Source organism: Mus caroli, unplaced genomic scaffold (assembly GCF_978045245.1).
Source record: "Mus caroli unplaced genomic scaffold, Mus_caroli_1 scaffold_11, whole genome shotgun sequence".
Taxonomy (NCBI): Eukaryota; Metazoa; Chordata; class Mammalia; order Rodentia; family Muridae; genus Mus; species Mus caroli.
In genome coordinates, this window is record NW_028227266.1 from 75,167,577 (window position 1) to 75,311,755 (window position 144,179).

General features: G+C 39.0%; 1 protein-coding gene across 1 annotated transcript; it reads right to left on the minus strand.

Moving 5' to 3' along the window:
• Positions 1–21,122: 21,122 nt before the first annotated feature.
• On the minus strand, positions 21,123–103,416 carry Sack1b (scaffolding CK1 anchoring protein B). The gene is made up of 5 exons (XM_021173260.3): positions 103,386–103,416; positions 82,096–82,600; positions 33,468–33,632; positions 32,546–32,670; positions 21,123–23,664 (listed from the first exon to the last, which is right to left on the minus strand). The coding sequence occupies exons 2-5, from the start codon at positions 82,537–82,539 to the stop codon at positions 21,357–21,359; spliced, it is 3,042 nt and encodes a 1,013-aa protein (XP_021028919.1). The 5' UTR covers positions 82,540–82,600; positions 103,386–103,416; the 3' UTR covers positions 21,123–21,356.
• Between the last annotated feature and the right edge of the window lie 40,763 nt (positions 103,417–144,179).

The following is a 144,179-nucleotide window of genomic DNA, read 5'->3' on the forward strand; positions in this document are numbered from 1 at the left end:
CTCCTGACATCCTAGACTTCACAATAAGCTACTGCATCACTGACAGCTTCAGGGTCACCTTAGGGGCCTCTGCTTAAATGATGTTAATATAATAAGATTTAGAAAAAATGGGAAGTAAGCAGAACAGAGACCTAAAATGCTAATGAGCCGTGAGGAAAGATATTTAAAAGAGGACATTCTCATAGAATCTGCATGGGCCTTGAGGCCCTCACTGTGTCATTAGCTTCTCTTGTCATTGGATGAAAAGTTAATTGTGAGCTTTGGGATTAGCAGAGAATGAGCCTCTTAGGACCTCATTCAGGACCTCTGTAGCATTTAAACAAAGGATGGTAGGTAAGGCTATGCTTCTACTGCTCCAATCTCCTTTCTAAGGACAGTATATGTTTGCTGATTTAATCATATTTCCATGAGAATCATAAAGTAGCTCCATTCATCAGAAATGTAAATGGAAAGAGCCACGATTGAAATCCAGAAGAAGTCTGAGCAGGAGAGAAAGATTAGGAGTGGGGACCTTGCCTAACGTGTGCAAGGGACTAAGTTCAAAAATGGAAACAAAGAGAAAGAGAGAACAGAGATAAGGGAGGGAGGGAGGGAGGGAGGGAGGGAGGGAGGGAGGGAGGGAGGGAGGGAGGGAGGGAAGGAGGGAGGGAGGGAAGGAAGGAAGGAAAAGGGGAGACAAGGGGATGAAGACAAGGAACGAAGAGAAGGTGCGGAGGTGGAGGGAGGGAGGTGGAGAGAGAGACAGACAGACAAAGAGAGAGAGAGACAGAGACAGACAGAGACAGAGACAGACAGAATTTACAGGCCAGCCTTGGCAACAAAGCAGCTGCAGACATACTCCCTGTGCTACTTCTATTCCTGGGGGAGCCCCCATGAGCCCTGCGTTCAGAATTGATGCACACTCAACCAGTCCTGGAAGTGGAGGCAGCACCAGTGTGAGTTTTATCTTGCTTAGAACCATAGGAATGAAAGACAATACACATCTTTGGCAGGTCTGTATTCATAATTTTTTGACACGTACCCCATACCTTATGCTGAAGCTATAAGAATGGAATCACCCTAAGTTTCTGCAAAGAGGATTGCTGTTCTGAGTTGTATAGGGTCTTTTAAGCAAGGGCTTGTCTTAAGTGGTATCACTTTTATTAAGAGTCTGAACCTGCCCATTTTCATCCTCTCTAATCCCTGTGCTGTTTCTCAGTGCTTTATCAGAGGTGTCTAAATGCTCTTTAAGAGCCCTCTGGATAAAAGTCTCTTCATGTGGAAAATAGGTTTTAGGGATTTAAACTTTTTTTCCTTCCCTTGTCTGATATGCCCGCCCTCATTTGCTACAGCAGTTAAAGGGAACTGTATGGTGATGTAAGCCCTAACAGGAGGTTTGAGCTCAATTTGTGTCTTTTTCATAGCGCCCACAGAAAGAGTGAGAACATAAAGGCCAGGTACTCCCCAAGATTATTATAACAATACCTGTGTGATGGACGGGTCACAAGTTTAACCAAAGTGAATACAGAGCTGTTTACAGGGATCTCAGTAAGAAACAAGGTGGGGGGAGGAGGGGAGCTGGAGAGATGGCTCAGCAGTTAAGAGCCAGAGGTCCTGAGTTCAATTCCCAGCAACCACACGGTGGCTCACAACTATCTGTAATGGGATCTGATGCCCTCTTCTGGTGTGTCTGAAGACAGCGACAGTGTACTCACATACAGGAAATAAACAAATAAATAAATCTCTTTTTAAAAAACCAATGTAAATACATGACCAACCTTATCATGAAATGGACTGCTGTCCCTGTTAGCTGACAGTTCCTAAGAATAAAATGGTAAGAACCTGGGCTATATCCGTCTTATCATTGAAGGGGCCCAATTTAGCAACTGCAAGCCAGAAATCACATCACAAGGTTGAAAGTTTCTGTGACTGTGCACAAGCAGAGCATTTACTTGATTGAGCTTGTCTGTGCCACTCTTGGCAGTGAATTTTATAAAACACAGAGAAAATAATGTCCCGAGCAAGTGGAATCAAGACTAAGACTAGCAAGGGAATGAGGTCAAAGTAGAAACTGAGGCTTAAAGAGTCAAAGAGACTTCTAAGCTTTGATGAACAGGACTAGAGAGAGCAGCAGTTGGCAATCTGAGCATGTCAAATCCTTGTTGCAAGGTGATATTTCCTTTCAACCTACACAATTCTACCTCTGCCTTCTGCCTTCTGCCTCTGCCTCTGCCTCTGCCTCTGCCTCTGCCTCTGCCTCTGCCTCTGCCTCTGCCTCTGCCTCTGCCTCTGCCTCTGCCTCTGCCTCTGCCTCTGCCTCTGCCTCTGCCTCTGCCTCTGCCTCTGCCTCTGCCTCTGCCTCTGCCTCAGCCTCCTATATTATCTCAATGGGATTCTGTCTGGTAGTCTAGGTCAACCTGAGCCCACGCAGAATAGAATACCAGGATCATTCACAAAAAAGATGCTGTTTTAAATTCTCCTAGGAGTATAGATAGTATTTAACGAGCAAGCTCTTCATTGTTAACTGATAAAAAGAGTTCAATAAAGTTTTCCCACTTCCTCCTCATCCAAAGTAAAATCATTTCTACTCAAACCATTTTGATAACTCTTATTCTCATATGTGTATGGCTTTAAGAAAAGAGTTTTTAAACAACAAATCTAATTTTAAAAATCCATCTACATGCAATGGAACATATATTTTTTTAACGTGAAGGCATTTTGGCATATTTATGAAAATAACTAATTTGTCTCGTGGAAAATTTAGCTTGGTTTATAATTCTATTTCAACTATTGGAAAGCTTCATAGAACAATGACTTTTACTCTATGCAGGAAAACCAGGTAACACTTCACTGTCAAATACATATAAAAGGAAAGAAAATGTGTTTACTGAAAGCTCACATTGGGCAGTAGATGGTAAAAAAAAAAAAAGTGCTGCTCTTGAACTCTATGTGAGAAGCACTTGTTCTGTCTCTCTGTCTCTGTCTCTCTCTGTGTCTCTCTTTCTTTCCCCCTCTTTCTCGCTCTGTCATGCCACAATTTGAGAATCACAGATTTATTTAACTTGGAAAATTACCCTGAGCCATATAGTTTCCATGATTGATTTTTTTTAGGTACTTAATTTTAACGATCAAATGCAAACTATGGACAGGAAGGAATTTTTAAAAATTAATGGTAAATGATACTTTAAAATTGTTCTGTATCCCAAGAAAACAATTATCTCTGTCTTTGGAAACTGAATTGCTTTTTGGAATGAAAAATGCTCAGCGAGGAGAATGTTTTAAGTGTGCTTCCCCAATAGAATAATGTGCTGCTGCCTTTATATTGTGCTATTAAAATATAAAGTCTGTGTCTCTCCTTGGTTTTTAATTTACTAGAGAAAATGGGTAGCAAACTTATATTTGTTAGAAGATGTGTTCCTATTAAATCCAAAGCTTTGATAATTGTTATAATAAGATGCATTTTAATTGCTGGTGACATGATATAGAAAGAAAACATTCAAACAAACAACACAGACATCATCGTCAGATGTTAGTGAGATATTTGCTTTTACTTTAGTAGTCCCACTTATGTGTAGTTCATGTAATGACATCAAAATAATGTTTTTCTTTTTCTCATACAATTTTCAACAAAATGTAAATTATTAACTATAACTTCCTGTACATGGAGTACAAGATGGGGACTCCTTGTTCTTTCATATTTCAATTTTGTTTTAACAAAGAGTCAGGGAGGAAGTGAGATACAAGGCTGCCTTGAATTTATAAAATAGTTTCTGTCCCAGGAACACAAAATTACATTCATTTCTTCTTAGAGATGCTTGCCAAGCTTCCCGCCCTTATTATGTTCTGTACACGTAAGATGTGCCTGGCAGAATGAGTGCCGCCCCCTTCTTCCTTCTCATCAAGGGTAAGCCAGTGCGGTGGTGTGAGTTATAGCTTGGCTAACTTATTGACACAATGAATCACAGACACTGAGTGTGGGGTTGTATCTGCGGAACCTTGTTAAAAGAGGGTCATCCTTTTATGAAGTCCTACTGTGTACAACTCAGCTGTTGTTTCCCTTTGAGAATGGTGGTGTTGCCTCCAGGCTGCTTGTTGTGCTGCATACCTCGCTCTCATCACACACAGCTCTATCTTTGTTTTCTTGTTTCCTATTTCTCACTGGTAGTTAATACTTATAATCTTATAATGAAAATGTTGTCAGCATTGTCAAAGGATGAGAAACCACTTCCTGCTCTCATAGGTTGTTGGGCAAAAGCGACTAAATGAACTTCAACTGAAATATTAGTTACCTCGTATTGATCTTTGCATTTAAGCCAGAATTTTTTCCTTTTTTATTAGATATTTTCTTTATATACATTTCAAATGCTATTCCGAAAGTTCCCTATACCCTCCCCCTGACCTGCTCCCCTACCCACCCACTTCTGCTTCTTGGCCCTGGCATTCTCCTGTACTGGGGCATATAAAGTTTGCAATACCAAGGGACCTCTCTTTATTCCAAGCCCTTTTATTTGTATTTCATTAAATGATCAGTGAAAATGTATGAAATGGAAATTGCTATTATGCATATGTAATCTTAGATGAGGCATCAAGAGATGTCACGACTGACCATAGCTAGTAAAATGTCCTCCACACACAGTCTTGGCATTGGTCAGTCCCAAGTCATTTCTAAGCAGGGAGAGAATTATAGGTAAGTGGCAAAAGAAGGAATTGTGGGAAAATGACAAATAAAGGGAGTTTAATGTAAGAGGACATGATCTCCACAGTTCTTGGGAGTGAGACAGGGGGACAGTGCATGTCCAGAGAAGGACGGAGACCTTGGAATGAGGCTGCATTTGGTTAGTTTGATTTTGGCATCGACTTTTAAGGAAAATATTATAATATATAAATAAAAATAACACAAAGGAAAATAATGGAATCTGATTACATTAAAGTGTCAAACCAGCTCTGCCACTAATAATAATAATAATAATAATAATAATAATAATAATAATAGTAAAATAACATTATTGTCATTCATCAACAACCAAATATGCCAATCTGAACATCTATTTCCTGATATTTTGATGTATACACTCTGACTGGCCTTGGTATTGGAAGCAATACCATCTTAATAATCTTCTAACAAAAATGACAGAAAGGTAAAATCCAATGGCCATGTTTGGTGTTCTTTTAAAATTGAGTTGATTCAAAAGTGTCTGTGCCAGATTTCTTTACTGGTCATGACACATCTGGTCAGACAGTGCTTTTACCAAAGAGAAGCTATAAGGGAACTTTGGTGTTTATTACCAGCCCACCTTGGCCATTTTCTCTTGGACTATAACCCCAGGAGACGTGGTAGAGGTGAACTATGTAGGCTGAGCGTGATACCATCTCTATTCTAGTCTCTATTTCATTATATATAGTATATTTTCTTCTAATTTCACAAAAATAGCAAGTGTTAGAAACAGATACAGTCTATTTGGAGTCAACCCCATTCCTTGCCACAAGATAGGACAGAACATCTTTGTTCCTTTGTATTGTTATGGTTCTTCTTTGTTTTGAAAACTGGGAGAAGGATAGTCAGCTGGACTCATTTGAGGTTTCCAAGTCCTGAAGGTTAAGGACAGTGTTGGTATTCAGATTCATCTAGACTTTCACAGTTCCTAGGATCACTGCCCTCTAAGGGCCACTCCATCATGGCATGTCTGTAGATGTCATCTCCTCGTTCTAGGTAACTATTAAGTGTACTCTAATAAGAGACAGCTCCACAAAGGTGCTGAGAGAGCATTACTGCAATAGCTGGAAGCCTTCTGCACAGTGTTTGAAGTGTCAGGCATGGCACACAATGTTCCTCTGCTCCTGAACTAATCAAGACCTGTGTTGTCCACCAGTGCAGATTTTCTGTTATAAACCTGGCAAGCAGGATGCCCTCTTAAGCATTGAAAATCCAAATCTTTACCAAATCCCGGCCAAAAGTCAATTTCCATTCTTTGTATTTGAGACTCCATGCTCAAGGTTAACATGTTTGATCCCCAGTAGATTGAATCATTCTAACAGTTTCTGCTCAGAACTAATTCTGAATGCATTTATCACAAAGATACTTGGATGGTTTTTGGACTTGAATATCTAGATGTGAATAACCCTTGCTGCTCTGCACAGCATACTAAATTGGATTTTTTTTTTCAGTGTGATCACTGGCATTCAGAAACCTAAGTCCTGAGGCACCAAGGGACTGGTTATAAGGTTTAGTTATTTCTTCTCAAATACTTTACTATGGATAGAGTTTCCTAGTTCTCAGCAAGGAGGGTCTAATTCAGCCTCGAGCTACTTCCCCAAAGGAGATACAGAACCATTCTGAATCACAGTATGATTGGAAACTATACTTGGACTTTGTTTTATATATAAAATGACATCTCCCCCCCCAAAGTCGTATACATTGCAAGCTATTTATCATCAGCAAATGGTGTTGCTTAATGATGATTGGCTTAGAATGGCAGTTATCAATGTAGTGACCCATTGGTGAGCTTATTAGGGAGTGGACTGCTTGGAGGTGGTATAAACTATAGAAGGTGGGCCTAGGTGACACCAAGTCAATGGGGAATGCCCTAGATACCTTGTCAGACTTCTGTTGGCTTTAGTGTTCTGACTACTAAACTCACACAGTCAGACACTGAGAAATCAATTTCCAATCCTTGACTACTGGCAGAAAATGATGAAGCTCAAATACAGTTTATGAAACAGTAAAATGTGCCTAAGGACTTTAGCTCTGTTCTTTTGGAATGTCTGGCCATTTTCTTTAATATTGTTCACTAGCTCATCTCTACTTCTACGTCTCCTGGCGGGAGCCTGCTCTCTGCACTTCCTCCTCACCAAGGCGGTTCGTTCATCCTTAGAACTTAAGTGTTAGAGACTGACGTGCAGAACTTGAGGAACCCTGTTATGGGGGAGGTGCAAACGCCCAGGGTGTTTCAGGTTTACACCCTCCTTATCTCAGCCTGAGGTGTCAGAGAGCGGAGAGTCTGTCAGTCAGATGACAAGGAACTCTGCTTGGGGAAGCCTGGAGCTCTCTTTGACTTTATGAATTGTATTACTGGGAATGCTTTCCAGAATAATCCAAGCCCTTTTAAGCTTATTGTCAGAGAGGAGAGGCAGGGAGGGAAGGTAAACATATAGAGAGTGGTGTCTCTTGGAAATCTAGGAATTTAGAAAAAAAATGGGTGACTTATTTAAATCTGAAATACACGTGCACACATGGGTGGGGACAATTTCTTCCCTAGTTAGCAACATGTTTCATATAATGAAGGACCTTAGAATACACATGACAGCATCTTTATTTGAAATCACTGTATTACATTTCTCTATTTTGGAGCTTTATTTAAGGGTCATAAACAGTGTGACTTGAATATGAAATCCTACAGAGAAATGTGAAATTTCAAAGGCTTGTCAAGCCAACACTGAGTCTCTGTTCAATTCTTGATATATGAAAGAGTGTTTCTAGTGTGAGTCTTATCACTAAACTTGGCTAATACAGATGTTACTTGGGCAATTTAAATGAGCAAAGCAGAGAAAGGGTAACAACTAGAGGGGAAATATGTCAGGGAATGTTTCCAATGATGAAAAGACTTCACTGGATTGCTAGGTTAAGAGGTTACAGGAGCAGAAAGATGAAAAAGTTATATGAACATCAAATTGTAGGATAAATAGACTTTATTAGGGCCTAGCAAAGTTTGTTCACATATTATCCATCCTGTGAAACTTGAAATGTTTGTTGCAGACTCTGAACTTAAAAACCTAAAAATTACATACAATCTGAAAATATTGTTGACTTCCAATATAGATGATGACACATCTTAGATACTTGTTGAATCCACCCAAGGATACATACCCAAATAGTTGGTAAAATATACTATTCAGGTCCTGTTATCATGCATCAAGACCATATATTAACAACTGTGTCCTGTTTCTTCAGTTTTGTTTTGAAATCTGTGAAATAGAAAATAAAGCATTTCGGTGGTCTGCAGGTCACCTTTCTCTCTTGACCCCTGCTGAATGGTTTGGGACATGTGACTCTCAGCATTCTGTAGAACAGGTAGGTAGCTTCTGACATTAGAGGGAGCTTCTGACATTAGGAGAGTATATTGTTTAGCTGACATCTGGGTGGCACAGGGGATTTCTGGTCCTCTTCCAAGGAGAACAGTTGCCAACTCCCATATTATAAACATGTCTACTTCTAATCTAACTTCAAAAGCACAGACCATATGCTAGAATTGGATGAAAGGTGTAGGGACTATGTCCAAGTAATAATTACAAATGATTATTCAAAATTATACTTGCAGTAAATCGCCACTATGAAAGAAATTCATTCCTGGTTTTGAGAGCCAGAAATTGTGGCAGAAACATTTGATCCAACAAATCATTGAAAATATTGCATTGTCGGAATCATGCTTTGAGAGGAACCATTTTAAACCTGATATTCATTTCTAGATTTACTATTAAATGAATATATAATGTGATTTTAATTTCCCTTTGTTGACTTTTAAATTCAAATATAATAGCTTAAAGCAATTACACAGCTATACAGTCTGTTTCCCCTGCCCCCATCTCTGGTCTGGGAGCTCTGTTGTTGTTCTGGGATTTTCTTTCTTTCTTCCTTCCTTTCTTTTTTCTTTCTTCTTTCCTTTCCTTCCTCCCTTTTGCTATACTCCCTTCCCTCCCTCCCTCCCTCCCTCCCTCCCTCCCTCTCTCTCTCTCTCTCTCTCTCTCTCTCTCTCTCTCTCTCTAATTTTCTTGAATCAGAGTTTCACCATGTAACTCATTATGTATACCAGGCTTTCCTCAAACTGACAGAGATCCTCCTGCCTCTGCCTCCCAAGTGCTAGGACTATGGAATGTGTCACTATGCCTGGCAGGATATTCTTTTATAGTACGTTAAGGTACATGACCTCAAGAGGCTAAGGCACAGATGTCTTTTTCTGATAGATGCATATATACTATTATACAGGAGCAGGCAAGTAATTAATATTGTGATTGTATGTTGACCTGTGAATTAGCAAATTCATAAATTGTTAAATGCATGCAGTAAATTTTTATTATGATCATGAGACTGCAATAATTGGTCATCTTCATTTGCTTCACTGCCATGCACTTCAAAGACTTCATCTTAAATTCTTATTATACCACAGCATAAAATTTCTACTTTTGTGGCATGGTGGTGTGGGTAAATAACTTAACTTGGGAGAACATTGATGATTTAACCAATATTCACTTCCAGTGGAGAAAGCTAATGTATAAGGTAAATTCCTTCCTTGAAATTTAAAGTAAATCTGATATTCCTAAATAGTTTTTTTTTCTTTTGAGTATTTTCAACTTATTATCTGGACAAAACTTACATTAAAACTAGTAATCCTCAACTAGGAATGAAAATAGGACTTTCATTTGATGATATTTTCTCCCCACCTCAGTGTACTTTGTAGTTTATAGCGTGTTTCTTTTATAGTATCAATTATGTATCCATACCTATTCATCTCTAAACCTTTTAAAGGCAGGTAACCAAATCATAACAAATAACATTTCATCCCTAGATATACATGATTCACGAAAATGGACTTATCCAAACCCAAGAAAACATCTCATTGTGGAAATATATAAAGCAGAGGACAAGATGGGTTGTTTTTTTCTTTGACAGAGAAAACATATTTGTTTTTTGCATGAGTACTAAACTAAAACAACAGTCCATTTTGATCTCTGGTTTGCATCTATCCTTCATGGGGGAAAAAAAGAAGATAAAAAGTGAAATAGAAAGGAATCTTGTTTAAGCACATATCTATTGATTTGAGGAAAATATATAAACCAAAGGGGACTTCAGAATAAAATAGAATCGTTAGGCTTATAGAAAACAAAACAAAACAAAACAAAACAACCAAAGAACAACAAAACTTGTGCCTATTGGAACAGAGGGGCATGAAGGACATCCAGTCTTAAGTCACCAGTCCAGATGCACTTGTGGCACCCACATATGCTATTTTCTATCTCCATATTTATTACACATTTATCATATCCCAGGACACTGTGGTGAGAATCATACATGTATTGTACATGCTTGGAATTAATTTGAGTGTTATAGAGAGGTAAATATGGCTCTTCATTCTAATTTATGATGATAAATTAAGCCTGAACAGGGCTGATGGTTAAGGCAGTAATGATCATATTTAGAACCACAGTGAGTTGATCCAGTGAAAGATGATTCATCTTTAAATGTATTTTGGTCAGGATATGGGCTACTTAATAAGACATTGTTAGAAGTCAGAGAGAAAGGTGGGAAGAGAAAGGCCACAAAAAGAGAGGTGATTGAGGACATTCGCTCTTATTAAGTAAAAGAAAGCTAATATCATGTGTATGCAAGAATGTGAAAGGGCAGGCATTGTAGTATATTGAAAAGGAGAGACATCATTTCAAAGAAGTTCATTTCATTTTATTGTGAAATTATGAAATCTATCCCAGTTAAATGCTATAATCTCAACATTTGCGATAGTAACACACATTTTCCTGGAATTATTAAGGCTGATTTTCTTAGCATCACGAAATGATTTGGAGCTTGGTAGTTTTTACCTTTAAATGTCGAGGCTACCTGTGAGCATCATCCAGGAATTTACTAGAAACACAAATTTTTGGTTTCCACTACAGACTTACTGACTCAGAATGGGCCTCTCAACTTTGGGGGCCAGGCATGGAAATGTACGATTACTATGTTTTCCAGGTAATCTAGATGTATGCCTAACCTCTATACTCCAGGGTCTTGAGTTATCAAGTCCTCACTAGTGGAGAAATTTGGCAAATCTGTCAGGCAACCAGGGATGAGAGAACTAGAGAGATTAAGTGAGATCCATTGTCCCAGCACTAGTAGTTCCTCTGTGTTAATATGACTCCTTCAACTAAATTAGAGAGTAATTTACACATTGTCATGTTTGTCCTACTTTTACACTTGAGTAAATTCTACTTCTGTCAGAGATAGTCATGGTAATTAATCTCAGATCTACAATACAGGGCTCAATACTATGTCCTAGATTGCTGGTCACACTTACTGGCAATGCTTGATACATTCTTTGATACATTTTATTAAGTTATGAGAATAAATTTGTTTCTGAAATTTTTTTTCTCATATTTCTTTTCATTTCTCCAAAGGATCAAATGTTCACTTAAGCTCTTGCATCTGGCTACTTTCTACTGTTTATAAAAGTGGAATAATTCTTAAGCAAGTGAGTAAAAATTTGTAAATGAGGAGAGAGAGAGAGAGAGAGAGAGAGAGAGAGAGAGAGAGAGAGAGAGAGAGAGAGAGAGAGAGAGAGAGAGGAGTTAAGGAGTTACTGGCTAGGCCAAGAACACTGGATATTTGGGTGTCTGGAAGGGGAAAAAGAATGAAGCACAGACGGGCAGGGAGGAAGTAGGAAGCACCCACTTCCAGTTCTTAGTTTGCCACTTCTTTTCATTCTGTCCTTGATAGGAACAAGGGAATGGGTTCTGTTGTGTCATACATTTTCTAATCAGGGGATCACAGGATGCAGAAGTGCTTCAGAGTGCTTCTTGTCTCAGGTCCTCTTCTGAGCCCAAGATGTGAATAAGCTGAGCAGGTCATGTGGAGTCATTTGCCAGGTTTGAGGAACTCGTTCTTTGTTAGAACTTTCAAATGTTGAATTTTGATTTGGATCATTTCTAATGGTCTCCCAATAACTTCCAATGCCCTGAGTTCTGTTGTCTTCTTATCTCAGCAGGAGTAACTGCACTCCCCTTAGAATACAACAGAAGCCCTTTGAGTCCTATTTCTATATCCGAGATCATTCTACCTAATTCTGTTGCAGGTACTTTTTGCAAATCTGACTCTATTTCAAAATATATAACATTATCAGAAAATAACACTAGGCAAGAAGGTCTCCTCTGATGCCACAGCACCTTTGAATATGAGCTCCCATCTTGCAAGGCAGCCAGAGAGGATTCATCTATTTATGTGTGGATGTGGAAAGCATGTTGCTGGGAAATCTGCCATTAACTCTTTCTCTGTTCTCAGTTTTTTATTTCTTTTCTTTTCTCTTTCTGTTTCTCCCTGCATAGTTGGTGTAATTTCCCACCCGATTTATGTGCATCAATAAGGAATACTTCCACACTTTTCTTGCTTTTCACCCAACTAAAAGTCTCTGAACCTCCTAGATTGGTACCTTTGTCACCTCCAAAGAGACACACCTAATCTCATTCATTATGTGCCCTATATCAAGTATGAAGATTATGCAGTTTTCAAGACTAACAGTGTTTGAATTAGCTGAAATTAATATCTTTTTAAAGAATATGACATACAATACATGATCATTGTTGACAACTCTATTTACCCTGAGATACTGACAAAAGTTGAACTATCACAATAAATATTCAGAATTACTATGTGCCAGTATAAATAAAAATGATAGATAAATATAGTTATCAATTTTATTCCAATTCTGCAATAGTTATGACTTTCACTCAAAGTCGTCTTACAATGTGAATGCATTATTTCGTTACTCAGAAAAAAAGGCCTTGGGATACCGCATCTGCAGCAGCTTCTTGTAGCCCTTAAATCTCTGCATTTACTTCCCAGCTAATATTAACCCCACTTCTGAGATTTAGTGTGCCTTCCCAAATTTGCCGGCCATTCCATACATAAAAGCTGTTAAAGTTTCCTTAGGGCTTTCAAATTAAAGTGTAAACTCTGGCTTGGGGCATATTTTTACCTCAAAACCTCCTTTCTAAAAAATTTCCCCTTCTTCTTTCCATTCCCATAAATGCCATGAGCAAATCACAAACTCTTCATTGCCCAAGCATGCATTGATCATACTTGACTACCTTTTGCCTGCCTGGAGTACCTTCTCTTTTATGTCTTCCCTACACTCGGTACCTTCACTGGCTTGTTCACAAGACATACTAGTTGTCTGGCTCCTGGAAAGGATCACCTGGGTACACCACAAGTACCTACAAAATAATAAACATTTAATGCCAGTGAGCCAACAAGTGAATTCTATGCAGCGTGCAAAACAGTTATACCTCGAAATCAGCATTGAGATGCTATAGTAAAAGTGAGAAATCTGTAGGCAGCTATTTACCTACAATAAGCACAGTTGTGAAAGGACCTGGAAGAGGACTGTAAATAATGGCTCCAAGATTAAGAGTAGAGGCTGCTCTTGTGGAAGACCTGGATTAAATTTGCAGCACCCACATGGAAGCTCACAACCATCTGTATCTTCAGTTCCAGGGTATCCATACCCTCTTCTGGATTTTGCAGGTGTGGGTGTGATGCACAGACATACATAGAAGGAAAATGATCACACAAAAAGTAAATAAATAACACTTAAAGGCATTCACAAGATACATTTGTTTTTACTTACTTATTTGCTAGGGGAAGAAAAACCTGATTCTAGGCTCAAAGCAGGTCATGCTGTTATTCTACAGTCTGCCAAAAGCTATTTAGAAATTTCTCATAGGTAAAGTCAAGGCAATTCTCACATGTAATTTCAGGAACATCTCTTTTAAGTATACTATGGATAGTGATCATAAACCAACAAAATAAATGTTATTTTTGGATGACACCAAGATATAATTGTAGGTTTATTAGAGAAAGTCTTTAGAGTTTAGGGACACATACTAAAAGCTGATGCCACTCCTGAAATTGTTCCAAAGTAACATGAAATGTTAGAGAAGAAAAGACTGTCCAGCTTGGCAGTCTCATCAGTGGGTGAATAGGTGGATCATTTGTGAGGAATCTGATTTTTCACTCTGTTCTCTCCTTTTTATTCTTCTCAAAGCCTGCTATTGACAAAAGTGCACATTGTTTCTGGCTCGTTTTCAACATTAGCCTATACCATGGGATAACTCATACATTAATCTCTGACCTGTCAAATGCCTACAGTATGAATTGTCTGTAACCTATATTAAATACTAACCAGCTCACAGAGCTCATAGATTTTTAAACCTCACCTGATGTTTCTCTAATATTACTACATGGCTCTTGTCATAAAGTAAGCTGAGATGGGTTTTCTGGAATTGCTCAAATGTGATGAAGAACAAGGTAGGTCATGAAGAATGCTAAAGTGACCCATGAAGGACAATACCTGACATATTTTCCACAACTCCATATATGTGAACTGAACATTACTTTGAAAAAAAGTGATTCAAGTAAATAAGTTGCATCATTAAAAGAATTTTTGTAACCTTATAAAATATGAATCTTGTAGAGTGTACATTGTTCTTTCCCCTTTGTGGGTGTACTTGTCCACAATTGTTCCCTTGGTGATGGTCTCTCTATCTTCACATTCTGATTATTCTTTAACGTGTGACTACAGAGAACCTTTGGCTTCTATGGGTTCTCTTGCTGTCCAAATTCATTCCTTGGACATTGTTGTATAGACTGATATTCTAATTTTTAATTGAATGACAGTCTTCATTTCTAAATGTTTTTATTTACCAACAGTATTTTATCTTTTACCCCATAAGTTAAGCATTCTGGGGCTATGTCAACTGCAAAAACAAAAAACAAAACAAAACAACAAAACGTTTTTGTTTTATTCAGCTTAATGCTAAAGTTGAATACTATGCAGTCATCCTCGGCCACCCATATCATTTACTTTCAATTTAGTCGGAGCCTCAAACCTAAATTAATTAAGCAAATCAAAGTATAACATAGTGAAAATTCACATTCTGTTAAGACGGAGACAAACTTCACAGATTTAGAGCAACATAATACAGACTATTCTTAGGTGTTGACATTATTTCCATTGAAGTGTCATAAGGGCCATGAATACTAAATTCTATAATGTGAAAGATACTGTTTGATACATGTGTGATATTTTAATATTATACATATTAAATCAAAGGCTTAATTTACTACAGTGACATAAGAAGGTCAAGATAATGTCTAGGTCAGCAAAGAGGGTAATTGGGTAAGCTGTAAAACCTGACTTAAGAGTGGATCTTTGCTATAAGAGATAGACTTGTGCTAAAAGGTCCCTTATCAGAATTTGGATGAGTCAATATGGAGCCCAATATGTGTTTTTAACTAATGGCACTGCATACTATAACAGAGCCTTGTTGTCATTCTTTAAAAAAAAAAGAAAGAAAGAAAGAAAGAAAGAAAGAAAGCTTTGCCTTAGCTGAACAGAAGTATGCCATTTTTGACACTGGTGACCTGTCAGACTCCTAAACATACTTGTGAGTTCATGACCTGAGATAGATGAAATTTGAAAATAGCTTATCAGGTTCTTCAAAAATGAATAAAATTTGCCAATCTCCTAAACCAATGTTTAGAATCCCAATAAAAGGACTCTATCATTGCGCTGATAGATTGGTTTCTGTCCATATCTCAAGGAATGTTCACAGCATCTACCTAGGAGAGGTAAAGAACAGCATGTGCTGTGGCATGCTGCCTATGGTCACTCTATTTCAGCCAGTCTTTGGCTTTGGTTTCCTATGACTTAGCTCTCACAAAGAACAAACAAACAAACAAACATACATTATTTTAAAGGCAAACCAGCAAAAGGAAAAAAAAAACAAGAAGAGTCAAAAGAATCAGAGAGCCAACTGTTCACATACTCAGGAGTCTCATAAAAATACTAAGCTGAAAGCTATAAAATATATACAGAGGACCTGGGGCAGGAGCTGGTTGGCCTTCTGCTTGGTGCCCTGGTTTCTGTGCATTCATATGAGCTTTGCTTAGTTGATTTAGAGGGCCTTGTCCTACTGGTATCCATCTCCCTGGCCCCCACACTTTTATGTCTTTTCTTCCACATGGTTCCCTGGATTCTGAAGGTCAGGATTTGTTGGAGGCATTCCATTTGGAACTGTTCTAAAACCCTCCCTCCCTCCCTCCCTCCCTCCCTCCCTCCCTCCCTCCCTCCCTCCCTCCCTTCCTCCCTCCCTTCCCCTCCCTCTCCTTCTCCCTCTCTCTGTGTTTGTGTAATGTCTGGATGGGGTTCTCTGTGTGTTTTTTGTTTTTGTTTTTTTTTTTGTTTGTTTGTTTTTTCTCATCTGTTGCAGGAGGAAGTTTCTCTGATGGTGGCTGAATAAGGCACTGAGTACAGCAGAATAAATACATGATAGCCAAGATACAATCTATAGACCCAAAGAGGTCAGGTATACAGGAAGGTCCTGGGAGTGGGGTTGGGGGGATCATGGATCTCCTGGGATGGGGGAATAGAATAAATTATAAACGTGGACTTGGAGTAACAGGGATGGAAAAGGAAGAATTAGGAGGGAAGAAAGAGGGGAGTTGTGGTTGAGATAGAAACTCCAAGGAGACAGCTAGAATTGAGGCTCATCTGAGGGGGTGGGGTATGGAAAACCAGTGCAACGGAAACTTCCTAAAATGTATTTAGGAAATCCTAACAAAGTCTCCAAATACTGAGGGAGATGGAGTTCCATCTCTTGTCACCAAAGTTTCCTGTACTGGTACTGGGTTGCATCCAATTGAGGTATTTGCCAAAGGAGCCTCATGGAAATCCCCCAATACCCCAATTTGTTGCCAAGACAGTAGGTTGCTTTCCAAAAGCTGACAGCAAGGCCCTGCTGCTGAAGGCAACACCCAGACAACTCACTGAACAATTTAACATGAGGAGCACAAGCTGGTCTCAACACAGAACCTATACCCTTCTGTCTGGTGTGTTTGTCATGGAAAGGTACTCTGTAGGCTCATGAAAGGGAAGAGTAAACACCACAAACCCTAGGATCTAGAGCTGCTTCCAGATGTAGACTTGGTTAGACTCTTCAAAGCAATCCAGCCTGTTCGAAATATCCTTGAGGTTGGATCCCAAGTTAAAGCCAGTATGTTTGTGTTGATAAGGAAGTGGGGGTTCCTTCAACCTTAACATTTATTAGGAATGTCTCTTTATCATTATACTTTAGGGACTTCAAATAACAATTATCTTTGACAGGACGCAACCTTTAAATTAATTCACAGATTTCAACTACCTTGTAATCTGGTATGTCAGTTTTTTTTTCCACCTATGAACTCTGAGTTTTAAGTAATTTTCAAACTAGGTTGTTTAATGCTGTAATACAGCTATATCTGAAGAATATCTTATCCAAAACCAGATGTTAACAACTTCTGTAAAAGTAAGCTACAAAATTTTCTTTTACTAAATTTTCTGAATCTACAGAAAAAATATCACTTAAAATAACTTGTACAATAGAAATGAAAATAAAGAGGATGAATCATGCATCTTGTAGCCATGGAGACACAATCTCACAATGCATTTAGGGTATTTCATTACTATGAGAATATCTTAGTGAACTTACACTCCTGGAATAGCCTATGGTGACCAGATTACACATCTTTACAGCATCTTGCAGTATTGAGGGCTGTAAGTGCGCATGGTTGCTTTGGTGTATAGAAACATCTCTACATATAGAAAATGTGTGTTGTAAATACTAGGCAACAGAACTCAACAGCGCATATACAGACAACCCAGTGTTGACCAAATGAATGTGTAAAGTGAACAGTACTGTGACTGAGGATCCAAGATAGATACGGGGTTCCACGAGAGCGTCTTTATTCAAGGCATTAGAAGTTCGACTGTCGTTTTCCACGTGTATGTGTGAGTTCATGTTTGTAGACACATGTATGCACATGGGAAGATGTATGCATGTCCACATGGAGGACAGAGGTTGACACTGCGTGTCCCTAGTTCAGTCTCTGCTTTACTTACTGAGGCAGACGCTTTGGTTCAGTCTAGAGCTCCTCAGTTGATCACGCTTAGCTATTCAGCTTGACTGTGGAGCCCTCTCCAGATTCTTTCCCTCCTGTATTAGAATGACACCCATGCCACTGCACTCTTCCCGCTTTTATATGAGTACTGGTATCTAAACTCTGACCCTCACATGTGTGCTGCCGGCAAGTCATCCATCTCCTTGGACCTCGAGAAATATTTTTAATAAATTATCATCTAAATCCCCGACTATAATTCCTAAAGGGAAGAGTGCATGTGAATGAGGAAATCTAAGATATATAGTGCTAAAAAAAACACTCAACAATATAGTATTTGTACAAAATTATTTAATGTTCATTTACTAACCAAAAAAGTTAATTTGGAAGAATATTTCTTTGAAATATTGCATGTATATAAAAAGTCAACAAGTTGATTTGTTTATAAATTTTACCACTTTTTAAAAATATATCAGAACCCAACTTAAATTCTAATTTTTAAACATAATCCCACATTAATCATGAGTTTAGTTATTATAAAGGAATGATTCTACTTTAAACCCCTTAGCGAAAGGCACATTAAGAGACAACAGATATTAATAAAGCAAAAATACCAGTGGAATAAGTGGCAAAGATAGCTTTTGAGTAAAGGGAAACTGAATGTTCCCAACATTGAGCCCCTGTCAATCTTCACAGACAAAAGAGTGACACCATGGCCAGGCAGGACTGGACAAGCCATCAGTGGAAGGACATAGATATATTAGGATAACCATCTTTTGTGCTATTCCAGTGCCACCTGCCAAGAACCACTTAGAAATTATAGTTTCCTTGTGTTTCTGCTTATAAATGACAGCCCCACATAGAGGGAAATGTACTTACCAAAGTTTAATATCAAAATACACCTATGTAACATATTTTCACCAATATCAATACGGGAAGTAAAATAGAAAAAAATACATTGTTTGAAATTACATCCACCAAACCTGGGCATATCTACTTAATACTGTAACAATGGTTACTTTTTTTTTTTTTTTTTTGAAGTATTGTGTGTTCTCAGTCTTAATCGAGGAGAATTTCTCAATGAAGACGTTTTGGAAAACTATGCACACATTCAGACATAAGGGTGCTTCCAGAGGAAAGCATTAGAAGAAAGATAATCAAAGAAAAGAGGCTGAGCATACATCTCTTGTGGAAAAGCCTAAATTACCCAACAGGCAGATGAAATGAAGCAACCTCCATTCGTCGCTTCCCAAAGAAGAGCCCAGTGACAATTTAAAAGAATGTTTCTCCAAGCTAAGCATATTTTCAGAAATCATGGGAGTTGCTGCATTTGGTGGCATTAAGCTTTTACATGTGAACCTCTGGTCTGAGAAAACGCGTACTCTAAAAGCTTGTTTTAAAGTCAACATTTCTATGAATTGGCTCCTATCTCGTGATGAAATTTTTTATACTATTACTAATGTGGACGGATACAAGTTCATCACACTTCTGTTTCCAATAGGCTCAGAGCAGAGTCACAGAGCTTGGCATTTTCCTCAATTCCTATGGGAGGTAATAAAACGACTTTTGTAATGATATAAAACTGAACACACCTTCTGGACTCATGAAATATTCTTTCTAGATGGGTACTGCCATATTCCTGCAGGTTATAAGGCAAGGATGAACCAAAGAGGGATGGGATTTAACACTTCAAAGGTAGGTTCACAGAGCAAAGCAGACCAGTCACGGATGCTGTACCACACCCGGGCTTGAGCTAACACAGCCTGCAGCATTAAGTGCCATGCATGTCTTGAAAAGCACACAACTTCTGTGCAGTGTAGTTTTGTTTACGTCGATGTCTTTCCCAAGATCATTGTGTTGAACCCTGGGCTCCTTTCCCACCTAGCTTTCCCTCCAGGGTCTTTTCTTCCTCAAAGCCCCGATGTTACAACTCATTCTGGTTCCCTCTCTCATGTTCTCTCATTGTCACACGTCAGGTCAAAATGGCCACAAAGCAATTAAAACTGGCCCTGCCAAAGTACACCAGAACCCAGTCTCCCCTTACTGTTCTGACTTTTCCTACCACCATCACTTGATCCCACTGTGCTCTTGCTATCTGGCGACATTCAATTAAACTTTTCCTGCTTGACTCCTAGTCTCCAATAGAGCAGGCATTGGGCCAGTTGTTATGGAATGCTAATGTCATGTAGAACTTTATGTTTTAGAACCATTGCTTATTAATTATGTGACCTGGAACATTATCTACAAGTCTCATATTAATTGGAATCTCAATAATTTATAAATAACAGTGTCAATGTTATCACAAACACATGATGGAATGTAAGTTTGTAGGGCATGACCTGGTTACAGTTAAGTACTCAGGAAATGCTAAGTGATCTACTCCATAGCCTCTCTGTCAGGATTCTTCAAAGGTAAATGATTTCAACAACACAGACAATGACATTTCATAGTGTCAACTGCATATTGCTTTTTAAAATTAACAACAGAGTGTTCTGCATAGCAATCTTAAAAATATTAAATAAGATATTTGAAACACTTTTAAAGCACCCCATGGCTCTCACACTGTCTTTTGCTTCCTGAATTCTACCTATTGTACATATAATTTGTATAATACAAATTCATGTTAAAGTTTCTGCAATGAACAGGAGGCATTTTTGTTCCTTTATAAATGGCAAATGGTATCTTACAACCTGAACATAGCCATCAAACTAAAATATGGAAATGCTTCTGTCCAGGTTGGCTGTGTGACAATGAGAGAACAGGCCAGGCTCTCACAACCACGATCTAACCCTTGTAAAACAGTGTGTCACCACACCACAGCCAACCCAACCTTTACAAAAGTCAACAATTTTCAAACAACACACTTCCACATTGGTGTGTCAATCTAACATAAGTACAAGCAGAATTTTACAGCTTTAGAAGGTTTGATAGATAGAAGGTTGCGGGGACTCTGATAGGCTGTTCACTTGCTTTGAATTTTAATTAAGGAAGGACTACAAAAGATGGGCAGTGCAAAGCAGAACACTGCACAGTACCTACAGGTTAGAAAATAAAGCCTGTGTGTGTGCAATATACAAGGCTGATGCTTAACGCTGATGTACAGAAGTGCAAACACACTGCAGGCTCAATAAGCACACTGGCCTACAGAATGTAAATGATACTTTGTTCAGTGCTGCACAGGAAAGATAATAAGACAATAAAACATATTAAGTTAGTCTACAGAGTGTATCAACAAAAAGGTTTTGTTCTGTTTCCTTATGTCTCTGAAAATATGAAAAAAAATCATAAAGGTTTATAAAAAGCACCAGTGATAAGTATTATGAACTGTTTTTATATGAAGACTTTGGAATGAATGATAAAATCCAAATGTAGTCTGTCTTCTCCACTGAGATTTCTTCTAATCAAACACAAAATTTTTAATAGATAGGAAACAATGAATCCCATCTACAGCTATTTAAAAACAAAATTTTTAATGTATTTACTAGGATAGTCCTTTGTGGGGTAACCGAGTACAACTAATTTTAGCACAAAACAGTAATTTTTCTATATACTGTTATACATTTCCCCAGTTCTCATATAGAACACTCTTGGCATGATAAAAAAAAAATGTGCAGAGTGTTCTTTGGGCAAATATTTACAGCTACATTCATTGTATATTTCAATTGCCATTTGAAATAGAAGTATTTCACTTGTTTTTGTGTATGAAGTTTCCGAACTTTTGCATAAATCCCCGGAACTTGTTTTCATTGGGGGCATATGAATGATAAGCACCAGTCTTATAATTGAGCATCGGGCTGGACCTGCCATAACCCGTGCCCATGGTTGAGGATTTGACTTCTGGGCGGTTGACATGTGTATTTGTAACGCTGCTCGCTGGCTGAATAGAGCTCTCAATCTTACAAAATGGCTCGAATCGACTGTAAACTCGCTGGTTGGTGGAATGAGATCTCAGAAGCTCAGTGGGCTTTAGCACCGGAGAAGAGGTTGGCCGTCTGGCAGGGGTCATGAGTGAGCTGATCTCCTTGGAATCCCGGTATTGGATCTGCTCGGTATTAAATCTTGGGGTGGAGGCATCTCCCGCTCTCTCAGAAAGTCTCCTCTCAACGGGCCTTGGAGAAGGTGCTATTCTTCTACTTTCCTCAGCTTGGGAATTTATCCCTGGAGAGGCGCTAACCGCTATGTCCTCCTTGCTCTTGTGGATGCTGCCTTGAGAATTTGACGAGGAGGAACGCTTTCTTCTGGGAGATGAATCAACTTTGGGTTCGGATTTTTTGGGCTTTTGATTCTCTTCACCCTCAGAAACCAAAGTGTCAGAGCTACTACACATTCTATAAAACGCGGGCGCCTTGTTTTTAGCTAGGCTTTCTCTCTTTTCTGGGGTGAGACTAAGTAAGGACCTTAATTTCTGAGACCCCTTTTTCAAAAAACTCGGGGAGGCTTTGCCTTCCTTTTTAGAATTAGGTTCTTTGTTGGGTTCTTCCTTATTCACATCAAGCAAAGCAGCAATGGAAATAGATTTGGTGGCAGAGGCACTTGGAGGGTCTCTCTTGATAACCTCGTCCTCGTCATCTTCTTCTGTGCTGTGGGTCACGTTGTGCATGCTTTTAGAGCTCTTCAGCATAACCTCCTTGGGTTTTTCTGGTTGTCGAATCCGATTTCTGGTAAGGGTACTATAAACATAATTCTTGCTATTCCCATGCTCTAAATTGACCTTCGAGTGGTCAAAGGACGGGAAACTCCGCCTTTTGAGCAGATTGTCATTTTGCTGATTTTCTGTGTTCTCCCTCTGCTTATTGACACACAGGTTTGTATAGATACAGTTGTTTAATTCTGCTCGGCCATTTGTTCTTTGGTTTAAGGCTTCTGGTTGCTTTTCGGGAACCTGCAAGCTGTGCATTTTTGGTTCCTCTTGTTGTGTTGGGAGCTTGGAGCTTGGTTCAGGCAAAGGTTTTTCTGTCAAGGGCGGTGCATTTGTGGAGCTATCTGGGACCTCATTAGGTGTATCGCTTCCTTGAGAACCGATGATGGTGGAATTTGAAGAGCCAGTTGTACAGCTGTTGACTTCTTTTTGTTCTGGTAAAGTTGGTTTAAACACAAAGGAGGAGCGGAGCCTTGAGTGAGTATAGAGTGCATTGGCTTTCACGGCCTCAGGGTTTTCGTAGCCTTCAAATCTGTCACCCAGGGTGGAGCCATTTGAATCAGGTGGGGCTTCTGAATTGTCATTCAAGTACGATTCAATTCTCCAGCTTCGCAGGAAAGACTTCGTGGTATTCTCCAGAGTGGGCATCCGTTGTTGTATAAAGCGGATATGATTATCTGTCCCGTTAAATGACCTGCGTACATTTGAATTCCTCTCTGCAAGATTTGTGGTTTTTCTCTGGGCAAGCCGATCAGCAAAACTCTGAGCTGGTATGTTTTGCTGGCTTCCTTGTCCTCCCCTTAATGAGGATGCTACACTGAGACTGTCTGAAGGCCTTCGCCAGCGTCCAGGAGCATTATTGGTCCGATTCATAGCTCTGTTGAGCAGCAGGTACGGTGTTGTTTCCGGTTGTTCCCCAGCATAGCTATGCCTCTTCCAGTTTTCATTGAGCTGGCTGGGTTGGAAGTGACGGATTGTACTTGGACCATTGAAGTTTGGAACAAAATGAGGCTTGTAGCCATGGTTTCTCATGCTGTGTTTGTCCTGGTCATTTAGAGGATATATCCCTCTGCCTTTGAAGTAACTAGAATCTAGTTTATGAATTTGGTCTTGTCTGCCAAAAAGGTTTCTCTGGCTGGAAACGGAAGCTAATGAAGAAATGGATCGCTGGTAAATGCCATTCTCCCACAAGGCTTTGCCTGGCTTTACCCTCACTGATTCTTCCTGAGCAAAAGAACTTGGGACAGAGGACCTAGCATAGAGTGTTCGAAATTCTTCATCAAATAACTCTACGAGGTGGCCTGTGATTATCTGAACCATGCTGAGATGAGCTTTTTCAAATGACCACATGTAACTGAAAATGAAACAAAGAGGAGAAATTTAATTTTGGTCAGAGATTAATGACATCATAGACTTCAACTGAAAATGTCATTTCAAAATGACTGGGTGCTTGTTTTTCTTGGCTAGCATATTTAGAATGCTTAATAACTATATGCTTATAATAAACACATATGCATATCTTAAATAACAAAGCAACTTGACTTCCAGTTCTAAGTCTATTCAAAAATTTTTATACTATATTCCAAAAGCTAAAAGTGGTTGTATATTTTGTATCTACATCTGACAAGATATTATGGAGTTAAAAACAACATTATAATTCACCTATTCCGACCCAGCAGGGCTAAAGTGAATCATGAGAGACTTGGCTGGCCTCTGCAACCTGGAGCCATATGATGCTTGGTCTACTTCCCTCATGTCCAAATTGAAGACACAAGTAACATCACTAATGCGCTAACCATGACACAATGCACAGAAAGCCTGTGTTAATGCATGCAGTTTTAGTCTCCATTCCTTCAGACTCTTAGTTCCATGGGTTACTCAGTATAATTTGGGAGGCAGAGAGCTCTAAAGAGAGCAACTGTGGGCTGCTTCCTCAGTAAGCCATGGATGGACTTCACTGTATTCATTCTACACAGGACTGTAAGGATCCTCATAAAACATGGTATTTAAGATGCCAACCAAGATCTCTGAACATTTTACACAACTTCTGTGAAATTAAAGTTTGTAATAATTTCACAGCATTTTATACAACTTTCAAGCCCTTTCCTACACAGTGTTGATGTTAGAGAAATCTTGAAATTTCATATTGATATTTGAATTTAACTTTTGAACACATAAATTAAATAGAGAAAAATAAATTGTTAATATTTTATATTAAAGAATATGTATGACACCCTGGAGTTTACTGAAAACAAAATGAGACAAACACTCTCTATGCTGAATTAGTGTACTATGTGTATAGGAAAAACAAATACAAATATAAACATTTCTTAAATGTGCTGAGTAAAGCTTACTACAATATCCCAAGTGACATTATAATTTTGGAATTTGTCATTCTGATATGCTCAAGTTTTTATGTTACATCTCATGAAGTCATGGTGTGTGAAGACAATTTACTAGGTCCTTTTTATGTGAATATGTGGGCCAGCAGGAGGGTGTAAGAGAAATAAAATGGAAATGAACAGTTAAAGGAAATTTCTGGGCATGCTGACAGAAGTGAAGAAATAAAAAATAAATTAAAAAATTAATTTTTCAATCAAACTGACGCTATGAATGAGGCAATGTCAGAAACAGAAAGCAACAAATGTGTGTTCAATTCACAGGTATGCAGAACTGCCCAAGAGAGTGGGAGTCAAAACATAGGAGCAAGTAGTTTAATTGCTCCAGTTTATTCAGTCACTCAGACAGACAGACAGACAGACAGACACACACACACACACACACACACACACACACACACACACACACATACACATACCAGGACACACTAGAATATACTTAACTGGAATAAAGAAGTGGTGTGAGGGATTTGGGAAGTGTGTACATAAGTTTGAAAGCTAAGGAAAGTTTGAGGGATTAGGATTTGTCCCCAAATTCCGATAAATTGTAAGATAAAGAAATGTTTGGGGATCACATATTTAGTGGTTGTCTGTTAGTACACACTTGAAAGATCAGGCATGCCATACACACTTGAATTTACTATAAAGAGAAAAATGTTAGAATAAAGTATAGCCCATAAGAATATGAAACACAATAATCTCTGAGAGTTGAGTTTAGGAAACTGAGAATATAAGACAACTGGAAAAAGCAGTCTTTTAAATGCTGTCATAAAATTGCAGGTTACAGTGAGGTATTCAATTGAGTGTTTCAAAGGTGCATCTGAATGGACCTGTGAGACACTTGAGGGCTGTATGGAAGAACTCCTGTGCTTCTCTGTCACGATGGGTGAATTGTGTCATCTATGAGGGATGAGGTGCAGATCTGCAATGTCGTTACTGAGCTCCTTTCTCCATAGAATCAATGTCCAGTGTCTGCTTGCGACATTAACCAGCCTCACCAGGCTTCTACATCCAGTTTGTGAGTCTCCATCCCATCATCATTCTTCTCCAGACCTGTCTTTGTTTTGGTCTTATTTGAGACAGTGATTCAGGCAGAGTTTTAGGCAATCCATCCATACAAAGGTCTCTCTTCTTCTATCTTAGTTAAGTCACTGTTCCAAGTATCTTTTCAGTGGTCCATACAAAGCAAGGAAGTGCCTCTGAATAAATTCTGGTTCCCAGAAATAACAGAAATAAACAGGTTCTGCTGACACTGATTCTAAAAATTCTCACAATTCTGTGTCACCCAAGTCATTGTGTCATAAGCTATTTTCAATCTAAGCATCTTCATTTCCATATTGGTCAACTGACACAGCATACAAGTCAATAAAGACTGGCTCATGTCATATTCCAATATAGGACTTTCTAACTTTCCTAAAATAAAATTCAAATCCTTGCCTAACCTTAGAGAATGCTCTTATATGTTTTTATCCCAGGATGGCAATGCAATCTTCTTGCCTCAACTCTTGAACGCTAGGATTACTAGCAAGTGCCACCATTCCAAGATCTATTTTTGGTTCTTCCTGGATATCTTACCACTTGCCTAAGATATTCAATCATACATTTCTCCCCTTTTGTCCCCAGATCTTTGCAGTTGCTCTTTCCTGGTAATACTGTTCTCCTTCTGAGTCTTTGACTCACATCCATTTAGAGCTTTGCAACCATTGTATTCAAAGTACTTATCTGACCATTCATTTACCTTAGTCTCCAGAGTCTTCCAGTATCTCCTATTACTAACTGATGCTTCACAGTGTACTTTGATTTTGTTAATCATTTCCACTGTTCATTAAAGGAAATTTTATCTCAGGTACCCTGTACAGCTTGTTGAGATCTGTATCCCCAGGTATGGTGTTCTGAAGATATTTAAAGTATTTAATAAAAAAATCCAAACTACTGTTGAAGTGGGAACTGTATCAGATCGTATTTGTATAAGTTGAATGCCAATAATAATGAAGCTTAGAAGCCTAGTAGCTTAAGATACCATACTCAACTTCAGGCGGTAAGTCATGCTTGCAAACCTTAATACTGGGAGGAGAAGGAAGAGGTATTTACATGATTTCTATGCAGTTTAGATTACAAATTGAAATCATGACTCAAAATAAAACAGAACAAAAGAAAATATCTATAGGACATGAGAAAAGAAGGAAGAAGAGAATTTAGACACATCCCTACAGAAATGAAAGCCAGGGGAAAGGAATTACAACTTGCCCTGAAAACAGCAATGGCCAAGGTAACTTCTTGCTAAGAATTTCTTCTAACTTTCCAACCAAAACACATAAATCAAAGGAATGAATAAAAGTTCCAGACCCAAGCACCGTCTGTATTCACGACCCACTTTAGATCTAAGGACAGACACAAGCTGAAAAAAAAAAAAAAAAAAAAAAAAAAAAAGAGTATCTTGAAGATGATGCTGAAGATAAAAGCCATATGGTATCAGAGAAAACAGACTTTAAAGTCTGACAATTTATCAAAGACAAGACATCAGATGATGGTCCATGGGTCAATTTTAGTTTAGCAAGAAGATAATGTTTGTTGAAATCATAATAACTCTCATTCATAATTAATGAGTAAAAAAACCATCATTTGTAACAATTGTATTTATGTACTAGGTCTTTGAAGTATATTAAGCAAAATAGGATAGACTTTAAAGAGTGACTCAAATATAATAGCATCTATTTTCAATAATGGATTTATAAATAGGCAGTTGAAAAACACTATGAAACAACAGGAATAACTGAAATATTCAGAACACCTCTTCTCCGTGTCTATAAAATGCCTCTAGGACAGACCATCTTTAAACCAGAAATAAGTCTTAATAAGGAAAGAAACACTTGAATTATCAAAGTATCCTTTCTGATAATAGTGGAGGAAACCAATGGCATGAGGAAAATTAGAAAAACTTTCTATCTCCAGTTGAGCTATAAATAAGCAATTCAGAAAAAGACAGATAAAGACAAACAAAAGAAAATGGAATTTAGGAAAACATGGACTGTTTTCCTAGCTTAGGTCCTGTTAGCCTAGATTGCGGGTAACACATTGCCAGTCAGTAACTGGACATTTGGAAAAGTCATTCGTGTGCTGAATAGTCTGTGCAATCCACTGTAAAACAAGAGCAATACACAGAAGGGAAGGCAGAGGATGGGGAAAGCAAGTAGGCAAACAAAACATAACAAACGAACAAACAAAACCAAGCAGAGCCACTGGAATGCCCAGAGGTGTCAGAGACAGGCTGAGTGACTGCCAGAGTGAGCCTGTGACTCAAAGGCTACTTCCTGGCAAATGAGATATGCTGTTTACATCCGAAAATGAAACAAATCCTACAATGCACACCAATGCACACACACACACACATGCATACACACACACATATGCATACACACACACACACACACACACACACACAGCATAAAGGGTGAAAGGCACCAGAGGAAAGAAAGGTATTCAAATTCATCCTTTGGCTTGTGCCTTGCTAACACATGAGCACTCACGTGAAACAAAGATAAAATGCCTATTCATTTTTGGAAGGTAAGTGAAACACTTCAACCGTGCTCAGTTCTAACCCAGTTTCAATAATGTAAACCTGGATTTCTCATGGAGAAGAAATTTGTGCTCATACCCTCGTGGAAGAATGGGGACAAGACCGGAAAGTGAACACCAGTGGGTGGAAATAGACCTCCGTCATCATAATGAAACTGTAAGAGCTAATAAGGGAAATCCATGAATCGGAAAAAGCAGTCTAATGAGATTATTTAAGAGCTGGAAATCAGTATCATGAGAGCTGGCCAGGAGAACCGAGAACTGCATCTGGAGGCCAGGACCAAGGGCAACTAACTTAAGGCAGTAAACAACAAGTCCACTTTGGACTTTTATGTCTTTAATCTTATTTACATTAAAAGACCATACACAGGTATTTCCTTGGGTTGGAAACGCTTTCTCTTCCCCAACAGGACACCATACAGCAGTCATAAACTGTCGAGTATAAGTATTAATTCACATACCAAGGGTGAGTTAAGAAGATGGTTTCCTGGCAATGGGCTAAAAAATAAAGCCCATGGGATTCAAGTAGTGAAAGAATATCGGTTGTAGCATGAATTTCAAATGTGACCATCTTAATGCCTGATTAAAAATAGCACCTTAGAGACAACAACTTTTGTGAAAATCTTGTAAATTTTTCACAGGTCATAATATAAAAAATAAAAGTGTACAATAATTCATTTTCAGTGGGGCTTAGAGACTCACATCTGTAATCCCTTCACTGAGCAAGCAAAGACAGCAGACCTCAAGTGGAGGCCCTGAATATAACAAACAAAAAAGATTCCTTCTGAATTTAATATATGTAAAATACCTTACAAATATCTTCAAAATACTGCTTACAATTTCAGGTGAGGATACCAAATTCAAAATATTATTTATATTCATTAACTAAAACATGTTTGTTTTATTTCATTAGGACACATCAAATGCCTATGATTTCCTGATAAGCCATCACTCTGTAAACTGTTGCACACATGTGGCTATTGTGATTGCAGAATTCAGACATCTCTACAATTGATGAGACTTTAGAACCCAATGGCTTCCAGGGGAGGGTGCAGGTACCAATTAAAGAAAATATTTTGAGCTTGGTGTGGTGGTACACACTTGCATCTCAACATTGACCAGACAAGACCTAGGAGAGTGGGAATGGCAACCTAGACTATATAACCCATCACAGGCAACCTGAACAAGAAAGTGGTACTTTGTCTAAAAAAAGTATATAAAAAGAACTAAAGAAAGAAGAGAGGAAAGGTAGACATAGAAGTAGTCAAGGAAAGAAAACAAATACAAGGGTGCCCACAAGGAAAATGGAAAATGATATACTGTAGTGTGAAGAACTCAAGCTATTTTTTACTGGAAGGGAATAGGTTTTGACCACAGTGGTTTATAACTATCATATAATAGCTTTTTAGGATTGCTTTTTTTTTTTTTAACAATAGGAAATTCAGCCAACGAGGAGAAGAGAGATGGCTTAGCACATGTACTGCTCATCTAGGGGACCTGAGTTTGGTTCAGCATGAGGTGAGCAAGATCAACAATAACAGACATGATAAAGTGGATGTGGGCAAAGCCCATGAGGCTTAAACCTACACAAAGCACGACAGGCAACTAAGGAATGTCGAGAGCAGGGCAATAACTTACCCAAGGGAACAGCACACCCAACCTTAGCTCTGAAAACATAATACAAGTAACAGTCCATAGACTGAGCTGTGTTTATGTATTTAGGAATATATATACACACACACACACACACACACATATATATATATATATATATACATATATATATATACACACACACACACATACACGTGTGTGTGTGTGTATGTAAAGACAACTATTTTTTAAGATGAAGCCATGAATTTGAAGGGGGCAAGGAATGGTGTATGAGAGGGTTTGGAGGGAAGAAGGGAAAGGGGAAATGAAGTTATTTTAGTATAATCTGAAAAAAATAAAAGAAATAAAGAAGTAATTTAAGGAGATGAGCAGGAATGGCAAGGAATAATTAAAGGGATGGTAAGGAAGCAGACAGGAAGTGCTCAATGCACAATCCATACTTGAATGTACTATGTAACAGTTCTTTGTACAATAAATGATACAAGGAAAATAAAAAATAAAAATGACATCTTCCAACACACACACACACACACACACACATAGTATATTTTAAATGGTCTTGAAATAACACAGAGAATGGAATTAGTAGAAAAAGTTTTAGATGAACCATAATATTCTCTCCTCCTAAAAATTCCATATTGTCCTCCACTCCTCCACATGGCCTGAGGTTAGAGAGGCTCTGTAGATTTGGTTTAGTTTGGCTTTGGTTATTCTTTTATTTTCTTAAGTAAAGTACTCTTTAAAAAATCCATAGCCACCATAGTACCTCACCTCCAATCATGACAACATTTAACTCTCAATCCATAGTGGCAGGAATAGATGAGCTAAATTCTGTAGTGAGTATAACATGTTCAACATCACGCCACAGTGTAGTTGTGATGAGCTTAGACAAGGAACAGGATGTATATATTAAGTAAAGTCAATCTTAATTAAAATTCAATTAAAACCCCTCCAAAACTAAGTGTGTCTGAACAAATATATACATATATAATGAGACCTTAAAATGACTCATTAAGTTCAAGTACTAGTTGTAATTTCTGCTCTTAACAAGTTTTCCTTTGGATCTCTAAAGAGCTACAAAGGAGGGAGGGAAGGAGGGTGTGAGGAAGGGAGGGAGGAAAGGAAGGAGGGAGGGAAGGAAGGAGCGGGGAGGCTCCCTGATCCTACAGCAAACTTAAGCAGAAAATGACAAAGAAAGGCGTAAAATAAGAGCCAATATTATTGTTTGGGGTATGTAATTATACAGAAATTCCATGTAGTTTGTTCCATGATCATCCTCATTTTATATAAACAAAGGAAAGTGCAAGATGAGCCACTTCAAGCTGTTATTTCCTTGCAGGTAGTTACACTTATCAAAAGGCAAAGGCTCTGCCATACTGTCCTGTTCACCTTCACAGCTCTCTGGCGTCATTCCCATGTCTTCTGCAGTAGGCCTACAGTACCTTAGTGACTTTGGCTTGACAACTATAAGAGTTTTTGATATGCCTGTTTATATAGATTTACTATGTATTACACTCAGGAATAATGCATTTCTGGATATTATTGAACAGTCACCTAGCAATGTTTACACTCCACATCAGCCTGACCAGGTCAGGTTGTTGTTCTGGTTTTCTCAGGTGTATACGTTAAGTCAATGTATACATTGAACAATCCTCAGGAAGTTCTTCTGGTGACCTCTCAAAGTGCAATTTTTTTTTAACACATTGGTTTGTTTCTATAGGTGTCTAATATTTGTTTGTTTGTTTGTTTTTTTACATTTTATTCATTTAGTTTTATTGTGTGGATTTGTGTATATGTGTGTGCCACCGTGGGTGTAGATATCAGAGGCTATCTTGTGAGCATCGAATCTCAGCTTCTACCACAGGGGTATTAGGAGTCAAACGCAAAGCTTCAGATTGGCATTAAGTGCCTGCACAGGCTAAGTTATCACCTGAGCCCTTCTTTTCATATTTGAGACAGGATCTTGCTATAATCCTAATTGAACTTGTACTCACTAGGTAAACAGGGCTGGTACTGAACTCGTGGCAATCCTCCTGCATGCTGCATACATTACCAATACTGGCTTAAATGAGGCATACATTACCAATACTGGCTTAAATGACTATTTCTAAATTAATATTACTCATTACCTTTGTAGGAGTTAATCCACTTTTGCCATTATAGAGTTACAAATCACCTTCCAACTCCCTTAGTGTTTTGATAAAGGACCTGAAGCCAAGCTTCAGGATTGTCCATAGACACACAAGCAGCCTGAGTACCACAGAGATGTTTGCAAGGTTCAAGTCTCCAAATCTTCACATTATAGATTCTGAATCATTTTTCAATTTTTAGAAGGATTTAAAAGATGAATAATCATGTGTATGTATCTGTGTATGAGTTTATAAATATGAGTGCAGTTCTAGATGAGGCCAGAAGAGAGCTGATCCTCCCAGGGCTGGAGTTAATGGTTGGGAGCCTCACCAGGTGAGTGCTTCAAACCAATCTCAGGTCCTCCATAAAAGTAACAAGTTCTCTGAACTGCTGAGCATCCTCCAACTTCTTTTTTTACTTACTTTTAAGATACAACTAAGTTGATACTGCTAATATCTCAAAATAATAACTTATTTCAGTGGGTGGAAATGCTTAAAATGAACACAATATTCTTACCTGTAAGACCCATACATCACTTTCTGGCAGTCCACTAGCAAAAATTTCTGTTCCATTTTTCCGTGGAATTTTGCTCCTGTTTTTGAAAGATAATCTTGGCCTTTTACTGTCCGTATGCGAATGTTCTGCAAGTATATGGCAACATAAAATTACATCTAAGAGTGGAACATTTTACAAAGTAAATAAATAATGACGTAAACCACCCAAAACCACTTATTTGAAACAAACTTTGAAAACATACAAATAACTCACGAAAGAAAACTGCAAATATTTCCCTAAAATCAAATACTAAAGAAAAAGAGCTGGGCAGTGGTGGTACACGCCTTTAATCCCAGCACTTAGGAGGCAGAGGCAGGTGGATTTCTGAGTTTGAGGCCAGCCTGGTCTACAGAGTGAGTTCCAGGACAGCCAGGGATACACAGAGAAACCTTGTCTTGAAAAAAAAAAAAAAAAAGAAAAAAGAAAAGAAAAAAAGAAAAAGAACCATTTCAATGGACATGTTTTCTGCTTACACAGAATGGTTTCCTAAAAGATTTCACTGTGAGAAACACTTGCAGATTATAACAGCTCATGATCCTCCCACAAGTCAAATGTAACTGAAAACACTAAGTTAACAATGCTTGGACAGAGCCACACGTACCAAATTGTGGAGTCACTTGCCTGCCAGGGGTTTCAAAGTTGTGTGCATGAAATGGAATCACCAACTCTTCCCGGAGGCAGAGCTAGTGCAGAAGAGAGCAAAGGCGCCCTCTATCCAGAAGCAGATCCCAGAACAAACAGGCCTTCCACTCCTCCAACCACTGCTCCCTCTCCATTATTTTGTCTTCTATTTTTGACTAATTTGTCTTAACCTGACTCAAATTTGACAAGAATGAAAATGGTAAGCAAAAGTACGTGAGGGGGGAAAAGAGTTAATTCTTACCCTGAGACGTTGAATTTGACAACCCTGTTTTTCAGTCATTGTTAGAAAATGATTAAAATTGGACTCATCAAGTAGAATGTACACAGATATTCCTCGTGTTGATGCCTCTACTATTTCTTTGAAAATATCCACATCAGTAAACACATCCATCACTATAGCAACCACCTGTTAGAGACAAAAGAATGGGACAGTTTTAGAAAAATCAATAAAGATCAAGAAACTACTTAGCTTTGGTAGAAATCAAAGAAAATGGAAAGCAATTAAATCTGTTACATAGAAATGCATAAATACCTGTATCAGTTTAAAAATACATGACAATAAATAAAAATAAAATGTGTGTATTTCTATAACTTAGGCAACCTGCAGTTATGGTTAATGGGAATCTTTATCTCAGACAAATCTTCAGTTAAAGGCAAGGCTTAATATGGTCTCCAGCACTGGTTATAAACCAAAGATAGCAAGGGAGTTTTAAAATTTTCCTTAGAAGTCATCCAGTGAAAGGTGGGATTGTAGAAATTGTAAGAATGAAGGTAATGATATTCTGGGTCACACAGGATGATTAATTTGTGAAAGAAAGACACTGTGGGACAAATTTATGCTTTCTCAGTGACGGTGTTTAAAGGCTGGAACAGAAGGCTGAGAAAGATGGAGGACAGAAATGAAGGAGATAATGGGTGGGAAAAATAGCAATATGTGTATGCACCTAAAATTAGCATTACAGACAGAATTTAGGAAAATAACCCAAAGTAGCAAAGTCAACAACAAGAAAGCAAACAGTCAAAGGTCAACGTGATGGAGAGAAGAATGCTGTAAAGAACAGCCACTAAATCGAAGGCATATGGGCTGACTATTGTAGCGAGGCTGAGGCCCAGAAGTCCTGAGAGAAAAATCAAGTGTGAAGACAAGGAAAATCTCTTGGTTGACTTAGCACTTACAGTGCCAAACATACTGACAATTTACAGTGTGATGGGCAGTAAGACAACTGTTCCCACCCTTGTAAATCTCACATTAACGTGCAGAAAGACATTGTTTGAGGGACATGGAGCAGCCAGTGTAAGGGATCCCTGTTCCCTGACAGAGGAGTTGTATGACAGGCTCAGTACAGGGATTCCAGAGATAGTGTTAGCATTAAACAAAGTGAAGCTGTGCTTGTGGACATCTTGAGGAAGAGTTAGTCATAGAAGAATGAAATCATTTTTATGTACCCCTATTTAGGCAAAACACTGAACCATCCTTAAATTATATGAGATGGTGACATTCCCCTGATGGCCTGTAAAACATATTGTAATCAGGCTGTGGGGGGAGTAGACTCTCACTGAAGCATCTCCCATTGCTGTCCTATATATATGGATTGCTATGAGGGGCCAGAATAGTACAAAAGCAAGAGAAGACCATTTCACCTGTCTTGAGAACATGCCTCATGATCTCAAGTGTGTTATGGCTTCAAATCGCATCTACATGTGTAAATTTATTTACTGTATTTTAATGAGTGATTTGATGACTATGGGTAATAAAGTTTTAAAAAGTTCATGTTTTATAAAACACATTCTAAATTATGTCCCTGACATAGTCTGGCAGCACATTTTTTTAGCTAGGAAGAAATTTTAAATAAAGAAACACTACTGTCCAAAATGATATCTTTAATCAGTATACATGAATCCATTTTAATTTACCAGAGTCTCTCATGTAACAAGTTATTTTAGACTTTGAAAATGATCAAAAGCCCATACCATTGGGTTTTATTTGCAAGAGTAATTAAAGTCACTCAGCCAGCGAATGATTCAATCACAGCCAAGATAGAACAAATACCAGTCTTTCTTGTGTGACAGATAAACAGACTAAGTCAAGATATAGTACACTAGATAATACATCTTTGACATGCTTATCTGGGACCAACCAAGTCTGGCAGGTTTCTAAGCATTGCTTTCTCTACCCTCAGTGTTTGGAAGCTATAAGAGATCTACAAAGCTTCAACCATGCTGTGGAGGGCAGGATAAAATAAGTTGTTCTGTAAAGGATTAGTCTTGGCACAGAACAGTGATCAGAAATGACGTATGTCAACTTGACCTGAAAGTACTGTGTACCCACTTATTCTCTGAGCTGTAGAAAATGACCACAATGACTACATTTAACAATAACAAAAAAAGTATAGAATGTCAAATTTAGATTTGATACGAAATATAAAATCTAAAACGAGACTATCTGGTCAATTTAGTCTACTAGGAAAAAGTGTCTGATAGTAACAGACATATGGAAAATATCTATTCTACAGATTCATGTGATGAAGGATTGTAAAGCCCACTTTATGAATGACAACAATATTCATCTTTATGAGTGTAGGAAGAAGTGAGCATTATGTCTTAGATCCTGTTCTATTGCTGTGAAAAGACACCATGACCAAGGGAACTCTTATGAAAAAAGCATTTAATTTGGGGTATACTTAAATTTTTTGAAGGTTATTTCCTGATTATCATGGTAGGAATCAGACAGGCATGGCACTGAAGCAGTAGCTGAGTGTTTTACATCCTGATCCACTGACAGCAGATACACAGGAAGCCAAACCAGACCTTCATTGGCCTTTCAAGGCTCCAACCCACACCCAGTAACACACCTCCTCAAACAAGGCCACACCTTCCAATCCTTCCCAAATTAGTTTCCTTAACTGGAGAAGAAACATTCATACATGTCAGCCTCTGGGGGCCATTTTTATTCAAACCACCACACATGCAGTGTGTAAACTGGTAAAATAAAATTTGAAAAACTGGAAACTTGGAAGTACATTGGAAAGAAAAGTGTTTTCTATGGCACTGAAGAGAAATGCTTAAATTTCTTCAGAAAAAAATGCTTCTCCCTCCAGGATTTTCTGTTGAGTCTTATCTTGTTTCCCCTGCGGAACCTGCTAGCAGCTGCTTGCATAGGACCTAGTTACTTAGTAACACCCAGCTGCACCTGGTTAAAGCTGTCTCTGGTTAATGTTCTTGCATTCATTGAGTTGCCACCACTGTCAAAATGCTTCATTTAAAGGAATTCTGACTTCCCTAAAGAGAGACAGGAAGATATTTTTTTTTTCCTGACATACGAAAAAAATAAAGATAAAAAGATTAATGTGATTTTTTTGAAAAAAGTATTTAGAATAAAATCAAACACAACTGGAAACTTTAAAGAACTGAGTAATAGAAATCAAGAGAAAGGATCACTTAAGGGCTATATATTTCTAAGTCTGTAAAAAGCTGTCAAAAATAATGAGCTAATGGGTTTCAAAAAGCAAAATGAAGCTGATATCGTGAACAAATGTCTCTGGCCCTTATTCCTGCACAGCTTAAGTAAGAACTAATAGATTGTAACTATATATCAACTACTTAGATTTGCCATAAATTAGGTGATCTTGGAGAAGTCACTAAAATTACTCTAATAATAATGGGAAGATCTTGCATGCCTAGATTCTAAAATTCCACGTTGTAGCAACTCTTTTCTACTCTTGATAATGATGACCAAAATAATGCAAACAGGGCTTCTGTCATGAAATATGATAGAATGTGAGCTTCAGTCTCACAGACTGAGCATAAAAATTAAATTATCCTAAAGATTTCAAGAGCTTACTACTCAATCTTGATTTCTATATCACAAACCAAGCTTCATGTCGGTAGTCCAAATGATCTACAGTATGCAAAGAAACATATTTCTCTTTAGTTGCTTAACAAGATACCCTGTACATTGTTTATAAAAGTCTGAAGTGTCACTAATTAGCAAAAGTGAAAAAAAAATCTCGATGTAGAATCTATAATAGAAGTCAACAGAATTGAAAGGGAAGCACATGGCATAGTAATAGTGATGGCTTACAAACTGGCACATCTGTGTGGCAACTCAGGGGAAAAACTAAGCATTTCTCACATTCTTTGCATAATATCAGATTCAAGGTGCTTCAGATGTTCTAATTTCTCCATTCTTCTCCCAAATGGGTGTTTTCTGAAACCTGGACTGGAAACTGTGCTTCACATGTGCTATCAAATCAACTGTGTCAGGGGCCTTAGAGAAGGCAGGGAATGAGGAGGGAAGAGAAAAAACTGACCTGAAGACCCTCCAACCATTTTATACTGGGATAATCCAGCAGTGTGATGACACAGTCTGCCTTACAAAACCTCCCAGGGAACTCTGCAGACAAGGAGAGGAGGGAGCTCCAAAGCAGACTCTGCCCTACCGAAAAATCAATCAATTAAAATGCCTCCGACTGTGTGCAAGGCAGTTCCAGGAGCGTCAAAGGGATGTGCTATAAATAGAGCTCTCTTGCCAGTCACAAAATCCAAGTACAATTGGATAGAAACTTTAAGCAGAAGACCACAAATATGTAATACTTCCAGAAAAAAGCATGCCAGAATTAAGTCAGTAACATAGAATGAGCAAGAGATTTTGGACAACACCCCAAACTTCAAATCAATTTTAAATAGTTAAGTTTTTAAGGTACTGAGTATGGCTTGGTCCTCCTGTTTCAATGTGTTCAAAATGAAGCTCTCTAAATATAGACAGAGGGCATTGTATCACTAAGACAAAAAAACAAAAATTAAAACAAAAGACCCATAAAACGTTTGTATAACAAGAGCAATCAAATGGAAAACTAATATAAAATACGGGAGAATATATTTTTCAATTACATATCTGAAAAGGGATTGACATCCAGAACAGGTAAGGGACTCCGACATTTAATAACAGAAAGACAAATAGCCTGATCTTGCCTAGGCCCGGCCTTTACTTGGAGAGGGGTTCTGAGGAAGGGGTGTCTGGGAGTAGGTATACAAACTGGGTTGAAGCTGGAGGCCTATGCTCTGCCGGAGACAGCTTTCCAGCCTGCTTTTCTCTCTGCTCTGCTTTCTTCTTCTCTGATCTGCTCTTTCTGGAGATCTCTAGACAGCTTGCGCGCTCTCTCTCTCTCTCTCTCTCCCCCTACTCTGCTAGAGACTGTTCTCCAAGCAGTTCTCTCTTGCTATTCTAAAAAATTCTCTGGATAGCTCATCTCCTGGAGATCATGAGCCCAGTCTTTTATTTACATATCAATGCAGTCATTTCTCTAGGTTTCCTTTTGATTATCCAAAGGATCATCATGCCATGACCCCAGCCCCTTAATTCTTAGAGGACAGCAAGCCAGTGTTTTCTTTGAACATTGCCAAGAAATTCAGAGATATGTCGGATTCTGTTAAGCACAGATATTAAGCTAGCTGGGTGAGATCCCATTCTGAAAATTACCATTTCTACCATACCTGGGGCTAACTTTGCTCTGTCCCAGAGAGACACTGAACTCAAGAATTTGTCTGCCTTTGTAAGCATAAGTGAAAAAAAAAAATCTTAGCTGGTGTGAACACCTGAGATCACCACCCCTTAAATCTCTTTATCTCCTTCCTTAGTATCTTTCTGAGAAGTTGACACATAGTATAGCTGCATTTGTTCCTTTAGATTCTAGAAGCAGCTCATAAATCAGATTATATCCTTATATTTTGTGTAGTTGAAAAATTATACATTTTTCAACCCGGGTTTTTAGAATTCTTTTCCATAGTCTTAAAGGCTGTCCTGAAGGTCCCAGCGTTTTCCATTTTGTTAAGACATAACCACACATTCATCTCCTGGCCTTGTGCTGTTTCTAATTATCATGGAGTCAGGAACATTAACAGGGAGGACATTCCTTTTAGGTAGAATGCAAAATATGTACATTATTATACAAACAAGCCTTATGGCCACAGCAGCCATTAACACTCATGGAGGCCCACATCTGCTGGCCCTGTCACAGGGGCAGGAACCATGTCATTCTGTCCCCACCAAGGCCATGCCTGACCTGGAAGTATCTAAAAGTAGGCAGCAGAATAGAATACCATTTACATAAAATTAATACAAATATTTAACAGGTACAAAATAGTTACTAGGCATAAATAAAATAGCAAACGCTAATAGGTATAAAAATTACTCAACATGTGTTGAAGTGATGGCTCAGCAGCTAAAAGCACTGGCTGCTCCTCCAAAGGTCCTGAGTTCAATTCCCAGCAACAACGTGGTGGATCACAACTGTCTATAATGGGATCTGATGCCCCATCTGCCTGATGCTATCCTTTGTCATGTAGGCATGACAAATGTCATGCAAATAGGGTACTCATATACATAAATGAATCTTTTAAAAACCTGTTCAACATTATTATTGCCCAAGAAGTATATATTAAAACCACAATGAGATATTTCTTCTCACCAGTCGAAATTGCTACTACTAAAATATTAACCATAACAAGTTCTAGTAAGAGTATGGAGTAAAGGAAGCCCTTGCTCACTGCATACTCTTGGTGAGAAGGTAAGTCATTATAGTTATTCTGAAAAACTGTGTAGAGTTTCTTATTAAATTAAAAATGGCTGAATTATAAAACTACCAAGGATTCTCTGGTGAATGGGGATCCTTGGTAGAATATATGGAAACAAAAGATGCTGTGAGTCCTTACCCAAGTTGGGGAAGCCACAACAAGTGGTAAAAGCTGAGGAAGAAGGGGGCAAACCAGATCTAAGCAAGGATAATGCACCTAGGTACATAGGACCCATAATATTAGGCAAGGGTTTTGGAAATGAGGAGTAGAGTGGAGTTGACTTAGGGCATGGTATCCAGGTGTGGAGAGCCACACCAGAGAGTGACAAAATCCGAATCAAAATCACGGATCAGCAGAGGTGTGCTGAACCCTGGAAAGTGACTCAGTTACTGCAGATATTTGCTGACCCAGGGGGAGATTAATGATGGTTGCCAAAGACTTAAATACCAGTGCCACAGAGGAAATCAACATTTCAGCCCTACCATGGCTTGGATTTCTCCTAAACTTTGCAAACTCCAATACAAATAAATAAATAAATAAAATGAGTAACTTGAATTAACTTAAGTGAGAAAGAAAGGGAAGGAAGAAGGAAGGCGAGAGGAAAAAGACTTAGCTAACACTACCTCCAAACTCAAAAGTTCTGGTGAAGACACAAAGAAAACACAATAAAGAAGACAACTACCATCTAAAACTGCACCAATCACATAGTAATGGAATCAAATGACAGTGACTTAAAAGAATGCTCAAAGGCAACAGGCGAACAATAACAAACATTCAATCAACACAAAGACAGTATAAAGTTCTACAAGAGAACACATACAAAAGGCTAAAATAAGGAAGTCAATTCTGTTAGCCTGGGATCCATGCTACTGCTCGATACAGCCCGGCCCACACTGTAAACCCCCCTCCCAAACCCAGATGGAACCAAAACCAAATTCCCATGGTGCCAGCTCCCTTGAGACCAACCACCATGCACTGGAAAAAGGACTTTATATGGAAAAAAGCCAGCTCTTGCCTGACATGTCACCTTGCTCCTTGTCCAGGACTGTAAGAACTGGCTCTCTTGTGTCCCCTGTGGGACTTCTCTGGACTGTGCCCTGGGACCAGTGAACTTCAATAAACCTGAGTGAGCATGTTTGCTGCCAATTCAGTCAGATCTGGTCACTTTGAGTCTCATATTTAAGATGTGACAGTAGATTACAATAAAGGGAACCGCTGAAGAAAAACTAGGCTGAAATGATACAGGAAATGAAAACCTCTGTGATAGGCCTCGCCAACAGAACACATCATGTGGAGAACAAAATATTAGAGCTCTGAGAGAAGACAGAGGAACTGGGTCATTCAGTCAATGAGAAAATTTAAAAATATACGAGTGAAATGCTGGAGAAATTTGGACCTATGAGAAAGAACCAAATCTTTGAATTGTAGGAATATAAGAAAAAGAGGAGGAGGAGGAGGAGGAGGAGGACGAGGACGAGGAGGAGGAGGAAAGGAGGATAAAATTAAAGAAGAATTTTTTCCAAAGACATGACCATCCAGATTCAAATATTAATGGACATTCTTCACAGAGGATTCTATCTCATCTACAGATGGGCCCCAGTGAGTCACAAAGCAAAACAACAACCAGACCCAAAAAGGTGAAAGCAGAGCTTGTGAGATGGCTTGGGTAAAGGTGCTTACCACCAAGCCTGATGGCCTAAGTCCCATTCCAAGAGCCCATATCTTCTAACAATCTTCCAACCAGGTATATACACATAGGAAACTAAATAAGCCTCTCAGGAATTTGTACTTCCATGTTTATTACAATACTATTCATAACAGGGGGCGGGGAGCAAATTAAGCGTTCAATAACTGATAAATTTAGAAAGAAGAAGTGATATCATATAAAGTGGAATACTACTTAGTCCCTAAAAAGATGACATTCTACTACTTGTAAAACATGGATAAGCTCGAGATCACTATATGAAGTAATGTAAGCCAGTGACAAAAAAGACAAAAATACTGCCGAGGTTCACTCAGATGCAGTGTGATGGTCCCCAGTTGGTGGCACTGTCTCAGGAAGGCACAGCTTTGCTGGAGGAAATATGTCACTGAGGATAAGCAGTAAAAATCCAGAGCCTTGACCCCACTTATAGCTGGCTCTCTGTTCCCTATGTATGAACAGAAATGGGATGTCTCAGCTTACTGCTGCGGCCGCCTGCCTGCCTCCGTGTCTCCACTGTCATTACAGACTTTACTTCAGAAATATTAACCCAAGGCAAACCCTTCCTTCTATATATTGCTTATGGCCATGGTCTTTTATCACAGCAACAAAAAGCAGCTAATATATGCAGAATCTAGAGCCATTGGCATCACAGAAATGTGAGTAATGGACTTGCCATTCCCTAAGGAATGCAGAGGGAGGAGGAGATGGAGAAAGTGGGATCAGTGGGTATTAAACTGAGCTTACACAGGACTGAGGATTGCTGATATGCTATCACATGGACCTGTCACTAGAAATGTGATTTTGTCTTCTACATTCTCAAGAGGAAAGGATTTTTAATGTTTTCATCATGATGAAGTAATCAATGTTGTTTAATTTGATATTACCATGTATGTATCACACAGAACTCTACTAAGATGTACAAGTCTGTGTCTGCCTCTAACAGTTCAAATGGATAATTTTAAGAATTAAAAAGTAAGGATTAGCTGGGCGTGGTGGCACACGCCTTTAATCCCAGCTCTTGGGAGGCAGAGGCAGGTGGATTTCTGAGTTCGAGGCCAGCCTGGTCTACAAAGTGAGCTCCAGGACAGCCAGAGCTATACAGAGAAACCCTGTCTCAAAAACAAAACAAAACAAACTAAAAACAAAAAATAAAGAAGTAAGGATTATTGATGAATAACTGCAGTGCTAAAACCATCTTCTCAGAAGTGCTGTGCTAAAGAATGAGGGCCGTGTTCAGTCAAATCCTAGGAGCACATCAAAATAAGGAGAAAGCTGGGCTTGCACACTCCAAAGTGAAAGAGTTAATTACTGGACACCTGAACTCTCCATGAACTCTTCAGCTCAGAGTTCTCTTACCCCTCCCATCCAGAGATAGTTCCCGGAGCACTCCTGAACTTTTTACCCCAAGGTACCCCCTCCCAATTGGAAACTGCTCCAGGAACATTTTTTAGATAAGGGGTCTCCTGGAAAAAACCTAGTCCTACCCCTCCCAACTGAAGACTATGCCAAGAACATTTTTGAGATAGGGGCCTCCTGGTACTGTCCCAGAATGTTCCAATAGATCGAGTACATTGCCAAAATATAGGACACGACCCCTTGGTTATGTAAAGCCCCTTGGCAGAACACCTTGGTGACGTAAAACTTGTACTTTTTACCTGGCTATTTCCTATAAAAGCTTGTGAAAAGTTTGGGCTAATTGCCGAATCTCCTCTGCGAGTTTCGACCCCAGATATCTGGTATATGTGCTTTTTATGTTCTTTCTTGTCATTGCTATATTAAATCTTACTCTCTATACATCTTAAGTTCGGTCTCAGTGTCTTCTTGGGTGCGCGGCTGACCCGAGGCTTGAGTAAGTGCCTCCCTTTGGGAGTTTTTGAGTCTTTCATTTGGTGCATTGGCCGGGAATCAGCGCGACTACCCAGAAGTCCTGGACCCACTCAGAAGTAAGATTTACTGTTCTGCTTTGGTCTGGTGTCTGTGTTCTGTTAATTTCTGAGAGGCCAGGAAGGCCATTCTGTATGAGCGATCGCTGTTCTGGTTTTGCGTGACGCTCTGTGCTCAGTAGGAGCACCAGAGATCGCACTCCGGGAGGGAATGCGAAGTGGGTAAGGAGCAGACGTGCCCAGGTGCCCACCGTCCGATCTGCCCCTGGGAGACGTCCCAGGTGAGATAGGGGAGGACTAAGGACGCTTAGTGGACCCCTCTGTGCGAGATCGTGGGTTCGAGTCCCACCTCGTGCTTTGGTTTTTTCTTTTTGTCTCAGTCTCGTGTCTGCTTTTGTCGTGTCCACTCTTGTTGTGTCTGCTATTAATCTAGAAATGGGACAATCTGCTGGGTGTGTAGGTGTGGAACTGCTGCATTTGTGTATTCTGAGATTGTGGGTTTATTCTGGCAGTGGCTGTGAGAGGACGACTGTCTATGGCCTCACGGTCGGCACCCCAAAAGAGATGTTCCAAGGGAGACCCTGGAAGGAGTGCCCAGGGTACAGAACAGTCAAAAAGACCTGGCTGTTGCCTGGCAGAGTGAAAAAGAGAGAGAATGTTCTCTCTGCCAGAGCGGGAGTGGATGTAGAATCCCACCCCTATCAGGAAAAAGAGTCAATGTAGAATCCGACCCCGTCAGAAAAAAGTGTTTGGCTGGTTGTGTAAGTCCAGGCGTGGACGAGTGTGCTTGTTTGTGGCCACATGACAAGACTGTGTGTGTGTGTGTGTGTGTGTTAACCCTTTGTCGACTGTAGACTTGGACTGACGTCAGGACAAAATTTGTCAGCAATGGTTTTAAAAAAGGAAAAAAAAGAGAAAAAAGAACCATCAGGCCGGTCTTGCCCACCGCGCTCTCGGCGAGGCAGTGCCAGCGGCTCGCAGCGGGCGGGCAGCGCCGGCCAGCCTGGCTGCGGGGCCATAGTGGGGCAAGACCAGCTGCCACCGGCCGACAGGGGCAGCACACGGTCCGCACTCGGCTGGGGAGCCCCAGGCTGCTCAAAAGAGCTCTGAAATGCAGAGCTGGGCTAAAGATTTCCGGCTTTGGTGGCGCAGTTAGGGCTTTGATAGCAGCAGTGGTGCTGAGGTTCTGGCTTCTGCAGGCACGGCAGAAGCAGAGGCTGTCTGTGCCCCGAGTTGTGAAATGCTGATAGTGAGTGCAGCGGCCTGCCGGCCCCCGCCTGCCGGTCCCGGAGTGGCCGTGAAGCCTGCCACAGCTGGGGAGGGGCCGACTACAGCCGCCGTCCCTCCTTTGGCCCCCCCAGAGTCTGCCCGCACTCCCTTGTGCCTGCCTGGCTGCGTGCTCCCTCCCCAAAGACAGTGCAGAGAGCACAGGGCGTCTATCAGGTAGTTAAATAGTTAAATTGTTGCCTCTGCCTGCCTGCCAGCGTTTGTTTGCCACTCCCAGGAGTTTACGCTGCATTCTGGCGCGCAGCGGAGACTCGGCGCTGGGCTCTTCACGTCAAAGGATTTGTTTTCAGCCTTTGCCTGCCTCTTGGGTGGAAGAAAGGCTCATTCTCCTGCCCCCTGTATCCTGTCTCTTGTTAACAGAAAAAAAAAAAATTGTGTTCATTTTGAAATATCAGTGGTCTGATGTGAAAACTGCACTCCCTTCTCTGCCCCATGTGTTTTCTCTTCTCAGGCACTGCCCTGAGCTGTGTGAGTTTGTTCTAAGCTCCGGTGAGGGAGACATACAAGGTAAGGAGCACCTGACTGCCAGGCTCTGTTGAGGGTCTCATGTCTGTGGGACTAGAAAAATGTCCCATCAATCTGACCTAGGTTATGAAAAGTTACAAAAGTTAAGAGAAAGATAGAGGTCTGCAAAAAAAGAATTGAGAGCAAAGCTTCAGCAGACTCAAAAAAATAGGTTAACAGTAAAAAGAGGTAAACTATGAAAAAGTTAAGTGACAGAATATAGATGTAATAATTAGATCCATTGCAGTTAAGAAACAGGAGCAAAGAGAAATAAATGACAAAGACTAGAACCTAGCAAAGTGACACTTGCTAATAATACTAGCACTTAGAGATGATCTGTAAGAAATAAGGAGCCAGAAAATTTTCAAAAAAAGATAAGAGAAATAAACTGCTGGTCACAAAAGTCAGGGAGACTAGAAAACTTAGTACCTGGCAACAAAAAAAAAGAAGAAAGCTTTTGGCTAAAGATCAGAGTGTTTGCTGTTGAAAAAGAAGAACACTGGGTGAGAGACTGTCCTAACAAAAAGAAGAAGAGCCCCCCCTCAAGACAAAACCCTTCACCTGTTTGTGGCTGAAAGTAAAGAGATAGCAGAAGGGGTGCTAACACAGAAGCTGAGTCCTTAAAAGAGACTGTGTTTTCATATTCCTCCACTAACCAATGCAAAGCAAGTTTAAAAGGTTCCTGGACACTGCAGGCCTTTGCAGACTGTGGATTCCAGGTTTTGCTGAATTAAAAAGATGAACAGCCCTTCGTATAAGAAATAAAGAACAACCTTGGATGGCCTTAGATGCTATTGAGACTGCCCTAATGTTGTCCCCAACTTTGGGACTCCTAAATGTGACTGAGAACAAAAGTATTGCCAAAGAGGTTCTTACTCAGAAATTGGGACCCTAAAAGACCAGTGGCACTTGAAAAATTAGACCTGGTGACTGAGGGATGGCCTGCTTGTCTGCATATAGTGGCTTCTGGTCAGGGACACATGATTCAATTGTTTCCCTGGCTGATGGACACATTATTAGAGCTTTTTTTGACAGAACAAGTGACTTTTGCTTCCCCTGCTAACCTGCTGAGTCTTCACCTACTCATCGAAGGAACTTTGGCTCAGAAGGCTGAACTCCTGGCGCTAACCCAAGCCCTGCGGTTGGCTGAAGGCAGAGACATCAAAGACAAAGAAAAAATTCTGGCCCTCCTAGAAGCTCCTGAATGAACTGGGTGAGTTGGGATATCGGGTATCGGCTAAGAAAGCTCAGCTATGTCGTACCGAGGTGCCGACGACGGAAAGCGGTGGCTCACCGAAGCCAAGGAAAAGGCTGTGATGCTGATCCCAACCCCCACCACCCCGCGCCACGTGAGTTTCTGGGAACGGTGGGCTTTTGCAGATTCTGGACTAAAGAAAAAGTCCCATTCACCTGGACTGAGGAACACCAAAAAGCCTTTGACAGCATAAAGGCAGCCTTGCTTGCAGCCCCCGCTCTGGCTTTGCCAGATCTGACTAAGCCTTTTACCCTACACGGATGACAGTAGCCTCATGGTTAAAGGTAAGCGGAAGGCGGGGACAGCAGTGCAGCAGTGGACAAAAAGCAGGTGATCTAGGCCAGCAGCCTCCCTAAAGAGACTTCAGCCCAAAAAGCTGAACTTGTGGTTTTGATACAAGCTTTATAAATGACACTGACAGCGGGTATGCTTTTGCCACTGTATGGAACAATATGCAGACAAAGAAAGCTGTTGACATCTGCAGAAAAAGACGTTCTCAATATGGATAAATGATACTGCTCACATAGTCATCAAGAAGACTATTAAAGAAAATTTTTTTCCAAGGTTCAGAGTGCCAAAAGCAATAGTTGCCCAGGTAAGTCAGGGTGTGGCCAAGCATTTAGAGGTCAAATAAAAATTACATTGTGTGTATAGACCTCAGAGCTCAGGATAGATAAAAATTAGTTTAAAACTCTAAGACGGACCTTGACAAAATTAATCGTGGAGACTGGCATGGACTTGGTGTTCCTTCCCTATGTCCTATCTCTTGATTCAGTTTTACTCTGTTTAAGATCCTTTATGAAACTCCTATGCCCATCATAGTCTCAAATGATGTGTTTAAACCTATGTTGTTAATAATGCTCTGTATGCTAAGTTAAAAGGGCTTGCAGGTGGTACAGAAAAAAAGTCTGGTCACAACTGGTTACAGTGAACGAGCTGGATATCCCAAGGACATCTCACCAGTTCCAGCCAGAGATCTGATCTACGTGCACCTGCGTCATGCCCAGACCCTAACTAAATTAGTTATTGAGACTGGCGGTAAAGACTGGGTGACCCTCCTTCCCTTTGTGCTTCTCAGAGTCCGAAACACACCTGGACGTTTTACTTCTTTGACTGAGTCTAGCAGGATATTGGATCCCTGTGTTGACTCTTTCTCACCCTCTGCTCTGTTTACCCATTTAAAGGCCTTGGAGGTTGTCAGAACACAGATCTGGGACCAGATCAAAGAAGCTCATGCACCTGAGACTACAGCAGTTCGGTCCTTGTCAGATGACATCGCACCGGCGCTCTTGAGCCTCGGTGGAAAGGACCATATCTGATACTGTTAACAACTCCACGCCTCCCACGTCAAGAAGGCTCCTAGCCAGGGTAGAGGCAACCATGAAGACAACTGGACGGTGGCAACTACTGACAATCCTCTTAAACTTCGTTTGTGTCGTGGGGGCCACCCTAAGCCTAGGGAACGACAACCCTCTTGCCCCGATTCAACAGTCATGGGAAGTGCTTAATGGGGAGGGAAACATTGTATGGGCAATCACTGCAGCACATCCCCCTTGGACTTGGTGGCCTGATCTCACACCTGACATTTGTAAGTTAGTAGCAGGATCTCCCAATTGGGACCTCCCTGACCATACTGATCTTAGTAACCCACCCCCTGAACAGTGGTGTGTTTCAGGTGGAATAGGGAACATGTATGGGTGTTCAGGGCAGTTCTACCGAGCTAATCTTAGAGCTGCACAGTTTTATGTTTGCCCTGGTCAGGGTCAAAACAAAGAGCTTCAACAAAAATGTGGGGGGGCATCAGATTACTTCTGTGGCAAATGGACATGTGAAACGACAGGGGATGCCTACTGGAAGCCTTCCTCTGACTGGGATCTAATCACGGTAAAACGAGGTAGTGGTTATGATAAGCCATATCAAGGAGAAAGAGATCCCCATAAATATCCAAACTATGGCGACCTCCATCCAGATGAGGCCGCCATAGGAGCTTATGGGTGTGCTACTGAAAACAGCCCCCCAGGACCATGCAAAGGTAAATACTGCAACCCCCTACTTATAAAATTCACTGAAAAAGGAAAACAAAATCGTTTAAGTTGGCTTAAAGGAAATAAGTGGGGTTGGCGTGTATCCAGTCCACCGAGAGACCCTGGGTTCATTTTTACAATCAGGCTGACCGTGACAGAACAGGGTCCCCCAATAGTACCAGCTCCCCCACAAGTCCCGGCTGTACCAGCTCCACCAACTCCACAGCCCAGAACAGTGAGACCTTCCCTATCGACCTTAGTTTCCCCACCGCCCCTAGATACAAAAAGCCGTCTGGTCAGTCTAGTTCAAGGAGCTTTTTTGGCGTTGAATAGGACTAATCCTAATATGACTCAATCATGTTGGTTATGCTATGACCCTAGGCCCCCTTATTATGAAGGAATTGCTCAGATCAGGACTTATAATACTACTTCAGATCATTCTCAATGCCTTTGGGGAGAAAACAGAAAGCTGACTCTGGAAGCAGTTTCAGGAAGTGGACTCTGTTTAGGCCAGGCACCTCAGGATAAACGGCACCTTTGTAATCAGACCCAGAACATCCAGCCTGGCAAAAGTGGTCAGTATCTGGTGCCTCCCATAGACACAGTATGGGCTTGCAATACCGGTCTCACTCCTTGTGTATCTCTATCTGTTTTTAATAGTTCCAAAGACTTCTGCATTTTAGTTCAGCTTATTCCTAGACTCCTGTATCATGATGATAGCTCCTTTTTAGATAGGTTTGATCATCGGGTCCGCTGGAGAAGAGAGCCCATTACCTTAACCCTGGCAGTACTTTTAGGATTGGGAGTAGCAGCAGGAGTAGGTACAGGGACCGCTGCCTTAATTCAGACCCCCCAATACTATGAAGAATTACGTACAGCTATGGACATTGATATTAGAACTATAGAACAGTCTATAACTAAATTAGAAGAATCTTTAACTTCCCTGTCTGAAGTAGTGCTGCAAAACAGGAGGGGATTAGACTTATTGTTCCTTAAAGAAGGAGGACTTTGTGCTGCCCTAAAAGAAGAATGTTGTTTTTATGTTGATCATTCAGGAGTAATCAAAGACTCTATGGCCAGACTTAGAGAACGCCTAGATATGCGTAAAAGAGAGAGAGAAAGCCAACAAGGATGGTTCGAAAGCTGGTTTAATAAGTCCCCTTGGCTTACCACTCTCCTCTCCACCATAGCAGGACCCTTAATTATACTTATGCTTTTGCTTATTTTTGGCCCCTGCATTCTTAATAAGTTAGTGGCTTTTGTCAGAGAAAGAATAAATACAGTGCAAGTTATGGTATTAAGGCAACAATATCGGGTCCTTCAGGAAGCCGGTACCCAGCTCTAAGATTAGAGCTTGTCCCTAAAAGAAGGGGGGAATGAAAGAGTTAATTACTGGACACCTGAACTCTCCATGAACTCTTCAGCTCAGAGTTCTCTTACCCCTCCCATCCAGAGATAGTTCCCGGAGCACTCCTGAACTTTTTACCCCAAGGTACCCCCTCCCAATTGGAAACTGCTCCAGGAACATTTTTTAGATAAGGGGTCTCCTGGAAAAAACCTAGTCCTACCCCTCCCAACTGAAGACTATGCCAAGAACATTTTTGAGATAGGGGCCTCCTGGTACTGTCCCAGAATGTTCCAATAGATTGAGTACATTGCCAAAATATAGGACACGACCCCTTGGTTATGTAAAGCCCCTTGGCAGAACACCTTGGTGACGTAAAACTTGTACTTTTTACCTGGCTATTTCCTATAAAAGCTTGTGAAAAGTTTGGGCTAATTGCCGAATCTCCTCTGCGAGTTTCGACCCCAGATATCTGGTATATGTGCTTTTTATGTTCTTTCTTGTCATTGCTATATTAAATCTTACTCTCTATACATCTTAAGTTCGGTCTCAGTGTCTTCTTGGGTGCGCGGCTGACCCGAGGCTTGAGTAAGTGCCTCCCTTTGGGAGTTTTTGAGTCTTTCAAAAGCAATCACTGATGCCACCATTAAATCATGACACACACGTGACCCTGTAAAGCCAGTATCCATTACTGTATTTTAATATTTCAAGGTGTACAGATGGCAGAGGCAACCATTGTTCGGTAGCAATACCCTACCACAGAGCTCACGAACCCCAGTGCCAGTCTTACATATCACTTTGTGAACTTTGCTTTTAATTTCATTATTAGATTTTTCAAACCTACAGAAAAACTGAAAGAACATATTGATAATCTATTACCAATAGTTTACTGTTATATTTTATTTAATTTTGCAGATAATTAGCACTACTTGGAATCAAAGTTTGAAATAAAAAATAGATCAACATGGCTATTAAATATATTTTTCAATGAGGCTTGAAAAGGCATAGAGTAGCTCTGTAAGTTAATGTGCTAAAACTTTTAGAAGCTAGAAGCCACTGGTTACAATTAATCAACATTTTTTACTTAATTGCTTGTTGCTTAGTTGCACCAGCGATATATTAAAAAGAAAGTTATTATGCAGAAAATAAACACATTGTAATGAATATTATTTTAAACCCTTAATTTGAAGAAATAAACACAAAAGTATTCAAATTGTGACCAATGAGGGAAGAATATATCAAACATTTAAAATTTCATTAATCATCTGTATATATAAACATGGCAGTAAAGTGAGAAATTATTAGACATGAGATACATGAATAGGTTATTATTTAAAAGCAGAAAACTTAAAAAATCATTTTAGAGTTGTGTGAAAACTTTCTGTATAAAATTTTTATGTTCTATTATATAATAATTCACTTCCAAAACCAGACTGTGTTTCTTCAAATATGCTTAGTTTTTGAGGTAACTTAAGAAATAGCAAATGTTGATAATTTTGTTAGAATCCAGGGTATAAATATCATCTCTTCTCAGGAGCATAATCATAAAACTACAAAGTCCCACGCCACTTACAATAAAATCATAATCAAACGAACACAATTTGCATGTACTTAATTTTCTCTGTATTTTGCCCGACTCCTCCTTTATCTCCTGTACTATGTTCACAGCATCAGGTTTCCTAAAATATGTGGGGCTGGACCTGGAAAGTGCATCCCTGGTGGTAAGGGACAGTTGTCTTCAAAGCTAGGAAATATGAGGAACACTTTTCAGGAGCCCATCAAACTGAACTGGACAAATTTTTCCAGGCTATATAGAACATTAATTGAATTCCCCCCACCATTTCTAGTTTCTTAAGTATTTTAAATAGTTTATGCTACTCACTCTATAGGCAAACAGTACACAGGCACAGGACACAGCACATGCTTTGAGCTGAAAGCTGCCTTTTGTACCCTGTGACAGCTTCTACTATCAGATCTTCAACATTATCATTAAAAATCTCACTATCTAGTTCTGAAATTATTTCACACTAAGAAAATCATAAAATATAACTACATTCTTTCAACTGGTGCATGAAAATTGTTTATGGTTGAAGGGCTGTTTTTGTTTGTTACATATTCTATATTTAATAACTGCACCAACAAAAAAGTGAAATAACATGCATTCCAAATGTTTTAATTATATTAGATTAAACTGTTTTATGAAAAACAATTAGGGAAATTGTATGCCTATATACATTGTCCCTCATTGGTAGTCTATATTTATGTTATTTGAAAATAAATGATCTGTATAAACAACTATGAGCCACAGTTAAGCCACAAAAATGGTAGAGACAGATTATTAAAGAAGAGAGAAAATGATAAGAACAGATTGGAGAAGGAATCTATATAAAAGTTATCTTGCAGCAGTAATCAGATTTGGTTGCTTTAGCAATTTAAAATGCAATTTGAGAATGTAGTTAACATCTGAGCGAAAAAATCCAAAGGGTGGATAACTTTAATTTTCATACATATGCAGAAATACTACGTTAGAAGTGAGGTCTATTCTTCCTAGCAAAACTCAAATTGGAGTTTCAATGTGGTCAAGCAGAATATTTTTGAGTTAATGATAACATACTGAAGTTTGGGTTATTTCAGACTTTTTGGCAAATAAATCAGAAGGTGTAACCATGATATATAGATATTCTTTAAAACACTGAGAAGTCAGGGAAGAGGAAAGGTTATTCAAATTATTAAAATGTGAAGCAGTGCGGGGAGAAACCTACCCTTTAGCTGAGCTGCTGAAATACAGTGGCAAGCCTGGAAACGCTGGAGAATTAAATACCCAATGGGCTGGATCATTTCCAATACTTTAATTTTAAACTAAATTACAATTAATGAGCATGTAAAAAAAAAAAAAAGGTTCCACCTCCATTCACAAAGTGATTACAAAGTTCACTGAGAATCTCACTGCTGTTACAGATCAAATACTAAGTCAGATTGTTTTTGTTTATTTTTAACATTGAATGCAAACCACACATGTATAAGACAGGGCATTTCTCTTAACTCCAGTAAGCCAAGTAAGTGTTAATAACTTTCTTAAGACATGAAAAACATAAAAGATACTTCTAAACTCACCATGTACCCTGCCCTTCCCCATTCCTTCTAATCCTGATCATGTAGATCTTATTAAGAGCAAAATACTTTAAAAAGGACAACATATCCCTAATTTCTCAAAGAATGTTTTTTTTTTCACTTTCATCTTGGTATGCTTTCATTTACATATGGGTAAAATAATTTTATATAATGCTATATTCTATGTATTTGTCACATTTTCTTCTCATTAAAACTGTTGGAATGATCACACACAGGCAAGACTTTCCTCCAAGGCAGTGTGAAGAATGCAGTCTGCAGATAAAGATGAGTCAAAACCTGTGGCAAATATGCAGAACAGAGCATTGAACCTAATTGGCGCAGGAGAGTCTGCTGTTCAAAGTTCTGGAAGGAATCCAAATTTTTCTAAGAGCTTTCATAGTTGAGACATTTATGAGAAAAAAAAAAAAAACTATCAACAGAAGTGCATGTATTATTAACAAAGCCCAGAGAGAGGACTCTGCTGCTTAACCAGGAAAAGGGCAAAGAAAAACAAATAAATTTAAAGCTAAATACATCTAAATAATACATAATTTTCACTCCTTTTCTGGCTGGTGCCTCCCACCAGACAAGTTCCTCCATGGTAGGAAGACAAGCCCCAAGGAAAGTGATGTTTGGGCTTCAAAATCACAAAGGGCAGAGACAGGTAGGTGGGACAGAGATCCCATCAGAGGCGAGCAAGAAGATGTAGAGAAACACATCCTGTGACTAAGTGATTGTGAGTAAGTGACAGGCAGCAGTGAGAGTTAGAAACCAGCCAGTAAAAGCTTGACCGTCAATGGGAGAGGGAGGCCTCGGAGGAGCATGTGTGCCCAGACAACGTCCAGATTGCCAGAGTGAGAAGACAAGCAGATGAGGAACTGTCACTGACAAAAATATGCAGTGTTGGGAGAAACAAGTTTGGCTTTGAGTCGGTTAAGGTTCAACTATCTATGATCCAGGTAGGTAGGTAGGTATCCTTATAGCTACTTGGAATTAGGGAAAAGAGGTTAGGCTTGGTTTTTTTAAAACTGGTTTTAATATTAGCATGTGTTGCATAAAGTAGTAGGCTTCATCATGATATTCCCTCACATGTGTACGATGCTCATGAATAACACTTGCTCCTCTTCATCCTCTCCTGCCCAGCTTCAGTCTCCCACTACTCTTCATTTCACTGTACAAAGGCCTTCCTCCATTTCCAAAGTGTGTGCACACACACACACATGGACACATAGGGGTACACCTGCAATGCATGTGTCAGATTCCCCTGAGATTATAAACCATCTGATATGGTTCTAAGAACTAAATTCACCTTTTCCAGAATAGCAAATAAGGCTAGAACTAAGGCTGGAAGAGGGCATCATATCCCCTAGGACTGGAGTTACAGGTGGTTGTAGACTGTAATGTGGCTGCAGTAAGTAAACCTAGGTCCTATGGAAGAGCAGCCTTCTCTCCACTCCCTGTACCTTGGCTTGTTTCCCTTCCTTCCTTCCTTCCTTCCTTCCTTCCTTCCTTCCTTCCTTCCTTCCTTCCTTCCTTCCTTCCTTCCTTCCTTCCTTCCTTCCTTCCTTCCCTCCCTCCTTCCTTCCTTCCTTCCTTCCCTCCCTCCTTCCTTCCTTCCCTCCTTCCTTTCTCTCTCCCTCTCCTTCCCCCCCCTCCTTCTTTCTCTTTTTATTTTATATAAGAGCTCATGGTGAACAGATTTCCTTGAGTCTCAAAGGGTATTTTACACTTTATAGACTTTTGGACTATGATGATACTAGCAAAGATTATGAAGATTTTAAATACTCAGATAGGTGTATTTTCATTCTGAGAAGGCCATAAGCTTATTGGGGGTCAGAAGCAGAATGTTGTGATTGAAATATAAAAAAATCTCCCAAAGGCTCATAGATTTGAACAGTTGTTCACCAGTGGATGGTCTTTGTGAATGTTGGAGAATAGTTAGAAGGTGGAGCTTTAGTACCAGAAGTGGGGCTTACATTTTACCTTTGAGGAGCAACCGAGAGAAATAGCAATAGACAATAATATGTGTGTGTGTGTGTGTGTGTGGGGGGGTGTCTCTTGAACAATCCTGACTAACAACTAAAAAAGATGCTTCAGGCCTTGAGGTTTTACATCCCAGCCTCACTTCTGTCTCTTCACTGCTTCCTCACATCAGAAACCACGTGCTCAACTGCCACCTCCTCACCCTGCCATTTTCCCCTGGTGGTGATGTTTTCTTGAACTACCTGGCAAAATAAATCTTCCCTACCTTTAAAGTACTTTGCTGATATTTTCCTTTTTATTCAATTGTATGTGTGTACCGTATATATGCTTGGGTATATGTGAATTTGTGCATATGTCTAAGCAGAAGTATATATGTGTGTGTGAGTGCATGTGTGTATGTGTGTGTGTGTGTGTGTATGTGTGTGTGCACGCACGCATGTGTGCATGGGCTAGAGCATACACATAGGGAAGCCAGAGATCAACATTGGGCATCTCCCTTCAGTGCTCTCTATTTTGGTTTGGAGACCAGGTCTTTTACTGAACCCAAAGCTCAACAATTCAGCTAGGATGGCTGGACATTGAACCCCAGAGAATAACTTGTGGCCATATCCTGAGTGTTGGGATTATAGGTATAGTAGGCATGCCTGTTTTTCCCCCACACATATGTACTGGCGATCCAAACTCAATGACCTCACATTTGTGTGGCTCTACCAACTAAGTCATCTCCCCAACCGCCCCAATAGGGATTTAAAAAAGTAAGGTTAATTTTGCATATTGAAGGTTTATTTGTTTTTGTTATAGGCTTCTATATCATATTTTGTCATTCATTTGATGAAAATCATATAGTTATTTTTAAAGCTAAATATGCTAACAGAGTCTTAGTATTGACTTTATCTCCTATCAAGATATTTAAAAAGCTTCAGCATTAGAAATAGAGAATTTTTCAAGTTAAAATATATTCTCTGAAATTTTATAAATGCTACAGTGTTTGCCTAGAACTGTGCATGGAATAGAAGAAAATCTCAGACTGAACAAATATATAAACCAAAGCAGCTTTGGTGAAAGATAAACTATCAAACCGAGATTCTATGATTTTATGTCTTAAAAATCTTTATAAGAGATTGACTTTGAAAATATCATCAACATTATCTCATATCCCCTAATATCGGAGGCTCTAAAATGCAAGGTCTGGCAAATCTCCATTTTCAAAAACATTTACATTACAATTTATAACAGTGGCAAAATTACAGCTATGAGGTAGCAATGAAGTAATTTTATGGTCAGAGGTCACCACAACATGAGAAACTGTATTAAAGGGTCATAGAATTAGGAAGGTTGAGGGCAGCTAGTCTACAGGTTTGAGAGGAAAGAGAAAATGAGAAGGAAGACAACAAAGAAAGGCAGAGACACAGGGTTGAGCTGAGAGAATTACTCCTAACATTCTCCACAATGTTGACATTTCTGACTCTTCACGTTTCTATTTACCAACTAATAATGGTGCTTTATGGTTATTTTGCCATTTTCCAGTGGTAACATTTTTTTCTTTTTTTGAGTACTAGCTATTTATCTTGTGTGAGTTTCAGTACTGTACAGCACAGGCTTTGTCACAATTTAAAGTTAAACTGAGAAAGAAACACAATCACCACCTATGCAAAACAGGGGTCAAAGAAGAGCACTGCAGGGACGGGACGTGTGTCTCTCCCATCCTTGGAAGGAAGGTTGGCAGAGGCTACCCTGGCAGCCAGGTCAGCCCATGATCTCCTCTTTAGGACCCAGCTTGTCCATCATTCTTCATGCCCTGTTCATTCCAGTCTCTAGGAGGAGCATCCACATAGACTCCTCCATGGCTCTGCCAGGAACATGTGCTAATTGTAGTCTGCTTCTGGGGTACAGACTTGTAATGTTAACATACAGAAGAGACTTCTCATGATCTGTGTGGGGGTTTCTATGTCATGGTATTCTACTCCTCCATCATAGAACAAATGTTACTCTGCTTTCCCATAGTCCCCGGTCATTTCTCTGCAGGAGACTTCCATCTGCATCCCCACTCACTGTCTATTTTTTTTTTCTTTCTGTTTTTCTTTTCTTTTTTTTATTATTGGTTATTTTATCTATTTACATTTCAAATGTTATCCCCCCTCCCCAGCTTCCCCTGCACAAACTCCCTCTCCCCTGTCCCCTGCCCCTGTCTCTATGAGGTGCTCCTCTATCCATTCACTCCTGCCTAGTGTCCTAGAATCCCCCTACGCTATGTCATCGAGCCTCCACAGGCCCAAGGGGCTCCTCTAACATTTCTAAGCTGCTGAGATGTTGCTATCTATAAGATGTATGTCACCCTTTAAGAGCACTTGACTGGTATTTAAAACAGTAATAACAGTAACTTAGTTTAATTTAAAAGACAAGATAACTCTAAATTATGCCTCTCTTTTCACGTAGCAATTTTGAAGACCTGGATTATATTTCTTGTACAGAAAACCTCGTGTGTACTGTTTGGAAGTGTCATCTGTCAATAAAAACCTGATGGTCTGCTTGCTGAGGCAGGAAACAGGAAGAGGGGGTTCCAATAGGGAGAGGGGAACTTTGTGATAGATTCAGGCTCAGGAACAGATTCACTCCAGCACTGAGGAGATAGAAACCTGAAAATGAGGAGTGGTATCCAGCCATGTGGCACTCATAGAACAGAATAAGCAGATTCATTAAATTAAGAGCTAGTCAGGGAAGAAGCCTGAGCTTATAGAAATATATATGCATAAACAATTAAGCCCCACAGTCATTATTTCAGAAACTAGGGCTGGGGTGGAGAAACGTGGTTATAATTTCTAGCAAATACTTTTGTTTTTATTTTTCTTTTCTTGGGCTAAGCTTTAGAGTAACCTGTCACTTAGGGGGACAGGAGAAAATGGTTTACACAGCACATAGTAATAGGAGACTTTCTCCATATTACTAGCTGAGATTGACATCTCTGTGAACACACTGCAATATCAGAACTCAAACCAATGAATTTCAATGAATTGGTAGCCATAAAAGAAGGTCTAACGAAAAATGCTGACAAATATACATTAGATAAAAGAGGCTCTATACAGTCTAGCTGTTCCCATGAGTGTCTATTCTTGTTTGTTGTCATTTAGGTATAATATAATATGCATTATTCATATATATTTGTAATGTATTATATTAGTATATATTATACTATATCAATATAACAAACAATATATTATTTATATATACTCATGAGAAATATGCATATTACTCACAAATATATATTATCATATATATGTAAAATCATCATGCTCTAGGATCATTAACTGAAGGAATGCTTGATAGCTTCATGTCTTATTTAGCTATACAATATATTACACTAAATTGTATATTTAAGTGAGTATTTTTTCTTATTTTGACAACAAAATCAGATAAAATATGCACCAAAGCACCAATTCAATAGACTCCATATATTTTATCCATATGGGATGACTAGTATAGATTAGTAATTTTATATTTTCTTAGTATTATGAATATTTAGCCTATTTCTAAGTAAACTAAACATTTTATATGCTATGATTTTTTAAAAACCTACTTATATAGGATTTTTATTCTTTATGGAGATAGAATAGAATGAAAAGGTGAAACAAACATTTTCACTTGAATGTAATCTGTGTTTTCCGTAAGTATATATTTATTATATATACAGACACACACAGTGAGACACATAGGATATAAATTATAAATTATATGTGTGTATTCCACAATATATTTACACATACATACAGAATAGCAGATATGCTGTGATGTATGAAAAATAGGAATATATATGCATAAGCTACCTTTTAAAGAACCTTAATTATGAAAAAAAAGTGAAAAGGTCATGGCTAAAATAAAACGAATGAGTATTTAGTTAATAATAAATAACTAAAGTAAGCTTCATAATACAGCAAGAACAATTTGTGGTGAAAGGTTGTGTTAGTACCTAGGGACTAACACATTTTGGTATTGTTTTAGTTTTCTCCTAATTTTTTAAATCTATCCAGATTGTTTACATTCTTTTCAGTTTTGGCCTTGAACATGTTACATAGCTTCTCTAAATTATACAGGAACAACACATTTTTGAGATATGCTGTACAGCACAATGATTATATTTAATAACAATATTTTGTATTATCACACAATCATTATTATTTAATTAGATTTTAAAATTATTTAACCAGTGTTTAATTGCTTTTTAATAAAATAATTGTTAATTATATATATATATTATTATAAAATTTTAAATTCTCAGTGCAAAAAATATATAAGGATGGAAGGTAATATATTAATTAACTTTGTTTAATTATTATAAAATACATATTTTAAGATATTATTACAGAGGAAGCCATCAAAGGTACTTGCTGACAAGTCTGACTACTTAATTCAATCCCCAGGACACGTCTGGTAGAAGACAGCTGACTCTTGCAAGCTTTTCTTTGAACTTCACATGCACACCCTAGTATACACACACACACAGGCATGCAGTGCGCACACAAATAGGCACACATGTGCATACATACACACATGCATGCACATACAACAAATAAATAAGTTTAATAAAATATTCTCATACTTTATAAAGCAGGCATTGTACACATTAAATATACATAAATATATTTATCAGTTTGAAAATGTTCCAGGTTTCTATTTATGTCTGTAGAGAACAATCAGAAATACGTGTATGATTTCATGTTCGAGAGAAACTGGCTTCATTAGAGTGCTCCGGCCCTTGGCCCATACTAAAGCACCGCCAAGTGTAGTTCTAATCAGCTCAACATTTTTTCTTTCCCTGCAACAAGCAAACATTCCCTGGTTACCCAGCATTCTTTTCTTCAGGGCTCCCCCTTGGAAGAGAGCAGAAAGGACTTTACTCTTGAGGAAACAGTGTATCATTATCAGGCACCTGCCGCCACTCCTCCCATCTGCCTGGTTGCTCCCCACCTTCACTCCACTGCTTTTGCATCTGGGAATCCTTTTAATGTTTTTTTTTTTTTTTTTTCTTTGCAACTCTTCACTGCTTTGCATGCCCATAAATTTGTTCCTATTTGTCATTCAATTCTAATTTGTCAACTTTGGTTTTCACAAGAGCCGTGCACTCATAGCTAGACTCTGCTTCTTACAGCTTCTTGACTTTGTAGATCTAGGGATGATAACGCTAAAGAGCTCCTAGTGTAATGTCTTAACACTCAGGGTCACATTGACTGATCCACAGAAGGAAGACTGGTAACCAGCTAGGCACAGGCAGGACCACATTGAAGTAGGTACTGAGCTTGCCAGACAGTGTGAGAAAGTATCAGCTCAGGGCTAGAGACAAGAGAAAGATGCGAAGAGAAGTGATTATTTTAAACGTTATCATGGAGGGTAGAGATGATCTACATTAGACTAACACTTTGTGTTTGGACAGCAGTCGTCCTGAATGGAAGAAAGTACCCATGGATTTAGTCTACAGTGGCCCGCTGATCTCTCTGAGAACGATGCTCCTTATATCCTGGTTTTGAACAGGCTTTCCTCTAAGATAGACTTTTTGATAACTGGCTGCATGTCAACTCAGGTCCTTAGTGCCTCCGAAACCACTAAATGTCTGTGAGGATGAAACATTTTGTAGGATGTTTTAGAAGAAACAGCCTTTCATTTGTAATTAAAAAAAAAAAATGACCTACTGTTTAGTCACATATTTGAACAAAATGTAAACAAAGAGTTTAAACTACCTGGGGTTGGACAAAAGAGAGCTAAAGTACATAGAAACTGTCTCAACTTGCTAGGCTGAAAAAAAAATCAATCTAGCAGTGTTCCCAGTGTCATAAAGGGCCCTGCCCTGTTAGCACAGATAAGGGCTGGGCATTTATGGGGTAAATGCTCTGGGCGTGTCCAGAGTGATGTTTCTGGTATATGAATGTACAGAGCAGAAAATGTGTGAATATACAGAAAATATGAGAGAAAATCTTATTGAAAAAGGTCATGTTAGATGAAATGTTATGCTACAAGAGTGAGAACGGCAAAGGAGCAGAAAGCAATGGAGAAAAGTAAAGAAGAGGTTTTTCTTCTGTTTTTCTTGCTGGTCCTTCTTTCTGTCTTTCTTTTTCTTCTCTCTCCCTTTTCCCTCTCCCTTTCCCTCTCTCTACCCCTCCCCCCTCCCTCTCCCTCTTCCTTTTCCTTTCCCCATCTCTTTCTTCCTTCCTTCCTTTTTTTTCTGAGACAGGATCCTGTTCTGCAGCAGGGCTGTATTTGGACTACTCATAGCAATTCTTCTGCATCAGGGCTCCAGACTGCAGGGATCACAACCATCCTCAATCAAAATAGTTTTTTTGATTAAGATGATTTCACACTGGTTAAAATAACATATATTACACTACTAGAACTAATAAAATAAAGACTAGCCCTCCCACAGAGGATTGATGAGGAACAATACATATAGCTATTTTAAAAAATGAATAGTAGTGTAAAACCTCAACAGCAAATGACTGCATAGCAAGCTGTCATGTTTCCCAGTTATCCTTTTAGCAACTGGTATGAAACATACAAAGTCACATGAAATCTCAGAGGTAAGGCTCAGGGAATACCGAGAAAAGGAGAATACTGTAAGAGCAGGACCTGGTCATCTGGAGCAAGATAGGTTTATCTAGAAATGACAGGGAGGGAGCTACACTCATAAAACAGCAACATATGGTCACCTAAACATGACCTGTACAATGACAACATCAGTTAATGTGCCAATGTGGCTGGGCCTCGTGAAAGAGATCAATCCTGATGAGAGAAAGAGGGTAAGTTTTCTCCAGGGAAAAGTTACCTGATGGGTTTTCTAATCCTATGTGATCTGTGCTAAACACTTGTATAGATGAGCATCTATCTATCTATCTATCTATCTATCTATCTATCTATCTATCTATCTATCTATCTATCTATCTATCTATCTATCTATCTACCTGTCTGTCTGTCTGTCTGTCTGTCTGTCTAGATGTATGGGGTTTAGATATAGACAATAGTAGGAGAAGAAATTATGAGTTCGACCAGAAGTAGGAAGGCACAGGAGGAGCTGGCATCATGAAAGGTTAAAGTTATGTAAATAGAGTATTTATATAAGAATTTCTCAAAACATTAAATTTAAATTAGCAAAGAAAGGAATCTGTCACCTTCCAGAAAGAAAAGGAGAAGCTGCACAGAATTGTTAGAATTACTCTAATGAAAACAGAGTTGAAGAGTAACATGGCACCAGGGCAATCTGCAGTGACGTCTTCAGATGAGAAACATCTCATGAGTAAATCTCACAACACTGATCCTGATGCTAAGATCGGAAACAAAATACTGAGGTACAGGTTATATATTTAGGCCCTCAAATCTAACAGCTTTTCTAGGGGTTAAAATAAAAGCTACTTCTGAAAGTGATTCAGGTACATTAATAAAAAATTCAAGGTTTTATCCGTAAATAGATTTGGGGATGGGAAGAGAATCAGCAGGGATAAAGCAAGGCTTAAAGGAAAGAAATGTAATCTTTAAGTTATCTACTACTCATAAAACAATATCCCTGCCATTGAATATCCATCTTTCGAAGTACAAAAATAGCTGTAATATTTCTCTATGTACCTAGTTAATAAAAAACATCTGTACTCAATATGCAACTGCCTTCCAGGCCATGCCAAGGGAGGGCTTAGAATCTCTGTGGCACACTTCCAGTTAGCAACTGTTTTTGTTTTCCTTTCTGTTCCAGTTTTGCAGCAATGAGTAAAGAAAGCAAGGCTGCTTTCAAGAAAAAACAAACAAACAAACAAACAAACAAAAAACCCATATTCCTTTCCATACCATTTCTGAATCCCACGGTGCTGAGTTACCACAGCCTCTAAAGAATGCTTCATTCTGTCAACATTTGAGTGATCAGACATAGTTTTACATATTAGGAAATTCTTCAACATCGTGGGGAATAAGATTGAATTCTATTTGCCATATCATAACAGATACCAAGCTTTTGCAAAAGAGGATAACTGTGCGGAGAGACAGTCTTGGAAACATGACTACCGTTAAAATATTTCCTATCTTCAGACTAAGGGTCTTTTCAAAGTATTCAGGAGTCCTAGCTGGGCTGGGTAGATGCCCTGTTCTTCTCCATATGTAAAGAATAGCTGAGGTTGCCATTCAGTCAGTAAAACTTTCCAGGGTCAAAGAACTGTGATGCTCTATTGAAAAACAATGTAAATTTTGACCTATGATTGCCTTTTATTGTCTAAATACACAACTATAGTTTCATCCAATATTAAGCTTACCATGGCAGCAAGTATGTATTAGCTGCACACATTCTTGCTATGGTTCTTGAAGTTCAGCACTCACATACTTCAGCCTTTCTTACTGGCAGCACAGGGAAGGAAATGCCTGCCACATCTATCAGTGTAGGCATTACTCACTTTCCCGTTGAAGGAAATATTCAGAGGATCTCATTATTGGCTGTGAACTATGGAGTCTTAAGAGTCTATTAAGTCTCACTAAGGCAAGCAATAGCAACTGGATGTTCATGCATGTGTTCGTGTGCGTGCATACATGTGCATATGCTGTGTTTTGTGTGTGTGTTTATGTGTGTGTGTGTTGTCACTGACATACTGGAAGCTGTAGCAGGGCTTTTAAACTCATTCGTCACCAAGAACTAACAGCAAAGATGGAATATTCAGCACTGAAATTATGTGATAAGTATTCCATTTTTAACATAAAAATAATTTTATACTTGATAAATATAAAATAAAAGATAAACTAATGGCTGTCCTTCAATACTTCTCTGTCTCTCTGTCTCTCTTTCTCTTTTGCTCTCTTTCTCTCTGAAGTCCTTAAGAAGAGCACAGTCCTATCAAGCAAAGCTCACATTACAACTGGTCTTCCTGCTGAGACCAAAGAGATGAAGCAGTTTTACAGAGATCCCCAGAGACTCTGCTGTACTGGTATGGGGTCAGATGAAGCTGGGAAGGCCCCTTTTCTTCCCGCATCACTTCGGTCCACTCAAAGGCATCAGCCTAAAAGCAGACTGGTTCTGTGCTCTTGTTTTCATGCATCCCTTTAAAGGATGAATTATTCATTTTTCAGTATGCGTATATGTGCATGCCTGCGTGAGTTTATGTTTATCACGTGCATGCAGGTGCCCAAAGATCCTCTGGAGCTGGATTTACAGGTGGTTGTGAGAAACTTGATGTGGGGAGGTGGAGCCCAAACCTTGGCACCGTGAGAAAGAAACAAATTCTGTTAATCATTGAGCCATCTCACTTGCTCACATGTGTGCTTTTTGTATAAAGATAAGTGAAGGAAAGTCCCATTGATAAGCTTAGATGTACTATAACAGTGATATATATTCACATCTTCACATATATTGTAAAATGCTGCTCCTTTCTGTGTTAAAGGTCTTAGATGATTGGTTGCCTAGTTAGAAGTTCTACAACCATTGGAGACCTGGAAGGTTACAGGTCCACAGCTAGTGAGCAACAAATACTTTGTTGTGCTGTATTTAGCTCACTGAATAGTCATTTGTTGTGTACCTCTCGTGTTTGACATAACATTCTCACTATTATTGGCTAAAATCCTTTTTGGACTGTCCTTCATCCAAAGGTTAAAATTATCATCAACTAATACCTGAGGTCTCTATCAGAGCTATTCTGCATTGCTATAATTTGCCTATCTTTTAAATACTTTGGTTTATGTCTTTCTTTGTTCTATTACTGTACAAAGCTGACAAAACTGTAAGGCCACTGGAACACTGCATTTGGGGCAACCAGAATCGGTTTTCCTGGGTTATGACCGCTCATATTTGACTTCAGAGTTAACTATCTTGTGTTCCCTTTCCAATTAGAACTGTGCCAATGAAATTATAAATGTAGTTACTCTGTACATACCTAATTTGAATTTTTGGTACCAGGCAGTTTACTGGCTCTTTCCACCATGAAGGGTCACAGAAAGAAGATGGCTAGCAACAAGCCTTGGCTGGCATTTACTTCCAATGTTAGATTGTACGGATAATGTGAGAGTCTGTCCCCTATCCTTGTTCAATCCTCCTGCTTGCTTGGAGGGCATCTGAACAGATCGCCCCCCTGAATTCTTGTCTCATATGATACTGGCTCTCAGCTACCCTTTCACTCAAACACTTCCTTACTGAAGTTCAGTGGCAAGAGACCCTTGGTTTGAAGTCTGAGCCCCACAGTGAATTCTCTTAGGAGCCCTTTAAGAGGCTACTTGAAGTCTTGTTCATGGTCAGGGAGAGGAGAGACACCAGCAATTTAAAAAGCTTTGAGCATGATCCTGCTGTGTAGCTACAATGGGACTCACAGCAGTTTCCAAATTTCTTGAAAATCTTGTTTAAACACTGGCCGGCTGGTAAAAATCACAGCACTCAAGAGGAAGAAGCATAAGAAGTTCAAGACCATTGTAGGCTACATAGTAAGTACAGGGCCAGCTTAGGCTACAAGTTTCTGGGTGGTGTCAGTTCTGCTGGCTGGGGACCATACTTTGGATTAATGTCATTCGATTCTCAAGAATTTGTGATACGGAACACTGGTGCCAGCCTTGGTGATCCACCACAGGGTTTTAGAATTTGAAGGTGTGTGATAGTCAAAGAATGCATTTCTCAGGAGTCCTGTGTGCTGCTGGTAGAACTGGATGGGGACACATACTTGATAATATTTAACAAGTCCTTGTACTTTGTGCTTGGATGTCATGAAGTTCAAAACATGACAACTACCTCAAGCACTTCTTGGCAGCACGTGCTTATCAAAATCACCTGAGAGTTTCTGGGCTGTAGAAGAAATCAAACAAGCCAAGAGCTACAGTTCTCATAGATAAAGACTAGCATCTGTATTCATTTCTTTTCTTAGTGTGGCCACATTAAATAAATCACCCCTCTATGATTCTCGCTGTACTAGTCTTTTTAATTGATATACTGAGGCAGTGACTGAACTTACTTTTTTAGGGGTACTAGGTCCAGATCTGATACTAACAACTTCAGCGATAAGAACAGTGAGCACAGAACCAATTAGATATATGCGAGTGATAGAATTAATTACTCTTGAGAAAATTTTGCATGAGGTTATGGAAAGATAAAGGGGAGAGAAAGACATTGAACAAATGACTTCATGGTTAGTAATTTGAATGTGTGGTTAGATAGTAATAACATTACCCTACTGAGAAAACAAATCTAATCTCTAGTGAGGAAGTAGAGGTTAGTAGCTCAGTTGAAGATGTATTAAGTTTAGGGTCTTTGGGACATCCCAGTGTGAATGTATAGAAGCTGCCAGACATGAACAGAGATTGTGGACAGTCAGAAATCTCAGTACATGCTAAATGGCTACAAAGACCAGCTTGTTCCAGTTCTGACTGCCCTAAAGAACAAGGAGTGGCCAGAGGTATTTTGCACATGATCAGAGGTAGTGATAACTCTCTATGGTTGAAGTTGTCCCTAGACTGTCCTAGGACTCACAGATAATCCCAGTTTGGGTTAGAGAAACTGGAAAGAGAAGGATGCAAGAAAGCAGTAATGGGGCCAGGATCAAGGATGTCAGATGTTCTTGTCCAAGGGGAACACAGATAAAGCTATGGTAGCTATAAATATATATTTAAGTATATATACATTCAAACTGTATAAAGTAAAGCTAAACTGTGTAAAGTAAAGGGAAGAATATATTATCAGGCATTATAAAAAACATTAACTTAAGCAGAGGAGAAAAAATAGACAGTGTTATTTATAACCAAACAAAAACAACTATCACAATCTTTGAAATTCCTGATAATGCAGGCTAAAATTATGTAATGACAATTCAGATACTGTCTCTTTTTTATTTGTGTCTTCTCTTTGACCCCAATGCATTTTTAATTAATTATTTTTTGCTTTTATCACTAACATTGCTGGTTACAAAGTAGTTCTGGAGCCATGCCTGTCTACTTCATGCTTGTATGATCTTTGACTGTTTCTTCTAGATATTTTTGAGTTGCTTCTATTTCTTTTTCAATGGTATAGTATCCTATTATTCTAGGGGTGGGGAGAACCAAATACTGAGAGTAGCTAAGCAATCCCATGCTATAAATCTGTCAAATCAAAGGCTAAACACTCTACCTGAAAGATAAACACACAATTAGGTGTTTACATTGCTTTGTCCTCCCTTAGACACCAGAAGAAGTTTGCAGACTTTTTCTAAAATTCTGAGAAACTCTTTTAAGTTCTCTGTCCCTACTCTCTGTTTCTAGAGAAGAAAACAACATATGTATGGATGGTAGAAATCTTAATCTCATTTTAATGGCTTCCCTGCTTGTATACCCAGGACATACAGCAACAGAAACAAAGATGCTCACTATCAGCAGGAAGATTATAACTACATGTAACTAATCATGATATCCAAGGCTATACCCCATCTGTGAATTCACTGTTCAGATACTATGTGTGTGGGTATAAATATACATCATATTGTATATCTGTTTTTCCCCTATTAAGTTAAGCCATGGCAATACTAGTATAATAGAAAATTAGCCAAGAAGTGTCCCAACTCTCCTGAAAATTAGTGATTTGCCTAAAAGGTCTCAGATAAAAGACTAGAGGACGCAGCAGTGGTCACAACAGCAAAACAAAGGATCCCAATAAAGAACACTACAGTGGCTTTCAGGTAAATATAGTCAGGATTGTGTCAATGTTGTTCGCACTCTTTTGATTCCTATTATTTTATTTTGACCTCTAAAACCTGGAAATGCTATGATGCCCACTTATGTTTAATCAGCAAATTGACTCATATTAAACCAGTTCCAAGGAATTTGACAGACATGTGTAATCTCAAACCTAGGGAATTTTCCTGACGGCAATAAAAATGGGACTTCAAATATCAAAATATTTTTCCATTTTCATTCTGTCAGTTTTGATGGAAAATATTTGTGAAAGTGTAGTGTTTTACTTCTTCTAGAAACTACTACACAGAAGTCATGTAAATGAACTTCAAAGAATGACAACTGTAAGTTGATCAATATGGGCCTTCCTCAGTGAAACAGCCACTATCCATAACACACACACACACGCATACAGACACACACACACCACCAGAAGTGTTTAACATGACCATTGGATGATTATTTTCAGAATGAGTAGCTGTTCAAAGGAACAAGTGTGTTTGAGCACACATTACTTATACAGATTACAGTAGAATACAAACTGACACAGCCAGCCAAGCATATGAAGACACATACATAGACATAAATGCATGAGTCTCAAGAAAGAAGAGGGAGAATAATGGGACTTTTCTAATAGTGGAAGGAACTTCAAATATCATGGAAGTATCGCTCGATGGTCCCCAGTTCACAACTGCTCCAGCTTAATTAATTTCATTCCCCCCCTAGGCCAAAGAGTAATAATTGATTCAATATTTCTTTATAATATTCTTTCTCATTAATGAAGTGTTGGATGTTGTCTTCATCAGGGTTTTCATTGCTGTGATAAAAAGCCATGGCCAAAAACCAACTTGGGGAGAAAAGGGTTTTATTTGGCTTACACTTCCATATCACTGTTCATTTCTGAAGGAAGTCAGGTTAGGAACTCAAGCAGGGCAGGGACCTAGAGGTAGGAGTTGATGCAGATGCCATGGAGGAGTGCTGCTTACTGACTTGCTCCTCATGACTTGCTCAACCTGCTCTCTTATAGACTACCAGCCCATGGTGGCACCACCCACAATCTAAGGTTCTCTCCTCTTAGATGAATTTAGCATGTTTTAAGTTGACATAAAACTGCTCAGTACAGATGACATTTGTGTTTCCTCATGTCCTTTCTCTGTCACAGTCTATACAATGAAGCACACTTCATGCAAGCTTACCCAGAATCGGAGTTTCTATCATGCATATGAGCAAGAAGTTCTTTTTAAAAGGTACAATAACAAGTTTGCATCTGCTCATTTCTAATACCTTTTGGCCAAACAAATCATTTTTTTTTTACTTTAATCCTGATTTATAGGAACATGCTACTCTTTCCTGAGTCATTTATTAAATAAAAACACCTAAGGAACAGGCTTCATATTCTGCTCCATCAAAATAAACCACAAAAGTATTAAGCTGAACACCAGATGGTTCAGGACAAACCCCTGTAGAGTTCTATTTCTTAGGTTCTTAATTAAAATCATTTCAAGTGAATCCTCTCAAAGATGACACCTGAACAGACTAGATTATAGTTTTACATCTAGCATGGCAAGTGTGGGCATATCCTTCTTGGCAGACACCAGACACATATGTTAAAATTGTACGAAGTTGATTTTCTTCCCCTAATTTACCTGTGGGGCTGTCATGCTACATAAATCAACAGATGGTCACAGTCCAAAACATCGGGGCTACACTTACAAATTCATGGCACTTTTATTCCTATGTCAGATATTGAAAGGTTGGGAAAGCCGCATAAGTCAGTTCAGACCATGCCACATACAACATTTACATGGCTCAAGTTGCTATTTAGCTGAAGTCATACTGTTGAATACAAGTCCTGAAAGAATCTCCACTATTTTAAACCTGAAGTCTTTAGAGATGACTATAAATGACACAGTGAGACAGAACACACTGTACTGTGTGGAATACCACAGGAGGGATGTGCTTTCTGTGACTTTAAGTTTAACTGAGAATCTGGCTCTACATAGCACATACATTAAACGACTAATAATACTATAACATATCCATATATAGCCTATACCTGTGAGAATAAGCTATATGGCACTCAGGTGTGATATGATGGTAAACCTTTACAGCATTAAGTACTTTAAAATGTAAAGGATAACAAACTGATAACCAAAATTTTCCTCATCTTTTAAAATTCTATTATTTGCATGATTTGCTAGGTGGCTTCCAGTTGTAAAGTTATTGTATTAATATAGCATATTATGAAGGATATTAAAATTACTACAGTATGAATAAACTATGATTGTAATAAAAATAAGTAATTAAAACCAAGAATTCTCAGTTTTCTCACTTCACCAGGAAAGACAAGACTTCTTGGAACACATACCTTATTTGCTATCTTTTGTTGCACCACAAATTATCCTTAAACTTAAAACATTAGCATCTTTATCTCATCGCTCAAGTGGGTAAGAACTCTAAGGGCATGCATGGTTGGTAGGCGCTCACTCAGTCTCTTCTGGCTCTGAAGTCATCTGAAGCTGGTGGGAAGGAAAACTCGTTCCAAGGTGATTCTCATAGCAGCTGGTAGGTGATCTTGGCTCCTCATTCCTTGGAACACTCTGTGAGCTGCTAAGCAACACCATGAGGTAGCTGCTGGATCCCTCCAGATTGCAATGCAAGAGTGAACGGGATCAAAATGCCTTTTACTCTAGGCTTCTCTTATTAGTGCCCTGCTCTACTTACCGGAAAGAAGTCTCCAAGCCTGACCAACACAAAAGGGGACAATTGGGGCCCCACCTTTCAACCATTGCTGAAGATATCTCACTGCTGAGTGTTCTCCTTGGGCCCAGTTTCTGCAATGTTTCATTGTTAGGACTCTTGATTTCTTGACACCACTCTAGAACCTTAAACTCTGTAGACATATGCATTAATGTGACACCCAGCCCGGGGAAACCTGTGGCTTTGAGCTCTGGGGATTATGCCTCTGTATAACTAACTAACCAGAGTATGTATTATATAACTAAATCCTAAACTCTTCTGACTAAATCTAAATTAGTCTATTTTACAAAACTTTAGGACGGCAGCAGGCAAAGCACTATTTGATTCTGGGAATGAGCTGCAGAGTTTTAAAATCCGAATGTTAGCAGCTGAAATGAATACTTAAAAGTGTCACTGGGCAGAGGAGATTGAGCTTGGCTCTTAGTGCACAGGTTTTTAAACTTCACTGTGATAAGTGAATAGAGAAAAATTAATCCATATATAGTTCAAAAGGTTAACATAGTACTTTTCATACATATTTCCCCAAAGTAAAATATATTGTAAAATAACTATACTGAATATGATGTTGTAAGGTTCTTGTATTTTGTTTTCCTTATGGATATAAATTTTGATTTTCACACTTTTTAAAAATTATAGGATTATGTATGTTTTTACAATCATGTTTAATATAACAGATTAAATGTGAAATTTATACATATGTCAGAAAACTGCACTACTAAATTTTATACGGTTGTTTAACTTTTATAGTGTTATTTGAAAATATATTTTAGCCTTTAATACAGAAGCAGGGGGCTGAAAAGACGGCTCGGTGGTTATGTGAACTTACTGCCCTTACTATTCCTGGTTTGGTTTGGTTGGTTCCAGTTCCATGGGACCCAGCAGCCTCTTCTGACCTCCACAGTCTTCTGCACAAAAGTGATACATATACAGACACCCATACACACACATACATACTCAATCAATGAACGAATGCATATAAATCTTTAGATTCGGAAGTACACAAACTCTGAAGTTTCTCAGAGTTAAACATTTGCAGTGTGTTTCAAGGTCTTGGCTCTCTAAGATTCTAGAAGCAAGGAAATTCAAGCACCCCTTTTAAACAGTGGCATTTTTAACTGCAGGGGCACATCAAAGGTAGTTTAGATTCACAAAGTTTCATTAAGACAACCTTGGAAATAATGTTTCCTGATGTACCCTACATTAAGAAAAGTGTTAGAAAAGTATGCAGCTTTTCTCCTTTGATTCCAGCACTTAGAAGGCAGAGGCAGGGGGATTCCCTATGAGTCGGAAGCTAGTTTGGTTTATATAGTAAGCTCCAGACCAGCAAGGGATATATAGCAAGACCCTAACTTAAATAAAAAGACAGACAGACAGACATAAATAGAAGAAGAAAAGGGCAAAATTCAGAATGGCTCCCATCTACACAAATGTTAAAATATTCAGCATGAGTATATAATGAAAGCAAATTTCATGACTCCCCAGATGAACAATATTCATAGTTTAGTACTAACATAAATTCAACCAATTGTCTGGTGAATTTTTTTTCTTGTGATATTTTACTTTTGTATTTTAAACCCATTAATAACATCTAAGACAGAAATGTTTTTCTTAAATTCTCATTTAAGAAAATGAGAATTTAAATGTGGTTCAGACTACAATGGTCTTTATCAGACCAGCCATCTTATAGTAAACTGACCTGTGCAGAAAAACAACTTTTAAAATAAATAAAATTGGCAGCCAGGGCTTGTGGGACCAAGATCCAGACAAGGGCAGATTCTGCCCGTTTCACCTCCCATTTGCTAGCTCACAGTGAAAAAACACTGGGGCCTAACAGTAACTGTAGTCAAGAGACGTCTCTCAATCTCAGAGGATAAACAAAATATCAGTTCAGATTTACCAAAGTAAAGAAAGCTAAGGAGTCCTGACCATAGAGAAGAATGATCCACTTGAAGTCGGTGCCTAGGAAATTAGGGTGTGCACCAAATCCCACCCAGGCAGAGAGCAAGTGGGAAATCTGCGGAGAAGGCAAAAGCCCTGAAAGAGCTGTAGATAATCAGTGGGAAGTTAAAAGACAGAGCTCCAGTTTTCCGAAGGAAAAGGAGACCCTGGCAAACATTTAGACTTTTGTTTTGTATTGTTTTAGAGACAGGGTTTCTCTGTATATAACTGGCTTAGAACTGGCTCTGTAGCCGAGGCTAGCATTGAACTCACAGAGATCTAGCTGCCTTCCAAATGACGGAATTAAAGATGTGTGCCACCACCATCCAGCTAAACACTTAGACTTTTAGTGAGAGTCCAGAAGGATTGCATCCACATGGTATAAAGTGAAAAAGGATATAGACAGCCAACATCTGATGACATCATCAAACCCAGTTCTTACCCACAACAGGGTGATCTGTATTAACTGTCAAGCCCTCTCTAAATCCCTAAATCCCTCATGTCTTCCATACTACACTCCCAAAGGCATCACAGATTTTTTTCTGGCATGTGAGAAATCTGAGCCAAATCACCAACAGCTAAGCCCCCACCCCCACCCCCCCCAAAATGAAGACCTTAAAAATCCACAGGGATGAAAGATATGAAGAGCAAGCAACCAGTGGCACAATTAGTGAGCTGTACGCTATAGTCTGCCAGTAGATCACACAATCAGATTATGCCAAGGAACCACCCTGAAAAGGTCTATACCATAGCCAGTGAAAGTCCAAAGGACAGGGCTGAAGAGATGGTTTACTTCTTGCAAAGGATCTGCATTCGGTTCCTAGCACCCACATACTGGCTCGCACCCACATACTGGCTCGCATCCACATACTGGCTCACAGGTATGCAGGTGGTGCGCATATATACATGTCAGCAAAACACTCACACACATGGAATCAAATGAATCTAAAAATAATAATAAATGAAAATTGTAAAGTAAAAAGATCTAGAAGTCTGAGTTTACTAGTGGGGCTCAGTGATCAAGGGTTCCTTTTCTGACACACAAAGACTTACACAACGCACGGTGATGCAGAAGAACTGGGAGCCTGGCCACCATGAGTGCTATGGTCACTGATCAGCTGGTTAACTTGGACTTTTGGACTCTCTCTGGCTCTCTCTGCCTGTGTGTAAGACAGAGGCATCATGTTTGCCTTTGCTATCCACTGTGCGAGCGTTTCTGAGAGCTGAAATATGACTCCTGTGATGCGGATGTTTTCCATTATGGATTTTTCAGTAGCGAATATCGGATTGATATTTAGCCAAATGGCAATGCTTTTGCCTTTCGCATTTATTTGCTTGTTTAAGATATCCCACACACACACCGCCCCCCACACTCCAATCCCAAGAGGCAAATATCAAAATGATTATTAGTAGGAAATTAGTAAGGCTTAAAGGAAGGTTCTTTCTGCATTGGGAAAGGAGATAAGGAAGCTGCATTCTCTGCTTTTTAACTTCAAAGGGTCAGTGATTATTTAGAAGCAAACATTTATGCACAGTTAGGAGACTTTCCTCATTCTTAAAGGAATCCCGTCTTGAGACTCTCATCTCAGACCTGTCCTTGGGTTGGGGATGCTGGTGAGTGAGAGACTAGTGGAAGGAGGAGCAGTGAGGACGAAATAGTTCCTTCTCAGTAATGCTGTTCTCAATTGCCACTGTTGCCCTATAATAGAAAGCAGCAGCATTCTAAGCAGCCTTATTACCGGCAATTTTAAAATCTCCACACAACAGGGAACCTCTTATCGCTTGCACCCAGGATGCTCCGTCCTATTACGCCATCACATCACTGTGCAGAAGTTGTACTGTGTCATTATGTTTTATTATGGAACATCAAAAGGGAAACATGGCAGAGGTGAAGGTTTTACATTATTCACAATATGTACACATATATAGTACTTAATAAATTAACACTGTTTTTAGATCCACACAAAGCATTAAGATACAACCATACACATAAGCACACACTTGCAGGCCCCCAATACTTTACTTTTGCTTATTTTTCTCATGCTAGCAGTGTTTGTTATCTCAACCCAGAAACTGACTTTCTTATCACATTTGCTATTAACTTCAGTGTTTTCCATAAGGGATGTAAGTATTCTGAAAATAACTAAAAAGTGAATCATAAATATGTACATTAATACAATAACAAGCTCGCCAATATCTATTTTCCTGGCATTTTATCACATCAATTATGTATTGTAATTTTCTTTCTTGGACCAAATTTTGAATGGCTTTCCCCTTTTTTTTTTAAATATGTGAGATAAAGTCCTTACTATGTAGCTCTGGACAGCCTGGCACTCAGTTTCTGAGTTCCTGACGTGATTTTGGCCTTAGCCTCCTGAGTCGTAGCATTAAAGCTGATTACAATCACACATAGCTATATCATAGTTCCTCTACTTTGGATTTTCAGAAAATGTCATCTCCAGGCCTGATGCTGAAAGCTCAGGCATTTCTAGATCATTCAGAGTGACAACTTAAAAGACTGCAGTCACTGATATGGAAGGTATACAATGAGTGATGAAGCTGAGAATCAGTCCTGTGACACACATGAACATGGCACATTCCTCATCCCAGCGAGGCTCCCTTGCACAGCAATGTCCCGCTAGCTCGTTGAGAAGACTGCAGGCAAAGTAAAGCAATGTTCCTATCAAGAAACTCAACAAGTTGCTGTTGTTGTAGCCTTTGCTGCTCTGGAACTCACAATAGAGATGGGACTAATATTTGGCCTCTATTTACCATTACAGGTATGTTCTACCAACACATCCAGTCTGAAAGTTAACCTTTGATAAAAGGCCTCAGTGACTACAAAGGTCTTTAGCTTATCCAATCTATAGTGTTCTAAATGAAGAATTCCTAGACCTAGAGTATGTTATCTCTTCTTTGTCCACGTTCTTTCATTCCCTGGCAGAATGTCACTTGTTTCTTCCTCTTTGTTTGTCCTACCTACCTACCTACCTACCTACCTACCTACCTACCTATCTATCCATCATCATCATGAAATCGAGTAACTTTGTAAGGCTCCTGAATCTGTTCCTATAAAAAAGTAGTAGTAGTGATGGCACATGCCTTTAATTTCAGCCCTCGGGTGGCAGAGGCAGGTGGATCTCCAAGTTGGAGGCTAGCCTGGTCTACAGAGCAAGTACCAAAGACATCCAGAGCAACACAGAGAAACCTTGTCTTGAAAGCACCACATGTAAATAAACAAGTGAAATGTAGTTGTTACTAAGGTTTGTGAAAACTCAGTTCTTCTATGACACTATTTTATAATGACAATTACTGCTTACCATTCCAAAGAACTACCATAGATATACCATCAGAATTAATATCACACAAATCAATAGGTAACTACCATAGATATACCATCAGAATTAATATCACACAAATCAATAGGTAACTAAGAGTCTGGCTTTATTTTAAGACTATGGCAGAAAAAAAAACTATGAGCAAATATAAATAATCACCAAACATATATATTCAAAATTTTGTTTCCATAAAGCATAAAGCAGCACCACTGTTGTTAGCACAGCAGTGTTAACATAGTAATGGACGGAGGAAGGCCATTTTGCAGATGTGGAGCTATGCAGATGTTCTACCACTGAACCCAAAAGCAATTAAGTAATTGTTAGGCAAAGGACTAATTTGGATAGGCCTTGATCATATACTCCGTTGCCTTTTGAACTGTATCCTAAGTAACAATACAAGCTAAGAGTGTGAAATTTGGCATGTAGCTCTGTCATAGATCCACCACAAAACTAGAGCTACAGAATTTTCCCATATGAGGACTGTGGGTCCATCATGAATATGAATTTCAGAGAATTATTTTAAAAGCAATTATTTTTCATCTAGAACCTTAGATATGCTTGTGAAGACCTCGTAAAGAAGGTTTCCTGCTTTACCACTTCTGAGTTCAGTTCATTTCAGATTCAGAGAAATCTTTTTTTTTTTTTTCTTTCTCCAAACCCTCAGAGTTTTTCACCGAGGGAAATATCTCTACACATATGATGAGCATAAAAAATGATCTCCACTCTTTATTCGACTCTTCTTATGTTGAATCAATATGTTGCCAGTTCAAACCTCTTAGTGTTACCATTTGTGAGCCATTGTGTTGCTCTATGACCAATGTGGTGAATATAATCTTCAAACACACCAGCAACAGTCCTATCTCAAATGATCCCAGATGAGGATTCAAGCAAAATGTTGTCTTACTAAACACTGAGGCTGGCTAACCTTGTTCTCATTTTGAAAGGGCAAATGCCAAATCGCTGATGTGAAAGCCTAAGCTGGTCACTTCTGGCAGAGTTCCAGTTTGGAACAATGCAATGAGAGTCTAAGGGAGAGGACAGCTTGGCACCACATGAGATTCTAAATACATAGAAAACGTCATGTCAGGAGATAGCATGCACAAGCATCCCCTGGAGTGTGGTTGTCTCCATGTCACAAAAACAAGACAAAAAAAGGCAACAAAACCAAACAAACAACTAAATTATAAAGTAAAACAAAACAAAAAAACCTAAGGAGAAACATTTGCAATATCAAATAAAAACAAAAGCAAGCTGACCTGGGATTTAAGGCGATGCCGAAATGCTAAGCCTGTACCCCATCCCAAGATGAGGTTTTTCTTTTTTTTTTCCAAAAATGTATTATTTAAATTAGAGCCATTAAAAGCTGATGGTAACCTTTGCCCGTCTATCTATACAGTCAATGAATCACAAAACTACTGCATGGCAGGTCTCAAAGGTCTCCAAGTGGAAACTCCCTTAAGTAACTATAGTAGCATCCTATCAGGGTTAGTAGTTGGGAAGGAAGCAAGAGGAGGAATGACTAGTAACAGGATGGGCCAACTTATCTTGCAGTAAAGCACCAGGGAATTAGCAATAAAAGGAGTTTCCCACGTAGACAAATCAGTAGTCAAATGCTTGAAGTCAATATAAAAACTCATGGTTTTTGAATGTTAGAAAGTGACACCCCCCCCCCCAAACTGTGGTAGCTCTCAAGGGCTGTGCATACCACAAAACCACATGCCCAGCATAGTCAGCACTATTTTAACAATCTCTCCTCTTTCTCTTCCCCTACCTATCCTCCCCTCCTGTCCTCCCTTCCTCCCTTCCTTCTTTAATCTCCTTCACTCTATATATATCCCTCTCTTTCCTTCTCAGCTTCTTCCTGTCTCTTCCCCCTCCCCTCCTCTTTTCCCTTCACACATATTCTCAAACATAAGCGTGGACTACCATAGAATATTATCTCATCCAAGGAAAAGATACTCAATTGCATGCCACTGAACAGTGATGTCATTAAATCTGATGAAGCAAAATATCCTTCCAGGAAAAGACTAATTTTGAGTCAAATTCAATGGAAGAATTCACACTGAGAGTCAGAACAGAGATGAGATAGAGAGGAAATTCTTTACAAAGGCTGAGATCATTAGGAGAGAGATGAGTCTAATATAATGACAGTGCTGACAAATACTTAAGTATCTCTTAGCTAGACAGACATGTTTGCATGGTGATGCACCAGGGAGTGACTCTGTGGCACAATGACGCTGGCTCATTCACATCAGACAGTAACTCAGCCAAGAGAATGATACATTGTATAAAGTGTGAGCTGGTGAGAACTGTAGGAGGTTTAGAAAGGAATACTGGACTTTTAAAAGGCACCAAAAGGAGTTTGCTTCATGTCCTTTATAAAATAACTGAAGATACTGATTTAGCACTAATTTTATACAACCAGCTGATTCCCAGGAAGGGTACCCATAATCTACTCACCTTCCCTTTGGCATTCATGGGGCCCACTGATGGGCAATATTCTTCTGTATTACTAACAACCAAGGCAACTAAACAAACATTCCCAGGAACAGTGACTACTCAGGGTGGAGCTGGTACCTGAATGTCAGCAGTGTGCTGCCACAGAAATGACTTCACCCTAATTCAAACTATATACTTCTGCTCATGAGTCTTTCTGATTCCATATTCTGAGGAGTAAGATTTCCATATCACAAAATAAGCTGTATTGTGTGAGCAAGAGGATTCAAGAGAAAGCGGGGATGCAAACAGAATTCTGGACACACACAGAACCAATATGATCAGACGTAACAGCTCCCTGAATATGTACCAAAGGATAACTAAGAAATGGATAACATTTTAAAGTAGTAGGTAGGCGTGTCTCACAGTAATTAGCATACATGCATATGTAATCTTGGGAACACCTCTTGAGATGTTAATAATTGCCTGGGAAAAGTCATGCTAGACGCTATCAGAGCATATGAAGTCAGTCCAAATGCCAACCGCTCAGAACAACGTAGAAAGGCACTTAGGAAGCTGAAATACATTACTTTAGAGAACATATATGACAGTAGCTATAGTTGGCCTTTCCAAACTGAAAATTCAGAAGAGAACAAAATAAGCAAATATATACAATACCATGGAAGGACCATAAAACAACATCTATGGAGTAACTGGCAAAAATGTTATGCATAAAAATTAATGCCTAGATAATGCTATAAAATAATATTCTAGTTAGAAAAACAACTTGATTCATAGACTGTATAACAAGCTAGAATGAAAACTAAGGATCTTTCTGAGATCAGTGATTCATAAGTAGATGGTGTATGCTCTGTTAATGTGAGACCCTGGCTTTAATCCCAAGTACAAAACAATTGTAAAAGTAAAATAAATATAAAAGATATGTGTGAATATCACACATACACACACACACACACACACACACACACACTCATTTATTTTGATTAAAGACAGATAAGATACAGTACAAGTGACATCCCTTTGTCTAAGAGCAGGAAGGTGGGCTTGATGTCCAATAAGGACCTCAGCTGTCTGGACACTGCAGCAGGCAGGATTTACACTCTTTTCCTGAATGTAAGAGTTTTGCATAACAAGGCCCTTACTTTCCTAACTGCCTTAGCTTGGTTGCTAGCAGGGTACTAAACATAGATTTAACTTATTTTGGGACCGCATTCTGGCTCTCTTGTCCCTTGTCCTGGACTTATTTATTTAGCATTGTATTTCCATAAAATTTTACAAGGCTGATTACAAGAAGACTCTCCCGAGAACCTCTGAAGCAAGAAATTTGTTTCTACTCACAAAAAAAGAAAAATCTACCTTATTTAAGAATTTTATGATAAATGGTCATCCCAATGCAGTGTTATGACAATATACTGAGTTACTAATATAGAAAATGAATGTTCTGAAAACAATCCAAAACATAGAGTTTGTCACTGATTAGCCAACTTCTGTGGATGTAAAGGATAAGACCAGGACCTGATTTTCTGTTGGACAGAGGGCAGGCATGAAGACTACAAATCATATTTAAAAACCCATGTGCCAGCTTCTATAGTGTTTTCTTTCTCATTGTACAGTTGGCCTTTTGAGACATTATCACACTAGAGATCCCAGGCTGATTTCAACCTAACAATACCCCTGCCTCAGTGTCTGGAATTTGGGAGTTATGAGTGTGTGATCCTGTAACTGACTGATATTTGATCCTACTCTGAAACTTTTCGCAGGACCTTGGCCAGTTATAGGGTTAAGCATGAATTTAAAAAAAAAATGAGATTAAAGAAAAAAATTTCCTGGAGTCACATTTGAAGGGACATTTAAAATCTTTGAGATTCAGTATCCCTTATGAATGTGGTCAACTAGACCTTGATAGTCACTGCATCAGAAGAGAGATAAGAATATTTGATCTCCCAAAACATCAAACGTTGTCTTCTCTGACTTATACTCAACTGCAGTGCATGCAATTTATAAGATCAAATAATTCTCCTTAACTCAGCATGTTATATAACATGATAAAATGTTTTTCAATGTTGTGTCATTTTGAGTGTATGGACAAGAAGCAGAAAATGACCTTGTTTTATAGTATAGACTTCTGGTTCCTCTGGAAGTCCTAATTCAAGTGGAATTTCCAGATAGAGATATTACTTCAGAGGCTCATTAAGCATACATTAGGAAGAGTAATATATTAAAAGGTCATAAACTAATTTTCTATGATGAGGGACTAGCTAAAAAGGATTATGCTACTACCTGCCTTATGTTTGTGGCTCCTCATAACTTGGGGGAGGCAGATTGATGTGTATATGCTCTGATACAGTCACCAGTTTTCCGTGAATAATGTGGCTTACGACACATTCTCATCTGATTTATAAAATGTAACTACATCATTTGTTCCCAGCACAAAAGAAAGGATTGTTTTTAAAATAGAGCAGTTCAGAAAATTTGACTGGCAGTTTAATTCATTCACTAAAAGCTTGGCCCACTCTTATGCCCTCATTTGAAAGCTGATGTTTTATTAATGTTTAGTAAATAAAACAGATAATCACCTTTGTCAATATAAAGTTGCTATAGGAATCAGCCCCCCTAAAAGTGGGGCTATCTGAATTCGAAGGGGCGGGGGGCTGCCTTACTCACACAAAGCCTGCATCTAGCACTAGCTTAAGAAAATGGTGTCTTCCTTGTGCGACTTTTATGTCTTTAGCTATCTGTCTTGTAATCTGTAATGTCACTAAGCACTCTGTGGCCCTTATATTTTTCACACTTCATAAAACTATATCTTTCACGTGCTTTGGTGTCATGTTGACATGGAGAGTATATGAGGACACACTTATATGTTTCTGTCCTAAATTTCTCTATTATACAGGATGGACCCAATAAATAAAATTTATATTTTTGTCAATTTTTTTTCTTTTTTTTTTAAACTTTGAGGTAGTGTTTTCCTAACTCTTTCTGGCCCAGAATTCACTGTATAGACAAGGATGGCCCTGAAGATAGCCTCAAGATCCTGCTGACTCTTGTCTCTTGAGGACAGAAATTATAGACATGTACCACCACACCCAGACTGGTCCAGATATTTTAAGCTTGAGAAATGTTGCCACAGTCTTGAAAACATCTTCTATGGTGATCATCTTATTTTAAAACACGCAAACAAACAAAAACAAAACAAAACAGATAAAAGACACAAGAAACTTGGAATAATTTTCATTGATTACAAGGACATTTCTGCAGTCTTATCTGAAGTCTAAAATATAGAAGAATTATAAGGCAATATAAGTACCTGATAAAGAGTTAAAGGCCCCCAAAATGCTAAGTTCTTCAGGAGTTCGCTAGAAAAACTAGTCATATGTTGATTTTATATTATTAATATATAATTCAGAAAAAAAGCTAAGTAGAACTCTAGTTTATATAATAATATCATGAACCATTCTGAGAGCAAGAATATGTTGTTTAGTTCTATAGCAAACAATGTTATATATATAAAAAAATCATCTAATTCCAGTCCACGTACCTTTGTCTCCAAGAGTAGGAAGTTTCTTGGGACCATTATGAGAGAACGAAATTTCTTATAATACATCCTTCAGTGGAGACCTACTGTTACTGTCTTAGACACATAAGATATGATAGGGGCTAAAGAGACAGCTGAATAGTTAAGAAAACTTGGATGCTTTTTCACAGGAGCCAAGTTCAGTTCCTAGTACCATGCTGAGAAGCTCACAGCAGCCTGTAACTCTAGCTCCAGGGAATCTGACACCTTCTTTCATTTCCACGAACAACTGCATATATGTGTACATGTGTGTGCACTCACAAACACACACACACACACACACACACACACACACACACACACACTCATGCACGCACGCCTGCAAATCTTTAACGAATTGAAAAGTGTGAGCTTCTTATGTGTGTCTATAAATATATTTTCTGAAAATAACAGGCATGATCCACATCCTGAGATTTTTTACCTTAGGAACTGTGTACATCATATACCACACTGCACTGGCCCACATTTCATATTTTTCATTTCAGTATTGATATACTATTACCTTTCTCGCTTCTTTGATCATCTTCCGAATAGTTTCCTTTATTGTAAGCAGATGTGCCCTTGGTGGGTGAAAGAGGAGGTCGATGTGGGTACTCCCTAAGAGTCCAGGCATCACATATGGCCAGCCTAGATCAAGATTTGGAGCCTCCACATCAGACTGCATGGGCCAGTAAGTCCCTGAAGACGAGCCGTCATCACAGGAACTATCAGAACCATGTTCTGTATTTTGTGCAATCTTCTGGACATTTTTCAAAATATAATTAATCTCTTCCTCTGCCAGAAAGTCTGAAACTCGCTCCTTGATGAGGAACTCTTGGTAGGCTTCTAACCCATGTTCAATTAGAGTATCAACTGCCACGCGATACCACTCCTTGTAGTGCGGCTCGACGTAGTTGTCAGATCGGCACTCATCATTTAGTGATGAAAGCATTGATGAAGCCTCCATGCTTGCTGGTGTTGGATGAGGGGAACTTTCAAATGTTCATCTGGGCAGAGGCAAGAGGTACCTGAGTGTGGGATAAGAAAATGAAGGTCAGTTACAACTCTGTGCACTGATATCTATGATATATGCCATGTATCACTTTGACAGCATTCGCATTAACTACCGTTTAGAGGGCTAGGGAAGTGAGATGACACATATCATATCCTAAATGCCATTAATAGAGCTGCAGTTCAATATCCATCACAGTCAGTTAAATAGATTTCCCTTACAAGCTCAAGGCATCCAAAGTCAGAGAGCCTCATGTGACATAACAAACTTGACCTCTTTAGGGATATGGGACATCTACTCAACTTAAACCTGAGAACAGAGTGTGCTTGATGAGGCACAAATTCCTCCAAGCCACTTCTGTTTTGACCTTAAAGTAGTACTGCAGTAGGATTAGGGCCTGGCTACTCATAAATACAAATAAGCTAATATGCTGAATGAAATATAAAAAACATAAAACATGTCTTCAGAGAATTTACCATTTAGTGGAAGTGGATAGAAAGACAAGCATTACCCTAAACAAAGGCATAAGCCATGTATTACAAAGGGCCAAATGAGTAAGTATTCATGCTCATTAATTAATCATGTCATAGTCACTGGTTTAAGAATAAAACGAAGTAGAGGTCCGTCCATAGTAAGTGAGCTTCGGGCAGCCCTGAGTAGGACGCCTGCTTCCGCTGAAGCTAGGACTATGAGAAAGAATCTGGTCCTGTAGCAGAAGATACTTTCATGCCAGACAAGGCTAAAAACTCAGGCAAAAGAACACACCAGAAATGAAGAGAGCATTCAGGATTCAGAGAAGAAAGCTCTGGTATGTGGGAAAACAGGTTTCTTTTGGGAGGAAAAGACTGAGCAGAGCAGATAAGATTGAGCCTGGTGTGGAGATCAGGAGACTCCTTCCATCCAGCCAAAGGAATGTTAAAACTAGTTCTGCTATAGCTGGAGGCTCCCGATCTGAATTCTGGTTCCCTGCTTCACTGAAAAAGATGTAGGGCTTCATCTCAGCCAGAGTGGGGGTTTCTGGGCTATTTGAATAAGTCCTGACACCCATCTTGAGGCTCACAACGCAGCTGCATCCTGGGTTACAAGAACTACAAAGCTGATTTGACCAGTACAGGTTTGTCAGCGGTTCTGACCTACTTTAACATTCTGGACTTAACTGATCTTTTTCAGTCTTCCTCCCACTCCAATTCAAATTCAATCTGTGAGGGGGCAAGGCTGGAAACCATTACCATTCCTCCCAACACTCATGCAAGATTCACTCTGCCAAACACACAGATAAGTTGTGAGGGGACAGACAATAGAGTATGCTGATGAGCAGAGATCAGAAGATCCATCATCTACAGAGGCTTTCACTGTGAAGGGAGGGGAAAGGAGACAGGGGGGGGGCACAAAGAGAGATAGAGACAGAGAGACAGAGACAAAGAGACAGGTACAAAGAGAGATAGAGACAGAGAGAGACAAAGAGTCGAGGCAAAGAGACAGACCGAGACAAGGAGACAAGAGAGAGACAGAGATGCTTCACTTTGTCATTTTACTAGTGTTGATCTTGTCCCCAAACCTGGGTTCAGAATTGTTCAGAGAAACTGTCTTGAAAGTGTACAGGTTATCACACCATGGATTAAACAACAATATTAAAACAACAAAATATTAAAAACATATTACATTGTTTATGTAGGTCTATATTTCCAGAACTCAAGCAGAGACAGCAGGAAGATCATGAATCTAAAGTCAAATGAGGCAGCAGAGTAAGACCTTGTCTTAAAGAAGCAACTGCTGGAGAGCCAGCTCAGAAGTATGTTCAAGGTCCTGGTACAACCATCAGCCTTCAGCTTTAGGGCAGAGGTGAGGAATAAAAACAAGACATTCTTTTTTCTGAGACCCTTTGGCTTGAGTAATGGCTTAACTTAAGGCTAGCACACAGGAATTATCCCTAGGTCCTTGCTTTGTGACACAGCATCTAAGCCCTATAGAAGAGAGTCTCCTACTTCAGACGCTATTATGTTGGGTCACTATGCAGATATTCCTTCTATTTGGGTATAACTAAAAACCACGTCAGCCCAACTATCAGTATGAGAACTATAGCATGGAGATATAAAGTGTGTTTCTTTTATAACTTAATTAAAATTGGCTTGACCTATGGCCACAGTCCAGGAACACTTAGCACACGTTAACACATTTCTCAATTATGGTAGGTATCTGCTTTTTTTTTTTCCTGGTTATGTTTCATTCAGATTCACTATTTAACAGAGACTTGTACCAGGGAACAATATATAGAAGAGTTTTTAAATGTAACCACTTGTGGGAAGAGATGCTACTGGCACCTAGTGGGAAGAGAGATCAAGGATCCCTCTATGCATCCTACAATTGGTACCCACAGTAAGGAACTACAGGGTACAGAAGGCAATGCCGTGAAGTTGGAAAGTGATCACATTGCTCTCTTCATAGATGCTCTGTGGTTTGAATATGGTTCCCCTCCAAGTTTCAAGTGTTCAAGGTTGGACCCCCAATATGACTCATGAAAGGTGTGAGGACCTTTAAGAGATGAGCCTGTCAGTAGTGATTAGGTCACAGGAACACTATCAAGAGTAGACTTTGTCACACCAGGTCTGTGGTGGGGCATGTCTTTTATCCCAGCACTCTGGAGGTAGAGGCAGTAGAATCTCTTGAGTTTGAGGTCAGCCTGGTCTACAGAGTGAATTACAGGAGGGCTAGAGTTACAGAGAGGCCCTGTCTCAAAAACAAAAACAAATAATCCAAACAAGACAGAGAGCAGACTTTCTCTGGAGACTGACTTGATAATAAGGGAAAAGGGAGGGATTTAAAGTTAGATCCCAACCAACTGAATTCTTTACCATGAGAATGGGTTGCTGTAAGGCAGGCCAACCCTACTTCTCACAACTGCTCCTTCCACACCCTCCCTTCCCCTTTCACCATTTCCCTCAGAGCTGACAAGGCTTGAGGCCCGAATGGGCATCCAAGCTCTTGGTCTAGAAACGTGAGGGGAACACACATCTTTATGAATTACTCTAGTTCAGATATTCTGTGAGAGCAATGAAAAGATGAACAAGACATGCTACTAACTCCTAAGCTTTTTCAATATTCAATAACATTCTTTCTGGCAAGTAACACTTACCAAAGAAAGTTTATTTTCACGTGCCGCAATAAATGAATGTTTAAGCTATGGTTTCCTAAGGCTTGCTGAGTTTCAGTCTTCATTGGATAACCCCTCCATGCAGAAAGAAGTGCCTGGTGGCAGAATGAGATGTCATATATATATGACATCTCATATATATATCACATCTCATATATATATATATATATATATATATGATATATATATATCACTTAATTGTAAAAAGTGGTAGGTAACTATTTCATCATTAAAAAAAAATCTAGATTAGAGATTCCATTTTACTTTACTCTTAAAATTTAACTTTTGAATCTCTATAATACATGATGATAGGTAGGTGTTACCCATTTGGAAGCTAACTGCATAAAGTTCTTTAAAAATATCACTTATTTCTGTTTTTTATTATGCATATGAAAATTTTGCAATTGTGCAAACTTAATTGCTGGACCCTGTATACACTGAGAGGCCATAGAGGTTAAAAGGACAGACGGATCACGAGGACAATATGATGTCCCATGAAAGGCTAGTCATAAAGGAACAAAACTTCAATATAAACTGATCTGGAAAGTGAAATATGAGGGATTAATTTAATAGTCAATGTGAAATGCCATGTGAGAGGTCATTGTGAAAAAGTACAAAGGCCTCCTGTAATGAGTTTGGATATTACCACAAGACTTAGGACAATACTATGCTCTGGACCCTTGTTTGGGACTAGCTACACTCAGATAGGCTCTCATGGTACAGCTTTATTACAAGAGCTATTTACAAGGGAAGGGAAAAGCTCCAAGTTTTAACAGGGACTAGCAAAGTAATATCACTTTGCAAATGCGTATTGAGATAAAGGAGCCTCTATGCTTAGTTACAGACTTAGGATTCCAGTCTTAAGCGTTTCCCTGAACACTCAGCAAGGCTTATTAGAGTAACAAAATTAATTAGGTGTAGCTCTAAACATAAACCTAAAGAGAACTTTATTAATAACAATTTAAACATGTATTCTTTTAACATGGAAATAATGAGTTAGGGAAAAACATAAACGTCTCAGTGTGACATAAAATCTGAACTGACTTCTGGGATTCACTGCTAGTGAGGCAATCCATTCTAGGGAAACATAGCCTTAAAGCCCACACATCATAAAATATAAATACTCTAGATATAAAATTTGAAATGTCGTTTATGGCAAGCACACACATTTCAAATGTAAACTTTGGTAGTACAAAAACTATAAAATAAGTGAGAGATAGATTTCACAGGTGGTTCTGGAAAACCCGCTCAGCCATTCATCATCAGGGTTGTCTTCTTCCTGGGGTATGTGGGTAGCAACACAGAGATCCACAGCTATGTACAGAGAGTAAGAGACCTTGAAACACCCAGTCCCAAAATGGATTTCTCCATCCAATCCATCCCCTCAGGGCCCAGGGAACTTTGCAGAAGAGGGAGAAGGAAGAAAGATTTCTAGAGTCAGAGGGATGGAAGACAGACACCAGACACAAATGGGCTGACACACATAGGAACTCACAGAGACGATGACAGGACATACAGGGCCTGCACATGCTCAAGACAGATAGGGTCACAATGCTGAGAGCGGGAACTGACCATTATCATCCATACCTAACCAAGATGCTGTCTTCAACTGAGCACTGCCTAGAAAAAGAAAACGTAGTTTTTTCCAATGGCATCTCACCAAGTATATAAACCATATTGAACGGTATTCCCCATGCCTAGTGGAAGGCCAACATAAAATCAACTCAATAATATGTTTGTAGACATTTTGTCTCATAGTGTTTTGTTTTGTTGGACCTTTTTTTTTTATCTTAAGATCTTTTGTTTGTATATTATGATTTCTAGTTTTTGTTTTTAATGTTTGTATGTGTGTGTGTGTTTCTTGTGCTTTTTCATTATGTCCCCCATCCCCATTTTTTCCTAAAGTGGAAGAGAAAAAGAGGCAAGTTGAATAGCTGGGGAGGTGGGAGTAGATGGATGGAAAACCAGAATATATTGTATGAAGATCAGAATACATTGTATGAATTTTCAATAAAAATATACAGAAAACCATGAATGTTGAATTCAGACTTGATCTTTCAGAGCTTCAAAGGCTTTATCTTTTTCTGTGGGGCATGGGACATTTTGATGAAGACTGCCATCCTAAGTAAAGAAATGTATTCATTCCAGTGGATAGTACTGATAGAGAAAACGGGGATAAGGAGAAGCATAGGTATCTGCAGGAGCATGCTAGCAAGAATTCCTAGGGACACAGGGACAGAAAAGGAAGACACAGCAGCCACGGGTCTACTTCCATCGTACAGCTCTGAGATGCTGTCATCCACATGCAGATCTACGAACTGTCAAATAAAACAGTTTAAAACCTCCATGGAAAAGCAAGTTTAGGAATAATACATAAAGTATGGACTCAGAGCTAGACGAGAGGACCTAGGAAAACACTGTCCAGCTAACAAGGAAGACCAGACTGTGTGAGAGTGCAGAAGGAAGCTCAGCTTGTTCTACCACTCTTTGTCACTACCATGGAGGTGAATTCAAGTTAGGTGTTGTCCCTGAAATGGAAGGTCATGAACACACGTGATTTTTAATCTGGAATGCACTGTCCTATCTTTTGTACATAAGTAGATTTGAAACTAATGAGAAACTTCATCTCTATTCCGCAAGGCAGTTCTAAAATGTAGAACTGTCTATATGGACTAAAATGTTGGATAAAATCATACATTCAAATTATTGACTAAATTCTAGCCATAAGCCATCAATCTCAAGATAATTTAGCTTTATTTAGAATCATTTATGCTAAAGTTCACTTACAATCAATACATAAAGCTATTAATACATGTAAATTGATCAGTATTTATGCCTCTGGCAACTTAATACAAATGGAATTTTGAGTATTTTTGAAAACTTTATAAGACTGAACATATACTAAGAACAATACTGATTCATATTTTCATATTACAATTAGAGAAAGTTTGTATTATTAGATACAGATCCTGGTATTATATAATCCTATGCAAAATTTTTGTTTGAATGTAATCTCATATGGGACCATCTTCCTGTCAGGTCAAAACCAGCAATATGATCTTATTCAATAAAGCATATTTTAAAACAAAAAATAAAAATAATCTTAGAACCCTTCTACCCTTAAATTTTTTATAAGGATTGTGTTTCTCTTCAAATCTGATTACTAAAAATTTAGAATAATAAAACATTTAAGATGCTACAATTAAATTACAAACTTGCTGTAATAAGCTGTCAAGTATAAGTTAATATATACTCCTGATATCCAATGTCATGATGATTTCAAAGGGGCTTCATCATTACACTTAGGATGAAGTGTCTTCTCAGCACAGGGAATCACTGCAAGGAGGCCTCACTCTACCACAGGTGCTGGGTACGGACATCCCAGCGAGGAGAACTCTTTATCTCTTTGAGGTCATGGGAAGGGCAAATCAGAACATCTCAGATTCACTTTATTAACCTCAAAGCAAATTCCAGTTGCTCAATACCTAATTATTTTTTTTTAAATTCTTTAATTTTTTTAAATAGAAGATGGGGGATAGCAATATCACTTTCACATCAATATACTTTCAGGGTATATTTATATTTGCTGTTATTCGATACATTTGCCTGATCTAACATAGTAATTTCAGATGTGGGGGGAGGTGCAGCAGGGGACTTTCCAGTAAATATTGATAATATTAAAATATGAACATTATTTGGAAGTCCATTCTGAGGAATTTCTACAAAATAATTCATAAGAAGAGCAACAAGGCAGTTGTGCAGAAAGCTTATGTCAGATGAGCAATTACATGATCTGTCTACACAAAGTTTAGAATGAAAATACGGGAAATCAACCTTTTTCCAGTTCCCAGACTATTCCCAAATTTCCACTGGCCAACCTTTAGTATCCCCCGACTACACTGAATGGAATGTGACTGTTCTGGTGCCATCGTATGATGTGCTATGCTGACGTGCCCCATTCTCGGTCATCCTTAGTAAGTGAAGCAAATATTTGGATAGATAAATACAAACATAGTGATGTAACATTAGCAGCTGAAAGGAAAAATGTGCTAATTTGGCTAAAATAATCAACATTAACAGTAGTGAGTTTGGGGGTAGGAACCAAATGTAAAAGTATAAATGGGACAGTGGGTAACAGGGCTTAAGTCTGACTTCTGCTGAGTCCTGAGTCTGGTGTTGTAAGAGCTTGAAGGCTCAAAGTCCTCAACAGGAAAATGAATGAGGTTAACAGTTTTATCCTTAAAGAGTTTCCATAAAGATTAAATGAGTTACAACTCCCCACCTTATCACCTGCCATGAAATAGTACTTTAAGTTGTCAGGCAATAATGTAAGAAATAAATTTCATGTAATTAGAAAGCAAAATGTCAGGGATGGGGAGATAGTTCAATGGGAGTTCAGTCTTGAAACCAATGCTAAAAAATGTTGGGCGAGATAGCCTGTGTTTATGGTCTCAGCGTCTAGGAAACAAAAACTAGCAGGTCCCTGGTACTCCCTGGAAGCCATTCTAGCTCCTGTGGAGAGTTTCAGATGAGAGATTTTGAATAATAATAATAGTAATAATAATAATATGAAAATACACACATGTGCACATACAGACACATATGGATGTATACACACACATACATGAAAGCAAATCCCATAATAAAATTCATCATTTTATACAGTGAATATTTTTAAATACAAAATAAATCTGTAATGGGCACCTTCCACTACTTTTTCTTAGCAAGGCCTTTCTTTATCTATTTCCCCATACCAGCCTGATGTCCCTGATTCATGGTGACTAGGTGATTCATGCTGGGTGAGAACTCAGGGCTGTTGCTGAGTGAGCAGTTAGAGTTCTCTGGGAACCCAGCTTCCTGGCAGAAGCTGGATCCTCCCCGCTGTCTGGGTGTGCTGTGGAGTGAAGCTGCTCCACGGGTACATTAAACCTTCTCCAGCTGTTCACTTCTCTGTTGTCCTAAGTGTTCAGGATGCAGCATGCTTGTAATCTAGACCAACAGCCTCAAATCCCATGACCTCAGATAAAATTCCAGGCCATCTGCTTCTAGACCTGAAGCATTTGCCCAGCGGGTATTACTTCCTCTAGCATTTTACAAATGCACAGAATATTTACACCCTGAAGAATCCAAGTGATTGTTTTGTGGATTACCACTGCTCTGAATTTTATAAATATCAGATTTTTTATAAGACCCCTTCTATATATTTCCATACAACTTAGAAAATAAAATATTAGTTCCTCTTCTAATAAAACTTTTGTCTTTTAAATGAGTCAATTCAAGCCAAATTAAAGTATTAAGGCAGGCTTATTGGGGCAACTCTTGGGAGAGCTCACTGACCACACAGGAGGGGGTCAGTAAAGTCACCACGCAGAGGGAAACAGAAAGTAGGGGGAAGAGAGAGAGAGAAAACACATGGGGTGGGGGTGGGGGGAGAAGGAGAGTGGAAGGGAGGAAGGGAGGGAGGGAGGGAGAGAGAAGGAGGGGGAGGGAGGGAAGGAGGGAGAGAGAGAGAGAGAGAGAGAACCAAAATGACTGAATTATATAGTAAATATACAGTGAAGAGCCACTGGGTGAGATGAAACCCAACCTCTGGGCTGGAAAATTCAGGGTCGAGCAAGCCACATCCTGTAATGGACAGGGACTGAGGGATGCTGGGAGAACCTGGAGGTGGGTTTTGTAGGTTAAATATGTACCTAAGCTACTTGTCCCTGGTCTGAAACGCAACACATAACATGAGCCACTCTGGCCTCCTCATAAGCTGAAGGTTATCAAGGACAAGGACAGGAGAGGAAGTCTGCAGTAATACAGAGTGGGGATTTAGGTCCGGGTGGAACACACTCTCTAAGCAGATGATAGCCTTAGCTTCTACATTTTAGGTCTGCGGTTCATCTTGAATTAACATCTGTGTTAAGAGTGCATTTGTTTTTCCTATGCATATCCATTTGTCTCAAGACTATTTATTGAAAAGACATTTTTCCCATTATCCCTGCCAAAGCATGGAGTACTTATCTGTCAGTTGAAAATCCCTTACTGCATAAAAGATCATCTATTTCTGAGTTTGCTTGTTTGTTTGTTTCTCTTTCACGGATGTCTTCATTGATCTATATGTCAGTTTCAGAGTTTTTGGATGCTGTAGCTTAAAATCAAATAATGTAAGTTCCTAGACTCTTTTTTTTTTTTTCTCATTCCAGACTGCTTAGTATGTTCTGGGCCTTGTAGATTTTTGTAAGAAATTTAAAATCAACTTAAAAATGTTGACACTGGATTATCACAAAGATGCAATTTAGGAACAGCCAAAGGGAAGAGATCCAGAGGGTGGAATAGAGGGACCTCTGGGAAGGAGGAACTCCTTGGCCCTGGGGCCCTGTCTGTCCTCAGCAAGTCAACACCTCTCCAACCAGGAAGAAGGCTCACTTCCTGTTTGGTTGTGTCTTATGGATGTTAACTCAATATCACAGCATCCAAATGACAAAACAAGGCAGAGAAGCCAGACGCTGCATATATTCCTCTTAACAGCACGCAGAAATGCTTGCCACGGTACTAATCCTAGATAATAAGTAGGCTAAAGAGTATGAGAAAAAGCAAAATTACAATCAAAATAAGTTTTGCTTTGTTTTGTTTTGTTTTTTAAACCAGTGAATGATACCCCAAATGAAGGTAGATTTTCATTTCGATTTGATTTGCTGTTAAGAGGATGGCTCTCCTGTGAAAGGGCTTAGATAAGATAGAGGGCCGTGAGGCAGAGTGTATTTCCTAGGACAAGGTTAATTTAATACCAGAGAGAGTGTGGCAGGGGGTGAAAGGAGAAAGGGTATTTCTGGGACCACCTAGAAAAACAAGGGCACATACCTTAAGGCATTTGAGAAGGGGGTGGGGAGTGTCTCACACTCTGCGGAAGTGTGTAAGGATTAGTCTATATGGGGGAATGCATGGAGGAAGGACTCCTTAGGGTGGTCACCAGACAGTCCAAAGATGAGCCTTAGTCCTTTGATATCTGAGGCCTTGAAGTTCCTGGGTGCCTGACATTCTCCAAGAATCAGGAGTTTACTTTAAAAATTCAGATGGATTGGTCTCCCTGTAGGAGCAGAGATTCCAGAATCAACAATGAGGACCAGCTGCTGGACATAATAAGCTAAGTCTACCTGGCCTGAGGGATTTAGCATTTCTTTCCAGAAGTACCTTTGTCCTGGGAGCCTGCCTTAGACTGACAGACATTCCTGGCAAGGTGCCTGATGATATCTGTAAGGCAGAGGAGATTTGCTGTTTAGCCTTAGCTAAACCTAAGATATAGTACCTGTCCCCCCAACACATACACCCTGCCCCCCAATGATCTAGGAACTTCTAGTGAGCAGCTACCTCTTAAAGATTACAGACTTGTAGCAGCACACCCAGCTCACAGAAGTGGCTTTCTGTAAACAGTACTTCTACAGAAGATCTTAATTTGTGAATCCTCTTTCTGAATATATTCTATTTTGCAGTGGAGGAAAAAATAAATTTTAAAAGAAGTGCCTCAGAAGTTCTGTTTTTTGTTTTGTTTGTTTGTTTTTTAACTTTAGTCACCTTGTTAATCCATGCACTTAACTGATGGCAATCTATGATTCAGAACTCTACATATAAAACTGTCTAATAATGCTTATTTAGTGGTGCAAACAGTACAGAGTATCCAGAATGAAACGCTATTGGGATACATGAACCCCAAAGGAATAAAAGGGAAAAAAGGAAGAGAGGGCAGGAGTGGGAGGGGAGGGGGAAGAGAGAGGGAGGGAGGGAGGGAAGAAGGGAGGAAAGGAAGGAGGGAGGGAGGGTCGAAGGAACAGAACAGAATAGGATGCACTCCACTGGTACTTAACAAGAAACTCTCTCACAGAGTTGTCACAGCATTCCTGGCCCAGGTCACAGGCCAGCAAGAGACCAACTGTTCTCTTCACTCTGCTTTATGAGGCGAACAATTATTTGTCTATCGAGAAAGTCTTAATGCTCACTGCTAACTGTTGAATACTTGGGTAATGGCATAATAACAATAATGATGATGATGATGATAATAATAACAACCACAATAGTATACTACCTTAGTAACACTGGTATGACACATTAGAAAATACTGCAGCCTAATTAAAAATCAAATTATTGATGCAGAACTTGCTAAGATTCAAGCACACGGCTATTTCTATTACGTGGAGGTGTTGTGGTAACACAAAGCACGGGGCTTCCAAAAGAACAGTGAAAACCCACTGTGTACTCGGGCTCTCAAAGAGCAAGTATCACCCTCAGCGGAACCTTCCAGGAATAATACAGATATCACTTAGCTTTTGGGGGAATCTCCTGAAACCTCATGTTTTCATTTCTTATTTACATTAGTCATTCTGCAAACAGCTTTTGTACACTAAAGTTAATCATAATGAAGGGCCTAAACTGTGTTTTCAGTACAAGTTGTGACTCCAATGAGATGTGAGCCTGACTCGTTTTTCTTGTTTCTTGTATGGGTTTTTTTTTTTCTATATAAACCTATCTTACCAGGAAGACTGAGAATTAAAATTAATTATAGTCATGCTGTTTGGTGTATCATTAAGATGAAACTGGAGGAAACTATAATGGAGTTTAGATTCTACTTCAGCTATAGGACGCAGAGAAATTAAGAAGGATCAGAGCTGGAAACCTCCTACCGGCCAGCTTTCATGGTGCTAAAGATGCCATGCCTAGTGTTTGGAGGGGTCAGCGGGGGCAGGATTTCCCTAGCTGTAGAATGTAAGTGCTGCAATACCTATCCATCAGGCAGAGTATGTCTGTTGGTGCAATAGAGGCAAGAACACGTTAGAGATAAGCACCTGCTTTGTTGTTAAGCTGCCTTCTAAATATTTATCTTGACATTAAGACCAGGAAACCTCTCAGGCTGAAGCAGTCCTTTGTGCAGAGGATGGACAATTCAGAAATTCAAACCTGGTCAGTGTGCAAAGAAGAAGAGGCCGAGGGATGCTCAGTGCTAACCCATCTCTCACCGCTCACCCCCAACCCCTACCCTGCACACACTAGGCCCAGTGAACATCACCCATCAAAGGCGGACAGCTTTAAGATCCCAAGGATGGAGTAGAGTGATGGGACAGCCACTGTGCAGATTGACATTGTTTGTCAACCCTGAACACATAGCAACTGGTATCTACACAGAATCAGGCCTCCACTCTTCCACTGCTGAGAGATAAGTGGCCCCATAAGTCCCATTTCTTCCTGAGGAGCATATGACAGTCAATGGCTCCTGGAGAAAGGAATGGCATTGTCTGTAATGGTGCAGCCACTGGGATGCTAGGCAGGAAGGGGTTTGTTCAGTGAAAGGACACCAGAGGACCATGGGTAGCAAACATAATCTAAATACACTGAAACTGTCAAAAGGAAAGAAAAAAGACTTTTGTAACATGATGAAATAGCAAGGTGAGGTTCCATTTTATCAGATTCATCAATCCTGCAGTTATGAACCCAGATTTGGGGGGTTGAGATCTCTCTCTCTCTCTCTCTTACACACACACACACACACACACACACACACACACACAAGCAAAAGTGACAATAGGATGAAGAAGGACATCTTTTCTTTGAAGATACTGTAGACATGGTTAAAAAAGGAGAACCAACAATGCAGAAGGTCTCCAAAAGCTGCTGACTCATCATCATCCCCTGATGCTAGGATCTGGGAAAGGTTAAGAATCCCTCACAGCTCATCCTCAGTGGGGCCTGTTCCCCAGTTGTCAGTATTTGGATGAAGGAGCTTGGCTTACCTCTGCCTCACTGCATTGTTCACCCCAGCACAAGCTCACCCAGTGTTACGTCCATTCTGCTGAGCTTCCCCACTCGAATGTCCGTTGACTGGTGAGCACATTTCTGGACATTCTACAAAAATAACTTCCTTCTATTTCCCCCCAGCTAATCACTATTGTTGTATTGGTTATTCCATGAGCCTGGAATGTTTCCTGTTTACACTGCTTTCTTAGTGACCCTTACCAATCTCTGAGAGGGGTCTCCAAGATCATTGGTTTTAAAGGGACCCATCCTTATCCCTTTCTTACTTTTATCACCTCACTTCATTTAGTATGTAGCACTGGCTGGGTGAGATCGTCCTCACATGCATTGGCTCATCAGGACAGGAGCTGTCTAAATGCCTCTGAGGGGTGTGTGCTAACTTACTGGTGAGCTGGCAATGCTGTCTCAGATAAGGACTGTTCTCTTACATAACAAATTTCAATTCTATTTACTGCGCAATTATACAGGAGAAATGAGGAGTGTACCTTGCATCTCCCATCTTGTTTTGCCTTGGCTCTCTTTCTCACTTTAAAACACTGTCTACAAGTCCTTAAATGCCTTAGTCAAACTTACAACACATTAAGACAAAACACCATAGGCAAGAAGTGGCCTTTGCTGTTAAAATGTTTGACACATGTCATGAGCACTTTTTGAATCTACTTAAGGAAACAAAAAGTTGTTCTGGGGACATGTTGGCATTTATAGACAAATGATATAGGAGGCATAGCAAATATATTCTCTACCAAGAATCTTAAAATGGTGTTTCAAGCAATTTTAACCAAAGCTGTGAACCTCACCTGCAAAGACATGAAAGTCTGCAAATGACACAGCAAAATGTGCAGTCAGACACAGCAACTGTAGGCTCTTTTTAATGTCTTTAATTTCATTGTGTTATGTGAGTGAGTGTTTTACATGGATGTATGTCTGAGCAGCATGTGTGCCTGTTGCATGCAGAGTCCAGAAGAGGGTGCTGGATCTCCTGGAACTGTAGTCACAGACAGTTGTGAGCTGCCATGTGGCTGCTCAAACCCAAACCCTGGTCCTCTCAAAGGCAGTCCGCCAGTGCTTTTAACTGCTGAGTTATTTCAATAGCCCACCGTCAGACTCTTAAAAAGAAGCTTGAAATAGGTATAATTTTGTGGAAATTATGTCAATGAAGACAGATTTGTGCAATTAAAAAGTTAAGAGAAGTGTAAATGTTAATATTATATCTCCCACAGAAAGACTTTAACACCAGAGAACAATCATGCATGTAACAAGAACATCAGCCAGAGTCCACTCCTCCCTCAGACACTGACCTCAGGGCTCTCTTTTAATCAGGCTTGCTGAGGCATCTGTACCATAACTGAAATAAAATGGTTACATTTATTTATTTATTTATTTTTAATCCGGAGAAACTTTCAATGAAGATTTGAAAAGTCGCCTTTTACTTGAGAGTTATTTTCTCAATAACCTCATCGGCTTCTTTCTTTTGCTTATAGTCTACTTGTACACATACGTGTTAGTTAACAAAGTATAATCTTTAAGTATGCAAACTGCTGCTGGGTTTGGATGTCCAGAGAGCAGAGCTGCCCTTGGAGAGCGTGATGTAATGCTGAAACAAAGCTGGTGTTCATAGACTCTCATCAGGATGTAAACCATCCACAGTAGAAAACACACCTGTTTCACTTTCATCTGATCTTAGGGCCCAGGTCCCAGAGGAGAGCATGGCCACCCTGTTCTTTAGTTCTGATTCCTTGCTGTCTGCTTTGTACAACTTGACTAGGTGCCTATAGTTTTTATGCAAATATTTAAAGTCTTACTTTTTTTTTTGTTTACTTGTTTGCATCTGAAAAGTTCTGACTTCTCAACAAGACCATGTGTGTATGACCCTGACACACAGCTAATTAGGATGCTCAAAGGTTCTGATCCTCCATTTTGGAATCTCGTTTGTATCCCTTGCCCTTGAAAAGGTTTCACTCACTTCTTCTCTGGCATTTCAAATTGCAGCACTTTGACCCACAACTTTTAACATGCTCACTGGGGATGACTCTACTCCAGAAAGTATGTAATGTCAAGCTATTGGAAGAGCAGAACTCAGTCCTGGCTTTCTATTTAAATCAAGGTGACTGGTTTCTCAAACCCTAAGAACTGGACTTCTGCTACAAGAACAGAACTTTCCACCATTGCCCTTCTCCTCATACTTCCAGCGGGCAGATTGATGTCCCTTCCTTCTTCTCGTTTGACATAGAAATTGCACATATATATTAAAACTTCCAATCTTCTTCATCAATGTTTTAGAACTGTGCTTTTTTCAAAAAGAAGGCTGAACAAGAGAGACAAATGAATGGTCCTTACATCTTTGCCTACACTTTATCAAACTTTTAAAATACATACACATTATTTTTTCTTTATTCTTGAGAATCTCTTAAGTGTATATAATGAAAGATGAGGTGATCTATCTATTCCCCCAAATTCCCACCTCCAACTCCCCCTCAAAATCTTCTCCAACATGCCCAGCTTTGACCTCGGCTTTTTCTCTGTCTTTTGATAATCCACTAAGTCCAATTAATGTTATCTACAAGTGCCTGGGTGCAGGGCCTTACATTAGAGTATGGGGAACCTATCAGAAGCCACACAATCCAGGAAGAATGATTCTCCCTCCCCAGCAGCTATCAACAGCTAATAGTTCCTAAGTTAATGGCTTTGGAATAGCCTGGAGTCTTCCACATAAACACTGACATGCAAAACACTTTATCTTTCATATAGACCATCATCCATCAAATGGCAAGTATTTCAACTCACTGCACACTGGACTGCAGGCTGGGCATGTTGTTTCTATACTATCATTTGCTTTCATTGTCTTACTTCCACAATTAACTGAGTATCATCCTGCAAGGTCAACTTCTACATTTTGGGGAAACGGAACAAACCAAAGTCCATATTTTAGCGATGTTCACCACATCAGTTAAACACAATTTAAGCAGAGAGAATTGACAGGCCACGGCCAAAGGAAAATATCCTAATTCAAAACCAAAGGCCATCTGTCGTCGAGCATACTTTCAGTTGTAAGAGGAAGCAATCATTTTAAAGATGGAAAATGGTGGCAGTACATTGTTTAATATTTATTTAACATTCAGAGTAAGGCTGTCGATTTTTTTAAAAATAATGTATTATAGGTTCTGTGGACTAAAGTTTCTGTTGTAAACCTTGCTTGGCTTTTAACTTCTGTACAGTGCTACAGATTTCTGGAAACCTAGATTTTATTAAAGTAAAAATTTCAGATGGAGATGACAGGTAACCATAACAAAGGAAATGTATAGATAAATAAATAGGTGCCCAGATGAAGCAAAGAGGGGAAAAATACCAGATAGGGTAGATAAAAAGAAATGAAGAAATAGAAAAAGTATAGAAAAGGAGAGAGAACATGAAGGAACAAAAAGGAGCTAGAAAGATAAGAAGCAGTTTCCCAGGTGTGTGTGTTTTTGTTTTGCTTTGTTTTTTGGTTTTTTTGTGTGTGTGTTTGGTTTGGTTTTGGGGGTTTGTTTTAGCAGTAGAAGCAAAAAATAGGAAGGAAAGGGTGGCAACCGAGAATAAACCACAGGGAACACAGCCACTTAGCTCTGCTACACATTTCTCTAGCCAACAAATCAAAAATTATATTTATTTGAGGAAAACACGGTTCTTTCAAAACATCCAGGAACAGCTGCTAAATGAGGCAGATTAGACTATTTGGAGTGACTCTGCAGAGCATTGTGCTGTTAAAAATGAAAGTCTTCATTACTTCTCTGAGCATATAATTGACAGCCCTCATAAAAACCCCATGTGGAAAGATTCTATCACAAGCACTGGTGAGGAGGAAGCCACTCTTCGGTGCTCTGAACATTCCCTTGCCTTCCCAAATGAGTGATTTTTACACCATCCCAGATGCAACCTGATGTTAATTAGAGAGAAAGCCTTTTGAAATGAAAATATGTCAAGAAGAGAATAAATCATGAGCTTCCCAGAGATATTCTGCAGGAGAGTGTTGTTCCCAATCTCTTAGCGTGCTCACAGTGAGAAGTGGGCAGAGAAAAATTTCAGAGCCGAGTGGGAAAAAGACGTGATCACATGGTACAAATATTTCACAACAGTGGGAAAACCTGCAAGTCGGTAGAATCAAGTACTTCACCCAAAATCTTAACGAACTCAGATCTGCCAATGTTCGATTTAACCAATAACTAATGAATCCATTTACTATCCACAAGGACCCGAAGTATTCTTCTGTGTATATTTTACATTCTTGGGTCTGTCAGCTGGGAGCTTCCTGATATACAAGAATGGTGTCTTGTTTCCAGTTCACTGGGGGAACAGACCATTTGAAATACAATGGTAGATATCTTAATGAATGGACAGTGTGAAGGTCCCAAATATTATTTATTTGGTATCATCATCGCTGTAAAGGATTTGTATAAACCTTTGAAAATAGGCTCCTGCCAGGACAGGAGACCACACTTGACACTATGCCAGTATTCAAAAGAAGCTAATCATTAATTTCAACTTCACTTTCACCAGGAATGAGCAGCCTAAAAATTATAGGGTATAAAGCTCAAATGATAAATATCATATGCCCTAGGGGATAGCTTACCCTTCTTCTATAGGCAATAATACCAAATAAAAATCACACAATAATTAGATGTCCCCAGAGGAAACTTTCCTCAAATCATTCATGATCATGTAATTAAAGAATTCCCCAGTATAGACATGTCCAGTGAATATCTCTTTTGTTAGTGTCTTTCCACCTGGTAATATGAAGACTGTTCAGCATTTAGGGAAAGTACCTGCCACAAAGCAGCATAGGGACCCAGGTTGGGATTCTCAGCAGCAAAGTAAAAGCCAGGTGTAGTGGTGTGCCTGAAATCCCCACACCGGGGCATTAGATCCTTGGAACTTACTAGGCAGACAGCCTAGCACAATTTGTGAACTTCAGGTTAAGTGAGAAACCTTGTCTAAAAAAAGTAAGGTGGAAATCAAAAGGTGAGGTACCTAAGACTTATCTCTGTCCTCCACTTGAATATACCACACTCAAGGTAGAATGTAGCACACACCACACCACACACACACACATACACACACCACACATACATTATACACACACACATCACATCACACTCACATACACATACACACACACAGCATACATACCCACACACATACATACACACCATACCACACACACACACACACACACCACACTAACACACACAGATCATTTCACCTCTTTCACGTTCCTCAGAATCACAGCCACTGAAAAATTCCTTTTCTTCCTCAAATCCCGTTTATTATGTTAGCCTTCCTGGTTCCTTTAAGCAACCCTTCCCAAGGCTCCTGTCCCCCTGCCTCTGCACACACTCCTACCACCCTCCTACCACTGACCCCTCCCTCCATTTCCCCAGCTCCTGTCTCAGGTGAACACAGCAATCAGCCTGATCATGACTGGCAGTACCCTCCTTCCTACACACTGCCCCACTCGTGGGGGCTGGGACACGTCACTCAGAGCCCATCTTCCCATAGGGAAGGGCATTGCCCCCATTCCCTCTGACACTCTAATACAATCAATCTCTCTCAAAAAAAGCTGACTTTGATTTTAATGCGACTTTAGTGATATTTGTACAAAACTTTAATCCTGGGGATATTTAAGCCTTGTTTTCTGTTTAGAGCTATTTGATAAGAGGAGGATATATTCTGATCTGCAAATGATATGTTCACCAACAAAGCACAAAAATACAACTCACAGAGTTGAACTTACATGAACAAAAGTACAGTTCACATCTATCAATGACATTGTATTTAAGAGATACTATTTGTAGACACTAACAAATACAAGCTACAAAGGGGACAAACAAGCATACTCACCTAACTAGCTAGACAAGGATAACTTGTCACTTTGCAAATAATTACTCAAATTAAACTAAGTGGGCCCTTTCTGAAGGGCATCCTACAACCGGGATTATGATTATCGGAGACCTCTGCTTTAATGAGACCACAGGTTCACCACAGTATTCGGGAGGTCAATGTAGAACAATGTTACATGTTATAAACTTGTTATGATTTAGTCTAACTGAATGGGGTGTATGTAAGGGAGGGCTGGAGAGTGAAATAGTCAAGTTAAGAAAATACTAATAAGGGCCTTGAGATGTCTTTGCCAGCAAACGCCTTGTGGTACAAGTCTAACTACCTGGGTTAATTCAGGATTTCACAGTGGGAGGGGAACTACCTCCCAGAGCTGCTGTCCTCTTCCCTCCATACCCTTTATAACACACACACACACACACACACACACACACGATAATATAAATATAATCTTTCAAAATATCTTTTAAAAATATTCTCAATAAACAAGCATGACTATACACTGTAAAGGCATGTGACAACTACAGGAAGCGACCAACAGATAATTAGCTAATAATTAATTAATATAATTAATTATATTTTAAAATAATTACAATTAACAATTAATAATTATACATATGTACATATATTATTTATTCCACCCCAAGAATGTTGCCAGTTAAGAAGTAAACTCAAAAGCATAATCGCAGAGACATCACTGAGTCAGCACCAGGGGTGTGGTTTGTCTCTACATCTGTGCAATCCCTTTCACCAACTCTTCAACTGAGCTACTTCCCACAGTAAATTCTGAGCAGCTGCAGTCTCCACCTGCCAGGCTTAAAAAGGAGATCCACCCATCCCCTCAGGCAGGCTCTGCAGGCTGCACCAAACACCCTTAGTAGAAGCATACATCCCTAAGGTCCCAGCCCCAAAAGCAAAGGGGTGGAATTAGCAATCTGATGGTGTAGGGACAGCTAGCTACTGTGCTTGGAACTAAGAGTGACAGTAAGTAGAAGACTGACAGATCTCTGCCCCACTTTGCAATCACCATTGGTTCTTTACTTTGGAAAACTCCAAGCTGTTTTCTCTCCTAAGCTCCTCTCATCATCTTCCTCCTTTCCCTCTGGCTTGTCAGCTCTGATTCAGCATCAGTCAGATGTCCTTGGGCCCTTGGGCTTGTTGGGATGAGAAAGGGAAAGAAGGGAGGTGCCTGCCAGTAACCTGGATTTAGTAGGTTGAGTCTGAAAATGGACTGTGGGAAATTATAATCTCGCTTCAACTGCTTGCAACCAGCATGTCTTCTTGTCTCTTGATATGTATTTATTTAGTCTCCACCTCTAGATCAGAGAGACCTTGTAATCTGTAGCCTTATCACACTAGCCATAGTCAAAAGACCGCCGGCATTCCCATAACCTCCCATCTGTCCTTAAAAGCACTATTGTCTTTTTACACACTCATGATCCCAGCAGCAAACACAAGCTCTCTGCTCCCTCGCTTACAGGAAACCCATCAGACAGAACAGGCTTGAAGTTTCCAAGACCCTTCCAGAAACCACCTCTGTGCTTAAGGTCACAACTTACAACTTACAGGGGCGGATTCCCAAGGGATCCATCTGGAGAGCTCAGTGAGGTCACAGACCCAAGGCACCCCAACTGTAATTAATCATCCAGCAGAGAGAAAGTGGATCTTAGAAAAACTCTTCCTCTTCAACTTCTGCTTGGTCTTTGAGCTCTCTGCAGCCGAGCTCTGGGCTTCCTGGTAACCCAGACCCTTCCATTTCCACCCTCGCTCTCCCCAGACCCTCTTCCACCTAATCTCTGAGGGTCCTTCTCGCCAGCAGGAAATTCATCAAGCGATCCTGGGGGGCGGCGCCTGTCCTCTAGACCGCACCTCCAAAGTCAGAGACATCACTTTCAGAACTTTGTAACTCCCTCTCTCCAAGTCCAAGGAAGAGCCCTGGAGCGCAGCCCCGCGCTCTGCAGGCCCCGTCCGGTCCCCGTGCTCCACTCACCCGCCGCCACTGCTGCCGCCGCCGCCGCTGCGAAGGTGGCGCCCAGGAAGCTGGGAGGAGGGAGACGCACCTGCGCGGGCGGGCGGGAGCTGGCCGCACCTCCCGGGCGGTGCCGAGCGTGTCACCAGGGGGCGGCGAGTTGCAACAGGTCCCGATTCTCTACACAGAGTAGCACACACGGCCCAGCGCCCTGTCTGAACTCAAAATCCCAGCCCTGCACACAGCACTCTTTCTTTTCCTCCTCGCCCGCCGGGCTGGGACGCTGGAGCAAGTCTGGACACCTGCGCGCTGCGAGCAGGAACCCGGAAAAAGCCAAGCACACCTGGGAAGAAGGTGGACCTTTGAGCTGGACAGGGGTGCTTTCCGCCTGGCTCTTGGGCTCCAGGATGCATTCTGGAGCCCCAAGCTTTGGAGCAGGGCTCCAGACCCTCTTGACCCGCAGCCAGTAGCCCACAGCCCGCAGGGCAGGCCCCCTGGCTGGTTTGGAAAAGACAGAGGTTGAAAGGTGGTTGAAAGAAAAGAATTTCAAAAACCAACAGCTTGGGTATGGATTTTCTTCGACTGTCTCGATTTACTTGGAAGGAAAGGACAGAGTTGAAAATAAGGATGTCAGCAATACAAGCAGCTCTCTCCTGGGAACAATGGAAGAAGCAGAAACTGCAATTTGATTTGTTTAATTAAATGTATTTATTCACTTTACAACCCAAATATCAGCTCTTCCTCTCCTCCCAGTGTCCCCCCTCAAGTAAGTCCTCTCCCCATTCCCCTGAGAGGGGAAGCCCCTTTCTGGGTGTCAGGCCACACTGCTGTCATCCCACCTTACCCTATCCATGCTGAACATTAAGTTGCTGCAGGACTAGGCATATCCTCTCCTATGAAGGCCAGACGAAGCTGTCCATTTAAGGGTGTGGGATACACAGGCAGGCTGGTAGACTCCGATAGCCCCTGTTCTCCTTGTCTGAGGGACCCGCAGGAAGAACAAACTGCTCATCTGCTACACATGTGCAGAGAGCCTAAGTCAAGCCGTGCTCACCCAGGTTAGTGATTCATTCTCTGGGAGATTCCAAGAGTCCAGGTTAGATGACACTCTGTTGGTCTTCCTGTGGGGTCCCTGTCCTCTTCGGGTCCCTCAATCTCAAATGTGGTCTGTCTAGACGATGGAATACTGCTCGGCCATTAAAAACATCCTGAATTTCGCAGGCAAATGGATGGAACTAGAAAATATCTCCCTGAGTGAAGTAACCCAGACCGAAAAGGACATGCATGGTATATAGTCAGTTATAAGTGGATATTTGCCATAAAGTACAGATAACCATGCTACAATCCACAGACCCAAAGAAGACAAAGAACAAGAGAGTACAGGGAGTCCTTCTCAGAAGGAGAAACCAAATAGAACAAATAGATATCGCAAGTCTATGGAAGGAGGGAACTGCGTGGAAGAGGGGATGCGGAGGGGAATGGGGCAGGAGGAGGATTATGTAGGAAGAGCAGAGGAGAAAGGAAATCAGCTGAGGGACGAGGAGGCAAAGACAATCTCTAGGATGTCCCAGTGACCTGGGATGGGGATTGGCTCCAGAAGGTCTAAGGGGGTAACTCTAGTTGAGATTCCTAACAGGATATGGATCCTGAAGGGGCCACTTCCTGTAGCTAGGCAGGACTCCCAGTGGAAGGATAAGGACAGTAACCCACCCACAAAGCCTTGGACCCAAAATGTGTCCTGCCTGCAAAATGTACAGGCACAAAGACAGAGCAGAGTCTGAGAATGCCTAACCAATGATTGACCCAAACTGAGACCCATCCCATGGGCAAGAACCAATCCATGACACTATCACTGATACTCCCTTGTGCTTGCAGACAGGAATCTAGCAAAGCTGTCCTCTAAGAAGCTCCACCCAGCAGCTAGATGGAGCTTCGGAGTCTTATGGAAGAGGTGCAGTTTGATTTTAACAGAAACACAGCAGTCAAGTTTCATTTCTGTTCCTCTCAATTAATGCCATGCATGTTAAAAATAACCTTTACAATCATGAAACCATCAAGATCCAGCCAGCTCCGACAGTGTTAACATTGCAGCCAATAAATCTGGAGAGTGGCTCGATCCATAACTGCTGGCTGTTCTTCCAGAAGACTTAGGTTTGATTCCCAGCACCCACTGACAGCTCACAACCATCTGTAACTCCAGTATGAGGGGATCCAGTCCCCTCTTCTGGCTTCTTCAGGCCATAAGAATGAATATGATGCACACACACACACACACACACACACACACACACACACATTATGTATCTATCTATCTATCTATCTATCTATCTATCTATCTATCTATCTATGCAGGCAAAATACCTGAACACATAAAATAAAAATACTTTTTTTTTCAATGTGGCTTGGTAAAGGAATGTGACGTCTATGGCCAAGACAAATGCTCTTTCATCTTCTAATATGACACTTACATAATCACAAAATGAAATTAACCTTTAAACTACTTGTATGGAAAGTACAAAACTGTTTGGATTTGAGTTAGGTCAGGACTGCTGAACTGGACTAGGCAGATGGAGGAAACTTACATACTCTAAAAAGTTGAGGCCTGCCAACCTAGGCCAAAGTCAGAACAGGTTGTAGCACAAATCAGGGCTTACAGATCCTAACCTATGGCCTCTAGTCATCTTGCTTCAAAAGAATGTAGAGAATTATCTTGCTTTACTCATTGAAGTTTTTCTTCTGTTCCTGCTAATTTCTTCTATATATTTATATTTTATTTATATTATACTTATACAATATATTATATATTACATGATATATATTGCAGTCTGCTTTGTTGACTCAGCACCAGCCTTTTACTCAAATTATGTTCTCACTGACAAGTGTGTGTCCCCTACCTTCAAATGTAACTCCAGATTTTTCTCATGTTGGTATTGAACATAAGGTCTTACCTACTTCTCAGGCCCAAGATGTCATCTTTTCTCCCTCTCCCCTCCACTTTCATTTTTGGTTTGTTTAGAGACAGGGTTCCATAAAGCCCAAGCTAGGCTTTTAGAACCTTGCTATGTAGCCAAGGCTGACCTTGAAATGTTGATTTCAGTGTCTCTGCTCTAGAATGAGAATGGCTGGCTTTGCAAGCTTGTGTGAACATGGCAAGCTCCAAGGTGCTCCGTAAAGATGCAGCTTTCTTTTACATTTCTTTATTAGTGAGGAGGCCACATGTGTATGGAGGAAGCACGCTGTGATCACTGTGATCGCCTTAGCAGAGGCGCATGTGACCTATGTCGTTTTTGTTATTGTTTGATTGATTTGTTTTGTTTTGTTTTTTTGTCAATTTAACGTAAGTGTCATCTGGGTAAACAAAACCTAATTGAGAAAATGCCTCCACTGGAGTGTCTGTAGGAAAATCTTTCAATATTTTCTTGATTGATGATTGATGTAGAAGATCCCAGACCCTGTGGGTGATGTTACCCCTGGGCAGGGTGTCTTGGGTTATAGGAGGAAATATAGTCCTCCAAGCCATGAAGAGGAAGTCAGAAAGCAGCACTCCTCTGTGCTTTCTGCTTTGGTTCCTGCTCTGAGTTCCTGCCTCAGTTTCCCCCGACAATGAACTGTAACCTATAAGCCAATAAACCCTTTCTTCTCCAACTTGCATATCATCATGGTGTTTATCACTGCAACAGAAACCTAACTCGGACAGCCTGTTTTCAAAACAAGAATATACAGGCTAAACAAATTAAAATGGAGCCATCATCCAGAGGGTTAGAGTTCATAACTGTCATGGCAGGAAACATAGCTACAGCAGGCAAGCATGCCAGTGCAACAGTTGCTGAGAGGTTACATCTGATCTTCAGGCAGGAAAGGGGAGGGGAGGGGAGGGAAGGAGAGCAGAACAGAGGAGAGGAGAGGAGATCAAAGGAAAGGAGAGCAGAGAAGAGGAGAGGAGGGGAGGGGAGGGGAGGGAACAGGAGAGGAGAGACTGGTCCTGTCATGGGGAACTTCAAAGTGACATATATTCTCCAACAAGGCCATACCCCTAATCCTTCCCAAACAGTTTTTATCAACTGGGATCCAAGCATTCAAATACATGAGCCTCCAAGGCCACCTCCATTCAAATCAACAACAGAGGGAAGGAGTGCTGAAAAACCTTCACATAACCCTTTGAGGTTGAGTGGTTTGTGAAGAACAAACCTCTATGGAGAATGGCCAGGTCCTGAAAAGATAGAATTAAGGGCAAACCAGGAAAACAATATCAATCCATAACCAAATTTGGCCATACAACAGACAAATTCAGAAATATGGTTTGCTCACACTCAATATTACTTATTCCCCAAGACTACAATGAGAATTATGAATTAAAAATAGTATATGTAAAACCTTCTGGCCTGACATGTGGTAAGTACTAAACCATCACTTACTACACCGGAGTCATGTTATGAGGGATTCAAATTGTAAGCTGAATAATAATGGACTAGTATCTACTGGTAGTAATCTGAATATTCTAACATTAAAATCCCTTCAGCAAAAATTCTTAAAATGGTGTGGAGGAACCAAACTTTCTATCCATCTTTAGTGAGGAGAGCATCTAAAGCATGGAATCAGTACAAAGAAAACTGGGAAGATGAATGCCCAGCCAGTGAGGCTGGGAACCATTGTGACTAAGTCTGAGTCTGAGACCATGCTGGAACAAAAGGATGGGAAACAGAAGCCAAGGCTGTTCAAGCTGCCAAAAGTGCACAGTGGAAACAAAGAGCCCATGGATGGGAAGGGGAGGATTAGCAGTCACTATTTTCAATATACCAAGGCCCTCTGTAATCTGTAAGTATTTAGAAAAATATTCTGGGGAGGAAGTACCAAAGGCAGAATGAATTGCAGGTACAGAACAGGGCTCCATCTTGGACATCTCTGCATGCAAACACTGTACATAATTAACTCCTCCTGGTTTCTTTTCTAATAAGTTATTATAGAAGACAACTATAATTAGACTTCTACAAGTTATACTCAGAAAAACAAAGGATGACTGAGAAGTCTGAAATTCCTACTAAAGAGCTTCCAAAAGAAGACCTCTAATAAAGTAAGGCTAATAAATAGCTTTACCTAATCTATAAATCTCATTCTGAAATCCAATATTAAATCAGTGAGACTATCATATTCAACTCATCTTCATGGATTTCTTATATTGAGCTAAGTACATATGGGGGATGAAGAACAGGGTTTAAGATTTTTCTGTCTCTAAAGTACTTACTCTTTAACTGAGAAAATTACAGATAAAAATATCAAAATCCAGGGAGTAATATTCATGCTAAGGAGACACAGATAAATAAAACAGAGAAACCATAGAAGAGGTATGCTAAAGCTTATTGAGAAAGAAGGAAATTATATTCTGAATAACATTTTCTGCTTTAATTATTTTGTTTTCAACAAACATGAACCCCTTAAAAAGTCTTTCTGCATGTAATAAATTGCTATTCCAGTTTGTTACCAGGGCTCAGCCACTATTTGCACACAAGTGCTGACAATGCCTTGTAGGCAGGCAGATAAAACCATTAGTAGAGAAAGAAGTTGTATTAACAATAGAAAAACAGACACATTGTTTCTTTCAAAGTCACAAGTACTTTGGGAGAGATTGACAAGCAAATTTCCTACCAGTGTTTTCAAAATCCACTGCTGGGTGAATCATCACCCATGTTTAACAGTGTTACTACACTTCACTGGGAGACTTCTGGGAAGATTATTTAAATGAATGTCACAATCACTTCATATATCTCTTTATTTAAATTGTTACATAAAGCATTACGTGATATTGATTCAGCAAATTTATTATTTTCTAGAAGCAAAGAATTTTACTTGGTTGGAGTAAGGATGAAAACTCAGCAATGCAGAGTAGAAAACCTACGATTACACCTCTAGGAATTTAATCCTTGTCTGATTCCTTGATTTGTGCATGTTCATATTTGTGTAAACAATGAGCAACATTACCATTTAAACTTAAAAAATGTGGTATAAAATATTTCTGAAAAGAGGTATGGAATCAAATGCATTCAGGTCGGATTAAGTAGGCACATAGACAATGGGTTTCTTCCTTTTCTTACTTTCCCCCATCACTAAGCTTCTTTAGGAAAAAATGAGAAACACTTTTTAGTTTTAGTTGCATCCAATCTTTATATTCATAATATAGCACTGGGAAATTACTTTTTGATTTGTAAACATCTGTAAAAGATTAAGTAGTATTAACAAATTATTTTTGGGAAAGGGTAAAGGATAAAATGACTTAATTAAACCCCCCAAATTCATGGTAATTTATTTTTAATAGTTAAAATCATTAGTCCCTCTGAGTGCATTCTTCTTTCTCCCTGGGATAGATCAAACACACAAATATATTATGTTGCTTACATTTTTCATCATACTGATAAACCACTTTTAGAATCTTGCCATTATTTATTGATGTAATCCATAATAAAGCAATTAGATGGAGTGACAAGAGTTAGAGTGAAAATAGGAAGATACTTAATATAAAGCAGTGAATCTTAATAGTTTGACTTGAAGAATATCCTTTATTTCTTTTATTAAAATGACCTGGAAAGTTCCCCCTTTAAATAGGCTTTAAAATATTAAATACAACTTTCAGGAAGCTGTTAGCTCTTTATCCTTGCTGTGGATAATTATGAATAGTCAACTTCAAGGGTATTTTAACAATATGTTAAACTCTTTACAGACAACAAGCAAACATAGGAATTTGTATGTAAGATATAGTACTTTTCAAAATTATAGACATAGGTTAAATATATTATCAATAAATTTAACTGTTTTATTAATGCAGGTTACAAAAGTATTTGCTTAAAGCTGAAATGACTCATTAAATCTGGGAGCTGAGAACCACAAAACCAGATTATATGCATGTATTAGAGCAAAGACTGGAAAGAGGAGAAAGAACAGCTGGAAATTGGAATTGTCTGAGAATTCTCCTTTATGGCAGGCAAAACGTCTTAGATCCTAATATATATTGTATGCTCTGTGGGACTAGCCCGCTAATAGCGTGCAGTCATTCACTTATGAAAGAAGTAGTAGTTGAAGAGTGTAAAGCAAATCTCTGTGGTTAGTGTGTTTTTTATAGAATACCACCTATGAATTGAAGGAAGGCATCTGCTTGGACATTCTTGGGATTCATAGACAAAGGAAAGAAGGAAGACATCTCCTGTGTCTAATGGGAAGCTAATGGAAACTGGGAGGTTAAGGCAACACTCATAAACTTCAGCTGAAAAGAAAGAGAAGTGATCTCCCCCTTTCTAGACAAGTCTAATTATCTAGGCTTGGGTGGCCTGGATATATCTTACTATGTAAGATCGAGTCTCCTACAAGTTGGGCAGACATCTTCAGAGGTATCCTGCCTGTAGCTTCAATAAACTGGTTGAATCAATAATGTGGACTCGGGTGAATTCGTTTCTTATCTGCTGCTCATGTCTTAGTTGGAATAAATGCATGTTTATTCACATCTATTCAGAAGATGTCATTCAAGAAGGGGACACCTTGGATTCAACCTAAACATTAACTTATAACCTATTTTAGTATCAGATGATGGGCTGAAAGATCATAAGGGAGCCTCCATGAGGGAGAGACTAGCTACATCAGATGAGGACCAAGTCCAAACTTTCCCACCCCTGAGAGAGAAAATGACACTCCCTCCCACAACACAAACAAGTCTTTGATGAACCCACTGTTGAGTTTTGAGACTTGGTGGATTAATTACCAACATTGAAATTGTAGTGAGAAAAAGCACCAAATAACTGCATGGATGGGAGCATGTTGCTTTGCAGGAATTCAGTTTCTTGCTCTGAACACGAATTGTAAGTATATAAGAAAAACCTTTGTAACTAGTTTAAAATACCTAAGGTTTATTTAGGAGGATTAACTGGGAATTAAACCATTTGTAATAGGCAGATTCAGCAGACACTGTGAGACCAACATAGAACCCTAGTAGAGAGTCCTAATACTGCATGTCTATCAAACCCAGTCCTTCTCTCTACTTCGAACTCCAATGATAAACACCAGTGTCAAGACAATCATCTAAAATTTCTTCCTTTTGTTGGCTATTTTTATGTCCACTTGATACAAGCTATTGTCATGTGAGAAGAGGGAACCTCAAGTGAGAGAATGCCCAGACTATTGTGGGTAGTACCACCCCTGAGCTGGCAGTCCTGGGGACTATAAATAAAATTAGACTGGACAAGTCAGGGGAAGCAAGCCAGTAAGCAACACTCCTCCACGGCCTCTGCATCATCTCTTGCCTCCAGGTTACTGCCCTATTTGAGTTCCTGTCCTGATTTCCTTCAGTGATGATATGGAAGTGTAAGCCAACTAAACCCTGTCCTCCCCAAGTTCCTTTCATCATGGTGTTTCATCACAGCAATAAAAGACTAACTAATTCCCCAAAGTAGAAGCATCTTTATTACTTTATGAAGAATATCCCATTTCTTGATTGGCAGTAGGAAAGGGTGCAGTTGGTCGTGATAAGAAAAGCTCCTTCCTCATCCCATTGTTTCCCATCTGCAGTCCGTAGCCAAGTTCAATCAGCAGAAAAATTAGAATTGGATCTGGCAGTAGCTTATCATCACAGGCGGAGGAGCTTTCACGGTAAAAATAGGAATTAGGGAATCTTAGCAATCAGTGTTTTGTGAAGAGAAAATCCCAGCCAAGTGAATCATGACTCTCAAGATAGTATGAAACCGAGCAACAGTAGCCCTGGAGGGAGAATAGTAGTGGTCTTTTGGGTCATCTAGAGATCTAAGCTCTCACATCACAAAAGAAGTAAAGTGATATTTTCATAACTTTACATGTATGCAAGCACACACCATCTCATAGTAGAATCTCCCTTGTGCTCACTTTGAGTTAGTCGTCGTGAATGGCACCAGATGAAGTAAAAGTTAAAATCTGTTTCATAAAGAAGTCATCCTTTCTGTTATGCAATATCTAGCCCTTGCCATCCTTGAGTTTCTAATCCATAAATGAAGAGACTAAGAATGAAGAAGATGCAGAATAACTTTCACTGTGCACTCTACAAAAGTGGGAGGCGGAGAGAAAGAGGAGAGGAGAAAGAGAGAGAGAGAGAGAGAGAGAGAGAGAGAGAGAGAGAGAGAAGAGAAAGAGGAGAGAGTCAGAGAGGAGAGAGGGGAGAAAGAGAGAAAGAGAGAGGAGAGAGAGATTGCTTTCAATTTTAGATGTAATAAAGTTTCCTGATGGTAAGTTTACATCAACTTGACACAAGCTAGATTCATCTGAAAGGAGAAAAAACTTAAATTGAGAAAATGTCTCTATAAGATCAGGCTGTAGGGCATTTTCTTAATTAGTAATTGATGAGAGAGGTCCCAGCCCATGGTGGGTGGTTCCACCTCTGAGCTGGTTGTCCTGGCTTCTAGAAGAAAGTGGGCTGAACAAGTCATGAGGAGCAAGCCAGTAAGCAGCATCCATCCATGGCCTCTACATCAGCTCCTGCCTCCAGGATCCTTCCCTGTTTCAGTTTTTCTCTCACTTCTTTTGATGTTGAACGGTTATGTGGATCTATGCATGAAAAAAGACTCTTTCCTCTTCACATTGCTTTTGGTTATCACAGCAATAGGAACATTAACTAAGACACTTGATAAATAAATTGGTGTCTTGCAAAATAAAACCATGGGTAGCAGCGCCCAGCTCTCATTGCAAGCATAAGAATATCGGATACAGTATGGTCACAAGCGTATATCTTGTACCCTCATGATACCTTAGAGCTCAGAGCTCATGCTTTCTTCATGAGATTTTATAATTTTAAGGACCAGATATGAATAAATAATGATACCTTGTTTACTTCCAGCATCCTCCAGGAAAATACTGTAAGAAAGATGCCTCCTGAAATGTGAAACAGCTAACTGAAAAGAGAAGGAGAACAATATCTTACTGTGTCGAGAGTCGATAAAGCACAACAGAGTCTGGAATGGTAGCGTGTAAGCACACCAGTGAATTGCAATATATATATATAATCTACTCTAAAGCAAAATCTAGATAAGCAGAGGCGAGGAGGTAAAATAAGTATAATCAAGCAAGACAAAGACTTCTACAGTAAAAATTACCATCAAATGGTCTGAAAATGTTAAAGTAGATCTACCAAGACAGTCCCAATTTTAAAAGAAAAAAAAAAACCTAACAAATTGGTTCTAAGCAATATTGTGTTTCATTTGAGCCACCCTGGCTTTGTTCATTAAGTAATACCTGGTATTGTTAACATTTAAAGCTAATATACAAAGTTCATCATATATGAAAGCAAGAACTATCACTCAGATGGTTTCTGTTCTGGTTCAGTGCTTGGCTGCTGACTTTAACTGGCTTCTACAAAGCTTCCAAGTGCTTGTTTCTTATGCAGAAGTCTGATAGAAACAAACAGATGTTTAGGATTACCTCACCCTTTTACAGAACTCTAGTACACGGTCCAGGCAGTTGTACAATTGCCTCTGACCTCATGGCAATTATATATTTAACCTTATGATATATTGACTCATGTTAACCTTGATGTAAAGTTTTCCTCATGTGACTTTGTCTCTTAATGCCCCCTCCACACACACACATACACACCAAGTTGCACAGTTATTACCTCCTGGCTTATGTTCTGGAACTTTGCCAACTGTTAAATTTTATCATGGCCCCTTGAATGAACTCCTTGTAAGGCTCTCCAATGGCTACTGCCCTAGCTGTCTTCCCATCAGCCTAGAAGCAGTTACCAAGAGATGGACACCCCCCCCCAAATGCTTAAAAGCAATTCAGGCAGCCTCTAAAAGGGGACTAATGAGCCCCGAGCCATCTACCATATCCTTCTTCTTGCCACTCTGAACATATTTTTGGGATTCAGAACTGACACAGTGGACTGAGCCTTCTTTGCATCAATTAACCTTTCTGGCTCAGCAGCTCAGATTAACTTCACATCCATCAGGAGCAGCTCGGCTCCTTCCCTGCTACTCCAAAACCAAAAGCAAATCTGACTACCACTAAGGGTGGGGTTGGTGCCCTCCTCAGACAACTGTGCTTCCAGGTCAACAAATCTAACTGGTTTGAAGTGGTCCCTAAAGACACAGGGAGTCAACACAAATTCCTCCTGTTTCCCTCCCACTCTGGTTTTCCCTTGGTCACTTTTTTTCTCCTCAATATCCTCATACTCATGAATTTTTACCCAAATTTTAAAAATTATTAAGTGTAAACCATACCAATTAAAAACCATTGATTAAGATGTATCATACCTTAGTCAAGAAAATAGTTTGTATGATTTCCTTCTTTTATCAGTTGGTACTATCAGTTGATACAATATTTAGCTGACAGGAAGCTGCCTACAATAAACTTACTCATTATGAGACCTAGTTGCACAGTCCTTCCAATTTCTTCATTCATAGTAATGAAGTAATATACCACAAAGTAATATACCTTTGTTTTAAAAAAATATTTTACTTCAAAAATAAAACTATTTTAAAGGCAAAAATTATAGCTCTACTGAATGTGATTCCATAACTTGGAATTTTATAACTTGGTAAATAGCCAGACAAAATGATGCCTACATTCCCATTTTTATTGCAGCATTATATTCAGAAAGTGAGATGCAGAGTCAACGTAATTACTCATCCGTGGATTACTGGATAAAGAGAGTGGTATGTGTATGCAGAAAGGAGAAAACTTTCGGCTCTAGAAAGCCAACAGCATGTTGCCATTCAGAGCAATCCCCAGATAGACAAAGGTTTCTAACCTCTCAGAAGAAGATCGATCTGAAACTACAGCGATGCTTACCAGAGGCTCGCAGAATGGGAGGGAAGAGAAATATATGGAGATTAGATTATGGATACCCAAACACTATTTGAAACAGTACATTTTAGTGTCTAGCACAGCGTGATGACTAGTTAATAACAACACTTAATAATATTGAGCAACTATCACCCAGGAGCTTAAACGCTTCCAACATAAATGAGACAGAAATATAAATTACTCTGGCTTGATCAGTACATATTCTCTTTATATTTTAAAATAGCACATTTATTAGTCCATTAAATAATATTATAATGTGTTAACCAAAATTAAAGTATGTATTTAAAATCTGCTCTGTCCATATAGGCTAAGCCCTAGAGTTTATTTAGATATTTCTTAATATTTACTCCTAGACTGACAGCAGTAATTCTCTTTCCAGGTATTTTAAAGAACCACTGGGATACTATAGAGCAGGTTAGAGATAAATTTACCCAATTGTTGCCAGTGTTTGGCTCAGTAGGAGCCAGTCAGGAGAGGTACAAGTGATCAATCAACACAGTATAAAGGACAATTTATTAACACAAATATCAATTAGGTTTCACTGCTCTTGATCCAAGACTTAAAATGCAGATTATTACACTGTGAAAATCTCAGAACTGATATTTGACTTGTCAGAGACCCCTCAAGACTGTAAAAAAAGGAAAGGTATCTATTACTACTGAACCATTAATTCAACATCCGGTTCATTAAAATCACATTAACAGACATGGATGAAGCAAGCAATCAGATAGCTCTGCAGAAGAAGAAATCCTGGTATTTGCCCCGTTCAGACATATCTATGGGGGAAAAGGAAGCATGAGCATTCTCCTTTGAGAGCAATTAGAAGCAAATATGTGGGCTAGAATTTACTCTGTGGCCAGGCTGGAGATCCCAGCTGTTCCTTTTTATAGAAAATAATTCATATAAAGGTTAAAACAAGTGTTTCCAACTTTCCCTGTCTCTGCCTCTGCACAAACAACAGACAAATAATAGCTACCATTTCCCCACCTACATCCATGGTGGACTCTCAGTAGCTAAGAGAATGAATACACCATAGAGAACCACATCTGGATGTGATCACAGGCACATATAAACAAATGTGTCATCTACACATGATGCTGACTTGATATCTTTTGCAGTAGAATTAAGCTTATCATGGGTGGTACTTGTAATCAGTACAATGTTCAGTGGAAATCTTTAGTAACTACTCACCGTGTAAACACAGACACTGGACACTGTGCTGTGGGGTTGAAATATTGCAGTGGGTAGGAAGAACATTCTATCAGTGCTTCCACTAGTGTGGAGTTATCTCTATCTCTTTACATACTTCTCAAAGAAAACCAGCAATGAGACATATTCTTATTTCACCCTGTGAACCCCAACCCAGATGTAAGTACTTGGCACAGGCTTAGCCAAAGCTGGGATCACTTCCCTTAAGTATAGCCACAGAATAGTGGACTCTGAATAGGCTTGTTACAAAAATAAGATCAAGTTCCTCCAGGTACAAGGATTCTGAGTGTGTTTGTTGTTATGCCTAAATTAGATCATAGATAGGATGGCTTTAGAGCTATGGGAAGAAAGACAGCTGAGAATCTGGAGTAAGATTCAGCAAGAATTTCTCCTTTTTCCTGACACAGTTACACACATCATGAGGAAAGCATGGAATCAGATCAAAATCATGTCCCCTGCCCCCAGTGTAACTAAGTCAGAATATTACTGAACAAAATTAAACTTTAGGACTTTAACATTTAAATTCAACATTTCTCTTTTACATAGTACCTCATGAGGTGTGTCCTGTGCTTGGAACTTCAGCATGTAAATTCAGGCGTTTTAATTAAACCATTTAATCTTTGGGATAGTCAGGCAGGAATCATTAGACAGGTGAAAAACTGAGACAAGTATATAGCAATGCACAAGAGAGGTGGGAAGACTGTTCTCAGTGCCCTCCTCAGGTTCCATTGACTTCCAAGGTGCCATATCCAAGTTCTTCATCACTTTCGACCTCTGTGAGTTCAGTTAAGTATCCCTGTGTGCTTATACTAAGGTCCTCTGTGTTGTTTCTTTAGAAGATGTTTTGAAGTAAAACAACTATGCAGGTTTAATAGTTCTTATAGTTAACTTGTAAAAATTAACATAACTAATGATTAATGATGGTAGCTAATATATATTGAGTATTTCATAGCTTTACAGAAATAATTTCATATCCACTATAACCTCATGAGACCCTGTTATTATCCTCTGTTTAAATATGGTAAAAATGAATATTATCATATATTGTTACATATTTAGCCAAAACTTACTCAGCAAATTTTTACTACAAACCTTAACCAAGAATATATATTGATCATCTGTATAAATGATTTTATTATAACACAATTCTAACTTTAAAGCTGAGGTTTAGCATTCAGAAAGTACCACAATACTATCAGTTTAAAGTTCTTAGAGTAATCTTAGGGATTAATTCAAAGGAAAAGCAGTAAGGATACTTTAGGTCCTGGTTTCCCAATACATTTTTTTTTCCATCAGGAGTGTATTAGTCAAGGTTCTCTAGAGTCACAGAACTTATGGGTAGTCTCTATATAGTAAAGGAATTGATTGATGACTTACAGTCTGCAGTCCAACTCCTAACAATGGTCAGTAGCAGCTGTGAATGGAAGTCCAAGGATCTAGCAGTTGTTCAGTCCCACACAGCAAGCAGGCGAAAGAGAGAGAAAGCCTTCCTTCTTCCAATGTCCTTATATGGTCTCCAGCAGAAGGTGTAGCCCAGATTAAAGGCATTGCCACCACACCTTTAATCCCAGATGACCTTGAACTCTGAGATCTCCCTGACTTAATCTTCTGGAATCCATAGCCACTATGCCTCAAGCTCTCCATACCAAGATCCAGGTGAGAAACTTCTATCTCCCAGTCTCCAAATTAGGGTCACTGGTGAGCCTTCCAATTATGGATTGTAGTTCATTGCAGATATAGTCAAGTTGACAACAGGAATAGCCATTACAAGGAGCTATGGCTTTAAACTTCAAACCCATGCATACATGATGCAGACAACTTGATGTAACATGAAAGAACCACATTGTCTCAAGCAGAACAGGCTTCACATGGCTGTCTAAACAGAACGTCTTGAAAAATATTAACCACGTGGAATCTTACCTATGACATAGTTTATCATTATGTAACCCAATAAGCAGAATTAGAAAACGCCCTATCACTGAAACTCCCAGTGCACTTTGAACAGTTTTATGAACTCTTTATCTGCTAGGTATCTTCAAACGAGTCAGTGGAGAGTAGACCTGATATTACGTGACTCCAGGAACGCCTCACATCCGATTCAGAAAGCTTTCTTTCCCACCAGTTTCTCACTCAGGACTTGTCTGTTGTTGACTTTCATGGGTGTCTAACAGACATTTACACCATCACTTTGTGCCCCATGTCCTTCTCCACGATTAAACTAACTTTTTCCATATCTAAAAACATGGTGCATTTATTCACTCATCTTTCTTTCCTATTACAATGTGATTTTAAAAAAATAGGTCAAGTGAATCAATATTATTCCAAACACAGGATTTTTCAAGGTTCTGGAAATTCAGTTACACAAAATAGTTCACTGAAGACATGAGGAGTTTGGGCACCTGTTTTACTTCTGTGTTGCTATCAAGTCCATTTCCTCTAATCCCGTCACTCTAATACCCAATTTCCCTCTTAATTCTGGCCAGTGCACTATCTACATATATTAATTTTCCAACACTTATTGAATAACATCTCCCCATATTAGTCAGTTTTATATTACTGTAATAAAACACCATAACCAAAGGAACTTAAAAGGTAAAAAAAAAAAAAAAAAAAAAAAAAAGAGTTTATTTATGCTTATAGTTGCCCAGGGTTAAATTCCATGGTGGCAGGGCAGAGGCAGAGTTTTATGAACTTCTGTATGTATCTACTGGATATATTCAGAAAAAGAAATGTAAGGATGCTCTAATTTTATTTGGATCCAGATCTTATATCTTGAACCATAAGCAGGAAGCAGAGAGAGAGAGAGCACACTGGAAATGACACAGGGCTTTGAAACTTCCTTCAATAAAGCCATACCTCCTAGGCCTTCTCAAACAGTGCTATCAATTTAGACTATTCGACATTTGTCATTCACCCTTTCCTGTTTTGAGACTACTATGGTTAATCCAGATTTAAAACACAAGACATTTTATCTTCCTGAATTCTGCAAATGCTAAGCCTGTTTTCATCCTTATTTTAACCTCTAATCTACTTCAGGTAACTGTTCTTGAATTTGGCATTACCAATATCAAATCCTCTCCACAATTAATAAATCTAATATATTTTCTAATCACTACTTCCATTCTTTCCTGTTTTTTTCTTAATAAATCTCTGACATCTAGCACTTCCCTGCCTGATTCAGAATCCATTCACCTTAACACTAGTCCTTGCCTCCTAATGCTTCATATTTAATGCTGGAATTAATTAATTAAGTAATTAATTTTGATTAAACTGTTCTAGAGATTGAATATTGGGCCTTGTGCTTTTAGGTAAATTTTTCTACCAACTAGCTAAAACCCTTGCTTTAGAGTTTACCTTTCTTAGTTTTAAAAATGATTTAACTTTGAGAAAATGCAAGAGGTCATGTTTTGTAAAATATTACTAACTTTTACACTGGATAATCTTACACAAAAAATAATTCAGGGTCTTTTAAAAAAATTCATAAGCCTTCTCTCTTTAGAAAATTTCAACTTACCAACATTTCTGATATTGTCTTCTTTATTAGCAGTATATATAGCTACCTTAAATAATATTATTTTCAAAACCAGTAAGAATCACCTTTAATCTTTGCTTGTTACAATGCAGGAATGCGTGCTTTCTCCTTGGAAAATCACACAGTTTTCTTTTGATTAGAAAGGATTCCATTTCATTCTACGTTTATGCTTCAGAGATTCATATATGAAAATGATTTGTATTTTTAGACATTATTACTGAACATGTCTGGTAAATTCCAATGTTGCTTGTGCAAAGTGGTCAAAAGTTGTTGAGAGATAGAAGAGGGAAAGAAAATTAGATTTCCAAGAAACCTGATTACATAATTCCGTGCAGTAACTGATTAAAGCCTTTGCACTTCTACCCTTCATGAGATTGGCCAACACAGAGACATTTGAGAAAGCGGGAAACTGGCCGATGGCGTGTTAACTGGTGTTCAGATGATTGTGTAGAAGGGCGAGTCTGGAAGCAGCTGGACCAGTTAAGTAGCTCTATCAGTGTTTCCAAAACTGCGATAGGTATTGGCTTCAGGGTAGTGGGAAACATGTTAAGAACTGATTGGATTTGTAGGATCTGACCTCAGAGAGAGTGGGACTTGCGAAGAGACAGGTTACAAGGTGTCAGGAATGAGGTCAAGGTATTAAAGATCTGTATTTGGAAGGTGTAGATGGTTAGGTAAATATAACAAAGTAAACAAAACAAAATAACAAAACCCCCACAAAGGTTCTTTTGCACCAGATGGGAGTAGTTTGGACTTGCTCATGTCAGGATCATGAAGTCATTTAGGTTCTGGGATAGGGTAAAAACATGATGTAAGAAGTGCTTTAGACAAATGGCCTGGTAGCTTTGTGTTGCTTGGCTGAGAGAGGGATGAAAAGGCCAGGCTAAGATAACAGGATGTTGTTCTTTCTGTCTTAGGCAGTAGGAGTGATCTCCTGAGAGTGGGAACCACATACAATGGCTCTTTCATGCCTTCCTTCTTTCCTTTGTTTTTGCCTTTGTTCCTTCCTTCCTTATATCCCTCCTCCCCTTCCTCCTTCATTCTCTCTCTCAGTTCTCCTCCCATTTCTATGTCCTCCTCTCCCTATCTCCCTCCTCCACTTCCTCCCTCCTTACTTTACTCCCTCTCCCTTTACTTCCTTCTTTCTCCTTCCTCCTCTCCTTTCTTCCTCCTCCCTCCTCCTCCCCTCTCTGTCTCTTTCACCCACACTTCTTTTCAGATATTCACTCCAGTTCCCTATAGGATGTATGAAAATGAGAACATACTAAAAGTAATGTGTTTATTTATTAAGTTCTTGATAAATTAAATCTAATCAATCAATTAAATTAATTAAACTGTATTATTAACTCAACTTAATAAAATTTATTAATTTGTTTAAAATAAATTTAGTTTTATTAGGTTATAAAAAACTTCACATGTCCAAATGTGTTTGGTTCTTCTAAATTGTCCAATTAACAAAATAGGCTTTTAGGTTCACAGAGTCAACCCAGATTTTGCATCTGTTCAATCTTGGGGAGTTATTTAACTTTCCCATGATTCAGTTTTCTCATCTGTACACTAGGTTAACAATAGCTCTTAGTTCATAGGATCAAAATGACAACAAGATTGATGACTATCAAATTTTGAATATTTGGAATGCTGCTTAAGGTAAGGCAAGATGTTCAATAAGTATGAATTAAATCTTCTCAATACTTAGAAAAATGAGACAAACCGTGTAGGCTGACTCTTGCATTATTGTCTCACAGTAGCCCTGTAGTGAGTTGATTAAGCTTAGTGGTAGGCAACAATGAAAATATAATTTCAGGGCTGGAGAGATAAGGGCCTTAGAAGTCAAGAGCACCTGCTGCTTCTGCAGAAAGATTGGGGTGGTTTCTCTGCACTAAGGGCATCTCACGAGTATCTGGAACTCCAGTGCCAGAGGATTGGATGCTTTCTGCTGGCCTCAGCAGGTACCTGGCACATATATGTTGCAAATACATATGTGGATCCAAAAATACTCATATGCATAAATTAAACATGAAAATCATTTTAAAAACTATTTTGCGGCCGGGTGGTGGTGGCGCATGCCTTTAATCCCAGCACTTGGGAGGCAGAGGCAGGCGGATTTCTGAGTTCGAGGCCAGCCTGGTCTACAAAGTGAGTTCCAGGACAGCCAGGGCTATACAGAGAAAGCCTGTCTCGAAAAACCAAAAAAAAAAAAAAAAAAAAAATATTTTGCATGTTTGAATGTTTTGCCTGTGCACTACACTCACGTGTACCTACGGAGGTAGAAGGCAGCATTTGATCCCTCACAGCTGGAGTTATGGATGGTTTGTAGTAATTGTATGGATTCTAGCAATCAAATCCAGGCTTTCTGGATGAATAGTCAGTGCTCTTTACTGCTGAGCCATTTCTCAACGCCCACATAAGTAGTTTTTAACAAAATAAAGATTATAATAATTCTAAAAGAATAAGATAATTTGACATACAGTGGGAAAAATGAAAGATATAAAGGAAGACTGCAGTATCAATGGTGAGGAAGAGAAATCTTATGTTAAAAATATATTATTAAATTACCTGGAAGACTCTTTCAAACAACATTGTAAAAAAATGTTATGGTTTAAGTTGCATTTATACTTATAATAATTTTGTCTTTAGTAAAGTTTCTCCAGCTTTATACCAAAGGATTATTTCCAAATGTGAAACAGAACACAAAAGGAACACAAACTGTGTTTCCACTTTTCCCACTGAGCTTCTGTGAAGAGGCCGTGCACCAGTCTGATGTGCTTGTGGTTTCCACAGTGCGCTGAGGATTCTCTTGCACCCAGTTGCCATCCTTCCATTCAAAGCAGATGCTCATATTCTCTGTAGTTTTGCTTCCTAAATGATGCCATTCCTGTCCACATATAATCACATAAATTAGTTCATTGTATGGTTTCCAAAAATTATAAGCCAAGGTTATTTTTATGTTCATTAATGACAAAAGACAGTTTCAAGTAGATAAATTTATAAATACAAAAATGAATTCGAATTTAGAAAATGTTCATATACTCTCCATTTTGGGGGAAAGGGACTTTTATTTCTTTACTCCTGTGTTCAGTTAGATAATGTTTCCCAGAGGACTTCATGTTCTTACCTGCATACATAGAATCATATATGGTAAATGACTAATTAAGGTTAACTTTTAGATAGAGATTTTAAGGGGAATTATTCAATCAAGGCAGCAATCCAGCCCTATGACTGGTGAGCATGAAAGAAACCAAAAAAAGAAGATCATAGATCAACGGCAACCAGAGAAAATCTAATCCTGTCTTGTGGGATTTGAGGACAGAGGGAATCATAAGGCAAAGAATGTGGGAAACTTCCAGAATGTAGACACAGGTTATCTTAGAGGTCTCCCAGCAGGAGTCCAGTCAGCCTTTCAGAAACTTCGAATTTAGTCCAAGAGGGCTGTATTGGATTCTTTGCCTGTTTGTGGGTCTTCCCATGCTTTAGAGTCACTGGGCAACAGAAGATGTGTTGTCCCCTTTTTACAATATTACTTCCAACATAATTCCACCACATTATTTCTTTTGCATTTTATTGAAGAAACAGAGAAACTTAACTGAAAAGTAAAACTTGACCGAGAAATAGAAAATGTCTGCTAAATTAGAATGTTTATAAAATATCCCAGGGCCAAAAAGTGGGAGTGGGTGGGTAGGGGGGTGGGGGGAGGGTATGGGGGACTTTTGGGATAGCATTGGAAATGTAAATGAGGAAAATACCTAATAAAATAAAATAAAATATCCTATTTACCAAATAACATTTTCATCAGAGTATAGTCTATAAGAAGAAGTGAACATTATTATATCAATTTTACAACAGAAAAACAAAGGTAGAATGGATTCATTAGAAAAGTCATTAATTACCTGTTAATTATAAAAAGCCTATTAGTAAGGAGACCCAAACACTGTGATTGCTGTACTTTTGTCCTATGTGTTTGTGTTACGGTAATCAGTTATTAGTTTATTTTCTTATTTCCATGTATCTACTTGAAAATTCTATCACTTCCTTTTACTTTAAACCAGAAAAGTATGTGTTATTGTGTATCTCTACCACATTTTTACTCATGGTTTAAAAAAAATGCCACAATTTTATTCATTCATTCCATTCATGGTTGAGTGCTTGCTTCCGTTTCTTAACTACTGTGAATAAAGCAGCAAAGAGCTTGGGTGAGCAGGTGTCTGTGGAGTCGGATGTTGGGTCCTTTGGGCATACGCCAAGGAGTGCTATAGTTTGGTCAATGGGTCGACTTCTTTTTAATTTTGATAACATCATCCCCACTGATTTTGACAGTTTCCCACCAACAGTGAGAAGACTTTTAGGACATTTCTCATCAATCTTTATTTCTTCTTTTGAGAACTCTCTGTTCAGATCGACTGCTCATGTTTTATTGGATTGCCTGTTTTTGTGACCCTACTTCTTTAGTACTTTATGTATCCTGAAAACTAACTCTCTCCCTTTGCCACATGTATGGGTGGCAAGGATTTGCTCCTGGTTTGTGGATTTCTACTCCACTTGGTTGATTTGTTTCTTGAGCTGTACAGAAGCTTTAGTTTTAAAAGGTACCATTTGCCAATTGTTGGTCTTAGTTCCTAGGCGAATGGAATGCTGTTCAGAAAGTCCCTTCCTCCACTGTTCATCTTCTGGGCTCTGCCTGTGTTTTCTTCTAGCAGTTTCAGGTTTCAAATTTAGGTCCTTGATGTGTTTGGAGTTGACTTTTGTACAGCTTGATAGGTATGGCTCTAATTTTGCTCTTCTATAAGTGGACACCTAGTTTTGCCAGCAGCATCTCCTGAAGGTGTTCTCTGATCCCCAGTATGCATTTTTGGTACCTTTGTCAAATGGCAGATATCTATAGTTACATAAACTAATATTTGGACCTTCTATTTTGTTTCATTCACGAAACATGTCTGTTTGTGAGGTGGTACCAGGCTGCTTTTATGACTACTGCTCTGTAATATAGCTTAAAATCTATGACAATCCTTCCAACATTATAGGTATTTTTGTTGTTTGTTTGCTTGCGTGCTTTCTCCCTGGGGCTTGCTTTAGAAATATCCATGATCTCTTGTACTTAAAAATAATCTGATATTGCTTTTTCTGTCCATGAATAATAAGATGGAAATTTTGGAATGGTATTGCAATGAATCTGTAAATTGCTTTTTGTAGAATGGTCATTTTCATAATATTAATTTTATCAATGTACCAATGTCTTGGTTAAGTTTACTATTACTGTGGAAAAACACTATAACCAAAAATTAAGTTGGAGAAGAAAGGGTTTGCTTGACTTATTCTTCCATATCACAGTTCATCATTGAAGAAATCAAGATAGGAACTCAAGTAAAGCAGGAACTTGAAGGCAGGAGCCGATGCAGAGGCCATGAAGGAGTACTGCTTGTTCCTCATGGCTTGCTCAGTCTGCTTTCTTAAAGAAAGCATGACAATGACCATGAATGGCATCACCTACACTGGGCCAGGCTGTGCCATATATATCACTAATTAAGAAAATGTTGCAGAGGCTTTCCTACAGCCAGATCTTTTGAAAAAATTCTCTTAGTTGAGGCATCCTCCCTTCTGAGGGCTCTAGCTTGAGTCAAGTTGATATAAACTAGCCAGTATAGTGAGCATGAATGTCTTTCTATTTTCCAGTGTCACCCTCAATCTCTTTTTTCAGAGGTTAAAAGTTTTCATAATAGAGATTCTTCCCTTCCTAGGTTAGGTTTATTTCTAGATCTTTATTTCTTTCCAGGCTGCTGTAAACCAAAGTGTTTCCGTGCTCTCTTTCTCAGAATGTTTATTGATAGTATAGGAAAGTGTACTTATTTTTGTAAGTTGATTTTGTATTCTTACTTTGCTGAAGTTGTTGATTGTTTCCAGAACTTTTATGTTGTAACTATTGACACCCTTTATGTGTGATATCCTACATCTGTCAAAGGCAACGATGTAACTTATTCTCCTATTTGTATTTTTCATTTCATTATCTTGTCTTCTTGCTCTAGCTAGTGCCTCAAGGACTATGCTGAAAAGAATTGAGATGGCACTCTGCTCTCTCACTCCTGATTTAAATCGCTTCAAGCTGTTTTCCATTTATGATGATATTAGCTGTAAGTTTGTAATATGCAGACTTTATTATTTTGAAGTATATTTCCTCTAAGTTCTACTCTAGCTAGGATTTTCATCATGTAGGCAACTTCAATTTTATGGATGAACTTTTCTTCATGTATTTAGAAGTCATGTGATCTTTGTTTTTAATTTTATTTATTTGACTTTTCTGCATCTTCCGGATAAAGCCAACTTGATAATTATGGATGATCTCTTTGATATTTGCCAGTATTTTTTTTTGAGCTGCTTTATTGACTATTTTTTAAAATGTTTTCCTTTTATTGGAAATAAAAATTTTTTCTCACACAATATATCCTAGTTACACATCCTCCTCCCTCTACCCCTCCCACTTCCTCCCAATGTTTCCTCCCATCCAAATGCATCCTTTATCTGTCTCTCATTAGAACACAACCAGTCTTCTAAAGGATAATAACCAAACGACATTAAATATTACACAATATAACATATTGGAATAGGACAAAAACCTGCCCCCACCTGAAAAAAACAAAAAGCAGAAGAAACATTTAGAGGTAGAGACCCATGCTTTTGAATACTCAAGAATCAGATAATAACACTAAACAGGAAGGCATAATACATACAAAAAGGACCTGTAGGGGAAAAAGAGATAAGTGTATAAATAAAATAAAAATGAAAATCAAAATAAAATTTAAAAATAAATAAATAAAAGGAAATCCCTGACATGACATATAGGACAAAGAACTTCCAAAGATGCTCTTGTGTTTGTTTTCATTGGCCATCTACTGCAAACCACGTGGCCTACCCTTACAAGTAGTTTATTTGCCTAGTGAGACTCCCTTGGAAAAACCTAACTTTTCATTTATCAATTGGCGATAGCTTCTAGGTTAGAGATGGAGACATATGTCCACTTCTTTCGCTTTAGAACCCTATCTGGAGCAGACCTATTTATTATGCCTCAGTCTCTATGAGTTCACCTGTGCAAGGATCATGCTGATCTAGACACCTTGTTTTCTTGGTGTCTTCCATCCCCTCTGCCTATATTAAAAATGCCTCATAGGCATGACCTCAGGTCAATCTGATGAAAGCAATTTCTCAGTTAAGATTGCCTCTTCCCAGCTGATTCTAGTTTGTGTCAAGTTGACAATAACTAACCAGCCCATGTAGTTAATCCTATGTACCCAAGAAAACATAATACTGATGTTCAAAATCAGAGTTGTTGAAATTTCATGTTTGTATGCCGGTATAATTGTATACTTAAAGCCCATGCTTAATTCAAGGTGGTGAAAGAGGAACTTATGTAGCAAAGAAGTACCAGTCAAAAAGTATGAAGCACACCTGGTAATGCATGAAAACCGAAGTCCTTCATCTCAATAAGGAAAACAAGCAAAAAACCAAACATTTCTCACCCAATTACATGATCAGAAAATAGCCCCTCTTTTCAGATTGCATTGTGTTATAAACATCTCTCAGTTAGCTTGAGCTATGGATATGGTCTTTGCTATGGTGTAATGGGAGAGACATTTTTTAAAACTACATTTTCAAGAAGTAATGGGCAGAAATTGAATTTTACCTAAAAATTGCTAATATACTTTAGTTTAATATTGTCTGTAAGGGTTATACAGTTGGTCAGAATATCTTATCTGAAGCACATTATTAATTTATATGATTTTTGCACAGAAACATCCTGGTTTCTGCACTGAAAACATGTTTTGTAGTAGAGTTTGTGTTTATAGAACAGAATTTTTCATATGTGACCTGAACTTCCCTTGGAGAATACCTGTAAACTAGGAGACTGACTTATGTTTATTGGAAAATAATGTGAGCATTGCCTTGGGTTGAATGTGTCTAAAAAAAAAAAATCCTTCAGTTTACAAAGCCCGACTGTGTTATTGAAACTAGAAAATCTCTCTGCTTCTAGCATATTTGAACATAATAAATACTAATGGCTAAAATTTTTTATCCAATAATTAATGACATATTTCAAACTCTCTCAACATATTGCAACTTCATAACAAGCCATCCATTATCTCATTCAAACTGAAGATTTGATTTTATACTTGAGAATTTTTAAGTATTATCCTCTAGATGTTAACAGTCTTTAATAATAAAATTAACAAAAGTGTATTAATTACTGTAAAAAATTTGCTTGATGACTGAACACTTTTATTAACTGTATTTGTTACAAATAGCTCAATATGTGTGGGTTACTATTTATCTCTTGTAGGGAGGCAAAGAAAGGAAAACTCCATCAAAAAGTTAATGCTTTGTACCAATCTTATTGAGACAAGGTAATATATCACTTGGCCCAAAGAGCTATTTTTTTGTTTTATATTACAAATGAGCCAAAGGCTTTAGATTTAGACAATTCTATATTACCAACAATAATGTTATTACAATATTGAATGACTTTAATTTAATTACATAGTTTATTTGATATGCTTTTTAAACAACTTTAATTTTTAAATAAAATAAAAAATTTATTAGATAAATATGCTTTTATAGGTATATTTTTATGAATTTAAAATATTATTCAGACATCTATGATGGCAACATCCTCCTTAAAAATTGTTTATTTTTCTGTCTTACTCTTTGACCAAGCTTTGATTAGTGACTTCATAAAATTCACCTGCTCTTGTTTGAAGTCCTTTCCTTAAATTTTAATTTGATTAATAATCACATTTTTGTTTATTTACTTTTAGTCTGAATACATTTAAATTATTAAATGCATATATCATTAGAGTTAGTAAGCAACTTGACCTTACAGATGATATGCAAATTTGTCAGACAGGTTGGTAATGATTTGTATATTGGTTATTATTTTCATTCTCTAAAAAGGCTGCTCAGAAAGATATAGAGTTGTAGGTTGAAGTGAAAATATAGAACAAAATACACATAAGATGTTTAGACACAGATAGAAAGAGTGGTAACTGATAATAGAAAATGTACAACTAAAATAAAGCAACAATATTACATAAACATTATCTATCTATCTATCTATCTATCTATCTATCTATCTATCTATCTACCTATCTTGATATATACATTTTATAGAGAGATATAGCACAGCTCCATCTAAGAAGCCAAGGAAAGGGAAATATAAGAATCACCAATGCCTCAGTGACCATATTGGTGAGATGTATGTATGTGTAAAAAGAAGAGCCGAGAGAATTGTCTTGTGCATGTATTCTAAGGGATCATATCTTAGTAGCAAGAATGATGTTTCAATTAATAACTTTATAAAATTTATAATAACACATTCAGTAAGATTATTTCTCACACACCATATATAAAGCTGTACAAAGAGTTAAATGAATTACATTTATAATTTTCAGAAATGTAGTAAGTAAAATATAGGCATCCCTGCTTCGTTTGACTTTCAGGTTGTTTTTAACATAGCCCTGTTCTAAATATTACATGAAATATGCTTACATCAAACGATCAAAATAATGTATATAATAAATGCATAAAGTAATGGAACTGAGTTTGCTTTATTTTTATCTGTGTACCCTGCTTGGATATAAGTTCTCAGTTTTCCTAATTGAATACAGATAGACTGTTGAAGGCCTGGTTGCTGGACTGGATGTCCTTCAGACTATCTTTTATATTAGTTGTTGATTTCCATTTAGTTTTTGTTAAGTGTTTACACAAGGACATACAGTCTGTGCGGTGAGAGAAGCTCATAGCTGCTGCTGTGAACACACAATGTTTTCCCCTCTTGAAATGCTTTGTTTTTGAAGAAGGAGATCAACCTTTTTGTTTTACTTGGCATCAACAAATGATGTACCTCATGTTCTATCTAGGGACTGTGAGTTTAGAATATAGTTCTTGCATAAAAAGCTTTCAGCACTTGGTTAAGCAAACATCTAAATAAATGCTCTCTCATAGATTCAATAGCACATTTTTCAGGCTCACCCAATGCTGTCAGCTTGGGAAGCACGGAGTAGAGAGCCTCTTCCAAAGCTTGCAGAGATGAGTGTTGAGAACAAGTACAGAATAGAAACATGAACAATTTCTTACTTCCTTTTTCTTCATTAATTTATTTATTCACTTTGTATCACGAGCTTTTTTCCCTGCCGGCAAGAACACACTCGGGACAACCGGAATCTTCTGTGGCAAAAGCTTTATTGCTTCTTCAAGAGGGAAGACCCTGACCCCAGAAAATGGAGTCGATTATATAGCCCTCAGCCATGGGGTTTCAGCACCTGATGTGGTGTGTCGGCTCCTCATTCTTTGCTCGCCCATCACCCCACTACTACGCCCCGAGATAGGCAGTGACTAGGAGTGAGTTCACTCTCGCACCTGCGTACAAGGCTTGTTTACTAGTTAGGCACAGCGGAGGCCAGCACCATCTTATAATGGCGATTGCTCAAGGCTCTCCACAACTTTGCATTTTGATCACAGTCTTCTCTACCCCCTCCCCTCTCAGTTCCACACTTAAAGATCTCTCCTCCATATTACCCCCTCCTCTTCTTCTTAGAGAAAAGGAAGCCCCTTCCTGCCTTGGGTCATCCATTGGCAACAGGACTAAGTTCATCTTCTCACACTGAGGACAAACCAGGAAGTCCAGCTAGGGGAAGGGAATCCAATGGCAGGCAACAGAGCCAGATACAGATTATGCTCCATTTGTTACAGGACCTACATGAAGACCAAGCTACACATCTACTACAAATGTGTAGGGGGCCTAGGCCCATTAGTTGGTGGTTCAGTTGTGGTGAACCCCCAGGGACCCAGGTTAGTTGACTCTGTAGGTCTTCTTGTGGTGTCCTTGACCTCCTCCTTGCCCAATCCTATCCCCTTCCCCCACTCTTCCACAAGACTTCCCAAGCTCTGTCTAATGTTTGGCTTTGGATCTTTGCATATATTTCCATAATCTGCTGGATAAAGCCTCTCAGGAGACAGTTGGGCTAGGCTCTTGATTGCAAGCATAGCAGAATATCATCAATAGTGTCAGGGGCTGGCTCTCTCCCATGGGATGGGTCTCAAGTAGGGGCAGCCATTGGTTGGCCTTTCCCCCCATCTCTGCTCTATCTTTATCCGTGCTCATTTAGTAGGCAGGACAAATTTTGAGATGAAGCTTTTGTGGGTGGGTTGATTTTCCCCTCCCTCCACATGAGGTTCTACCTGGCTTGAGATTTGATCTTACACCCTTCTCAGTTGCTAAGATCAAAAACTCAAGTGACATCATATGCTGTCAAGGATGTAGATCAAGGTAAACAAGGACTGACTGCAAATTTGTACAACTACTTTGGAAATCAATTTGGCTGTTTCTTAGAAAATAGAAAATAGTTCTATCCCATGACCCAACTATGCCACTCCTGACCATATACCCAAAAGATGCTCCACCATTCTACATGGAGACTTCTCAACTGTGTTCATAGAAGATTTGTTCGTAATAGCCAGAAACTGGAAGCAACCTAGATGTCCCTCATCTGAAGTATGAATAAAGAAAATGTGGTGTATCAAACAATGGAATACTATTCAGCTATTGAAAACAAAGACATCATGAAATCTGCAGGCAAATAGATGGAACTAGAGAAGATCATCCTCAGTGAGGAAACTCAGACCTAGAAAGGTATGTACTTACTTATAATCAGACATTAGCCATAATGTACAGGATAACCATGTTACAATCCACAGACCCAAAGAAATTAAGTAATAAAAAGGGCCCAAGGGAGGATGCCTGAATGTGAATCAGTCAGAAGGAAAAACAAAATAGTCATAGGATATGGATAGAACAAGGGAGCAGGGTGAGAGAAGGGATGAGGAGGGAATAGAGATAGCAATCAGGTGTGAGGACAGGAAGAGGTGCTGGGGGCAGGAGAAGACTAGGAATGAGAACAGAAAGTGATGGGGATCTCTGGAACTAGCTGTAAACCTGGTACTGGGAGAGTATAGGAAGTCTATCAGAGTGACCCTCTTTGAGATTCTTAGCAACTGGGGATATAGAGACTGAAGTGACTACCTCCTGTAGCCTAGTGGGATTTCCAGTGGAGGGAGGGGAACATCAACCCACAAAACCTTTGCTGCCCAAAAATGTTTTTGTTTTTAATTTGAAGAAATTTGAACAAGTAAATTGAGATAAAAAAGAAGAATCAAATCCTCTTATACAAATATATCAAAACTATACCTAACTTTATCTAGATTAAAAGAACTATTTATAAGCCATAGTATTTTTGCTTTATGCTTTCCATCTTCATTATAACCTTCCTTTCCTCCTCCTCTGCTTCCTCCTCCTCCTCCCCCACTTCCATCTCCTCCTGTTACTCCTCCATTTGAGCTTTTCCTAGAGTCCCCATGTTGGGCCATGAGCTTTGAAAGTAGCACTCTGCCTCGGAGAATTTACTCTCACTACCTCAGTCTTCAAATGGAAGAAAAGCTCCAAGGAGAAAAAACTATCCCGTTGGATTCTTTTTATTTCTTCTCTGGTACACAGCAGTGTGCCCTTCCATGTGACTAGTCTCAAACAATCTAGTGGAATGAAGTAACAAATTAGATTTGATTATTTCAAAGATGTATGTAACTTAGATGTTGAACTTAGATGTTTAGCCTTGACGCTAGCCTTGGATTTTTTCAAAAGCTTCAGAAATGGATTTTTGAACTCCTGTACAATATATTTAAGTGAGTGCAAAACCACATCTTCTGACTTAGACACCTTTTATCACTCGTAAGAATTTGCCAATGAATTTACACTCCTCCACCATAATTTATTTTTCTCTCGCAATAATAAAAGGAATTAATTAATTAGAATTTCACAGGATAAACTTAGTTCTTGAAGGATTTTTCAAAACATTGTCAGGGCAAAATAGACAAAATAACAAATCATTTCTGAGAAATTTAGGGAAAGTTTTAGATTTGAGTGTGGTTGGGCAGGATTGACCTCATTGGCTAATATCATTGAGGTGTAATACAGTTAAAATATTTCAAGTTTTTGAGGGAATGATTATAGATAAAATGTAAGTTGTGTTGAGCTTGAGACTAGAGTAGACCTAGGTGACTATAGGTGAGACTGGACCACTGATATTTTACTTATTTTCTTAAGTGCTATTAGTTTAAATTACTTTTTTTTTTTAATTACAAGAAAGTATTTATTGTCTGGCAGCTAGAGTCACAGTGTCTTCCTTCCTTGTCTCAGCTGCCTCTAATCTTGATTGCCTCCATTCATTATAAAACTTCACGGTCTTACTAGGGTGGTTTTGTATATCTCTCCTATTCAATGACAAGAAAGATGATGTGGCACCAGGAAGACTTGCCATAGCTAAGCTTGCTTTTGCAATCATGCTGCCTAACAGAGACATCTATATCTGTGGAATTTATGACTAGACTCTGTGCTGCATCAATGTGAGGAGGGACTCTCGTTGTCGCCTCACCCTAATAAATCTTCCTGTTCTGTAAATATATAAATCATAGGAAAATCACCAGAGTGGTTGATTGATTGCTCCTTTTTGCCTCATAGCCACGATCTTCCATCATTATGAAGCAGTCTAAACTATTCTTACCTCATTCTAGAAATCATTTTCTTACAACTAGAACTGGCCTTTTTTTTCTTTAACCCACAGAACTATTTCTATCCTGTGACACTACACATAAGAGTCTCCACTTTCCATATGCCAGTATAATTATTATTTTGAATGGCTGTTGACATACCCTTGCTGAGTAGTTGCTTCTCCAATCTAAACATGTGGAATTAAACAAAGCAAAACAAGCAAGGAAAAAATATCTTGAAAATTTGCATAGGTTGGCCTATCTCGGTAGGGCATTGAACTTGTCACATTCCACAGCTCAGCAAAGTTTACTTCTCTGAATGCCTGCCACTCGCCAATGATTTGTCTGTAAACACAAACATTCACTAGTGATTTGCACTAGTCAGCAAAGAAATGTGAACTGACCACCACAGAAAACAAACTACCCTGACAATAAGGGCTCTGCTGGGTTGGAGCTGGGTTGGAGCTGCACAGTGGAAGAGAGTTGGAATGTTTCATGTTCAGAGCAAAGTCACCTCTCTACCTCTAGTCCTCTATATATCCATGCATGGTTCTCCTAGGTCTGATACAACATCCTATCACTACCAAGTAAAACCTTATGGATGTGTTAATAGACCACTAATTTCCACCAGTCCCATAGCTTAAAATGCTAGAAGATAACATAAGAAATCTATGGCAGAAAAATCCCATTTAGTTTGCACCAAGGCACTAGCATAAGTGCCTTAGTGTATGTGTGTGTGTGTGTGTGTGTGTGTGTATGTGCACATATGTTACTCTGTAACTATAAACAAATCATGAAACCATTTCAACATTGGGGCATGTAATTCTGAACAATCCAAATGTGTTCTTGGACCATGGTCACACATAATTGGGTCAGAATAAACTGTGTCTTTTTGTCTTTGAGGTGACACCGTTGTTTTGTTTTACACTGGCAAGCAGGATATCTCTTTTCATTATTATCAAACCCTGGGATACCCTGGCCCACGTTTATTGATTGAAATGTCATGCAGTTGGAATATGTTTAAGGAAACATGTGAAGCATAAGTATATTGTATAGCAAGTTACAGCAAGTTTGACATTTAATATCTATGTTACATAGTACAGTAAACATTATAAATATTCCTATTTTATAATACTATTTTATTGCAACCTAAACCTATTTTCTTGCAAGTTTGCTATATCATGAAAAAGAAAAAGAATATTCAATCACCCATAAAACAATGTATCTGAGCATTTTCTTTGACATTGCCTTTTGTCTCTTGACACATTTTCTAGTTTAGTAACTACATGTTTCATCTTCTCTGGACATGGCCCCTATTGTTGGAAGATCTTCCCAATGAAGAACACATTAGGGATCTCAATTATATGTCTGTGGAAGAACCTGACAATTTATGAGAATAGCTTTTTGATATCTCATTTAAAATGTTAGCCCTGTGTGTTGCAGAGGTCACTTGGAGGTTAGGAGCACACACTGCTCTTGTATGGACACAAATGTTGTACATAGCACCTATGTTGGGTGGCTCCCAACTGCCTTGAACTGTGCCTCCAGGCAATCTGTTGATCTCCTGTGGCTCTGCAGGCATCTGTATGCATATGAATGTAACCGCACATAGAAGCATACATATTTTTAATTAAAAAATTAATGTCAGCCCTGAGAGCATCCCTAAGTGATGCTTCTCTCTCCCTGTTAACACTAGCTCATTAAGGATAGACCAGCCTATTATCAATTATCTTCAGTGAAGTTTAACATAAACAAAACTTTACACATAAAACTTGTCCTATCTAAAAAAAAATGCAGAGACAAAGATGGAGCAGAGACTGAGGGAATGGCCAACCAATAACTGGCCCCACTTGAGACCCATCCCATGGGCTACCACCAATCCCTGCCACTAGTAATGATACTCAGTTATGCTTGCATTCAGGAGTCTAGCATAATTGTCCTCTGAGAGACTTCACCCAGCAGCTGACTGAAACAGATGCAGAAACCCACTGCCAAACTCTTATGGAAGAGGTTGGGGAAGGATTGAGGACCCCAGTAGGGATAGGAACCCCACAGGAAGACCAAGAGCTAACTAATCTGGATCCTTGTGGGCTCTCAGAGACTGAACCACCGACAAAAGAGCATATATGGCCCCCAGCATATATGTAGCAGATGTGCAACTCAGTCTCCATGTGGGTCCCCAACAACTGGAGCAGGGCTGTTTCCAAAGTCATTGTCTGTATGTGGGATCCATTCCCCAACTGGGTTGCCTTGTGTAGGCGGAAGAGGATGTGTTTAACTTACTCTGTAGGGACTGAATGCTCTAGGTGTGTGTGTGTGTGGGGGGAGGGTGGTAGAAAGGGGAGAAAGGGAGGGAGTCTGGGAGAAGGAACTCCGCGGGGGGACACCATTAGTGAGAGCAGTAATTAGGATGTGAAATTAATTAATTAATCAATTAATGGAGAGGGAAAGAGAGAGATGTCATGGATATTTCCATCTGCTTCTCTGCTTTTTTTTTTAAAATAAGATTTTCCAAGAACGGAATCCCTTTTTACCTAAAGAATCCCCTCTACACTCAAACACTAGCACATACCCTGTCTCTCTAGTAAAACACCCCGAGTTCTAAGGGACACAAAATCTCTGCTTTCTTTACATAACAGAACTACACAAAATATGTGTGTTCTTCAAGAGCTCAAAATGCAGCTGTCATACTAATAGCTGATTATCAAGTTTCCATTTCCTGGGCATTTGCTGTATATCTATACACTGATGTGGGTGTTATTTTACTTTTCAAAGGAAGAAACTGCAGCTAAGAGGATGTCTTTCTCACTGTGATAGTTATAACAAGGTGTGACCTCAGCTTCCTAGCTAGCCTGGCTCTGTAACAGCTCTCTGTGACCTGGTCAGTCTGAGTCTATCCCCTGCTCCCACTTCCTCTGTGTTTAGCATAGTTTACTTTTATTTTGCTTTAACATATAGAAAATGTAACTGCATAGAAAGTTGAAAAGGAATCCTAAGGGCACAGTGATGCTTGCTACCATAAGTCAGCATACTCTTATTCATTTTACCCCGTGCTCCTTTCCTTTGGTGGAGTTTTACTGCATACATCGTAGTTGAGGAATTACATTCAGATGAAGGGCACACCCTTGAAGAACTGAGAAGTTGGCACAGATAAGTTGCATCAGTTGGCACCATACCCCATCTCTACTTCCCAGGCTCTCTTGCCATCCTGGTCTCCAAGTCACCATCGTGGTTGCCCAGAGCCATCCTCCATGTGCCACCACGTCATGTTACCTAGTCACATTCCTTATGGCAGGCTATCCAGCTGTAGTTCTTCTGTGTTGTGTCCTGCTCCTTTTCAAAGGTAGATGTAAAGTATGCACTAATGAGTGCTCTCCCCACAGGTCTCCATCTCCTCACCATGGCAACTTCAACACACTTTAGTGTAAGCCAGCTGGAGAGATTCTGCCAGCCAAAGAGACCTGGATGCGAGTATTTCTGGCAGGGTAAATATATTTCTGTTGCAAGACTTTTTGACCTTCTTAAGTAATGTATTTAGCCTATGCCAAAGAGCCTATGATAATGAATCAGATTTGCAGGTTTTGATAATAAGCAGCTAAAGAAAAGAGGCCATTTCAGTAGTTCTGGGGGTGTGAAGTACACAATAGAATGGTATCAAAGAGACAGTCAGTTTAAGTGCTAGTATTCTCCCACTCCTCTATTTAAAACAGTGTGACATAGAATTAATTTTTTTACCTCCAATCTTATGATTAAAATATAATATAGAGATCTTTATAATTATGTATAAATACTAGTTATGAACTTGGTTACCTGCTACATCTCCTGTGACTTGATGCAACTCCAAATTATGTCTTGACAATCACCTTTGTTGGAATATGGCTGGTTTCCATATTTTATTTATTGTAAAGGGTACTGCAGTGAGCATGGGAGGCAGAGTCTTTTTCATACAGCCTTTACATTCATTTTGGCTATACTTACTATCACCTCACTTCTGAGGCACAGAGACTCAGATATTTATGTGACCTTCCTAGCTACTGTGTTATTTTTGTCTCCTGAGAGATGAAATTCCCACAAAAGGATTCATTCCAATAATTTTCATTAACTCCAACTATGCCATGGAAAAGGAAAATATGTAAATTGGCCCCACGCTGCAAATGGATAAATAACATAATTCACTGAGATTCATGGGAAAGGAGTTGCCATAATTTTTTTCAATATGTCAAAGTCATTTCAGTGGTAAGTCCTGTGTTTATTGAATATGACTGTGCATTTTGTTGGAAATAGATACTTTAAATGATCATTCAATTAATCTAATAATTTTGACTTATGTTCAATACCATTTGAAAATTTGTTTCTCTCTTCCTCCATCACTTTGATCAATTTGTGACACCAACAGAACAACATGTTGACAATGGCAATCCAAATGAAGGCATATAATTTGTTGATCTATGATTTTATATTCATGATTAGTTTTGAAGCTGAAGAATGGGCTCTATCTTACTCTGCCCCATTATAAATCATCTGAGCTGAATTTAACTGTTCCTGGACATAACTCAATGGCTGTTATACAGAACATGTTTAGCATTATCCACTGAGCAAGAAACCCTTGTGATTGTGAGTAATCATACTACAGGGGTCCATACTGGTAGAGTAACAAAGTAACCCACCCCAAGTTGTTCAGCCAAAAGAATCTCTGTAGTTCAATAAATGCTAGAAACTGAATAGTAAGTGTTGAAAATGAATTACTATTGCTTTTTAATATATTATTTTTCAACCTTCAACCAGAGATTAGAAAAATATCAATAGGACACTAATGTGTGGCTAGAACACTGTACTTTGAAGGGCCAATGGTTTGGTTGTATGATAACTTTCACAGGACACATATGACTTAAAACTTCTATTACTTTCATTCCCAAAGTTCTTTTCTCTGGATTTATTGTACAGCACATATCATTGCACCATCAAATACCAACAAAATTCAGTTATAATTATTCTAATATATGTCAATAGCCAAAGTAATACACCTTTACTATTTCCTCATTTCCTTCCATGTATATATTTTTGTCTTTTTGTTGTTGTTGTTGTTGTTTTGTTTTTTTGTTTTTTGAGACATGGTTTCTCTGTAGCCCTGGCTGTCCTGGAACTCACTTTGTAGACCAGGCTGGCCTTGAACTCAGAAATCCGCCTGCCTCTGCCTCCCAAGTGCTGGGATTAAAGGAGTGGGCCACCACGCCTGGCTTATTTCTGTCTTTTTCATTGAAAACTAATTTGTTGTATACCATCAGTGAATAATAACCAAGTGGATTAGAAGAAGACAATGTTGGAATTATTAGACTGAAGGTTTCTGAATAAAAACGCATGCCACTGATGACTCGCAGGGCATATGTGACTCTGCTAGTCACTGTAGTGCTGGGCTTCAGTTGCCTCTTTTTGTGGCAATAATCTGATTGTTAAACACCAGTCTGAATTTTGACAAGTAAAATTTGTCTTCTTTCATTTCTTTATAGGTAAACTAGGAGCATATGTGATTTACTGCATATAGATGTTAGAAGTGTCAGAAAGAGGGAGCCTGCACCTTCATTCACTGTATTATGACTGGTGATGATGATGAAGAAGATGATGAAGATGATGATGATTCATCCAAACAAGAAAAAGACAGGAAGCATACTTTCACAAATTGAACACAGTGCTTTTCACACACATACAGTATTCTGTATATCAATTCCACAGGCAATTAAAAGGCTACAGATACAAGGGATATTTGCTGTACTGCATACTGCCAAATGAAATATGTTCTTGTGAAGGTATTTCCTGCTGAAATAACAGATCTAAACTGATACAAACCCAAATAGAAAAATGTCCACACAGTAAATATTTCCTATAACTAGTCTAACAAAATATGCTACGTCAAAATATATATAAATTAACTTTATGATTACATCCAATATTTTTATAGCCTTTTACCCATTTTAGTAGAGTTTCCTGTAATTCAAGTGGCATTGTTAATATTAGCTTCTAATTAATTCAAATGATAATGTGAATAGTGCTGCCTTTAATAACTAATCTTGGTTTTATGTTTTAATTAATAAATTTTTAAAACTTAGTATATAAGTTAGTCAGTCTCTGGAGCAATGATTAAAAATCAAAGGTAAGTCATAGGAATGGCAAGAACTTGAGGCATCCTCTTCTCTCTCTGCTTTTATATTCTGTGCTTTGGTTTGTTTGTTTGCTTGAATTATGGTTTCCTCTCTTTTGGAAATGGTTCAATTATGCAGCTTGGGCTGGCCTTGAGATTTCAACCCTCTTAACTAAGCCTTTTAAAAGCTGGGATTACAGATGTGTACTACCACATCAGGACAGGTCTTAAGCAAACACTCTTTCAATGCTGAAAACTGAAAAATATGCAATATTGTCACTGGGCTAAGTGGAACTCAGGGTCTTCTTCATACTAGGCAGACCTTCTACGACCAAGCTATATCCTCAACTCTACAACCTACTTCAGGTAAAAGTAATAGAATTAAAAATTTTTATTTAACTCATACTAAAAGTGAGTTGTGATCTTAATTCTTCAAGATAACTGTTTAAATATTAAGATTGGTGCTACATTAAAGATTTGTATTCTGAATACAAATTCGAATTTGTATTTCAATTTGAAGATTAAAAACTTACACCAGACCTGATGCCATTAAAACTAACTAAACATCTAATGATCAATCACAGTTAGTTGTATGCAGAAGTATTCTAAGGCTCGAATGTAATAAGTTTATCAGAAATGTATAAAGACTTACAGTAAAATCTCTATTTTAAATGAGAGGAGAGCTATGAGGGGAGAAAGAGTGAGTGAACACGTCAGAATACAGATGAGGACTTATTGTTTGCTTACTTATAATCATTGGAAGAGTTGCATTTATTATTTCTGAGATTTTTTAATGTAGTTGAAAAATAATAATTAACTAACTATATAAATGTTGGCAATTCAAAAACCAGACACCTGACTCATTTAAAAATTTAAAGGCATGCTTTATTCATTTGGTTTAGGGACAGAAACTTATTACAGAACAAGGCTAACTTTGAACTAATGATTCCCCTGTTTTACTGAGTGCTAGGATTTCAGTTATGCACCACCATGCCTCCCCATCCCCCAAAAGGTTACTTCCCAAAACAATTGTTTACAGAGCACTGTGAGGCATCTGCTTTTGTCCATGCCCAAGACTTATCTAAGATTTCAACCATCTTTCAGAATTTTTTTCTGAATATTTTCATCAAATCTGTGCACGCGGTGACCTATATGCCTCATTATTGAACTTCTTCACATTTATATGCAAGGGAGGAATTCTTCCTCTTCTTTCATTTAAAATGATATACAATATGATTCAATGCTGCCTGAAGACTGAATAACATAGTAGAAATACCAGAATAAATAATGTCTTAGAAGCCTGGCAGATTCCACTGTGGTACAAACCAATTCTGATCTCTGCTGTTGCTTCAGTTTCCCAGTCTGTGAGACAATTACCCAGGAATCATCAACAATCAACTGACTTACTATTTCTCTGATTCCATAACTTGAGAGCTACATCCAGATGCATGTATTAAGATGGGCTCCATATTAATAAAGCCAATGGAATGCTCTTGGAAGGAGCTTACTTACTTGGAAAAAGAAATGAATTTTTGTACCTTATTTTTCAGTTGAAGAATTGGCTTTTCAGCCCAATGAAACAAATGAAAACAACTTTTATTCTCATATTGCCTGCATGTTTATGATTTAAATGAACTATGGTATAACTTACAAGCTAAAAATAATGTTCTTGCATTCTTATCATTTTAAAATCTACTATACTAATCTTATTTAGAAGATTAAAATTGATGAAAATTATGGAGAGAGGATTTCTGATGGAAAGTGCTAGACAAAAATGTAAATGATTATAAGTCAAAGCTAAATTATATATGTGTATGTGTGTGAAACAACCATGGTAACCAATACCATCTATATCTATATCTATATCTATATCTATATCTATATCTATATCTATATCTATATCTATATCTATATCTATATCTATATCTATCTATCTATCTCTCTATATATATATATCTTTAATTAAAATGTCATTATTTTCCAGTTGCTTACTCCCTGTGCTTTACCGTGACAGAAACCAGCATTCATACAAAAATAGTTCAATCCTAATCAGGATGAATTATTCATACTGAAAAGAGAATGGTTTTTAGTTTCATCTTCCTTTAGCTGCCTTCAGTGGATTGTTTCTGGGTAACAAATTTATGTTTCAAACTTAACAAAAACATAAGAGTTAGCTAAGGAAAATACTCTGCTCTTGCTGTGGGCATTTACCTCACACTATAGTACCATTATTCAATAAGAATGATGTCGTATTCTCTTGGGTGTTAAAGTTATGTGGAATTAATATGAATAATCAAAAGCCAAGCTGAAACTGTTTCATTGCCACATAGCTAACTAAGCCACTCCTTCTTTTGTGTTCCTTTTTCTTCAATCTGCAAATCCTCCAGTACGAAGCCCAGACCTGCCTGATGTCTTCCTCAGTCACCATCCACTTTATTTTGTGAGATAGAGTCTCTCACTCACTCTGAAGCTCACTGGTTGGCTAGGTTGGGTAGCCAGAGAGCCCCTAGGATCCTCCTGCCTCCACCTCCCAGTGCTATAATTACAGTAGCACTCGGCCATGACGGCTTTTTAAAATGGATTCAGGAGATCTGGACTCAGGTCCTCATACTTGCAGAGGGAGCATTTTACACACTGAGCCATCTCTCCAGTCCATGAATCAGTGTTTTGTGTGTGAGTGGGTTAAGTCATATGAAACTCTTACTAGTCTCTCATGCTTTGTCAATATTGATTCTTCTCAAACATATTTCTACTGTGGTACTTTGCTTGTTTGGCAACTTTCTCTATCCTAGCTCAGTGCTGGCACCTTGTGCTGTGGACCCTTCCTGTTCAGGTTCACCAATTCCTGACTTATATCTCCAGCTCTGTTCCTCCATGGTAGTTAGACTAGACTCCAGAGCGTCTTACTCTTTGTCCCCCAGAGATAAAAAGACCACGGCTAGTTATATCCCTCAATAGAGATAGAAAAAGATCCTACCATGCTTTCAAGGGGGTTCCCTCAAGAGTCAATGATTTTTGACTAGGTCTCATCTCTTTTTTGATTTTTATTAATAATTTATACTCTTTGACATTTTAATTGATGCTACAATGAATCTTGTTCATGTCTACCTCTCACTCCATATTCCTATTCCCTAGGCATCCATTCAATACATTTTTTTTAGTTGCATGTATTTTTAAATCATTTTCTTACAATTCCCTGAGTCCAGTTGATGCTGTCTGTTATGTTTTAAGGAAACCAGGGATATATATATTTGATAGAGTGAGGTATGGTGCGGTGGAAGGGGTGCCTCTGTGGGCCCATGCTGAGACATCCCTTCCCTCTCAGGTACCAGTTATATGACAGATAAAATATGGAATACAGTTTATTTAGGGCATGCGGAAGGGCTTTGGAGGAATAGATACAGAGAAGAGGATATATATATATATATATATATATATATATATATATATAGAGAGAGAGAGAGAGAGAGAAGAGTAGAGGCTGGCCATGAACATGTGGAGAGAAACGGGGGAGGGGAATGGGGAGAGAAGTGACAGAGAAAGAAGAGAGTAAGGGAGTGAGGAGGGGGCAAACACTTGCTTTTATACTGAGTCAGGCATACTTGGCTGTTGCCAGGTAACTGTGGGGCAGAGACTAGAAGGAGTGCTAATTCTGTCCATGTGTGCATGGGTGTGGGCTGTCCATTGGAGCATGAAGACCTACTAGTGTGCACATCATTAAAGATAATTAACTCTTCCTTCTCCAGCAGCTGCTGGTAGCTCATCTAGACATGAGACCTTATGAGACTCTTCACTATTCATGCTGAACTGGCTTGAATCTTTGCAGACAACCACAGCTGCTGTGAGTGCCACAGCCACACCATGCCCAGAAGACAATGCTTCACAATGCTCCTCCCCACATTACAGCACTTACACTCTTTCTCCTCAGAGTTTTGTGTCTCCTGAGCCTCGTTCTGGGGTAAGAATAAAAGAATACTGATAATGATTTGTAACTTTAATTTTTTTCAAACCTTATTTTTAAAGATGGCTGTTAAACACATTAACCTTCCTTATAACCCACCACCTACCCGAGGTAGTAAAAAAGAAAGGGTACAGGGGAGATGGAATTGTTTAGAAAGGTTCTTGGAAGCAACTCCCATCTGTGTTGGAAACTAGCGGTTCAGTTCACAGGTTAGCAGGCAGTGGCAGCTCAATCCACTCATAAACACCTTTCCAATATACCAACAGTCCATTTGGCAAAACTGGGTTAGCATCAGTGGTGACATGACCTAGCAGAGACATCCAGGCCTGAACCTTGGCTCAAATCAACAGGAGGGACCAACAGGAACACCAGAAGTTCTTAGCCGTGCCTCTCTCAGGGAAGTGAAGATCAGAGAAGACTGAAGGAGAACCACAAGCATTGTATAGATTGCTGTATCAGTAAGTCAAGCTCTGGCTCCATCACTCCATGGAGTCTTAGTTATACCCTCCAAATACCATGTGTCCTCCACATGCTTTGCCTCTTCATGAGTCTTGCCTCAGCAAGTGTCTTGCCTCAGCATGTGCATCC

Bases quoted from the DNA above. Each gene is read 5' to 3' on its own strand.
- Sack1b (XM_021173260.3), bottom strand. From the start codon at position 82,539: ATGGAGGCTTCATCAATGCTTTCATCACTAAATGATGAGTGCCGATCT. The intron at 33,633-82,095 runs GTAATAGTATAT...TGTCTCTAACAG, and splicing joins TGATCAAAGAAGCGAGAAAG to GTGGTTGCTATAGTGATGGA. The intron at 23,665-32,545 runs GTAAGAATATTG...TTTCATTTTCAG, and splicing joins GTGATGTATGGGTCTTACAG to TTACATGTGGTCATTTGAAA.